The 111648-nt window shown below is 38.8% G+C and overlaps 3 protein-coding genes across 4 annotated transcripts in view; all 3 read left to right on the forward strand.

Annotated features, from left to right (window-relative positions):
- The window catches only part of sptb (spectrin, beta, erythrocytic), a 31126-nt gene extending 811 nt beyond the window's left edge, over positions 1 to 30315 (forward strand). Inside the window, exons 2-37 of the mRNA XM_079833299.1 lie at positions 4331 to 4569; positions 12250 to 12401; positions 12502 to 12675; positions 13341 to 13447; positions 13555 to 13635; positions 13951 to 14066; positions 14157 to 14269; positions 14359 to 14546; positions 14636 to 14753; positions 15274 to 15432; positions 15571 to 15873; positions 16010 to 16160; positions 16275 to 17145; positions 17259 to 17396; positions 17478 to 18237; positions 18445 to 18647; positions 20647 to 20737; positions 20851 to 20997; positions 21313 to 21582; positions 21749 to 21973; positions 22089 to 22178; positions 22328 to 22612; positions 22801 to 22931; positions 24725 to 24929; positions 25082 to 25305; positions 25486 to 25636; positions 25801 to 26045; positions 26133 to 26271; positions 26361 to 26445; positions 26525 to 26721; positions 26901 to 26974; positions 27050 to 27113; positions 27349 to 27605; positions 28033 to 28206; positions 28332 to 28374; positions 28487 to 30315. Of these exons, the coding sequence (XP_079689425.1) occupies positions 4413 to 4569; positions 12250 to 12401; positions 12502 to 12675; positions 13341 to 13447; positions 13555 to 13635; positions 13951 to 14066; positions 14157 to 14269; positions 14359 to 14546; positions 14636 to 14753; positions 15274 to 15432; positions 15571 to 15873; positions 16010 to 16160; positions 16275 to 17145; positions 17259 to 17396; positions 17478 to 18237; positions 18445 to 18647; positions 20647 to 20737; positions 20851 to 20997; positions 21313 to 21582; positions 21749 to 21973; positions 22089 to 22178; positions 22328 to 22612; positions 22801 to 22931; positions 24725 to 24929; positions 25082 to 25305; positions 25486 to 25636; positions 25801 to 26045; positions 26133 to 26271; positions 26361 to 26445; positions 26525 to 26721; positions 26901 to 26974; positions 27050 to 27113; positions 27349 to 27605; positions 28033 to 28206; positions 28332 to 28374; positions 28487 to 28672 (7074 nt within the window). The 5' untranslated portion in view covers positions 4331 to 4412 and the 3' untranslated portion in view covers positions 28673 to 30315. The remainder of the gene's footprint in view (positions 1 to 4330; positions 4570 to 12249; positions 12402 to 12501; positions 12676 to 13340; positions 13448 to 13554; positions 13636 to 13950; positions 14067 to 14156; positions 14270 to 14358; positions 14547 to 14635; positions 14754 to 15273; positions 15433 to 15570; positions 15874 to 16009; positions 16161 to 16274; positions 17146 to 17258; positions 17397 to 17477; positions 18238 to 18444; positions 18648 to 20646; positions 20738 to 20850; positions 20998 to 21312; positions 21583 to 21748; positions 21974 to 22088; positions 22179 to 22327; positions 22613 to 22800; positions 22932 to 24724; positions 24930 to 25081; positions 25306 to 25485; positions 25637 to 25800; positions 26046 to 26132; positions 26272 to 26360; positions 26446 to 26524; positions 26722 to 26900; positions 26975 to 27049; positions 27114 to 27348; positions 27606 to 28032; positions 28207 to 28331; positions 28375 to 28486) is intronic.
- A 3514-nt stretch (positions 30316 to 33829) lies between these two features.
- On the forward strand, positions 33830 to 105469 carry ccdc88c (coiled-coil domain containing 88C). Of its 2 annotated transcripts, XM_079833325.1 has the most exons (30): positions 33830 to 34265; positions 36059 to 36159; positions 39881 to 39989; positions 62161 to 62230; positions 66579 to 66637; positions 67287 to 67370; positions 67457 to 67597; positions 67727 to 67914; positions 68156 to 68237; positions 68683 to 68841; positions 69207 to 69353; positions 70089 to 70233; positions 72621 to 72802; positions 72888 to 73025; positions 73133 to 74203; positions 74907 to 75034; positions 77116 to 77257; positions 77387 to 77572; positions 77663 to 77824; positions 78773 to 79050; positions 81438 to 81581; positions 81905 to 82091; positions 82270 to 82415; positions 82855 to 82944; positions 83077 to 83363; positions 88539 to 88745; positions 91389 to 91463; positions 91559 to 91627; positions 97857 to 98104; positions 103124 to 105469. In XM_079833325.1, the coding sequence occupies exons 1-30, from the start codon at positions 34206 to 34208 to the stop codon at positions 104024 to 104026; spliced, it is 5988 nt and encodes a 1995-aa protein (XP_079689451.1). In that variant the 5' UTR covers positions 33830 to 34205; the 3' UTR covers positions 104027 to 105469. The 2 variants fall into 2 exon arrangements, with proteins under 2 accessions (XP_079689451.1, XP_079689452.1); XM_079833326.1 differs by lacking the exons at positions 88539 to 88745; positions 91389 to 91463; positions 91559 to 91627; positions 97857 to 98104; positions 103124 to 105469 and adding an exon at positions 84326 to 84643.
- Positions 105470 to 106762: 1293 nt separating this feature from the next.
- Positions 106763 to 111648, forward strand: part of gpr68 (G protein-coupled receptor 68) — a 10325-nt gene continuing 5439 nt past the window's right edge. The window contains exon 1 of the mRNA XM_079832736.1: positions 106763 to 106839. The gene's annotated coding sequence lies outside the window, so the exon portion shown is untranslated. The remainder of the gene's footprint in view (positions 106840 to 111648) is intronic.

The following is a 111648-nucleotide window of genomic DNA, read 5'->3' on the forward strand; positions in this document are numbered from 1 at the left end:
CATACCGACTGGTCAACTTTTGAAACAATGACCAGTTTGGGCAGTTAAAACCAATCAGTTTAAGCTGTATTTTCCAACATTCTCCTGCTCTTTGTTTCTCATTGAATAAACATAAGAAAGCAGTTTCACAATATTAGTGAAAACAGCTGTCTTTGAAATAATAAAATTAGGTGAGCTGTTCCAACCTCACCTTATAGGGAGAACTGCCGTGATGTAAACACCATTACATACTGCCCAGAACTTCATAATATGACCATAAAGTTAATTTCAGGAATATATATATTTTTGTATTAGCTATACTGTCTGTTCTGCTTGCCTTAAGATCACTGTTGTGCTTAAAACGTACCTTTAAAGGAATAGTTCATTCATGTCAGTTTATTTCATCATATAGAAAAGAGCAGAGCTAACATTCTTTAAAACCTCTCTGTGTTTTACAACAAAAAAATAATAATAGGGGAATGACATGAGTGTGAATAAATGAATTTTAGTTTTGGGTAAACTTATTTCTTTAGGTAAATTAAGGTAAATTTACTTTCATTAATCTCATTAAAACAAAAAATACTCTTGTGCCATAACTCCATGGGTTCAGCTGTTAAAGTAACATGGTACATAGTGCGTCATGATCGGCCTCTCCCCTCACGCATGCATGAAATACCACGCTGTTTTGGCTTCCTGGACAGTAGATAGCCAACCTTTCAGCTTTGGATGCAGAATTTGAGCAAAAACACTGTGACATTACCGTGTCAGTTATAGCTAGAGATTTCAGTTTCAGTTTTCCCTTTAAGAGCTAATGAAGGGGGTATATTTTAAGTGAACAACAAAACTATCATATGGCTTCAGAAAGCAAATCATACGTTTATGGTGCTTTCTGACATATTTGGAGCTTGACAGTGCCTGGTCACTATATGTTTATAGTTTTCTTTAGAATTCATTTTTTTTGTGTTCAACAGAAGGAAGAAAGTCATACTGGTTTGGAATGCCTGGCATGATTTTCTTTTTTAGGTGAAGTATTCCTATAAAGCTGCCCCTTCTGTCCCTCTATTTCAGTTAAGATTGTGGAAACTTTGTCATAAACTGCATGTGTGCACGTGAGCACATTGCAGAGACACCATACGCAGAGAGAGCAGCAAAGTGTTGTCTCTTGTGATAACAGGTTTCCCGCTGGTGGGTGGAGAATAGTTCTTTGATAACATCCCCCCTGCGCTGGCCTGATACAGAGAGAGAGAGAGAGAGAGAGAGCCACCATCACCCCTCTTTCTAAAACCTGTTAGATTCTCCTCTTTCCTCAGTTTCTTTATCTGTCTGTTGATTATGTCATAGATTTTTGATTATACATGTACAATTGACATCTCCACCCCTAGCACTGTGACAGTACACTAACCCTGATGATGACCTACTAGAAATAGTAACATTACAATAGATGCATTTCATTTGGTACAGTGCTTTTTAATGGCCTAGATATTAGGAGCCAACTAGAGCAGACGTTTTGGATTGTCTGAAGCAGTTCACTGCTAATGTTTAGCTAAGCATTTCCTTGTTACTGCAAGGAAAGAACGCAAGCAAATATCTGATCACGTAGTATATATGACGATGTAGGAAAATTTGTGAAGGGTGCTCTTCACATTCACTTGCTCAGAGGGGTTGCCCAGCCCCCCGTTCAGGGCGATAAGACTACACATGAGCAACATGCCTCACAAAGATAGAACTATCTTAGCAGCTAACCTTCACCCGCCATTCCACAGTAGCACGCGCAAATACACACCCTCATCACAATTGACGGTTAGAGGACATGTGCTGAAAATGGCGGCCTTTGGAATCCTGAGGTGAAACAATCTATAAGATAAACAGGGATACATTTGTTAGCTTTATTATTTATTATTTTGCCGTATTATAGACAGGGACAAGCAGAGAGGCAGGAAATTATATAGGAGGGTTAGGACAAAGAGACAATTTTAAAGTAGTTGCTCGAATAAGTACCACCACACATTTTCTCATCTGTGCAGCATGGGTATCTCTTACATTCATGTACCATATCAGCTAAATTCATAAATGTTCTGATTATTGCAACACATGATGTTTGAGGTCTTGCTGCCCACACACTATAAGTTTCAAATTAAAGACCACTATTTTAGTTTGAATTAATTTTGTATTTTTCCATTACAAATTGTATTAATCAATATAACAATTTGAGTAAAAAGTTACATTTTTAATCAATTTAAATATTACTTTGTATTTGGTTTGTTTCCCTTTTGCTTTAATGACAGCTGCACTCAAGCTGACATAAATAAAAAATAATGATCAATATTCTCCAGCATAATTTGAGAATGTTCCACAAGAGCATCTGGAAGCAAGAACATCTGACCTTTTTGTTCAAAGAAGTTCGCAGGATCAGTATAACGAATTTGCTAAATTGAAGAGTGACCTAAAAATAGCGCACAATCTTTAATATTTCTTTAATAAAGGGAAATTGATTTTGAATGATAATTTAGAAACCTTTTTTGACAGCCCTGCTGTGAGCTACGAGATTGTTAATCGATGGTATTTGCTTCTGTTAAAGCCATGAGCCTGCATTATTCCAACTTATTTGTTAAAATTACAGTGTTAGTGGAATTTGTGTTGAAAAACTACATTACCCATGATGCTCTACAGAAAATTCCACCAATCAGAGTCGAAACAAGCAAACTGCATTAAAAGTGCTCTATAGCTCCGCCTATGCCCATGAAGCACTGTGAATTATGTAATCAAGCCGATCTAGCTACGCTTATATTTTGCAATAAGCTTAAAATATATAGTTTCTATAGATATAATCAACACTTTTAAATGAGTAGTTTTATATTTCTACAGTTAGTTATTTCCCTCACTAAAGCCGTTAAGGACACAATCTTGTACCTTTGTGTTTTTGTCTGATTTTCAAATACTTTTTTGCTTCAAATCAAAGTTTATAATGTTATGATTCACCTCATAGCTGGTTGGCTTGGTTCATGACTTATAATGCTTTAAAGGGTTAGTTCACCCAAAAATAAAAATTCTGTCATTAATTACTTACCCTCATGTCGTTGGACACCCGTAAGACCTCCGTTCATCTTCGGAACAGAAATGAAGATATTTCAGTTGAAATCTGATGGCTCTGAAAGGCCTCCATTGGCACAAATGGCATGGTTCACTCTCAAGACCCTTAAAAGGTACTAAAGACGTCGTTACAAAGTCCATCTCACTACAGTGGTTCTACAATAACTTTATGAATCGGCGATAATAGTTTTTGTGCGCAAAAAACCCTAAATAACGACTTACATAGTGATGACGATTTCAAAACAAAGCATCATGAAGCTTCGAAGCGTTATGAATCAGCGAGTCGATTCAGCGGTTTGAATCGCCAAATTTCAGCAGTTTGGCGGTTTGACACGCGATCCGAATCATGATTCGGCTCGCTGATTCATAACGCTTCGAAGCTTCATGATGCCTTGTTTTGAAATCGTCATCACTATGTAAGTCGTTATTTAGGGTTTTTTTGCGCACAAAAACTATTTTCACCGATTCATAAAGTTATTTTAGAACCACTGTAGTGAGATGGACTTTGTAACGACGTCTTTAGTACCTTTTAAGGGTCTTGAGAGTGAACCATGCCATTTGTGCCAATGGAGGCCTTTCAGAGCCATCAGATTTCAACTGAAATATCTTCATTTCTGTTCCGAAGATGAACGGAGGTCTTACGGGTGTCCAACGACATGAGGGTAAGTAATTAATGACAGAATTTTTATTTTTGGGTGAACTAACCCTTTAAAGCATTATAAGTCATGAACCAAGCCAACCAGCTATGAGGTGAATCATAACATTATAAACTTTGATTTGAAGCAAAAAAGTATTTGAAAATCAGACAAAAACACAAAGGTACAAGAGGTCTTACGGGTGTTCAACGACATGAGGGTAAGTAATTCATGACAGAATTTTCATTTTTGGGTGAACTAACCCTTTAACAAAGTTTTAAATCCCAGTGGGAAAAACACTTCTTGAACCAACACCGCTAAAAAAGTGTTGTACTTTATGCTTTCAATTACAATTACTGTGTGTTCTCTGACTTTGGACTCCGCTGTATATAAATAGGCTAGTGTGCTGAGAGTGTATTTGAGAATTTTTAATTTCACTAATGTCTCGTGTTTATCAATGCAAAAACTTTTTCTGTGTGAATGGCCCCTTTAGGAACGAGTATTGAATGTCTAAATAATATAGCGAGGTGCAAATACATATTTGTCACTTCAGTCCAAAATCTAAAAAGTATTTTTTGAAGTTAAATGTCCAGTTAAACTCCTCCTCCATCTCTTTCTCATTTCAGATCATCCATCTCTGGCATTCCACTGTCTTGTGTTCGTGTGGCCCGCTGAGGTGTTTGGTCCCTCTAATTACTTTGCATCTCGATGGCAACTATGACCTCCACGACAGATTTTGACAATGCTGAAATCACTCAGCAGTACAGCCGCATCAACACCCGCTTCGAACTGTGTGATGAAGAGCTTGACAACGACAACAGCTCGGCCAGACTCTTTGAGCGCTCGCGCATTAAAGCCCTTGCAGGTGAGTCGTCTCAGGTGACATAAAACTGAGCACATGTGGTTTAGATATACAGACGCCCACAAATGTGCAAATACACGTACTGGCAGCTGAACCCTATCCTCTCCTGCCCCCTTGACTAGCCAGGATCATTTGCACATACCCAGCATGCCTCTGTATGACTGAGCTGGACAGCTGCCCTGCCCGTCTGTTCCCATAGCTTAGATCTCTGTAATGGCTGCAGGAGCTTGTCATTTTTGGCACACCTGTGGGGTCTGTTGCTCTCAGAAACAGCAGGTTTTAAATAGTGATTTCACGACAGACTTACGAGCCCCTTTCCAGGGAATAGGTAATCCACACATGACATATGAAAACTGTTTGAGTGACTACACTATCAATTTTTTTAATTTTATTTAGGAAAATGCTAAAAAAGGGGTTGCTATGTGGTTTCGTGGGTGTTGTAAGGGGTTTCTGGGGTATTGTTAACTGGCCCAAGTCAAAAGAGCCTTGCATACAGATCTCTATGGCTGCATGAACACTTTAAACCAGCTCTGATCTTTGGATTTAGTGCAGACCAGATTTTGTTACATGCACCTAAATGGCAAGAACACATGTCCAATGTAATGTTTTGCATCTAATTTAAGACACTTAATATCCATTTGGATTGGATGGATTAAAAAGGCATAAATCAATAACTGAATGTATGTGTGTATATATATATATATATATACACCGTCCAGGCATAACATTATGACCACTGACAGGTGAAGTGAATAATACTGATGATCTCTTCATCACGGCCCCTGCTAGTGGGTGGGATATATTAGAAGAATGGGCAAGCATAAAGATTTGAGTGAGTTTGACAAGGGCCAAATTGCTCAAAAAGTTAATGCTGGTTCTGATAGAATGGTGTCAGAATACACAGTGTATCAAAGTTTGTTGCATATGGGGCTGCATAGCCTCAGACCAGTCAGGGTGCCCATGCTGACCCCTGTCCACCGAAAGCGCCAACCAGAGGGCACGTGAGCATCAGAACTGGACCACGGAGCAATGGAAGAAGGTGGCCTGTTCTACTGAATCTGTGTGCGTCCCATACCTGGGGAACACATGGCACCAGGATGCATTATGGGAAGAAGGCAAGCCGGCTGAGGCAGTGTGATGCTTTGTTCTGCTGGGAAACCTTGGGTCCTGCCATCCATGTGCACGGTACTTGGACACGTACCACCTACCTAAGCATTGTTCCAGACCATGTACACCCTTTCATCAAAACGGTATTCCCTTGTGGCTGTGGCCTGCCACAAAGCAAAAACGATTCAAGAATGGTTTGAGGAGCACGACCACGAGTTTGAGGTGTTGACTTGGCTTGCAAATTCCTTAGATCTCAATCCAATCGAGCATCTCTGTGGGATGTGCTGAACAAACAAGTCCGATCCTTGGAGGCCCCACCTCGCAACTTAAAGGACTTAAAGGATCTGCTGCTAACATCTTGGTGCCAGAGACCACAGCACACCTTCAGGGGTCTAGTGGAGTCCATGCCTCGACGGGTGTGGGCTGTTTTGGCAGCAAAAGGGGGACCAACTCAATATTAAGAAGGTGGCCACTGTTCCTTTCTTGGACCACTTTTGATAGATACTGACCATATATATTTATATGAATACTTGTGAAAATTAAATGTGATTAATTCTATTGTGTGTGTGGGTGTGTGTATATATACGTATATATATATAATATAATATATATATTAGTGAGAGAGTTTTGTGAGAATGAATTATGCACAGTTGTTTATTATTTAAGACTACGGGTCTTTCTGTCTGAAATGCATTAGTGATGGTGAACTTGAATTTAGACCTGCTTCTTTAAGCCAAGTGTATGTTGCTGAGCCAGGGCTGGTGTGATGTGTTCTGTTGGTGCGTCTGTGCTCTGCTCTTTCTGTAATGCAATTAGAGAGAGTTAAAAAGTGGGGGCGAGCACAAGAGAGAGAGAGAGAGAGAGAGAGAGAGAGAGAGAGTGGTTCCCATTCTTCACCCTTGATTTACAGCTTTGAACAGACATGCATCCCTCTGAGTATACTAAGTACACTTTGAGTACACTGTCATTGATACATTTGTAGTTTGTATTTACATCAAGGCCAAAACTGCTTATGCACGCACTTACAGTCTGACATCACATTGTATTTGTAACACAAATCAAAACACTCACACAAAAACACGCAAATGCGCATTTAAAGACAGACATTTTAGATGAGTGTGTTTGAGTGTGTGTTATGGGGCAGTCAGGAATGGGGGCATATTATATGCATGGCTGGGGTGCTGGAGATCTACACATGTGCTACTGGGGAGAGGCACAACAGCATCATTGCTAAGTGAAGAGTGAGTAAGGGAGGGAAAAAGAAAGAGAGGGAGGGAGGGAGGGAGGGAGGGAGGGAGGGAGGGAGGGCAAGAGGATAGGGAAAGATAACAGAACTCTGAGACATAAGGAGGGAAGAAGAGTGTCCTGTTTGTCTCGTTCTTTCCTGGCTGTGCGTGTTGATTTAGCGTGGTGAGGATGAGCAGCCCCTGTTTGTTTCGTGCGGTGCCCGTGAGCCAAACCCGGCTGAGGGAGGTCAAACTCAGCTTGAAGACCAGCAGAGAGACTATCGCAATCCGCCCTACCCCAGTTGCCCGGGAGGTCAGCAGCCGGCAGTATACCACGGTGAAAGAAGTCCCAACCCGGACCAATGCACCAGGCAGCCGGAGCAGGAGCACCCCACCAGTTTATAGGGCCCAGAGCAGGAGAGGGGCCAAAACCAATAGTCCCCATGTTCGTGAACCTGAGCACCTGCCAGAGAGGAATGGAACTTTACTGGGCATCACACCTAAAGTAGCGCCCATGACTTTCACTCCAGTCTCCTCAACCTCATCGTCCTCTTCCTCCTGCACCCCGAGGGGCCATCGGCCCTCACCTCCACGATCCTCACCATCTTGCCCCCTATCCCCGTCCCGGAGTATGCGACGAGCACGCTGGCTGAGCTACAGTGCTTCCAACATTTGCTTCAACAACTCCATCCTGGATGGGCGCTTCAGACAACTGCAAGGTAGTGTCCTGGTGGAGTTTTTCCTCCCACCCTCAAAGAGGGGGCAGTCTTTCCCGACATACCCCTTTACTACGCCACGGGGGAATTGTTAGATTAGGGAGAGATCCGGAGTAGGGTCTGGGAAGGGCTTTAAGGTGGTATGCTAGATTGTTTTCTATTAGCCGCAGTGGGAACTGAAAACCTGGTTTGTCTTTTTATGTGCAGTATTTATTAATCTCATTATTTATGCTGTACAGTATATACACCCCAATTGCTCACAGCATTACCTCTAAATATTTATTTGACAAACTAAAAAGACCATTCAGCGCAAACAATACTACTTGTCCCCCCATCAATCTTTTGAGTTCTTGCTGATGTGTGATTGGTACATTGGCAGACTAACCACCATCTACTTCTTGTCTTCCGCTATTCTTGCCTCTTACAGGAATATGTTTTCTCTGTCTATGTCTTACTGTGATTTGGGGTATTCATCATCAAGGTCTCCTACCTCACTTATTCAGCGCTGTTTATTTTTAGAGAGAAGTTGACTGTCACTGTTAATTTGCGTAAAACTGAGCTTCCTGTTTCTCTCTGATGAGAGAGTTCTTTAATGCTGTGAAACAGAAAGAGCATAGTTCAGTGAGATTGTATTTTGTTCTATCCCTAATATTTAGATGCATAGGGATGGGAAAAAAAACATGCACTATAATTTGCATACTGTTCTCCTTTTTTTGCTCAAATTTGGGGTAACAGTGATTTATGGAAATATAGAATATTTATAAAGTAATTGTGAAAGTTGAACCTAAACTGTGAGATAGGAAGTTGTAATTGTGAAATATAGTCACAATTGGTGGATATAAAATTGCAATTATGAGAAATAAAGTTGCAAGTACCTAGGCTTTTGCCTGATGGACGATAAAATGGGTGAAAAAATCTTATTTAGGTTGAAGGAGGGATTCGTGCCATATCTAATATCCTCCCATCACAAACCTCTCTGCTACTTGTGAATGTCGTGTGCTACTTAATGTGTTATGCGGAGTTCACATTGCACGATTTAAGCCCTGATTTTGGCCCGCCGTTTGGTTTTGCGAAATCTCAGACAAATGCCAGAAATCATAGGCAAATCGGTGCTCGTTCACGCGTGTTACAATCACGCAGTGTGAATTATCAAAGACATGATCCGAGAGAATCGCTGATGAGTCGCCGTCGCCTGCAAGATATTTGGCATGCTAAATACTTGTCAGAAACAAAGCACAAACATTTGCTTGACCAGCCGCAACAGCAGCACATTGCAAAATTATTTATTTACCTCCAACTCTCTTTGCAGAACACAATCCTTGCTCCCCACATCTCCCCATCCATTTCCCCAACTATTTCTCCATATTTTTTTCTCGTTTTTGCTGCAAATCAGTGCACAGACAATTTGGATGTCATTTTTAATAACAATTCCAGTCTTGCGCAAGAACTCCTGTCTGACGCAACGCGTGTGTTTGGTAGTGAAACATAGTTTGCGGACCAGACAGAGTTGTCTGCGATTCTTCCAATTGTAAAGTCGTGCAGTGTGAAACCCTGAGTGCAGTGTACACATAGCAGCAACTGAATGCTACCCCAGATAGTCATGCAGTGTGAAAAGAACTGTGATCTGACGAGTTTGAAAATCGTTCAGTGTGAACTCTGCATTAGTTAAAAGGTCACTGTGATTTAAGACATGTTCCTGTATCAACATTCTTTAGTCCTAACCCTATCCCTAAACCTAACCCTATCCATTACTTAACCCTAAGTCAAAAATAAATTATAGGTGAATGACGCTTATGTAGAGGCACTTAACCCTGGTTGTAAGTAGGAATCCAGATTTTTGGGGTTCGGCCGAATACCGAATCCACTGGTTAAGATTCTGCCAAATCCGAAACCAAATACTGAATCCTACTCCCATCCTCAGTCCATTATCATAGTAAACACATTAATGATGTAAACAACGTCCACAGCAGTGTATTTTTCATTTAATTTTATTTTAACTGTAAAAAAAGAATAGGCCACATTATGCCAGGATGACTGTCCTTCCTTTGCCGTACCTGAAGTTACTGCATTTTGGCTGCTGTCTGTAGCTTCCTTCATGCACAACTTGTATTCTTTCCGATGTTTCATACGCAAATGTTTTAACCGCGGCTATTGTTTAGGGTCCTTGTCACCACGAGACAAATCGGCATTGCAAATTGAACATGTAGCTCGACTTGAATCACCTTCTTTTGACTGAAAGTACTGCCAAACAACACTTTTTCTGCTCACAAGTTCCATTTTCACTTTCTCACAGCCTACTGCATTTGGATAGTCCACCTAGTAAACACCTTCCAGTAATCAACGGCGGCGTCATTACGTCGACCAGTGTAGCGCGCGTAGTGCAAGCCTAGGGTTCGGTTCCGTGGAAAAAATTCTAAGGTTCGGTAGAAACCGAACCCCGTCAAAAAGCCCAATATTCGTCAGAATCCGAAGCCGAAACCTGGATTCAGTGCATCCCTAGTTGTAAGCCTAAACTTGACATAAACTGTAAACTTGTCCCTCAAATCTGATTGGTTGATTGGAATGTTGTTCCACAATCAACAATGTTGATCCAGGAACATGTTGTACTTGGTGAAATCACGTTCTCTGTTAGTAAGGAACTTATCAGGTAGAACCAGAGTCCTCGAAACAATGACTCGGGTATGAGAATTTAGTGAGACTGCAGATCACATCCAGTGAAGACTGACTGTGGCAGGGAAAAACACTAGCCTGTTGTGTACAGGGAAAATCCATCAATATAAATATTTCACAGACCTTTCATGTGAGCTGGAGAGAATATCAGAGATCAGCAGGACCCAAGCAAACTCTATTTAGTCTCACTGCTGTTCTAATGGAGAGAGAGAATCATTTAGTAGAGGTTAGATTGCAGCACTTCTGTACAAAGTGTGAACAGGAAGAGGGATCATTTGGCAGTAGTTTGGTCATGAAATATGTAGTGTTGCCGGGCTTAGCTCTCTTATTATGTTTTAGCACATCTGGAGCTTTCCGAACTCTGACAAGAACATGGGAAATTGCTCTTTAAAAAATGAAACTGTACATCTAGTACCTTAGAGAGCTTTTCCAACAAAACCTGACCCTTAAAAATTACTTTTCTCTGTGTAACCCCATAAGTCAAGGTTTGGCTGGCCTGATAGCCCTGGCTAGTAGATCCTGTACTTACACCATACACACACACACACACACACACACACACACACACACACACACACACACACACACACACACACACACACACACACACACACACACACACACACACACACACAAGAAATTTTTCCATTCAGAGAATATGGAAAGACTTCACAGTAATCTAACATGGTTGTAGTCAAGACCAGTTCATTCTAATCTAAGTCCAGGCCGAGACCTGGGTAGGTTGAGTCTGACTCAAGGCCAAGACCAGAAGAGGTCTGAGTCAACACAGAGACCTCAGGATGGTCTGAATAATTCAGTCGTGTGTAAATATGCTTTCCATTGGGGTGAATGAGGCCTGGTTTTGTGTCAGTGCCACACGAACCTCGGCAGCACACACACAGCGGGCTCTGGTCCAGAGACACAATTGCACAGAGCAGATCATATGCACGGGTCGGCACAGACCACAAAATGTATCCACAGTGTTGTAGTCTTCTCTCAAGTACTACACTGTATTAAACTAACATTGTAATTAAATTACTGTATTGTATCTTTCAATTGATAGTGCAAAACCCAGATATATGTTGGCAGAACAAGGCCATATATGACAGATAGTCCCTGAACTGTTTATCTGTAGTTTCAGCATAAATGGAAAGGTGATGTTTCCAGATAGGCTTAAAATAATGTATCCTTTCCACTCTCCACCCACTTCACATTCTAATGTTTTTCCTTTCGTCTTTTTCTCCCTCTTTCACTCACTCTTTTTTTCTACCTCTCTCTTTTTGCCATTTCCATCCCTCCATCCTTCCAGTTTTCTGCAGCCATAGGATCTGAATCATTTATAAAACGCATCATTAAGAATGCACAATTTTGTTCTTTTTGTGGTAGAATCTTAAATAAACGTGGTACTGCAGAAGACTTGCTCAGGAAAAACACATGGCTATAGGCCTACATACACTATGAAGAATACACATACATAGATTGTACTGTTTTTCAGTAAGTAACTGTATGATTGTGACAATATGAGCTGCCTTTTTAATTTATAAGTAAAGTAACTATACATATTCCTTATACTGTACATCCATTCCTAATCTAAATGGGTGAATCTCATGAAAACTGTCAAGAAAGGTTAAATTTCCCTCCAAAAGCATGATAATAAAGCCTATTTTAGGACCATTAAGATTCTTTGCATTGTGACATTATTTTCAGTACAAATTAGCACACCGGCAATTAAGGGCATTTTTTTTTGCATTTGTAAGTATACATCATGATATTTGTTGTACTTAATTTAAGCTGATGTTAATAAATTAAATACTGTCTGAATATGTTGACTTTTATTGAGTGATAATTTGGGGGAGAACTGCTTAATTGACATAAAATTGTCATAGTAAAAATATAAAGTAACAGTAAAAATAACCAGACCAGATCAGAATAGCTGAATGTTCTTCTCTTGCTGTCAAAACCAGATGAGCGAGAGGCTGTCCAAAAGAAGACTTTTACAAAATGGGTGAATTCCATATTAGCCAGAGTCAGCTGCCGAATCTCAGATCTCTATCTAGACCTGAGGGATGGTAGAATGCTCATCCGACTACTGGAGGTTCTGTCAGGGGAGAGACTGGTGAGTGTGTTTAGAGTGTAATGGTTCCAAAACTTGAATTGACCACACCGCTGATGTCATTACAGTAATGTCTTTGATTCCCCATCTTTCCACCATTCAGCCCAAGCCGACCAAGGGCAGAATGCGCATCCACTGTCTGGAGAATGTGGATAAAGCGCTACAGTTTCTAAAGGAGCAGAAGGTGCACTTAGAGAACATGGGATCACATGATATTGTAGATGGGAATCACCGGCTCATCTTGGGCCTCATCTGGACCATCATTCTTCGCTTCCAGGTCAGCCCATCATTCTGTTCAGCTCTATTCATTCTGTGCATCTAAGTATTATTTAAACAGAATAACAAGGAATAAGGATGGTTTAGATATTTTAACTATCATAAAACATTGCACTGGATATAAAACATACAGAACAATCCAAACTTTCTGATTTGACAGTAGACCTACAGCAGAGTTTTTGTATTGTGCCTTAGGCTGATAGGGAAAGTTTACATTTATTTGGCTGATTGGAAAAGCTTATATTTATTTTTAATCTCTCAGTTTGATAGCAGGATATTTTTAGCCCACCCACTTCAAATAGTTTAGTCTGGTACATAATTCAGATCCTCAAAAATGAAAGGAAACAGACCGGAATGGGAATTGTTGACTGCTCTTTATTCTGCCTGATTTCCAAAAGCAATGTACAAACTATTGAGACATAAAAAGTCACAATCTAAATAAAGTAACAATGCCTCTGCATATCCAAGAATGGATGCCCAAGGGCGAATTACAGTAGCCCTTCTAATTAATTACATGAAATTATATGAGAATTTACTCTTTTTATTATTGCTTTTAAATGCTTCAAAACAGAAGGACTGTCAAGTTGACATGAATAGAGGTATGGATATAGTAAGTAAGTAAGATTTATTTAAGTTTTTGTTCTTTCTTTCCTCATGTGCATACAGATTCAAGACATTATAGTAGAGACAGGACAAGCTGACCAGACAGGCCGGCTAGAGACCCGCTCGGCCAAAGATGCACTGCTCCTCTGGTGCCAGATGAAGACTGCTGGGTAGGACAACAATTGTTGTACTTTAGTAGTAATACATTTGACAGCTCTATTTTTTATGAGTATTTTGTGTTTGCAAAGGGATTTGTCTGATTGTTTTGTATCTGCAGGTACCCTAATATAAACATCACCAATTTCACCACAAGCTGGAAAGACGGCATGGCTTTCAACGCTCTCATTCACAAACACAGGTGATACATATCAAGAGAAAGATACAATTCCAACGTAAAATATTAATATTAAGATATTATAAAAGATGTTGCTTAGTAGTCAGGAGAGATGCAATGACATGCTGAGCTGATGTGCTCATATGAATGTCAATTGTTTCTTTCATTCATCAAGTTTGTCCAAGGCTAGTTTTACAGGTAACAAAAAGTTGACACTGAAACTGATCCTGTTCTCCCCTCTTGCCTTGTCTTCTTGATACTATTCTATCAATACAAAATAGATATAAACCAAATAATCTCTCCTCTCCATACTTTTTTATTCTCATTTCACTCCATAAGGCCAGATCTGCTGGACTATGGCAATCTAAAGAGGTCCAACCCCACTCACAACCTTCAGCAGGCTTTTAACGTAGCTGAACAAAAACTTGGTGTCACCAAGCTCCTGGACCCAGAAGGCAAGTAACACCTTCTGACTATTAAGTCAAAATGTATACTAATTATCCACCCACTATGGAGATAACATTTTTATATTGTATTGTTTGCAGATGTGTTCACTGAGAACCCAGATGAGAAGTCCATAATCACATATGTTGTTGCATTTTACCACTACTTCTCTAAGATGAAAGCTCTGGCAGTTGAGGGCAAGCGAGTTGGGAAGGTGCAAAATTTGAGCCAGTCCATTCCCATGTGAATATTTGTGTTTGATGCAAGAGGACATTTGTATTGATCTACAGTCATATTCTCCAGGTGCTGGACCAGGCCATTGAAACCGAGAAGATGATTGAGAAGTATGAGACACTGTCATCAGACCTGCTAAAATGGATTGAGCAAACCATCATTGTGCTGAACAATCGCAAGCTTGCTAACTCCCTTACAGGTGTCCAACAGCAGCTGCAGGCTTTCAACTCGTACCGTACCGTGGAGAAACCACCCAAGTAATTCAGGCTATTTATGAACAAATGTCTCTTTTTTTGTAGGACTGTTAAGCAACCAACTTGAATTACTTTTTATCTCTTACTTTCAGGTTTCAGGAGAAAGGCAACTTGGAAGTACTGCTGTTCACCATCCAGAGCAGAATGAGGGCCAATAATCAGAGAGTCTACACACCCAAAGAGGGTGCACTGGTGTCAGATATCAACAAGGTGAGACGCTAGGATTAATGCTGCATTTGTTTCGACTCAGAATATATGAACTTCCAATCTCCAATTAAGTGCAATCTAATCCCCCTTAAAGTCAGACTTTGAACTTGGAAACATGCTTAAATCTACGACTGTGATTTCATTGTGATACAGGTGACATCATGCAAATAGGTTAGACAAAGGAAATAACTAAAATGCATCAATGTTCTTATATTACTTTACAATAGAAATATTTTTTTTGGTGATAAATGTACATCTGCAAAACAAACTTTGCCACTTGCCACTAGAATATGGTAGTTATCTGGTGACATCAAGTAGGAATTTCCCAAACCTGAGTTTGAATGGAAGGCACCATAAGCTAACCTGCTAGTCCCAACCACTTTGAAAAAATGTTTTGCAGGCACAGTGACACAGGTTAAACATGATAGTCATCCCGGTGGTCTGAGAGGCTCTGAGCTGTTATGTGTGTGTGTGTGTGTGTGTGTGTGTGTGTGTGTGTGCCTGTTTGTGCCTTTGTTCTCAGGCATGGGAGTGGTTGGAGAAGGCAGAACATGACCGTGAGCGGGTCCTAAGAGATGAACTCATTAGACAGGAGAAGCTGGAGCAGATGGCTCGCCGCTTTGACAGGAAGGCAGCCATGAGAGAGACCTGGCTTCAAGAAAATCAGAGACTAGTTGCACAGGTAACACATTTTCCACAGGTCATCTGTGAAATGAAATGTGCAGAGAGCCTTTGTTTTACCCATGACACCCATTTGTGATACCCATCTTTTCATAGTTGTAACACCTGAATGATCATTATTTTGCTTTCTACTGTGAAGGACAACTTTGGCTATGACTTACCAGCAGTGGAGGCAGCTAAAAAGAAACATGATGCCATAGAGACAGACATTGCTGCATATGAAGAACGCGTTCAGGCACTGGTGGCCCTATCTAAAGAACTGGAAGCAGAGCGATACCATGATGCTAAACGCATTGATGCTAGAAAAGACAATATTTTGAGGCTGTGGGACTACCTGCAGGAGCTCTTGAAATCACGGAGATGTCGTCTAGACAAGAATCTTACCCTTCAGATGATCTTCCAGGAGATGCTCTACATAATCAGCTGGATGGATGAAATGAAGGTAGGAATAGTGAATAGTGTGCTTGATTTATATGATTTGCTTTATAATATGCTAATATTATGGTTGCATTGTAACTCATGTAATTGAAGCAAAAAGCATAATTTAAACTATTTCTTATTGGACATTTGTTCTTCAGAGCCGGCTTTTGTCCCCAGACTTTGGAAAACAGTTACTGGAAGTGGAAGACTTGTTGCAGAAACATTCATTGGTAGAGGCTGATATAGCAGTGCAGGCAGAAAGAGTACGATCAGCCAATGCAGCTGCTCTTAAATTTGCCAATGGTGATAGTAAGTACAGTTGAACCCTTATGCACTTAGCTGTTTACTTGGGTGATGTAGGTGTCTCTGTAATCTTTACACACTATTCACTGTTATTTTACTTTTCTGCTCTTAATTGTCAAGGTTATAAACCATGTGACCCACAAGTGATCCGTGATCGGGTACAACATTTGGACCTGTGCTACCAGGAGTTGTGTGCTCTGGCAGCTCAGAGGAAAGCCCGTCTTGAGCAGTCGCGAAGGCTTTGGAACTTTTTATGGGAAATGGCAGAGTTGGAGAGCTGGATTAGGGAAAAGGAGCACATTTTCTCCTCTCTTGACTATGGTAAGGACCTGACCAGTGTGCTGGTACTGCAGAGCAAACACAGCGTCTTTGAGAATGAGCTTGCTGCCAGGCGGGACAACTTGAAGCAGGTGATGGATGAGGGAGAGAGCATGATCCAGGCCAAGCACTTGGGTTCCCCCAAAGTTCAGCAGTGCATGGATGATGTGCGAAGACAGTGGCAGCAGCTGGAGGAACTGGCCGCCTTCCGTAAACAGAATCTGCAAGACACCCAGCGCTTCTTCCAGTTTCAGGGTGATGCTGATGACCTCAAGTCCTGGATGGTTGAAGCTATGCGGCAGATGAGCAGTGACGACGTTGGGCACGATGAATACACTACCCAGCGACTTCTAAAGAAACATCATAACTTAAGAGATGAAGCCGCTAAAAATGCTGCCACTATTGATGCTCTATCCAAACAGGCCAATGCACTTCCTGAGGAATTAAGGAACACACCAGACATCCAGGGGCGTTTGAATGATATCCGGGATATGTATATTGAGCTTCTGACCCTCTCAGACCTGAGGCAGAAGAAACTGGATGACACCATGGCTCTTTACACTATCTTCAGTGAGACAGACGCTTGTGAGCTCTGGATGGGCCAGAAGGAGACCTGGCTGGTTGGGCTAGAGACACCTGAGAATTTGGATGATCTAGAAGTTGTACAAAACAGGTATGGCTATTGGTTTTATGAACCCAGAGACATTACTGTAAGTGTGTTTCATAAAATGGTAAATGATTCTAATTTATGCCACTGTCATATAATTCTGTTCTGTTTGTTGGTAGGCTAAGCATTCTTGCTCAAGAAATGGGCAATATGCAGGCTCGGGTTGATAATATCAATAAAGTAGCCAAGCAACTCGAAGACAGCAGACATCCACAAACAAAACAAGTGAAAGACTGTCAAATTCGTCTCAATAAGAGGTAGGGTTATATCCCTGGATCCGAATGCCAGTTCCAATTAAAATACTTTACAAATGGTGTGTATGTTCCTTTTTCTCATAGGTGGGAAGCTTTTAAAGCAATGGTGGAGGATAAGAAACGTAAAGTAGATTCAGCCCTCAGCCTACATAACTATGATCTTGAATGTGATGAAACAGAGTCATGGATAAAAGAGAAGACACGTGTAATTGAGTCTACACAGGACCTTGGGAATGACCTGGCTGCAGTCATTACCATTCAGAGGAAGCTCTTTGGCATGGAAAGAGATCTTGCTGCCATCCAAGACAAGTTGGATTTCCTGCATGATGAGGCCCAGAAGCTTGTGAAGGAACACCCAGAAAATGCTTCTGATATACTTGCCAGACAGGAAGAGTTGGACGCAGCATGGAACACCTTGAAACGTACCCTGAGAGACCGTGAAGACTCTCTTGGGGAGGTCAGCAAGCTGCAGACCTTCCTACAAGACATGGATGATTTTCAAGCCTGGCTGTTCAAAACACAGAAAGCTGTTGCATATGAAGATATGCCTGATGGTTTACCAGAGGCTGAGCAGTTTTTGAGTATCCATGATGCTGTGAGGGATGATATGGATGGTCATGAGGAAGACTACCATCGTGTGAGGGACACAGGAACAGCAGTCATTCAGGGCCAAGAAGATGATCCTCAGTATCAGCAGCTGGAGCAGAAGCTGGAGGGTCTTGATAAGGGCTGGAATGAACTGCACAAAATGTGGGACAGTCGCAAGAACTTCCTTGATCAGGGTCTCGGCTTCCAACAATTCATGAGGGACGCCAAGCAAGCTGAGGCCATTTTAAATAACCAGGTATATATATTCATAGTTTTCATATATTATCAAAATAAATGTAATTTTGTTATGCTGTCTTCTTGTCAAAGAGAAGAGTAATTTTGGGGAAACCAAACATTAACTGCTAAATATTCTTTACAAATGACGTCAATTGCCGTTCCATAACATTGTTCCTCCCTTTAAAATTTGCTATGTTTCTTTCTGCATTTCTGTACTTCTTGAAAGGAATACACTCTAGCCCACGTAGACAAGCCTGACACCCTGGATGGAGCAGAAAAAGCCTTGAAAAAACATGAGGACTTTGTTACCACCATGGATGCTAATGAAGAGAAGATACTCAGCACACTGGATAATGGTCAGAGGCTGGTTGACAGTGGAAACCTTTACTCAGGAAGGGTGAAAGACAAGATGGGCTCCATTGAGGATAGGTTTGTTTTTATATTATTTGATCTATTTTAAATCCAAGGTCAGACATAGGACTTTTTTCTGTGACCTATCATATGAGCTATCCACAAAAATAAACTTGTCATTTTATTTTAAATTCCATAATTAAAGAGACTGAAATATCCTGTGGGGTTTTTTACTTTCAAAAGGCTCCAGCATCCCAATGACCCCACATAGGACAAGTGGTTTGAAAAATGGATGGATCAATAGGTGGATTTTTAGTTCACTATGGATTACTGTGACAACAAAACAATTACATAACTCTTACGGGTCTGCACAGTTTTGGGGCCCTTTAGAAGTTTTGACATGCTCTGACATTTGTGCTTTTTTCAGTTGCTTATAAACATATTAATGGCAAACGTGTCATTACACTGTATTCATCAAAAACTGGGCTACCATAAAATGTGAGCAACATGTATGTATACATGCTTGTATTTTTGAGAGAATAACGTCCATGCGTGGTTTTTGAAAAGTCACTGAAATAAGGCAATAACACAATAGATATGTGTCCACAAGACTTTTGACTAATGGGTGTTGTTGCCTATAGTTTTTGCTTCAAACTGATGTGAGAATCATTGTGCCTACATAAAACAATATATTGATTTAAATTTTGTATGCGAAGAGGCGTGAACGATCATGAATAATGATGTGATTTACACCTGAAAAAATAAAAGAACCGCATGATGAGCCGCATAAGGAATTAACCATTGAGTCAGGTATATAAGAGGGAGCTAAGGAACAGGACAAAATAAATATATATTTTCGAAGTTTATTTAGAGCCAAAGGCACATTACAAAGCCCTAATATATTTTAAATTATCAAAAGACATTTGACATTATTAATTTTTTATGTTTTTGAAAGAAATCTCATGCAAAAAAAAAAAGTACAATTGTGATTGGGACACTTTTTTCCCAGTCATTTCAATGGCAAAAATGTTCAGAATCATTTGATTTTAACTATCCGATACACACAATACTCAAATATCATGTCTGTATGGTAAGTAGCCTATGCACTCCAGTTCACGTACAATACAAGTGATTGTGCCAGCGCCTCGTCATTATATTGTCTTCTATAGCCTATTTGCTTCTTATTGAATAAATCCAGGAAATTGGCTGATGAAACATTGATTAAAATTAAGATACCATTTATACAAAATTCACGTTAAAGAATGGAAATTTCTACAAAACAAAACTTAATAAAGTGGTCAAAATCATGTCTGACCCACTCCATGTCTTCTGGCATATTGCGCATTGTATGATGTGTCCTATCTTACTCATGCTGTTCACTTTTCATTATCAACATAGATGAAATTAAAAAACAACATTAGGCTATAATATTTAAACATAAATATGAAACAAAATACGTTTTTAATGGCTACAAGAAGTATTGTACACAAAACGTTTGACTGTTACTGTATAGCATCTAAGCAGAAATTTGCGAACAAAAGCTTTATTGAAAAGAAAATAATTCAAATTGCTCCTCTGGACTAGTATATAAATTGGCATGACAAGAACCTTTACATTGAATACTGACTGTTGTCATTCCTCAATGTCAGTGTAATTCAGAAAAAAACCCTAGGTTTCTTTTCGAAGTTAAATATTAATATTAAGTTATATATTACATATTAATGCACCCATGCATTTGTGCTTTCTCTGTTTACTTGTGCTGAATCAGCAGTGAGTGAGAGAAGCTTTGTTCTGTAAAGGAGTGTCCTGCATTTCCCCTATTTGCCCAGGCAGTCGGTAACTCCTTAAGATGGGCGCCTGCCCTGATGGGTATTGATTTCTTTGTGAAAGTACACCTCATCCATTGGGTTATTGTTGCTCTTTTAAAGTGTTCTCTCTAAAGTGGATATGGAGGAGTAAAGAAAAGCCATGTCAATGTCTGCTAGTGTTCACATTTAACCATATACACTTGTTACACCACTTTGCACTAGAGACATACCAGTAAATAACCCATGTATTTTTGTGTATATGACTTCAGGTACAACAAGAACCAAGACAAAGCCAAGGAAGTCTCAGGGAAACTTAAAGACAACAGGGAACTTCAGCACTTCCTTCAGAATACCCAGGATGTGAGCAATACTTTACTCAATGTTCATTGGCAAGATCTCACAGCTTTGCTTATAATCAAATGTTCTTTGTGATACTTTCTCTAATTCAATAAACATTTACTTCTCTCTTTTAGCTTACACTTTGGATAAATGAGAAAATGCTGACTGCCCAGGATACATCATATGATGAGGCTCGAAACCTCCATAGCAAGTGGCAAAAACACCAAGCCTTCATGGCAGAGCTAGCATCGAACAAGGATTGGCTTCATAACATTGATAAGGTATAGCAATTTTATGTGTACCATATCTTTAATAGAGCACAGCAGTTGGGTGTCAGAAGTAAACATTTTCTCCATAGCAGAAATTATTTAACAATATCTTTCATAGACAGACCTACCTTGAGCTCTGATGAATTGATGATATAAGATTCTGTTAAAGCCTTTGGTTCACATTATTTAATAATTGTGTTGAATAACACTTATAAAGTGGACTGGCCCCTTCTACTCTGCATCATAATCCCAATAATTCCTTAGTATCAATGTGTTCAAATAATTGGAAAAAATAATGTGTACATTGAACCATGCTCATATATTTAGGAGGGACAGGAATTGATGGAATCCAAGCCTGAGACGGAGCCCATTGTTATGGATCGTCTTGCTAAACTTCATGAACTATGGGATAAGCTGGAGAGCACCACACAAGAAAAGGCTCGGCTGCTGTTCGATGCAAACCGTTCTGAGCTGTTTGATCAGAGCCTGGCTGACCTAAAGAAATGGTTGGCTAAATTGCAGCAGCAACTCCAGGGTGATGTGGACGAAGAGGTCAAGGATCTTACCAGTGCAAACATCCTACTGAAGAAGCATCAGGTGTGACATTAAATTAGCTATTTTGTCACCGTGTTGTATGTGCTTCAATTTTACAGTAGATTACCTCACTTAATGTACAGTTATGGTATATTATGGTCTGTGCATTGTTCTTCCATATATGGTAGTTTATAAGACAGTGCATAAATACTACCCTTTTTTTCCCTAGATAACAGAGAATCAAGTTCGGGACCGTGCACGGGAGCTTGAAGAACTTCAGGAAGCTGTACAGCAGCATGCTTCCCTAAGAGAGGACCAACCCGAATTTGAGGTTGAGCAGCAAACTCTTCAGAGGGACTTCCAGAAGCTCCTCACACCTCTCACCCAACGCAGGGGCAAGCTGGAGGCTGCTAAGGCAGTGCACCAGTTCTTCAGAGATCTTGCTGATGAGATAGTATGTTCATACATAGCATACCCAAACTACAGCTTTTCAGAATGCAATCTTTATTTCTTTTACACTTTTTTTCCTAATGAACTCTTACATAGAATTTTTCATTTGTTCTCCACAGCTCTGGGTGAACGAGAGATTACCAATGGCAATGTCAGAGGATCATGGCAACGATCTTCAGACTGTCCAACTTCTGTTCAAGAAGAACCAAGTGAGTTTTCCATTTTTTTTCACTTACCCCAACACAAATCATACCTGATCATCAATGACTTGACAACATAGTCTATTTCTACAACTCATTATTGGAAATCGTTTATATTCATTATCCCCTTTCATATACACCGTTCATATCCTGTACAGTCTCTACAAAAGGAGATTGACGGTCACCAGCCACGCATTGATGAAGTGTTAGAGCGTGGTCGGCGAATGATGGCAGCAGCAGAGGGCAGTCCAGAGGAAGAACACATGTCTGAGGAGATGAAGAAGCTTCAGGAGGTGTGGGCAAAGCTGCAGGATGAGATGAACAAACGTAGGGCACGGCTCTATGGCTCTAATGAGGCCCAGCAGTATTACAATGATGCAGATGAGGCTGAGGCCTGGATAGGAGAACAAGAACTATACATGATTGCTGATGAAAAGGCCAAGGTAAGACTATGATAGAAGGCAAAGAGCCTATGAAGAACAGAATTGTTGCTTTATGTCTCAAATAACCTTCAAAATGCCAACTCTGTGTTATGTCAATTCTGTGCTGGTTCCAAATTCTTTATGCAGAGCTGCCATAAAAACCATACTAAAATAAACCGTCACTGACAATTATTCTCTCTGGATTGTAGGATGAACAGAGTGCTCTGATCATGCTGAAGCGACACCTGCTTTTGAAGCAGGTAGTGGATGACTATGCATACTCCGTTCAGCAGTTGGCAGATCGCGCCCAGAAGATGCTGGCTGAAGAGCACCCAGATGGGTATTTTGGACTGATTGTTTGTCAGAATACATACAATATACACACCGTTCAGGCATAACATTATGACAGGTGAAGTGAATAACAATGATTATCTCTTCATCACAGCACCTGTTAGTGGGTGGGATCTATTAGGCAGCAAGTGAACATTTTGTCCTCAATGTTGATGTGTCAGAAACAGGAACAATGGGCAAGCATAAGGATTTGAGCGAGTTTGACAAGGGCCAAATTGTGATGGCTAGACTACTGGGTCAGAGCATCTCCAAAACTGCAGCTCATGAGGGGTGTTCCCGGCCTGCAGTGGTCATTATCTATCAAAAGTGGTCCAAGGGAGGAACAGTGGTGAACTGGCAACAGGCTCATGGGTTGCCAAGTCTCATTGATGCACATGGGGAGCTAATGCTGGCCTGTGTGGTCTGATCAAATAGACAAGCTACCTTATACTTATTTCATCAAAAATATCTTAATTTGTGTTCCAAAGATGAACAAAGGTCTTACGGGTTTGGAATTACATGAGGGTGAATAATTAATGACAGAATTTTAATTTTTGGGTGAACTATCCCTTTAATGCTGGTTCCAGACTATATACACCCTTTCATGGAGACTTTATTCCCTGGTGGCTGTGGCCTCTTTCAGCAGGATAATGTGCCTTGCCACAAAGCAAGAGCCTCCAAATTCCCCAGATCTCAATCCAACCGAGCATCTTTGGGATGTGCTGAACAAACAAATCTGATCTATGGAGGCCCCACCCCGCAACTTACAGGACTTAAAGGATCTGTTGCTAACATCTTGGTGCCAGATACCACAGCATACATTCAGGGGTCTAGTGGGGTCCATGTCTCGACGGGTCAGGGCTATTTTGGCAGCAAAGGGGGGACCAACACAATATTATTATTATTGTCATAATGTTATGCCTGATTGGTAATTATATAAGCATGTATATATTTAAAGGGGACCTATTATGCAAAATTCACTTTTACAAACTTCGGTATTTGAACATAAATGTGTTGGCAGTGTGTATACAATCACCGTATAATGGTAAAAATCCACCCACTCCTTTTTTTTAATCCCCATAAATCATCAGCAGTGTCTCAGAACAAGCTGTTTGCAGATTCTAGCATTTGTGACATCACATATGCTTAGGCTACGCCCACAGCGGCTGACAGACTCTGCCCATGTTTATCTTCTCCTGGCCAGAGCATTTAACAACAGCATTCAAGTAAGAAATGTATTCTTATTAAAGCTACTAAAGTTAATTTGAAAGAGAACTTAAAACTTAGGGAAAGAGTTCAAAACTTACAGGACGCTCTGGCTGACATCCAGCTTTATATGCACGTGCTATGAGCTCAGAAAACCATATATCAGAAGTTTACACTGATATGCTTTAAAACGCATGCAGATAATAAACTTTCATGATGATGAAGTACGGCAATGTCATGTGAGCGCGATAGAGATGATTGCCAAAAACCAAAACATCTGTTTGGTTTTGATTGGGTATCCAATGCATGAGCTGTAAAGGTTCTGTCCTCTTCTGGAAAGTGGGGTGGGGAGCAGCAGCTCATTTGCATTTAAAGATACATGCTCGAAAAAATATTTTAAAGCTGAAACTTCACAGACACATTCTGAGGACACCTGAGACTTTTATTACATCTTGTAAAAAGGAGCATAATAGGTCCTCTTTAAATAATTTATTGCATGTTGAGATGAGGGTACCAAGCTGAACTGAACCCTGACAGACCAATGCAAGTTAAAACACTCTTTAAATAAGATGAAACTCTATTTGTCTGTATGTGTAGTGAGGCCATCATCCGGAGACAAGGACAAGTTGATAAGCAGTATGCTGGGCTGAAGGAGCAAGCAGAGGATCGAAAAAAGAAGCTGGACCATACATATCATCATTTCTTGCTGAGCCGTGAGGTTGAGGATCTTGAGCAGTGGATTGCTGAGCGTGATGTGGTGGCCTCTTCACAAGAGATGGGCCAAGACCTTGACCATGTGACGGTAAAGCAGAACTTACCCACACACATAAGCACATATAATACCTCTCACACAAAAGAATGTTTTGTCATGTACAATACAAGAATTTGCATATTCAGCACTAGTATTGTAGTTATTGTCTTGTTAAAGTCATACTTACTGTATCAATATTTTAGATCCTGCGAGATAAGTTCAGGGAGTTTGCACGGGAGACAGGGACAGTGGGTCAAGAACGTGTAGACACTGTAAACCAGATCATAGATGATATGATCGAAGCAGGCCACAGTGAGGCAGCAACCATGGCAGAGTGGAAGGATGGAGTCAACGAGAGTTGGGGAGATCTGCTGGAACTCATCGACACTCGTGCCCAGCTCCTCACGTCCTCCTATGACCTGCTTAAGTAAGTATAGCATAACTAAATGGATTAAATGTCACTAAAGAGTGCAGTGCTTTTACTACTGACACACTGTATCTCACGAAACAAGATTACAAATTATTTTACAATACCTTCACCTGTGTAAGGAGCTGTATGGGGTACAGAAATTCACTGGAAAACATTATGGTCTGTGAATTTGGTCAGGTATTTTTATGATGGGAAGGAGTTGGTCGCTCACATTGAGGAAAAGAAGAATGAGCTTCCTGATGATCTGGGAGAAGACTTTAGCAAAGCAGAGTCCTTCCACCGAATGCATGCTGGATTTGAGAGGGATATAAGCTCCCTGGGCAAACAGGCAAGGAAAACGCTTTACACAAACAACTGTTTTCATGTGTTTTATGTTTCCATCTCAAGAAATCCCAGTGCCTTGTACATATTTATAAGTCAGTGGCTTGTATAGAAAATGTCAAATGTTATATATTGAAAAGTAAAGGATGTTCCATATTTCTCTCCTTGCAGGTGAAACAGTTCCAGGGGACTGCAAATAGACTGCGTGCCCAGTATGCAGGAGATCAGGCCACAGCTATTCAAGCAACTGAAAAAGAGGTTGTGGAGGCCTGGAAGGGTCTATTGGATGCTTGCGAGGGTAGGAGGAAGCGACTGGAGGACACAGCAGACAAATTCCGCTTCTTCACCATGGTGAGAGACCTGCTGGCCTGGATGGAAAGCATCATTCAGCAAATAGAGACACAGGAAAAGCCACGGTAAGAAAATGTGTCATTGTGGTCATCACAGTAGAGGTGTCCATGTTCCTTTTTGTGATGATGTTTGTTTCTTTTTGTCCACTGAAGAGATGTCTCTTCAGTGGAGCTCCTAATGAAGTATCACCAAGGAATCCGTGCTGAGATTGAGACCCGTGGACCAAAGTTTAATCAGTGTGTAGAACTAGGCCGGGCCCTCCTGGAGCGCAAGCACAAGGACTCTGCTGAGGTAACCAGACACAAGAGGTAGCAGCATAACAGTCTGCCTTGACAAAGTGTCCGGAAGGCATTCATTCTCATTTATACTTGTACTCACAGATTAAGGAGAAGCTGAATCAACTGGTAGAGAAGAGGAAAGAGATGATGCTCAAATGGGATGATAGATGGGATTGGCTTAGACTTTGTAAGTCCACAAATGTCAGCAAACAAAAAAAAAAACACTAATAGTGCTCACTGCTGCTCATAATTATATCTCCTTCTAGTGTTGGAGGTATGTCAGTTTGCTCGGGATGCATCTGTGGCAGAGGCTTGGCTGATTGCCCAGGAGCCATACGTGGCGAGCAGGGATCTAGGCGAGACAGTGGATGAGGTTGAAAAACTGCTCAAGAGACATGAAGCCTTTGAGAAATCCACTGCTACATGGGAAGAGCGTTTCTCAGCACTGGAACGTCTTACAACAGTACGTGTTGTGTGTGTGTTTTAACTTTGACATGTTTTAAACTCATCCTACACCATTTGTGCTACAGACATTGATAAAACCTCAAACCATGTGAATTGTTTGCATTGGCAGGCATACTCACATTTACTTCAGAAAATGCAATGCAAAAAAAGTTATTGACTATTTATAATCTGTTGTAGTTGGAGCTGTTGGAAATTCGGAAACAACAACTGGACATAGAAGAGTACAGACTAGAGGCAGAGAAAGACAGCAGGTAAACAGAAGATCTGGGGACACTGTACTTACCTTCCACCATATTCCATATTCAAATCTGACATCTGACCCCCAGGAGAGAAGACACAGGTTTTGCAGAGGAGTCCTCACAACTCTACCCCACAGAAGAACAGTCTCTGGTGAATTTAGTGCACATTTTTGTATTAGGATCTTGCCATCTTCTTTCTCTTCATTATACTAACAACATTCTTGATGTCAGATCAAAGTTCACATTTCATATTGTTATCTCTTAATGCAAATACAGCCTATATTATTATTTTACTCTTTTTTGTACTGCACAATGTTTGTTGAAATATTAAATGTAATACTATAATCCTTATAAATACCTGAACTTTGTTCTCATGTGGTCTTCAGTCTGGTTTAGGAGTTATAGAGCCTAGTTCTGGTGGAGTTGATGGCACAGCAGGAGACTCCACTGTGCCTTTGATCTCAGAGATGCAGGAAAGTGGCTCACTAGAGATGGACCCTTCCACATCCATTCAGGTTACCAAAGAGACAGAAAAAGCTGCCACACTTCCCACTGAATCTTCACAAGTTGAACCTGTCTTGATGGAGGGAACTCTAGCCCGCAAACATGAGATGGAAGGACATAATAAGAAGGCATCCAACAGGTTAGCTGTTATTTTTGTTATGTAATTATTGGTGTTTACTGAGGTATCACTATTACTATTGGTGATACTTTGAACAAATTCCTAGCCCTAAGTATTCAACTTTAGCACATAACTCACCCAGCACATGAATAATAAGTGAACAAACTTGTCATTTTCACCTGGCAGACAATTAAACAGATAAAAATACTACAGAGCTATATTGAAGGACCCAAGCAATATCTAGAGACCAGAATATCAAAGCAACTTGGCTCTTTTGACTTGAACCACTGAGAACCACCCAGAACACCCTAGCATTGTTGCAGCGAGTTTTGCACAGACAGCCATTTACATTTTCAGAAGAAACCTATTTGTCTTGATTAAGTATGATGATTCAAAGTAGCCATCAATTTACCAATTAACTTCAAAATTCAAAACAATCTTTTCTCAGGTCCTGGAACAACCTTTACTGTGTGCTCAAGCCTGGACAGCTCTCTGCCTACAAGGATGCCAAGAGCTTTAGTCACAGTGTTACCTACCATGGCGAGGAACCTCTGACCCTCACCAATGCTTTATGCGAGATCTTGACAAACTATAAGAAAAAGAAGCAGGTGTTCAAACTCCGGTAAGGGTCTTGGTTATCAATCTTTATAACAAGGTAAAAATAAATTGTATTTAAGTGTTGTGAGGTATATTACATATAAGCCTCGCTAACCCGTTTTATCCTTGTTCCATTTCCTGGTTTCTTAGACTCGAAGATGGAAGTGAATATCTGTTCCAGTGTAAAGATGAGGTGAGCTGTTGACGGCTTCTTCCAACTAGTCCCTAATTAGTAGCATAATCTTTGAAATAAGCAAGTGAACAATCATTGATGGTTGATGTATGTTTTGTCTGTTTGTCCACAGGAGGAGCTCCAGAACTGGACTCAGGCTATTGAGCAGGCAGCACAAGCTCTGACAGAAGAACCAGTTGCAGGGCCATCAGGAGTGAAGGCCCAAAGCCTACCTCCACCTACTTCCACTACTCTAGAGGTCCCCTCAGCCAAGAAGGACAAGGAGAAGAGGTTTAGTCTGTTCGCTAAGAAGAAATAAACTCCTGGAAAGAATGTGACAGGTTTATAACACCATTTTTTTTTTTTTACATTATATTAATTTGTAAGAATTTAGCTATATGAAATGTAGATTACACTGCTGCCTGTATCTAAGCTAATGAGGCGTTGCTAATGTCCACATGTATTGCTCTTTATGTTTTGTTGTATTTTCCTATACTAGAGTCACATACCACATTCACTCTGTATACAAATAAAAGCACAGGAACCTGATCAAATTTAACCAAAAATATTTGTAGGAAAATATTTTTTCTTTTTGTCTTGATTTTTTTTATGTGTTGAGTTTCTTCCAGGCATGCTTCAGTACATATTTTGACTATAAATAACATGCATAGTTTTGTTAATCTGCCTTATTCCTTTAAAATGGTTGCACATGTAATACTGTGTTCTTTGCATTGGAACTTATAGAATTTTCATAGAGACACGGGAGAGGCATTTCCTGTTGTAAATGGCGCTCTGCTAGCAGGAGGTGTGGTAATGAAGGTGCATGGCGTTACATGCACTATATGCAATAAGCACAGTGTTTAGTATGCTTTTAGACTGTCCTAAGTGTTGTAAAAGCTATTCCAACAAACATATGAATATGAATATTATAATAATATTATATTCAAATGTGAACGTATTAATGCTATTATATATGAATACATTAAGAAGTACAGTCATGGTACTAAAGAAAAGACAAAGAAAGGCAGTTGTTTTTTTGTTCCAAAACCTCAGCTATGTTAAATATGATTTTTGCAAAGCATGAACTGATATATTTATTTAATATGGTGCTATATCTTAAAGATAAGAGTTTTACCCTCTCATAACTCAGGTTCCCCAGGTTTACAGGCCTAAATCACCTTATAAATACCCTTACACTAGGACAGCAAAACCATTATAAGCACTTAAATATATCTCTTACATTATCATAACAATAATTAAAATTTGAAAGAGAGGTGTACAGCTTAAATAATGCAGTATAAATCAAACTTGGTAGCCAATGAATGTTTAAAAACATGGGGAATAGTGTGTCATACAAATATGAATGTAGAAGGGAAATTTTACCTTTAACAAAAAATAAGAATAATTATAATAATCATAACATATCCTACATACATGAACTTAATACCTATATCCATTACACATAACTTATATTTTATTTATCACACAAGTTTCTGAAAGGTTGTATCTTTAATACAATCTTCTGATTAGAATTCAAATGCCCTGTTTTCAAAGTCTTAGTTTCTCTCAGTATTATACCTTGAAGTATAAACTGCAAGCTAAAACAAGTAATGTTTTAAAATAAAATGCAGAAACATCATTTTTAACAGTAGTTCAATTTCATCTCACTGTTGGGTTTTGAATATGAATATGTTTACAGAGTCATGTGTTATGAGGGTCAGTGTGGTGCTTTATTAAGGTGTTTTTTTGTTGTTGGCCACTACACCCCGGACCTCCAGATCTTTCTGTTTTATTGCTTTAAACACACTGCAGTCTACTTTAGAATGAACTCCCTTTCAACTAATATGCCTCCATTCTCTATTCTCCTTTTATATCTGTATGTTCAATGCAAAATCACAAACGTTGAAAACAAGGTATGACTCATTTTGGGAGTATGGAAATCAATAAACTCTGTTTGCAGTATCCTTTGCCCTTTGTTGTCTTTTTAAAGCCTTTAGTTTCTCTGGATTTATTAGATGTATCTGTTTGAAGGAAAATTAACTTTTTTTTAATTTATTCTACAAACTACTGACTATTTCTTCCAAATTGCAATAAAAATATTGTCATATAAAGCATTTATTTGCAGAAAATGACAACTGGTCAAAATAACAAAAAAAGTCATGTTTTCAGACCTCGAATAAGACAAAGAAAAAAGTTTATATACATTTTTAAACAACACAATACTATTATTATTTTTTATTTTTTATTTAGCAAGAGTTCGGAAATCAATATTTGGTGGAATAACCCTGATTTCCAATCACAGCTTTCATGCGTCTTGGCATGCTTCCTATCAGTCGGTCACATTGCTGTTGGGTGACTTTATGCTACTCCTAGCAAAACAAAGACGTATCTGCCCGTGTTGCTTAAAAAGTATTGCTTTTTTAATGCTTTTCGATGAATTATTCAAGGTCTGAAAACATGGCATCTTTTTCATAATTTTGACCAGTTGTCATTTTCTGCAAATAAATGCTCTAAATGACAATATTTTTGTGACATGTTGTCAGTAGTTTGTAGAATAAAATAATAATAATAATAATAATAATTTTACTCAAACAGATACATATAAATAATAAATCCAGAAAAGTTTTGCAGTTGTAAATTTTTCCCCCGGAGCGGTTATGGTTTCATTAATCAGACATTAGTTCTAGTGTTTTAAATCCTCTAATGCGTATTTGTTTTTATTGACTTATTTTTCTATTTGTGGAGTATAAAAACAGTATGATCAGGTGAGGTGAAATTATTTTAACCAAGGTAACAATCTTGTTCAAATATACCACTCTTTTCCTGTAGAAGACACTGCTGAATAAGAAAAAAAAAATATAGAAGTGTTATAAGAAAATGTTTAGATTACACTATTACCACTTAGCAATAAGATGTATAAATTAGTTGTGTTAAGGAGTTTCTTTGAACGTTTAAAGAGCATGAAAAGAAAATAGATTTACACAATGTCAATAATGACAGAACGTTTGACAGAAATCAGGTTACATCATGGACATAACAGACCTGAGCCCAGATGCAGAAATGCACTATGGGGCAGGGCCGGCCCTGACCAATTTGCTGCCCTAGGCAAGATTTTACTTGGTGCCCCTTGTATCAAGGTTTAGCACTACACGTTATCATTCTAAGTTGTGGAAACACTCGTACTGTTTTATTATTGTAATGCATTGATGTTTTATTTTTATTGTTGTTTTATATGATGTCCAGTCCATTCTACCCCATCATTATGTTCATGATATTATTATTGTTTTTTATTTGTTAAAGGCTGATGATAGTAAAACTGTACAAATATTACACCTATGCCACATTACAGCCTAAACACAAATAGCAAGAGTAATTGCATCTAACATTCATGCACAAACTATTAATTGAGAACTAGCAAAAGTGTTTGTTTTCCAGTAGATGGCAGCAATCTTCCACTAAACTATGAGCATTCATGCTTTCACCAGGAATTCAACTGAGAAATTTTGATATTTAATGTGAATTTTACATAAAATGTTGCCATTTTAAATAAACCTGTATATAAATATCATTACTAATTTAGGCAAATACATTTTAAAATTGCTATACACCCCCTTAAAACTGCACAACTGCAGAGTAAAAACATTAGGCTATTAAAAAAGTGATATTACATGCGTTTAATATTTTTATATTATTTATTTTTTACAAAATCACACTGGCTGTGACCTCTGGAGAACCCAGAACAGCTGCTTGCATAAAGTTTAAGGTAAAAATAACTGGAATTAATTAGCAAACATTAGTATTTTACTACTATGCAATTAAATAAACTGTTCATTAACTGTTCAACTAATTTGCCTACATCCCTTTACTTCTGTCTTTACACAGCAAAAAATGCTCTTCTTATTTAGAATCTTTTTATTGTTTCCAGTCCAAATATCTAATAATTCTTAAATCAAGGTGCATTTACTAGATGAGTAAAATGACATACTTCATTTTGATTTGATTTTCAAGTAAACAAGAAAAATGTCTTGAGTTTTTGCTTAAAACAAGCAAAATTATCTGCCAATGGGATGAGAAAAATAATCTTATTTCTGTTTGGGACAGAAAAAAGATTTAAATCAGAAATAAGATTATTTTTCCACTCCATTGGCAGATAATTTTGCTTATTTTAAGCAAAAACTCACTACATTTTGATTTTATTTTCAAGAAAACAAGAAAACTGTCTTCTGTCATTTAACTTATCTAGTAAATGCACCTTCAACCTTGATTTAGGAATTTTAGATATTTAGACTATAAACAAGACACAAATACTACGTAAGAAGAGCAGTGTATCCCTTATCTTCCCTGCATCAGAGGGCTTCTGTCTTTTTTTTAGACCGTCCGTCATAAATAATCAGGCAACTTACACCGTGTCAACACCTGGCGCGAACGGCCAAGCACCCTAAAAAATGAAAGCAACCTTGTCTCCGTTGGATGCGGCGAGAGGCGACGCGACACAACAAATTCCCCTAACTATAAACTGATCGCGCGTTGTATTTCTGACGCACTTCAAGTAGATCGGCGGGGGGAGATTGATGAGGCGGACCGGAAAGATGCGGGGACTTAGTTACGTTTTTTTGCGCTTTATTTGGTAATATTTCAAATTAATATTAATAAAATAGTATCAGTAATACATTTTGGCGCCCCTATGGATGAGTGGCGCCCCTAGCATTTGCCTATTCCGCCTATGCCACGGGCCGGCCCTGCTATGGGGACCACTAAACTCCAAAGACTCACCTGGCCCAATGATGATGATTAATATGCTGGAATATCAAGTGGCAAATTGACACAAACCTTTAAATACTCGAATACTTCGATCTACCGAAATACATTTTCACAGAAGGCTTACATTGTAATAATATTTTTTTAAATGCACAAACTTGTCGGTGGTCTTGTGTCAATAAATTATTATTTTGTCAAATTTTGGTCAGGCGATCAACCAACGCTCTCTGAAACTCAAAGTTCGCTTTTGTACACAAATCATACGTAATGAACGTAAATTAGCCTACATATTTTGTATTCAAAATGTGCATACAATAAGCCTGAAACCAAAGATAAAGTTTATTTTATTTTTTTTAAACCTGAGGGGACAAATTAAGCTAAGTTTGGTTCATGTCCATAAATTAACTTTTGTATCCAGAGTCTAATGAAAGTCCAACCTGGGTAATTTTATAGTTAAATGTTTACCTATAAAGCACGGAAGCGTGGTAAACAAAGGCATGTTTTCGAGACGTAGGAAAATATACGTGTTACCTGCTGAGGGTGCCAACGAGCTGTAAGGTTGAGGTCTGGTTGTCCCGACAACAGTTTGGCCTGTTGGTTACGTCATTTTGAATGAAAACCTGTGCCCACGAGTCCGCTATTGGTCGATTTACCGCCACCCGCCGGTGGAAACTCGCAGCTGATTGGCTTATGAGCATGTCACTCCCCTGTGCTCTTCGTGTGCGGGACTGCGGGTACAGGTTGAATACGCGGCGACAAAGTAACTCGAGCAATAGCTGAGAGTAAATGGCGAGAAGTTCAACTTTAATGCTGCAAGTCCGCGCAGACTGTAGCGCTTCACTTATGTGTTTGTAACCTTTCACTTTGGGATTGCAAATCATTTAAAGGTTTTTTAAACCAAGGGATGTATTTTTATTTTCAGAATGGAGTTAATTCGCGTCCTCTGCATTGTTCTGCGACGGACAGTAATGTGGAGTACTTAAAGCCTTAGAGGAATCCGACGCACTTTGTTTTTAATTTATTTCTTTAGACGCACTTTAAGTTGCAAACTATTTTAACTCTTGGGTGGGTATTTTGTGTGCTGTTCCCCCAAAATGGATATTACAGTGTCTGAACTGATGTCTAACTTCATGGATTCGCCGCTTGTGGTTTGGGTAAGTCACAAAGACATGATGGCACCTGCTGTGTGTGCGAAGTTTGCATTTGCGTTGTGTAGTTTGTTCACTAGCGGTCGGTGACAGTGCCGAACTGAGCAATTCTAACGTGGGCTGGATGTTTTGTTTCTGTTTTTTTTTGTCATCTCTAGAGACTATGCTTTCCATTTAGCAAATTCATTCATATATATATATATATATATATATATATATATATATATATATATATATATATATATATGTATATGTATATATATGTGTATATATATATATATATATGTATATGTATATATATATATGTATATGTATATATATATGTATATGTATATGTATATGTATATGTGTATGTGTGTATGTAAATATAGTAGGCTATGTATATGTGTATGTTAATGTGTGTGTGTGTGTGTGTGTGTGTGTGTGTGTGTGTGTGTGTGTATGTATATATATATATATATTATATATGAATTACGTTTTATTAATAATAGTTATTTGTAATATAGCCTTTAAGTATTGCATTGATATATTTTTTTCCATAAATGTAATGTAGCAAATAAACATTTCCCCCCAAATACGTCCCAATTATGTTAAACATAAGTTAGATGTGTTTTTAAAACTGTACACACAACAGTATAACATTAGTTTTTATGTGCACAGTACATGCATGAAGAGTTTAATGACAGTTGACAGGGTTTGGTGAAACCTGCGGAAATATGACCCCCTTACCCTGACCCCTGTGTCCTGTTTGACTGTGCTTTCTCTGGCCAGTGTGTTTCTAACTCTTACATTATGTCACTATCTTAAAGGGTTAGTTCACCCAACAATGAAAATGAAAAATTACTCCCCTTCAGGTCATTCCAAACCCATAAGGATTTCATTCATCTTCGGAACATAAATTAAGATATTTTTAATGAAATCTGAGAGCTTTCTGTCCCTCCATTGACAGCCTACGCAACTACCAATTTCAAGCCCCAGAAAGGTAAAGACATCATAAAAGTAATTAATGTGACCCAAGTGGTTTAAACTCAATTTTATGAAACGATGCAAGGGCTTTGTTTGCGCAAAAAATATAATTTACCTCTTTATTCAAAAAATATGAATCTCCATCGCGTGTTCACGAGAGCACCATGACACATACATGTTGTGTTGACGTGAGAGCAGATGTTGTTGCTTGCACGTGCATTTGAGATTATAATTTTGTAAATGGTGAATTGTGTTTTTTTTTTGTGCAAATAAAACACTTGCATCGCTTCATAAAAATTGAGGTCACATGATTTACTTTTATGATGTCTTTACTACTTTTCTGTGGCTTGAAAGTGGTAGTTGTGTAAGCTGTCAATGGAGGGACAGAAAGCTTTCATATTTCATCAATTTCATTTGTGTTCCGAAGATGAGCGTGTCTCTTACATGTTTGGGACAACATGAGTAATTCATATTTTAGACAGAATTTTATTTTTGGGTGAACTAAACATTTAATTTAACCCACATTAGACAATCATCAGCACTCCCATGTTGATGATTGTCTGTTCCATGATACTTTATAACATTGAAAGAAACACAAATACAACATATAAAAATGAGAAGACGGTTGTATTTAGGCTTAGAGTTAACTGTCTGAAACTATTGACAAACAATATTTATTCTTTACACAGACTTGTATACACATTTCTCTTTACAAATATGTCTAAAATTGTGTACACTCTGCAGTTCTGTTCTGAAACTGAAAGCATGGTTGATTTTATTGTGCAGCTGTGCATGTATCCTGTCATGATATTACTACTTTTTTTTTTTAACAGGTCAAGACTTTTGGACCCCTTGGGTCCAGTTCAGAAGACAAGCTCTCCATGTTCATGGACTTAGTGGATGGTGTTTTCCTCCATAAGATAATGACACACATGTGAGTGACTGAACTGTATATGTGTGCGTACATTCTGTAATCTAGCAGCTGTTGTGGGCCTATCTTTTTTTCATTAGAAACCACATCCTATCCTTTCCTGCCTGCCATCCAACTGTGCAGACACTCAATCCGAATCTTCACGCTCCATCGGTTTTGTTCCTCTTGTATAATTAGTGTGTTAATAAAGGGTCTATGGCTGATTTGGGGTTGTGCTTTGCCCAGAGTTTTAAGGTCATTTGTTACATTAGTTAGCAAGCTTGTAGTACACATTTTAGCCTCTTTTGACTGAACGTTAGGTCACGGAAGTTTTGGTTAGCTCAAGCTTAACCTCAGCTAAACAGGTGACTAGGAAGCACTCTTGTGTGTGTGTTGCTAATGAACAAGGAAATCCCTTCTTTAAGAACATTTGTATCATGCAAAGCAGCTCATTATACTTTTGACGCCTGAAGTTTGTACATCTAGATTGAGCTTTATTAAACCACTGAGTTCTCAAATCCGCTGCATCAGCTTTGTCCTTTAACCTACTTTTACTCAAGCAGCCTTGCCGCCCTCTCTGCCTTAATCAGGGGCTTAAACACTAGACCTCCTCAAACAAAGGAAATATTTTCTCTATAAAAGTGGGGGCAGGAGGGAGGGGGATCTTTCACGTCTAATGGGAAGACGACACATGTACTGTATGAGCCGTCCTCGGACACTCTTGTCACTGTCCTCGATAAATTATTGTAGCCTGGTGTCATGTTCTCTGCGTATCATGTCACTTAGAGGACTGCCTGCATCAGTTTCATTCCTATAGTTGTCTTAAAGGCAACACAAAACTGCGTTTGCCACCCATTTTGCTTACCTTATGTGACATTTCCTGCTGAATTCAAAAAGTCACCATGAAATCAAAACTGACATTTCTTTTAATGGAATATTACAGTGTTTTTTTTTATTATTGTTATTCAAATGACCTCATAATCCTTAAAATAAACATGAACATCCCCTTGTAATAACATCTTTGATATGTACATTGGTAAAGGACCGGACAATAATCCCTCCCCTCCAGCAACTCCAACAACCTGTTTTTTTAATGCAATAACTCCTTCTATAAGCTCTCCCTATAGAAACAATAGTTAGATAAGAAGAATGGAAATAATATAAAGAAGCATCTGATCAGGGTCAAGTAAACCCCAAACCAGTCTAATTATATATAGTTGATTATAGCTCTGCCCCAGAAATGAACTAAGTCTACATTCAGACTGCAGGTAAATGTGGCTCAGATCTGTTTTTGTCATGTCAGTGTGAACGGCAAAAAACACATGGTATCTGTTCTTTCCAGTTCGGATTTGTGCCACTTCCATATGTTGTAGGAAATCCGATACAGGTCAGATGTCTTGCAATGCAGTCTTATTGGAATTCATATGACTTTTACGTCACTCTAGAGCAACCCGACGTTAGGTATATAATATATCTCTCAATAGAGCAATAAATCAGAATTGAGCACTAAGGCTCGCTGTGCGAACATAGCCTAATATATACAGTATATGTGAGCTTTGGAACAGAATGAGCTCTTGTATATTGTTAGTATGAAGACTCAGGTGTCCATTGTGTTTCCACTGAACCATTACAAATGAGTGGAGATGTGGAATTCTGAAGACAATGTACACACTGCTTCTTTCTCGTCACCCACATCCATTTATAATGTGCCCACACTTGTATGCCTGCGGCAAACGATACCTTTGCCAGTGTTTTCATGCACCAGGTATGCGGTAAACACCATCGCTGTTGGCAAATGAGATCATATGCTAACGCATCCCATCTGGCAGATGTCCTCTCTGTGCACCCTATCAGTCTTCCCTTGACTTTTACCAAACAATCATTGTTTTTCCAACCATGCTGTCAGTTGCTATATCTATGGTCGTAAAAACGGCACAAAAAGTGAAACTCAATGCAGTCTTCTTTGCTTCAGGCAATAGAAAACAGTTGAGCCAGACAGCAGAGAAAAAAAGAAAACTGACCCTGATCTTTTAAGGTTCTTTCACTAGCAAGTGGGAATTTGTGGGCCAAGCTGGCAGAATTTGCATGCCATTCTCACAAAACAAATGTAAATGAGGATCGCACAAACAGAGTCTATGTAGGACCTAAGAACTGTCCGCGCCAAGACGAGGACCCTCCTCTGAGCGTCACTCAACTCACTGGCTTCAGTCGCTGCGTCCACTGATCCAGTCCAGTGATATGAAAGCCTAAATACTTACGTCAGAATAATATGGAAAATGTTGTTTTGACGCAAGGAAAAAAAATCTATATGCAAAGTAACAATGCAATGTTTTTGAGGCAGCTGCACATTAGGTCAGTAAACTTTAAAAATAGCCATGTGCCGAATGTTTTTTCTAATTAAAATTTGCATATGGAATTTTTTTTTCTTGCATTACAAACAAATATTTGTTCTGAATAAGCTAAATCTTTTAAAGGGGTCATGACATGTTTTTTTTTTTAAATTATTTTAATGTTCCTCCAGGGTCACTTATAATGCGATTTTTTTTTTTGTTTTGTTTTTTTGCACGCGCAAAAAACACAATTTTCAACCCTCATTCTAGGGGCGGCTCCTTTAAGGCTTGTCAGTAAACACCCACTGTTATGATTGGGTAAAGTCATTGCAAAGGTAACAATATCAACGCCCACTCGCTATTACACACAAGTTTTTGAAAACAGTATCCATATAAACTGTCATTTAAAAACAATCACAAAATCATTTACTTATGGTTTGTGATGCAGCTGCTGTCAGATCCAATACAGTTGGCTGCTTTATCCTTCAACAAAAGTTTCTTTGCAAACTCTTCATTTTACTGTGCCTCGTTTACAAAACAAAATGCTCTGAACAAACGTACTCCGCTGATGCGATCCGGGACGCCATTAAAATAAACCATCCACTTGTTTCAGATGCTGGGATCATTTGGAAGTCTGTACAGAGACACAAACAGGCTGTTTGCAAACATTCTTTAATTTTTCCATTTGTCCTGTTTTCGGCAGCCTCGAGTGTGTAGAGTATGTCAGAAACTGACTGTATCCAGTGTAGACAGTGTCAATGATTATAATGTGTTCCATTTGCTTTTGTTGTAATGGTACAAAGACAATGTCATAAGCCCAATGATATGTCAATATTATATGTCAAAAGCCCAATTTGATTTCTCACCCCTTTAAACAAACAAAACTTTCATATTGGTTAGGCTTTCATATCACTGGACTTTGATCATTGGATGCAATGATGGAAACCAGTCAGTTGACTGCCTTTTCTCAGTATGACTGTGTTTGCATTTCTAAACTTTAGAAACGCAGCGCTCCCGCAGTAAGGGATATAAATATAGATTAGAAGTGAATAAAATGCAGAAAATAGACCAAAAGAGAGACATAGGATTCGGGAACAGAAATGAAAGATTCCAAGTGTAGTCAAGTGGAATAATTAATGGCTTTTTCTTTTTCTTATCGATTTGCCAACTGCAACATAATGCTTAGTAATATTATAACATTTCTTGCCACACAGTTTTTGTTTCGGATTTAAAAAAAAAACTAACCTATACTTATAGTACTTTATGGAGTAAAGAGAAAATGGATAGGTAGATATAACTAGTTCTCACTAATTGATTAGGTTGTTGGCTGGCTTGTTGAACATTCTGCCCAGCCCTATTTAAATTGTGCTTATGTGAAGATTTTCAAATATTCTCTTGTTGCTTTTGGTCCACAGAGACCCAAGCCCCATGAATCAGCGAGTGAACAAACAAGTCAACAATGATGTCAACCTAAGAATACAGAACCTCAACACTGTCATCCGACATATCAAAAACTACTACCAGGTAAGATTTCTTCCTCCATGTTGTGTTGCAATGGGAAAGTACTTCCTGATGATCACTAGAAAGCAAGAGCTTAAGAGGCTTTTGTGTATGTGTGTGGTTGTATTAGATGCCAGACAGTGGCTGGTCTCTGCAATACACAAGGTGGGGATTCTGGTGTCATGAGGATTAAACCTGTCTGCAGATGTGACTGATTTGTGGGTAGCTGTGCGCCTTATATTTTATTAAAGGTCCTGTTCTTCGTGATCCCATTTTTCAAACTTTAGTTAGTGTGTAATGTTGCTGTTAGAGCATTAATAATACCTGTAAAATTATAAAGCTCAAAGTTTAATGCCAAGCGAGATATTTTATTTAACAGAAGTTCCCTTTCAAAGCCTACAGCGAACGGCTGGTTAGGACTACATCCTGGTATTTCCTGCTTTAATTACGTCAGTAGAGCAGTATGTCGACTAACCTCCGCCCACAAGAACACGCGAAAAAGGGGGCTTGGTCTTGTTGCTCCCGCGTGGAGAATAGGAAGTGTTGCGTTCGGTTGCGTTCGTATAGTTTGTTTGTTGCCATGTCGTCGAGACGCTGTTATTTTCATCCCGGAGTCAAGTCACCTTTGTTTGGCTTTCCCAGGGACGCTGTACTTAGAGATCATTGAGCGCATGCATCCCCGTTATGGTGAGAGGCGTGACCTTTCCGGTAACGTGCGCTCTGCATGCCCTAAGCTGCTGTCGAATCACAACACGGGAACCGCTGGCACAATCAGAACTCGTTACGTATTTCTGAAGGAGGGACTTCATAGAACAGGGAAATCTTTCAAGCCGTTTTGAGGACAGTGAAAATAGCGGTATACAGATAAGTAAATTGTGTGAAAAATACTGTGTTTTTTTACACGCGAAACATGAACACATGTTATATTGCACACTGTAAACACAATCAAAGCTTCACAAAAACACGAAAAACGGGACCTTTAATATAGAAGAGTTTGTTACGTCAAGCCTGTTTAAACTTCTGATCTTAGTTATTGTGTGAAGGCAAGCAATAAAGATGTGCAGAATATTTTTAAAATCATCTAGTTGGTGGGTTGTCTGAATGACTAGTCACTTATGAATGGCATGTATAATTTGATGGTTAAGAGTCATGTCTGCCAGCCACCAATCAGACATGTTTCTAATTAATATTTGAACAAAAATCCTTTGAAAATGAAGAAAAATGTACTATTTGACCTCCCTAACTGATCAATTGATTGTTGAACTAGTCAATCAACCTGAATTATCCATAGTACATACTATGGATGCGCAATATATGGATAATATATTTTTTTCAATAGATTTTGTATTTATGTCAGCTAATATTGGAAATTTACATTTATTTTTATATTTATATTACTTTTGCCATCACCCAAAGCTAAACTTAAATCTTTAAAACTATTTTATAAAATGTAATCTAATAACATTTTTAAACAATATTTTTAGCAAATCTCGTAATGAATATCCATTTTCATACTTTACATTATAATATTGTAATGTCTAAATTCAGTTGTAGCATTAAAGGGGTCATGGCTTTTATTTTTTTTATACTGTTGTCTGAGGTCAACTTGTGATGTTTGCGTGGTTTTTACATTCAAAACCATCATAATGAATAAGTAATAGGCTATTTTCTACCCTGGTTTTGAAAAGTTCGTTTTTTATGGGCGTGCTGCATTGACTTGGAAGTAAAAGCCCACTGCTATGATTGGATAACAGTTTTGCATATTATAGTGAGCTTCGGCTCCCACGTGAGGGATTGTTTTGAAAACTTCCAATATGGAGATACGGCAACTGGAATGATTTGCCCACAGGGCTCGCAAAATGTCTTTATCAAACAAACACAATGATTTATCTCTCATCCACCCGCAATTAATTGGAATGTTATTTTTTATACTTGTTACGCCTGATCAGTGGCTATAACCGCGTGCGCGAACCCACAACAGAATTAGGCGTTCGCCCTGAGGTGGCGTTTCACTGCACTCAGACGTCACAGCTGTCAATAAAAGCTTTTCTTTGACAAACAAGGAAGTTTTCAGCGCTGAAACTTACAGGATATTCTTATATAACGATGGCCTTTTATATATCAAAAGCTCAAGGGAAAGTTGATTTCTCAATTCGTGACCCCTTTAAAACATTTTATTTTAGAATGTTTTAGAATGTATGTACACAAAATACTGAAGTTTTTTTTGTTTTGTTTGGACCATAACATGAAATAATTATCAGCTTATTGGCCAGAATTTTAAATCATATTTTAAAATCCGAGTACATACCATATTACTATGTTTTGTGAACATGCTTTTATATTTACATGCTAGTATTTTATATGGATGTTTATTGGGGTAATATCAGAGTGAGAGTTCTTTTCAAGACCTCATGGAGTTGAAGGTGGTCTATACGTTTTTTTATGAGAGACTGTAGACATAATGATAGTAATTATTGTGAAGAAAACAGGGAGACATGAAAGGACAGTCTTTCTCAACACTATATTAGACCAAATGTATCATTGACTCAGTTTCTGATCTCACAGAAAACTATGTTGTTGGTTTTGGGAGTTGAAATCTTTTGATTGGTTTGGTCGGTTCTGGGCACCGTCCCACCATCTGAGTAAGCATTTGCCACATCTGACCCCCTTTTCTCTTGGCAGAGCGTCTCAGAAGCATTCCTTCTCAGATCTCACTGCTTTCCATCCCAACTTGGTGAAAAAAGACTGATTGTGTGTCAGCTGATTGCGCTGGGAAATCTTTTTTTTTTTTTTATACGTGGTCACTGAAAAACGTGTATATATATTTATTCGCCATTATTTGAAGTATTGGTGGGGGGCATCTTTGATGGTCCTGCTCTTTTGCCCCATCGTATACTTTTGCCATCCGACAATACCCTTCTTTGTTCTGTTTAAATTAACACTCTGCAGTAAGCAGCTGAGATATTAAAATAACCTCTTATGTATTATGCAAGATTTTTAGCAGAGCGTCAGAATGTAGTAATCACACACACAGTGCACACTCCTCCAGTGATGGAAGGCCCCCTTAACCACATATTTGGCTTGGGTGGAGCTCATCTTAGTGTTTTTTTTTTTTAAATAGGTCACCCAATGGGCTCAGTAATAAGTAACTGAGCTGTTTGTGTTCATACAGAAGTGCCCTCATCTTGGCGTAAGTACCAAGCACTGTAAAAGAGGTGCTATTTGTCAGATATTTTGCGTCAACCTGGTAAAACGTAGGTTATTCATTCAAATTCTTTACACTGAGGGGTAAATACACACTCTGGGTTGTCTGTGTAGTTCGATACTGGTCAGCAGTCTCAATTTCCTCATGTGGCTTGTCTAAAACACACACAAAGTGCTCATTCTCAACCCAAGAGAAACTGTCCCATATGATCCTGGAAATGGACTTCAGAAAAGCAACATTTGAGCATCTGATTTGGGTCAATGCTCTGCTTATCAGAACCAGATGTGCTGTTTTATCCCATGTTAATCGCTCCCCCAGAGACCCACCTATGGGGGTCTAGATGAGGGGGAAGGGTCACTGTAATGTGAGAACTGAAAGCCTCAAGACCCTGTGAAATGCTGTCCTAAAGATATTCGACTAATGGCCAAAGGAAATGCTTTTGTAACACATATGCTCTCTCACTGCAAATTAGGCCTGCTTGTTTTCTTCTAGTGATTCAGGCGTTGGGTCATTCACTCCTTGTTCGGTATCCTCTCTAATATCTTTCTAAGCTGTGAATCACTATGGTGGTTCCTCACAGACTCCCTGGAACCTAATTACATAACATACAAGTACATAACACACTTCACACTTCTGTGCTGTTGCTGCATCTTGATAAGAAATGAGGTGGACACTGGATCGAGTGACTCAGTGTTGTGGCTAGCTGCAGTTTACAATTAATTAATCTTTAATTTATTAACTGGATATATTATATGACTACTATAGAATTTTACATAATGTTCAAAAGACAATAAATTAATTAAAATAACTATTTAACTGTGCAGTGCAATGAATTTAGCATCAGTTGAGTTTTTTTTGCTAGCAGTACTATATCCACATGTAATATGCATGTATCTTATTCCTTTTATTAACAAATTTGCATTAAAACACATCAGTGCATTGCTTACCCATCTGCTATGCAAATGTGTTGCCTTATTTGACATATCAGTGGATTGAAGTGCCATATTTGGCTGACAATCAAAAACGACATTTAGTAACACTTGCATACAAAGTGTATATTATACCAAAATGGAGTTGTAAAAATAACAAAATGTTTTCCATTGTTTGCCCAAATGTGATATCTCGCCCAAAATGTAATTGGTTTAGCCACAGGTTTTGTGCTTACCTTGTGTAGTTTGGCTTCTGTTTAAATTGTTTCAAATGTAACCTGCTGTGACTGCATTGTTAAAATCATTTTGAAAAGCCACCAGTGACATAGATACCAACACCAACCACATTACTGAATATCAATAGTCAATGCCAAATATCTATACTGTTACATGATCACAATCAATATTAGTTACAATATACCATTCACAAATGGAACTAATCAATTTGTTGTCTCCCTCATTCTATTCATTTGGATTGATTTGCAGAAATAACTGGAGCGTTCAACTTGAGAGCACCACAACACAGAAATCTGAGATGAACTGTCATTCTTTTCTAAGTGCTTTCTCTCTCAGCCATAAACTACATTGTATCTGAGTGTCAACAGGGGTCTCAGCCACTGTGTACAGAAATGGCCCAGAAGGCCAGTGAGATAAGCAGATGGCTGTAGACTGGTCTTTTATACTCATGTGAGTAAGTCTAACAATGGCATTCATTTCTATAAAAGATCTATAAACTGGAACATGGTTGTTGACATGAAGGGTAAAATAGCACATATTGTTTAAGCATGTTCATGTAGCAGCCTCGCAGGAAATGAGTGTGATAAAGGAAGATGATTTTAGTGATTAATTGGTGGTGTTTGCTAAGGCAAGTCTTGCTATTACTTTTGCTCATACTATTTCAAAACCACAAAGCCTTAAACATTGGTGCATTTTTGTTCCATCTTGTTTGTGCCACAGAAATTAATGATGGCTCATGGCTTGTTAAAGAGATGTGTGCTTACTTTTTTAGCCTTAAGACAACATCTGGCCATTGTGATGCCAAGTTTTGCTCAAGTTGGTGTCACTCAAATTTACTTGGGGGAAAAACTATATTTTAAGCCTGGTTTGTCATGTTTGTGGGAATGACTAAAGATGGTCTTAAATGGTTAGTTCACCCAAAAATGAAAATTCTGTCATTAATTAATCAGCAAACATAAACAGAAACTCAACAAACTTGAATGACGTGCAAGAACACACCTCTTGCTGAAGCTCAAACGTGCTGCGTAACCAATGAGGTTCATTATCGCGTGTTACGTGTAACTGCAGCATGTTTGTTCTCACACGTCATTCAAGTTTGGCTGAGCTTCTGTTTATGTTCGCTGGCCAATTGTTATATGCGAGTAAGCACCTAAACTAAATCTGTTCATCATAAAAAGTGATGGTGTCTCTTTAGAAAAATTTGGACTAAACCCCTCAATTAATATGGATTAGTTTTCCGATTTTTTTGCAACTTTGCCGCTTCAAAAAGTTCATAATCTCATAGGCTGTCTATGGAGGGGTCAGAGAGCTCTCAGATTTCATAAAAAGATCTTCATTTGTGTTCCGAAGATGAACGATTTGGAACAACAACATTTTTGGGTGAAGCTAACCCTTTAAAAGGGTCATGAACTGGCTTAAAAAAAAAAAAAAAATACTGTTGTCTGAGGTCAACTTATGACGTTTGCACGGTTTTTGCATTCAAAAACATAATTAATAAGGCAAAGGCTATTTTCTACCTTGGTTTTGAGCCTCTCTCATGGAACGTTCTGTTTTTTATGGGCGTGCCGCACTGAAGACTTTGAAGTAAATGTCCACTGCTATGATTGGATAAGCTTTGCATATTATAATGAGCTTTCGACTCCCCCGTGAGTACACGTGAGGAATTGTTTTGAAAGCGTGTGGGAAAGCGGCAACCGGAAAGATTCGCCCACACAGCTCGCAAAATGTCTTTATCAAACAAACACAATGATTTATCTCTCATCCACCCGCAATTAATTGGAATGTTATTTTTTTATTACTTGGCCCGCCCGATCGGTGGATATAACCACAAACCATGCATCACTAACACACGCACGCACAAGCCTCACTGCAGAGTCAGACAAATTGGCATTATCAAAACTTCCGCGATTGTATTTTCCTTCAAATATCAAGTCAAGAGAGTGAACAACGCACACCAAGAAAGGAATGTTATTTCACTCTTTAAGATAGCCGGTGATACGTTTTGGTAGCCCGTATGGAAAACACATAGCTCCGTGACGTTGGGCTTTGTGAGCCCTGTGACATTGTGGTAAGTTATGTTCAATTAGACACGTACACATAATCAATAGATATCAAATGATCTGTAACAATGCAATACTATCACATATAAAAAAAACATTTTTTACTCGCATAAGTGTTTTGCTTCATTCATTCATGTAATCTCATCCTGTCTGCAAATCCAGTCTCTTGTTTACAAAATGTCTTGCCCACCTGAGCTGGATATTCATTAAAAATAAAGTTCATCCATACATTCATAATATTGGAACCGAATGAAGTTTATGCATGATGTTTATTGCTTGGAAGTTCGATCCGGTTTAGCTCCACGTAGGCCTATGTTATTTATTTATAACATGCCATGCACAAATCGGTGGGCGGGGTTACAGGCGTTCGTCTTCTGTTGAGGCGGCGTTTCACCACACTCTTGACGTCACAGCTTGGCACATTGAGATTGAGCATTTGCTTGGACTGGTGTCAATAAAAGCTTTTCTTTGACCAACAAGCTTACAGGATATTCTTATATCACACTGAACTTTTATATAACAAAGGCTGAATGAAAAGTTGATTTCTCAATTCATGACCCCTTTAATTGGTTCTCTTGGGGGAAACATATGGACATATTTCTGCCGCATATACTACTGCAGCCTGGGGAGATCAAAAACAACATCCTTTAAAGTTTAGATCCCACAGATAGGCACCGGATGGTAAAAGGACTTGATCTGAACGCTGTAAATATTTGCACATCAAGCAAAGGTCTGTCTATCACGGTAGGTTATGAAAGAGATCCCAGATTACATGTCTTCAATACCTAGTGCCAAAATGATGCATTCTCCCAGCTTAGCCTAGATTTATGTTTAAGCCTAACCTCTCACATTGGGTGATTTAATCTACACCGACCATATTTGCCCCAGTTTCATCAAGGAATTGAGAATGTATAATAATCCATTGGGACTATGGGTTAGGGTCTCGCCACAGCCCATTTCACTGTCCCAGTGTTCTCTCTCGCTGTCTGCCCACTCTTTCTGCTCTCCACTCATTAGCTCTAAAATGACTCTGTGCTTGCTTGCTCACCAAAAAGCATCCCACCGCAGAGATCAGCGCTACAGACAGTGGGAACAATGGACCTTTGGGGGAGGGGATGGGTAGTATGTTGGATCCTCCCTGCCTATTGTGTGAAGAACAAGTCGTTGTGAGCATGAGGTCCTGTGAGCATGAGGTCCTGTAAGCTGACTCCTTTCAGAGCTTGAACATGAGCTATGTGGCCTTGCCGGGTCCCTGATCTGCCCAGGGCCCGTGCATAATGAACTACAGTGGACCGCAACACTTATAATCATGTTCCAGTCGAAGCTGTTTCGTTTTATATTGCACTCAAAATGGTTTATTCGATGATGCGTCACACTGCTCTGGATGAAAGTTTGTCTCAGACAATGACATGCCAAGTTGCCAACTGTTGTAGTTTATGGGTTGTGTTCTAGGGTTGCCCCCTACACCTGCCCTTTTCAGCTAGCCCAACAGTCTGGCCATTTTCTTTCATGTGCAATATTGTAAAAGCAAAAACCCCTCTTCATTGTTGCCACATGTACAAGCTGTTCAGGTTGATTCAGTTCACTAGCTGTCTTAAAGGATGTGGTTAAGACTCATTCGTTGAATTTTTGAAAAACCCTCATATAGGCCCTGTAAACGAGGACAGTCATGTGTTGAATTACCGTTCTTTACACTCTTGGCGGGTTTTTACAGGTTTCGCTTCACTGTAGCTCTAAAAGAAGGGAGGCGTCTCTTTGGGATAGCTTGCTAGCTTTTTGTTCTACTGTTTGCTTGTGTACAGTGGAGATGACATGGCTGTTCCCAGAGGTGTACAGTTTCCCTTTTTGCCATATACCTAAACAGCCTCAGAGGCATGAGCTCTTCTCAAACACTCATCTTGGTCTGACACTTCATTTCATTTCTACATGATCTGCTTCATTTCAGGATGTATATGCAACACTTCTTTTGGATGTGTCTTGTAATGCCTGATTCATTTAATGCTCGAAATGCCACTTAGACATGAACATACACTTGCTAATTTTCACTACCTTTAAATGGCCTGTGTGTTTGTCCCTGAAAACAGGAAACCCCCTCCAGAGACTGGCTGCTGTGGGAAACCCAAAAACAAAGCCCCCTGGACTGTTTTAAAGCTAGAGTTTGTTTTCTCCTCTCTTTTTCTCATCTCTGCCAGCACTTTACGATTACAAGATTCAAAGATTTTCTCTACACAAAAGTGACTGTTACTTGTCCATAGATTTCCAAGCGGATAGACCAGAACGTTTGGTACTACAGACTTTGGCACTGCATGTTTTCATGTGTTTGGTGAGATCATATGTTCACGCAAAAGAATGGAGAACAAGCTCAGGAAAAGCTGTAATGTAAAATCCTAACGAGGTAACGCGGTTATGATTATGCTGCCTTCAAGCCTTCCTGGGAATTTTCTACTTATGACTTTGGAAGTTATTACAAAGCAATATGAGAATCTGGTAACACTTTATTTTACAGTGTCCTTGTTACAAATGTTACATGTAGTTCCTATCGTAATAACTATATATTGTGCATAATTACATGCAACTAACCCTAACCTAACCTAATCCCAACTCTAACCCTATAGTAAGTACATGTTGTTAATTATTGTTACTTAAAATAAAGTGTAACTGAGAATCTCTCTCTTTTTTTACTTGCTAATAGGGGTGGGGGAAAAATCGATACAGCATAGTATCGCAATGTTTTGTGTGGGGATTTTGTATTGATACCAGGAACGGAATTTCATCTCGTATTGTGCAGAATTTTTACCGTAAGCTCTGCGCTTATAACGCGGGACATAATAATAATACTAATTTTAAATATTTTTTCAGACTGTAATATCACAAACAGCGCATCACTCATAGCTGTATGTGCAGGAAGTGCATTCTCGCATATTTCTGACCACGGACCTCTCTGTCCATGTTTATGCGTTAGTTACACGTGTTGATTTGCCTAACGTGGCACAGTCCCCACCATCGTTTTAATTTATAGTTGTAAAAATCATTTAGTTCAGTTAGAGTACAGACACTACAATTAAAAACTGAATGTGCAGCATAAGCCGAACGAGAGCCGCAGCACAGATCATTCATCACGAGAGTGAGGAGCTGAATGACAAGACGACGGTGGACGTTTTGGTTTTAAAGCGAAATGTAAAAGCGCTCATTTAAGTGAGTTTATCATTGTACTGTTTTGTTGTTGGGTTTTTCATTAAGAATAACTACAAACCCACTATTCAAGCAATTGCCCCTGAATTGGGGCTAAATCTAAAGTGAAAGTAAAATTCATATTGGCCGTATTAATGTTATTGCAATACTCAGCATATTGCAATTTAAAAAAAGAATTGCAATAATAGCATATCGTGGCTTAAGTATTGCGATAATATCGTATCGTGGGGCCTCTGGTGATTCCCACTCCTACTTGCTAGTGCAACAAAATTAAGTCCAAAGGATGCACGACACTGTGTCTTGAGCAGGTGCGATGCAACAAAATTTGTCTGGCAAAAAAGACAAGACAAATTTCTGTTTGCAGAAATGGGGTCTGACACAATCACAATTCACAGCCAATCAGAATGGTATGTAGACCCTGCACTTTATCTTAAGCCGCGTTTCCACCGAAATTACCCGGAACTATTTGTACCAGGAACTTTTTTCCCAGGAACTTTTTCTCCCCCAGACCTGCTACAATCTGCGTTTCCACCGCGGTCTAAAGTACCGGGGAGATTAGGCAAATTAGTCCGGTGACGTGGGAATGCGCGCGACTGCTTCTCCCAGTCACCGACGGACAGTAATCACTTTTGCGCGATACTGTCTGCAACAATAACAAGTGTAGGTGATGCAAGCAGCGCTGCTTTTGCTGATTATGTACACACATTACCAACACTGTTTATTTAAACGTGCACTTTCACCTGGTTTGACCATTTTAATGCAAAATGGGATGATGGGCAATCCAAAATCTGAATGTGTTGTAATAGCTCAATTCCAAAACAAAACATTTTCTATAAAAGGATAATGAGGTTTCAGTCATGACAGATGTGTGAAAAGTTAATTGAATGAAAACAATAGACTGAATTAAGCAGTTGAAAGATTAGGTACTAGACTGCAAGTATTTTATTTTTTATCACAATAACATCTCTTAACATTCACAAAAAAAAAATTCACATGACTAGTATTACAATATGCTTCATTAAATGCATAATTTTAGAGACTTCTTCCTCAAATTTGAAATGAAGCAGGACCACACTTATGGCTTCACTTAAGTTGTGGTTATAAGTTATTATACTACATTCACATAGTTATACATTTAAAAATATAATATTTGGGTTTTCTAGATATGTTTATGTGCATATTCAGAAAGACTTGCGAGCAGCAGCCCTTTTATTTGCTTCCTACACTATATGAATACAATTAGAATGTGGTTATATAGTTAGAATGTGGAAATTAAAGACACAGTGACATTTTACACATTTTACTTTATTTTAGACAGATTAGTTCTTACAAAATTAAAATAAAAGTGTGCAAAGACAAATAAATTACTAGAACAATAAAATGAAAATATAAAATGTGAAAACAACAATATAAAAAAAAAAAGTGTATTTTTCAGTAACCTGTCCAAGAGCTGTGCCAACACGTACAATATATAAAGTACAAATGTGGTAGAGCAAATGCTTCATTCAAGCGGCTGGTCATTGTGGCTACTTCTTGAACGACTGGACAAACTGTCCAAGAACAGACAGAAACCCGGTCTGAAAGTCCCTCTGCTTTCTTCCGCTTCTGACTGGTGGAATGCCAGCTCTTGCCTCCTCATCTCTCCTCGGCCTGGCTATCCAGTAACAGCTGCATATATTGGTCAGTTCTTGTCCATGCTGCAGGACGGCCGGTTAGCCTCCTCCATGTCCCTCAGTGCATCAAAAAAGTCACAGTCCTTTTTCCTTTTCCCTAAGTAGAAAACTTGCACAGAAACACATGGAAATTAATACACAAGGCAACCATGAAACAATAGAAACCATCAATTAATTATTTAAAGTGTTTTCACTACAAATAATGAACAATTGTTTGCCCAGCTTGAACAATGCCCAGTGTGCAAATTTTATCATGGGCAATTTAAGTTTACAATTAAAAACAACAAAACCATTAAGGATTACACATCAGTTTTTAAATATATACACATTTTTGTCAGCTTTATAACGTACTGGTGACCGCGGGGGAAACACGCTGGTCTTCGTTGCCTGCGATTCATCAGGGCCACTCGTTATGTCTGGAAAAGCACGTTGAAAAAAGTTACTGCAACGTGTTTAAACACTGCAACGAGTTTAATAGATGATACCAAAATGATATATTTACCTTCAACCCACTCGGATTCCTGGATGGTTTCCAACAACGCACTAGCCGAGTCTTTCGTTACCGCTGCCCTAGAAAAGGACGGTCTGTGTCCCAACAACGCGTCCAGGCGGTCATACCACTTGTTGATACGCCGGTCGGAACCGCTCCGGTTGTTATGATCCTTTAATTTCTTGTAATCTTGTCTTAATCTCTTCAATTTCTCTCTGCACTGTTTTCCAGTGTGACTGGAACCGAGTCGATATCTTCAGGTAACGTTATACCTTTTCATTACGGGTCGCCGTTTCCAGTTCCCGCTGGATGTCCTCCTCCGCATATATGCTCAATAAAGCCTGAACCTCGTCGTCGGTCCATCGGTCGAATTTATTGTTGAACTCCATTGTTGCAAAAAAAATATTTACTGAACGCAAAACCCACAGAACTCACCTCGCAAAAGACTTGTAAATATGGCGGTGGAAAAAAAAAATAGCTGCGAGAGCTCAACCAATCAGCATGTTCAGCGCCCAAGTCCCACCCCCGAAAGTTCGCGAACCTTTCAAAAGTCCCACCTCGCAAGCAGGGCCGTTTGGAGGGGGAAATATTTACCCGGAACTTCATTTAGACCCTGGTTCCTGCGGTCGAAACACACCGAGTTCCCCCCCAAAGTTCCTGGTTCCGGGGTAAAGTTCCTGCGGTGGAAACGCGGCTTTATACTCGCAACGCTTTGCACAGCATAAAACATGTACCTTGAATTTCATTACCTCCATGATGCTTTGCTACGCTGTGCTTTTTATGGCTTTCCTAGTGCAACTGTGTAATTCGTAGCTGGACAAACTCCTAATTAACATGGAAGACATTATGTTAGGTGTGTAATTAATGCTTTATCTATGTATGTTATCTTACGATATCTGCCTCAGAGAATGATGGGAAATGTACTAGTTATGTGACAAACTTGTTGCTTCATGAATAGGCTAAATTAGTATTTTTTTGCAATTCTGGCTATTCATTCAACAGTACACAAAGTTAATCGTTCTGACGAGACAACCCTAAGTTTGGTACCCTATGTTTTTTGTTGCCATTACATATTATGTATCATCCGATTGTTGCTTAAGGACATAGCACTCATTTTATATGATGCTTGTTTAGGCATAAATCGGGTCATGGCTGAGTCTGTATTGTTTTAAGGGAGATCTGTGTGTCTATTGTTGATTAATGTCGCCCCTTGTTTTTGCTCAAGATAACTCCAGACTGAAGGTTTCTCTTTTTATAAACCTGCCATATGGAGGAACTCTAGCCTTCCTCCTGTCTTTTGAAGGACATCTGTTGCTTCTGAATGTGACACATGTAGCAAACATGTCCTCTGTGGGCCACTGGTCAAAGATCAAACTGTCTTTAAAAGGTAATGATTGAAGCCCGCCTAACCCCCCTCCTCTTGGTCAAGCCGAGAAGTCTTATTCTCCTCCACTTTGGTGTAGTTTTTGGTCCTGAGGTGCCGTGATCTGAACATCTATGCAGATTTGGTCCAGATGCTGTGGCGGTCACTTTACCTCTGTGGAATGGGACAGAAGTGGGGGAGGTTCCACTAGGCTGCCTTTATTTAATAAAGAATTGGGGTAAAGAGGGAGGTGGTATGGCTCTCTAGGTCAATTGAAGTTGCCAGGGAGTCTGGAATGCCTCTCTTTCTCTCCCTTCTGTCCCTGCTGTTGCCCTCTGAGTCAATGGGTAGGGAAATCTGGGGTGTCCACGCACATGCAGAGCCTGTAGGATTTAGGTTTCCCTTTCCCTAAGCCATTTGTCTTTTTGTTTTGTTCAGGGATTTGGGGTTGGATCCTTTAATTATGAGTTCTTCATTTTAAAAATTTACCTCAACTACAAAAACCTATGTATTATGCTTTGTTGTTCTTGTGGTCTTATAGTGCATTGTAGAGAGATCACAAAGGCAATAAGATTTCTGCTAACAGGAAGTGATGACATCACATGTGACCGTGTCACATAGCAGCAGTGCTCACCTGGGCTCTTTGTGTACAGTTTGTTCACTTGTTAGCGTTTGATATTTATGCTCTATGTTTGTGAACACTATGTGACGTCTTGGTCTTTATGTGGTTTCCAGCTTTTATGACTCCCAACATTCCCCACATTAAGGATTTTTTACCTAAAGAGCAAAGTTATGACTACATATGCAGTATATTTGGAGTTTTTGAAAACATGCCATTCTGACAATATATAAAGAACCGTTTGGGTTCTAATGTTGCCTTCAGTGTTTGGACAGGAGCTCTGTGGATTGGGCTTATTTTAAATCTATCTACCATGTGGGTGTGTGTTCATGTACAGAGCTGTTGTCAGCATGTGGTTTACTCCACAGGAGAGTGAATATAGAACACTGGGCCACTGAGTACAGATAGAAATGGGGCCACAAATTAGGTAAAATTGACCTTCACTTTCAATAACACAAACGGGCATGACTTTTTCTACATGAGCAATTTAAATTAAGCTATGCCAAAGTCTAAATAATAACCACAGCTCAGGATGAATATGTGGCATGATCGGGTCTGGTGAATTAGATATTGATCATTTGTGGGTTTCTCCATTGCATATTCCGTGAATAACCCTCAGGCAAACCTGCATTATGGGTCACTGTAACAGAGGAGAGGACCACCATGACCATTGATCAGTCCCTTTTGACACCAGCATACGTTTCAATCATGACCATGGGCACATTTGTTTCAATTTTCTCCAGTGTAAAATGAGAAAAAGTAAAAATTAGAAGTCCTAGTTGCTACATACTGAAAACGCATTTCTCAAAACTATTAATAAAAAACCATCACAAATGTGCAAACTTTGAAGACTATTAAATATCTGATTTCAGAGCAACTTCATGCATTTTGTACATTTCAGATGCAAGAACACATTTTAAATATTTCTACAAACAGTTTTGGTTTTGTTTATATTGTTTTGAGAAAATTGCGCCTTGTTTGAAGATATGTATCTTTTGCTGTTTGAGATATTAGCAGCTTTTTGAAAACGTACACACACGTATATTCATGTTTGCAAAATAAGATATTTATGTCTGTCACTGTCAGATTTTCACTACATTTATTGTTGTGGATTTACAGTAATGATATTGTCGCTTTCAATGTAAATAAAAAAAAAACTTTCAGTAAAATCCAACAGATTATTTATAATATTATTGTATTTGTAATTTAAGCATGCTTATTATTAAAGAAATTTAAATATCACTTATTGTCAATACAATATATATTGTGACACCCCTAGTAGGGCTGTAATCAACCAAAGAAAATCTTGGTCGACTGAAGTCCTGAAATTTTCGACTAAAAATCGACTAAAATGACGTTAGGAAAAAAAAAACTTTAAATGAATAAGCTGCACACTGTGTGCAGTACTTGGTAGCCTTGTTGTCTGCCTAAATTAATTATAAATAAACATAAAAAACTAGTAGGCTATTTGCAGTATATTAAATAGTTTTTGAGCTGATTATTTTGCTCTGAAATGAGTCTGACACACGAGTCTGACGGCTCTGACAGCGTTGCATCACGTGCACCTGCGCAATATCATAGCCTATGACTTCCGAAAATATAGTACTTATGTGTTGTCAACTAGATATCATCACAAGAACTTTTGAGGAATATGCAACATAATTTAGACAATTGTTTTTGTCATATGTATTATAATAACTGACAGACACTCATTTCAGCCGCTCTGTGCAGCTCGAACAGGACTATTAACTTAAAGCTTTTACTCTTAAACACAAAAGGCACGTCCACTTTAATAAAAAGGGAATATTTATTAACAAGCCAGATCAAGAGCAGAAAAAACGCTCACAATTAAATAAATAATATACAAGAAAACTAGCCTTCTTCAATCTGTCTCTCTTCTCCAGTGGGTTGGGCTAATCCAAAAGAAGTGGAAACAATGGGGGTGTTCTGAAGACAGACTGTTACCAGTGAAACAGGGGTGCTCTGAAAACACCCCCATTAGCAATTAGTGCTTTCCACCTGATGAAATGAACGCGGCGCGGCAAAACTGATGAAATGAACGCAGCAAAAGTAATGAAATGAACGTGGCTCGGCAAAACTGATTAAATGAACGCGACAAAACTGACAGTACAGATCCACTTAGCGCGGTGTTGTGACGCTTCCCCTCATGTGTATGTTGATGGGCGTTCCTCAAGTTTACCGCTATGGGTGTGCGTTTGAGCCAGCGGGGAATGAAAAACAAAGGACACGCGAGAGACTTCTCTTCTCCAGTGGGTTGGGCTAATCCAAAAGAAGTGGAAACAATGGGGGTGTTCTGAAGGCAGACTGTTACCTGTGAAACAGGGCTGCTCTGAAAACACCCCCATTAGCAATTAGTGCTTTCCACCTGATGAAATGAACGCGGCGCGGCAAAACTGATTAAATGAACGCAGCAAAACTAATGAAATGAACGCGGCAAAAAATCGACCAATCAGAAATTTGGTCGAGCCAGAACGTATCGACTAATAATCGACTAATCGACTGGGAGATTACAGCCCTAACCCCTAGTTTGCGCATAAAGTAACACAATTAAAATGTAAAAAAATTAAATACATAATCTGATTTATACATTTTATAAATAATAAAAAAAGAAAAATCTGAACTCCTTCCAAGGAACCCATCTGGGGATCTGTTCAGATTTACAAAATGAATTCATAAAATAACCAGATTTGCAACCGTAGTTTAGTGAAATAAGCGTTCTGTATGAATTTGTTTATTGTCCAGTAGCAGATTCTCCGGTTTCTCGTATGAAGTATTCTTGCGTTTCCTCATTCCTGTATCTGTGATGGCTGCAGTCTCAAAATGGAACACAATGGCACTGAATACTCCTGTTACTCACCTCTATTCATCTGAGCCTGGCCTATTCTAATTCTGTATGTATTGTGGTTAGCATGAATGGTCATTTTGCTTTGACTTTCTACCCATCAAATCCAAATATTTACTTGAATTTTGAATCCAAAATAACATCCTCACAGGGAGCATACTCAGTGATCCTTTTTTTAACTTTTCTGAGTCCATTTGTTTTCTGGTATTGTCTCACTGGGCTGAGGAGAAGCTGCTGATGTTCTTTGATGTTCAGTTGGAGAAATGTGATTGGCAGTAGTGTGCTGATCCCAGAGCTCCATCACTGCTGTGTTATTGATTTATTACTACTGGAGAGGGCTCCCATGGCCCCCACAGCCTTTTCCTCCATCCATCCTTTCATCTCGGATGAAGAGCACTATTTACCTTTACCTTTATCTTTTTCTCATCATATTTTATTTATTCATTTTTTGTCAATACAATCCCATATTCCTCCTATTATTCCTCCTGGATTAATTATGAGTCCTTTCAAGTACACTAAAATTCAAATATTTTTGAACTACCATTAATTTAATCAAAAATACAGTAAAACAGTAATATTAAGAAATATTACAATTTAAAGTAAATGCTTTATATTTTTTTACATTACGCCAGTCTTCAGTGACATCATTTTAATATGCTGATTTGCTCAGGAAACATTTCTTGTTATTATCAATGTATTGAACCGTTGCGCTGCATAATATTTTTGTGGAAACTGATGCATTTTAGGATGATTTGACACTAAGGGCTGCACAATATATCGGTTTGGCATCGATACTGCGATATGCGCATCCGCGATAATCACATAACAGGATGTGCGATGTCAAGTATAGGGATCGTAGTTGATATGCGATCTGTACAGACTAGGCACCAGGTTCTAAATGAACGTGATTCTAGGATTAATTGCAAGGTTTAACCATCATAAGAGTGAAAGTTTATAATTTGTATGTGTTTAGGACATGTCATTTTGAACCATTCAAGCGCAAGAAGATACGAAAGAGAACACAATATCGGATCTCTCGCACTGTTTTCTGTGCACACACAGAGCAGTACAGGAAGGACGCGAACACCAAATTCCGTTTTTTTCTAGTCTATTTGTGCTTGAGAGGACACATACAGGCCAAATTATGGCAAAATGCCTGACTCTTTTTGTAAACGCAGTCACTTATGGCTTACATGAGCGTAAACAATTGAGAAAGAAAGCGGATGTGTATAATTTATACTGGGTCTGTGCATTATCTGTTTTAAATCACTTTTGTAGCTTTTACATAGATTAATTATATTTAATTTATACAGTGAAGAATATGCAGTGTTATTTTACATTTGTTTATTCAATATCTGTACCTAAATACTTAATATAAAAACATTTTATAATTTAAAAACATGAAACTACATTCGAAGGACATTTGACCCCTGTAATGTGACGCATTTTAAATGGAACTGCAGGAAGTAACTTGGTTTTATCAATCAGGATGTGATTAGATGGAATCATGTTAGGTTATGATGGTGGTAAGCAGAAACATAGCATCAGATGTGAGGAAAATTGCATAGTTAACTAAGAAAATGTTTCCCATAAAATAACATGCACTTATCATATCATATCATATTATCATATCTTATCTTATCTTATCTTATCTTATCATATCATATCATATCATATCATATCATATCATATCATATCATATCATATCATATCATATCATATCATATCATATCATATCATATCATATCATATCATATCATATCATATCATATCATATCATATCATATCATATCAATATATATATATATATATAATATGATATCTATATAAGCAGGAACATTTATGTAAGGAAGTAAATGAGGTTCACTTTGATTTCATGTTGTTTTTGAGATCAGTTTAGACGATTTGTGTCTCAACCATTCTGAATGGCAACGTCCACTCCCAATATATAGATAATCATCATGTGTTGCACTGGCTCGTAATGCTGAAGCCAGCTGGGGGTTGGACAGCCCCAGAGCCAAAGGCCTGTCCTACTTTACCGTTCAGGCATTGTTCCACACGGCAACAGAGGAAATGAGCTCAGGAAAGTTTCTATGAAACTTTCCAACTATCCTGACCAGTTGCACCATGACCTCATGAAGCCAAACCGCCATTTTTAGTGGATGTTCCAGTGGAGTAACAAAGTATGAAGGTGTCAAGGTTATCTTTGTTGTCCTGATTTTACAGTGGAAAATGCCATTTGAATGTTGAGTATTGAAGTTTTGGAGGCCAGCATAACCAACACTCCCATATTTCCTCATTGTGAAATCCAAAACGTTGTCTTTTCGCTCTTCCTTTCACACTTTTTGCTCTGATTTTACTCCATTTTATAGAATTTTTTGTCTTCTGTAATGGTCTTTTTGTTTTCAAAGGGCTTTGGCGTAGAATATAGGTTAGTCTTTCAACCAACACCTTGCTGGCGTTGCGATATGGATACATGTCCATCAATAATTTACTTCAGGCAGGTAATTTTCAGTTATGATGCAATTACAGGTCCAGTGTCATCCTGTTATTATCTGCCATGATGTTGTGGTGACATTACTTTTAGAGTTTGTTTTGTTTGTCCACTCTGTTTTGTTGTATTTGCAGTAGTTTCTGTATCTAATGTATCTAATATGGTGTAGGCACCTTAAGTTCCCTAAGGCTGTCTCTGTCAGGTAGAGAACGTTAACTGATCCTTCATCATTTTTTCCATCCTCAGCTGTTAGTTGAAACCAGATACTGACTCTGGCATGAAAGCCTCCTCGTCTTGCATATGACTCAAATCTAGTAATTAACCTGCTTGAATTTAGCAGCGCTAGAAATGATCAGGTTAACTGGCAATTAAAGAATGAGGTGTTTATGGAGAGAACGCTTAACGTGACACTACTGTACACACCCCATCATGGTGCAGCTGTAGAATAAAACGGCATTGAGCTTTTTTCCCCTCTCAAGTTGAAACGTGCACCTTTATGTAATTATACACACCAGACTGGCTGTCAGTCAAAAACACTTAAGTTTCTTCCCAGAGTGCCTTTCTTGTTCCATTGTGCATAGTTATCTCTGAAGTGGTCTTACATCAGTGGTCCTGAAAATACAGGAACGACAAGATTCCTCAAGTGAATTGTAAGGTTTGTCTTGCGTATAGTGTAAAGAAACCTTCGTTTTGTTGAAATGTAGAAAGTGTCTGATGTGTATTTAAATACTATGTAATGATGCAAATTAGACTTGGACTAAAATCATTTTCTGAAACGAAAGGAGTAGTTCATCACCCTCTTATTGCTCCAAAACGGTATGACTTTGTTTCTTCTCTGGACAGCATAAGGAGAAGTTTAACAGAATGTTGACGCTGCCCTTTTTGATACAATGTAAGCATATGGTGACCATTAGAGGTCTGCACAGGCTTCAACCCCGGCCTCTACCTGAGACCCGACCAGTACTGTTAAATTTGAAGCCCAAACCTGAAATCGCTGAACAGTTTTTATAATATGCTGTATTTTAGGATTGCGTGCAGCAGTCACTATAGTAACATGTAAACAAACACAGTTTCATCAAGGCACAGCGGCCTCTGCTGTAGAATAGCCTACCTGTATTTTTGCTTTCGTAAGCCAAAACATCTTTGCAAGTCCTGCACATAACCGCTGAGCTCTTCGTGAGTCATACTGACAAGTTCATAATTCTTCCACAGTACAACTTTCACTGCATCATTTGCCACCATAATAAGTTCTCCCTCATTGTGCGTCGTGCCATCTGCCATGTTGTGACCGAGTGCGTAAGCGAGAGGACAAGTTGCCTTAAAATGAAACAAACCTGACCTGAACCCGAAGGTATTTATGAATAATTAGGTCAGGTAGCAGACCTCTAGTGACCATGGCTCTAAAACTCTTCAAAAAACTAAACAAATACGAAATTATAATAATCCTTTCAAGTCATTTCAGTTGGAATCCAGGTGATAGGGAGTTTATATACAGTATGTGTATATAATTTGTATTAATTGTTTTATATATTCTCACACATTATTGACAATAGAAAAAGCACCAAAATACAATTACATACACATGCATACAATTTGCTACTGACTATTCCAAATCTTCTAAAGTGTGGAACAGAATTACATTTCTGAAATTAGTCATTATTCTCTGAAAATCCCTCTATCATAGCTCTAAAATACAAATTTTTTTTCTTGCACATTTAAAATTGTACATTTAAAATGCTTTGTACCAGTTAAATGTCAAAAGCTATTGGTTTTCATGTCATATAACAATTTCAAAGAGTTTGTCTGACAGTTAACTGGTTTATCATTAGAAAACATTAAAAAGTGTTGTATTGAAACTCCTTCAGCTGCATAAACTTATTGGCAAAGTAGATGATAACAAGAGTTTTTGGTTCGTTACTTTTGAAGTATTCTCAGTGTTTGTAAGGACAGCAGTAAAGAAAGGAATGCTCGCAGGCCTCTGTTTTGACAAAGGCAGTTTGGTCTGGCCCCAGCCTTAGATGGGGCGGCTCTATTATACTGGATGAGGGTCGTGTCTCTGTTGGTCTCTATGCACAAAGACCTCCCCTGGGAGTCACTCCTCTGAGATGAAGATGGAGTTGTCAGCAGGGGGTCCGGGTTTGATGATGTCAAACGGGAACGGGATAGCGCATTTTCTCATTAGCTGTGTGGCCATGCACTCGGGTGAGAGTGTGTGTCCATCTGCCTACAGCACGACTTCAGTTTGATGAAAGTAGGGATGTACAGAACCACATATTTTGTGTATGTGTGTGTGTGTATATGTATGTGTATATAAAATATTTTATATATAAATTTATATTATGTTATACTTTATTATATTAATTGTATTTTATTAATTATATATTATATATATTATACAAAATCTGTGATTTAAAGGATTGTTCTTTTTTTTTTTTTTTACGATTCTCAAATATAATTTCTTGTCGGTTGCACAGAAACGATAAATCTAGTATGTAATTCTGTCACTTTCAGTGCTCTTTTCTAAGTGTGTTTTGGAATGAAGGGTTTGGTCAATTGGACCTGTTTGGTCTTGTTCTTTGTGTACTTTGTTGATCTTTGTTACCCTGGAGGCCATTGTGCCTGAAGTCCGTTAGTACATGGGCACACGTGCACTCCTGCATGTTTATGCCCTCATTTTTTCCCCCTTTGCCTTTAAAAAAAAGAAAAGGAAAAAATAAAAAAAATTATTGCCTAGCTCATATTTTGCAAGTATGCTGGAATTTGATGTTCTCCACCCAAGACATGTCTTGTCTGGGGCTGTTAATGCTTCCCATTTCCATTTTGATTTCCTGGCTGTCTGTTTGTAAGTAGGAGTTTCCTGTTCCCACGTTACCACTGACCCTGTTTTAGGTACTCGCCCCAAATATTGACACCCGGCCATCTCTTGGTCTGGTTGCCATCTTGATTCATGCCTACATTGCCCCTTCACTGTTGTCCTTTTACATAGATTAAATGTTTAAAGTGCCATCACAATGCACTAAAAGTTTCCATGTCTACCCGTTTACAATAAGCAATTTCTTTTTTCTCTCAGGAGCATCTTCAGCAGCTCATTGTCATGAACCTGCCCAATGTGCTGGCCATCGCCAAGGACCCATTATCAGGTAATGCTCATTCATATAATTGTAAATAAGCCACTAGATCGTGGTACAAAATGGATGCCTTTCTGGTTTAAGTACATTTTTAAATGTTCTATAATATGTTATTAAACTGCGTTGTTCTCAAGCTAAATTAAGTTTTTTTTTTTTTTTTTTCTTTTTTTTTTTTTAAATATGTGTGTTATAAATTTTTACATTTTAAATATTTATATCTTCAGAAAGCTAATAGGATTTATGGTGCCGATGTTAAGATTTTACTATTTAATTTGAGATGATTCGATCATGGTCGTAAAACAATAAGGTGTGGTTACACTTTATTTTAAGGTGACGTAATTACATTGTCCTTACTCAGATAAGTACTAAGAGTAATATTAATGAACTACATCTACTTACTATAGAGTATATGTAGTAAGTACATGTAATGACGTGCAACTATGTCACCTTAAATTAAATTGTTACCTAAGGTGTTTAATGCTGACCTTTTTACAAATATCTACTTTTTGTTTGCCATACAAAATCATGATGGGTTGACATTCCATTTTGAGAAATCTAACAAAACACAAGGACAGATGAATCTCTCTGCTTAACATGTTACTTTGTAAGATATATAATCTGTGGACAGAATTTCAAGAGAAAATGAAAAATTGTATTATCATATATTTATTTTTCAGCAACAAGTTAGGCATTCTTTTTTTAAAATTTGTTATAGAGAATGCCTATATTAACACAGAAAAAGTCGGCATCAGCTATTCATTCATCAGCTAATGTATTTTTTACACATATGACAGGCCAATATAGCAGTTGTTTTGTAGAATCACCATCCTATCAGCATACTTTTATTTTCTTACTTTTATCTGACCATTTGCTGTATCTTCACTATAGTCTATAAATCACCTACTACCACTTTCCATCATGCCGCAAAGCAAAACAAATGCCCTCCTGAACAAACCTCCTCATTTATCACCTCACACTCACACACCAGCCTTCATAAGCACCATTTCAACTTTCTGATATGGGGTGTGCGGACAAGGTTCAGGCTCTCTGGGGAAGGAAACACGTGTTGTAGACCTTGTAATGGCAGGAGGAAAGGAGAAAGGCCAGAGGAAACTACTTGGGACCAAGCCCAGCCCTAAGCGCTGACTGGGGATCTTGCTGTTGACAGTAGAGCAGCTAGAGACATGAAACCAGAACAACTAGGAAATATGGTCTGGGACTATAGTCAATTATAAAGCTTTAATCAGTCATTATACAAAAATATTTGACTCTAGAATGCTGCAATTTTTGCAATCAGAGCTGTACATTTAAGGCACCTATTGTAATCGTTAGATTTCTTCTTCTTATTATTATTCTGCCATGGGAGTCTATGGCAGCCCATAGAACTGCTTGCGGGGAAATTATAAAATTTGGCACACAGATAGAGGACAGTCTCAACTGTCACAATAGCAAATTTGGAGCTGTGTAATGAAATATTTAAAAATAGTATAGAGATAAAATGAAGTGTTAGCAAAATTAAAGTAACTTTGATGATTTTTCAAGCGTTTTTTATTGTCTGCATTGTATATATGTTTATTTCTTAGCTCCAGGGTCCTGTTAGTGGTTGCGATATATTAGGCAGCAAGTGAACATGTTGTCGTCAAAGTTTGTGTCAGAACCAGGAAAAATGGGCAAGCGTAAAGATTTGAGTGAGTTTGACAAGGGCCAAATTGTGATTGCTAGACGACTGGGTCAGAGCATCTCCAAAACTGCAGCTCTTGTGGGTGTTCCCAGTCTGCAGTGGTCAGTATCTATCAAAACGGGTCCAAGGAAGGAACAGTGGCGACAGGGTAATGGGTGGCCATGGCTCATTGATGCACATGGGGAGTAAAGGCTGGCCCGTGTGGTCTCATCAAACAGATGAGCTACTGTAGCTGAAATTGCTCAAGAAGTTAATGCGGGTTCTGATAGAATGGTGTCAGAATACACAGTGTATCGCAGTTTGTTGCGTGTGGGGCTGCATAGACGGAGACCAGTCAGTGTGCCCATGCTGACCCCTGTCCATCGCCGAAAGTGCCAACAGTGGGCATGTGAGCATCAGAACTGGGCCACAGAGCAATGGAAGAAGGTGGCCTGGTCTGATGAATCACATTTTCTTTTACATCACGTGGATGGCCATGTGTATGGCCGTGTGCGTCGCTTACCTGGGGAACACATGGAACTAGGATGCACTTTGGGAAGAAGGCAAGCCGGCGGAGGCAGTGTGATGCTGGGAAACCTTGGGTCCTGCCATCCATGTGGGTGTTACTTTGACACGTGCCACCTACTGTACCTAAGCATTGTTGCAGACATGTACACCCTTTCATGGAAACGGTATTCCCTGGTGGCTGTGGCCTCTTTCAGCAGGATAATGCATCCTGCCACAAAGCAAAAATGGTTCAGTAATGGTTTGAGGAGCACAACAACGAGTTTGAGGTGTTGACTTGGCCTCCAAATTCCCCACATCTCAATCCAGTTGAGCATCTGTGGGATGTGCTGCTGAACAAACAAGTCAGATCCATGGAGACCCCACCTCGGAACTTACAGGATCTGCTGCTAACATATTTGTACCCGATACCACAGCACAACTTCAGGGGTTTACTGGAGTCCATGCCTCGACGGGTTAGGGCTGTTTTGGCAGCAAAGGGGGGACCAACACAATATTAGGAAGGTGGTCATAATGTAATGCCTGTATACATTTTATACTAAACTTGTCTTGTATAATAACTTAACTGGAAATACTGTAAGGTTTGCATTTAAATTGGTATCATATTATGTGACCCTGACACCTGATCACTTCTGCAGGTCTGTTATACTCCAAAATACATATGGTCCAGTAGACTGTTGACAACAGACACATATATAACAGGCCTTTTGTTATAATGAGGTGTGTATCCGATCTGCAGGTTGACCTTTATGAGTATGTGCGTAGACTAGATTTCCTTCTCTGCTCATGCTTGCTACCTACAGGATGCTGTATAATGGTTTTGCATATACAAAATTAACCTTTATCTAGGTTATGGTGTCATTTTTTTGCTTGTCATAGATTATCAAAACAGTCTGAGATAATTTTTTGGGGTCTCCTGGTTGCTGTAGATCTTATTTCTGTAATTTTTGTTCAATGGTCTACTGACCACATTCTAGTCATGAAAAGCTGTAACTAGGAAGTAATGTTTTCCCAGGAAAATGACTATTATGAATATATTTCACAGAAGGCCTTATGTTTAGGGTTTTTTATGTGCTGGTTGATGTGTTTCTTATCTTGTTACCTGTGCAACGTTTAGCTCTCTGATGTTTGTGTTTTTAGTAAGCTTCACTTGTAGTGGACAATAGAGTCATTTCCCCACGGTTGGTAAAGAGCTCCTCCTCTGCTGTCTGTGTAAAGGGGGGTACGATGCGGGGTGGGGTGGGGTGGTGTTGAGCAACAAATGGTCACCATGGCAACAGCACCCCCACACCCACTCCATTCTCTCCAGAGTATTTATTAGTCTTAGACTGCCAGACACAAACAAACTCACCAACACGCACAGACACAAGCTTCAAAAATGTATTTGAAAAAGACTTCATCTCAAAGGGTTTGTGTGATTTGTAAAAGAGTTGGTGTGTTAAAGGGTTAGTTCACCCAAAAATGAAAATTAGCCCATGATTTACTCACCCTCTCAAGTCAGCCTAGGTGTATATGACATTCTTCTTTCAGACGAATAAAATATTATTAAGAGTTATATTAAAAAAGGTCTGGCTAATCCAAGCATTATAATGGCAGTCAATTGTTGCATAGTTTTTGAAGTCCATAAAAGAGTGCATCTATCCATCATATAACTGCTCCACACGGCTCCAGGGGGTTAATAAAGGCCTTCTGAAGCGAATCAATGCATTTGTGTAAGAAAAATGTCCATATTTAAAATGTTATAAAGTAAACTATCTAGCTTCCGGCCGATCGCCTTCCATATTCAACTTACGCAAAAAGTGTAGTGTCTCTCGCAGTTCAAAATGCTTACCCTACGCCTGAAGAGCGTAACTGGTGTGCAATGTCATCAGACGTAGCGTAAGCATTTTGAACTGCCGTGTGGAGCAGTTATATGACGGACAGATGGACTTTTATGGACTTCAAAAACGACCCATCAAGTCAATGCCATTATAAAGCTTGGATTAGCCAGGACTTCTTTAATATAACTCTGATTTTATTCGTCTGAAAGAATAATGTCATATACACCTCGGATGGCTTGAGGGTGAGTAAATCATGGGCTAATTTTCATTTTTGGGTGAACTAACCTTTTAAATTCTTTAATTTCTGTTTTTATTTATAGTACCTTTTATTCTCAATTCTTGTTTGATCCCTCAGGTAAAAGCATGGAGGAGATGAAGAGACTGCTGTTGCTGATACTGGGCTGTGCTGTTCAGGTAAATTGTTTGAACTAGCAGAAATCTCCAACCCACATTTTGAGACCATTTCAGAAAATCATATCCATATCACCATGCCTGGGCATGCCTGTGCTTTTCCAGAGTAAAACTAACACACGCTTATTATGCTGCAAAATCAAGCATCTATTCAGATATGTCCCAGAGAAGATGGCAAAGATAATTGGGTTAGATTTGTTAAAGCTTTTGTGTCTCCTTTTCCTGAGGATTGTTCCTCACATGTCTGTTTTGTGCAAGCCTGTTTGTCCCCACACATTTAGCCCCCTATCCAGCTGGTTTTTCCTGTTCTATGAATGGATAATAAACAGGTCACATTGATTTAGAGCCTTAAACTTCACAGCATAACATTTGCCTGTTGATTTGCTTTCTGTTCTGAGTCTCTTTGAGCTTGTCTAATCCTCCAACATAACTTCCTCTCACTGTATTCCAGTCACGAGGTGCACAGCTCAGTCTTTGTCCCATTTGAAAGTATCTCCTACATTCTTTTATTCAAAGACAGGCTCAATCTCTGATGTGATTCCTGCTTTTTCCCTCTGCCAGCAGTTTATTTGACTAACCTTCTTACTTTACCTTTTCCTTTTATTTTTCCATCCATTCCCTCTTTCATAATTCTCTTCCTCTCTTCCAACAGTGTGATCGTAAAGAAGAAATTATTGAGAAGATCAAGCTGCTTGACATTGAGACACAAGCTACCATTGTGACTCATATTCAAGAAGTGAGCTTCCCTGATGTCAGATTATATTTTTTATATATCATACATGGAGCATTTATTTGAGGCCTAACATTCCTTTTTGATTACAGGTAACTCACAACCAGGAGAATGTTCTGGACCTGCAGTGGATGGAGGTTGAGGAGATGCCTGCTGAGCAGTTGGATCCTTTGTCTAGGACCATGGCCTTTCACCTACGTAAACTCATAGACGAGCGAGATGAGTCTGCTGAGGTATGCCGATCTTAGCAGCACCAACTACAGTCAACTATTTATTTTTATTTTTTTAGGAAGTTGCATTAAACTTCTGAAGAGATTGATCATCACTGGCTAGATGCTGATAGGTCTGTTTTGTGTCTTTAGCTGATCATAGAGCTGACACAGGAGAGGGACTATCTTCAGTCCCAGCAGCCTTCCGGTCTCTTGGGCTTTTCTAGCCCTGAGCACACATCCCTATCCCCCGTCACCCTACTGTCTAAAGAAGATCGTCAGCATTTAGCTGTTGAGCTGGCTGACACAAAGGCCAAACTGCGGCGCTCTCGCCAAGAGTTGTAAGTGTGTTTTGTACAGTTACAACTTTTTGTTTTAACTTGTTTTACTACGTTCTCTGACAGCCTTAGCACTGTCAAAATAAAAGTCCTGCTTCTGATACAGAAAGTAGAAAAACAAATCAGCCGATGTATATTAAAAAGTGCCAAATATAATCAAAATATTGGCCTTGGAAATATATTGGTCATCCACTAGTTTAACCTGTCAGTATTGTAAACACTTTTGTGTATGTGCTCTCTACAGAGAGGAGAAGACAGAGCATTTGATTGATACCAAGAACGAGATTGAGCGCCTGGATGCAGAGATTCAGAAACTCAAACAGGAGGTATCACATCAAGGGCCAGATTTACTAATCAGGGCAAATTAGCGTGAGAGCACAATTCCAAACAAGGGAGTGGAAAGTTCTGCCTGATCTACTGACGACGCGCAAATCACAGAACACCGATGCAGACAGATCATTTTCATAATGACCAACACAATCTACCAAAAGCAGCGCAAATTAGCGTCTGATCTTTTTTTGGCCAGTAAATAATAGCGCAAATGCCAGTAAATGAACTTGCTCAAACCTTAATTTTTCACTGCGTGGCTTTAGTAAAATCTGAGAGTAGTTTTTAATGGCAAAAGAGGGTTTGCACTGGCGCAAGCTGTTAGTAAATCTGGCCTCAATACTTTTAAATTCACACTTTACATGGCTGAATCAAACACTTTACTGAAGCTTCGTCGATCAGTTATCTGGTTATACATCATCTGTTGTGTTCGTGTATGAGTAGAACATGCAGTTGGTGACAGAGGCACGTTCAGTGCGGGTGTACCGTGATGAGGTGGATTCTCTAAGGGAGCGAGCTGGAAAAGTGGATCGTCTGGAAACTGAACTGGGCCGCTGTAAAGAGAAGCTAAACGATGTCCATTTCTACAAGACACGCATAGAGGTAACACACACTAACCTATATTTCCATTTTAAAAACTTGCTGTCATCATTGTATTAAAAAAACAGACTTGGACATCTTTGTCATTACCTGGAAAAAGCATAAATCATAAACTAGCCACACTACGCTTTAATCAGAAAGGGAGAGATGGATTTCTTTGTGAGGTGATTGATGTACAGCTGCCTGCTGAGAGCCCCTGCTGCTTTTATTTCTCAGATATAATGCCTCAGGTGTCCGCTGAGGCCCTGAGCTGTCACTGACAGCCCTCTGACTCTCTCAGACTGCTGTCGTCATGCTCTCTATCACTTTTGATCTTTTCTTTTTGTCCATCTCTTTATTTTTCTCTCTTGTCTCTCTTTTGTGCACAGGAACTAAGAGAGGACAATATGACCCTGTTGGAAACCAAGTCAATGCTGGAGGAGCAGCTTTCTGGGGCTAGGGGGCGCTGTGACAAACTACACGAGCTGGAGAAAGAGAACCTTCAGTTGCGCTCCAAGTTGCACGATATGGAAATTGTGAGTGTTATTGGGAAATCATTTTTGTTGGTGTTTATACATGTTAATCTTTACACACCTTTCAATTCACACCTTACGAAACAATTCTTGTTTCATCTTTTTGTTTTGTAACCTAGGGTCAATAAAACCATACTGTAGACCTAGCTGATTCATTTAGACCTTTCCAAAGTATATGAAAGCTTTGATACTTGATACTTGAAGGTTCTCTGGAATTGACCACAAGAATGCCATTGTTCCTTCAGCTCTGGGCGGAAACATGCATTATGTAACATATTTAGTTTACTACTATTTTAGTTTAAGGCCTGTTCACACAGAAAGCAACTCAAAGCAATATGATTTGCTGAAAAAAAATATTTTTTTGCTTATTTCCTTGTCATTGCAACAATGCAACAACTTGGCAATGCCATAGGAACCTCAGAATACCCTAGCAGTATTGTCACCAAAGCAACTGGCAAGTAATGCCCTAGCATGCACTCAGACACTCTAGTCACACAACCTAGCATACCTTGGCAACCACATAAAAACTACCAAGCAACACACTAGGAACACCATAGCAACTGTCCTCTCTACCAACCTTGGCTAGCTTTGCATGAAAATGTATAAAGTTTAAAATTCAGATCATTTTTTTTTTTTTTTTTTGAAGATGAATGTGAGAAAACGTCGCAATGGATTTGTGAATCCCACCCCCACCCCAGCCCTAAGTATATGATTTTTCCTCTTTTGAATGCGGTTTAGGACAGGGACAGTGATAAGAAACGTCTGGAGGAATTGCTGGAGGAGAATATGTTGCTGGAGATCTCTCAGAAACAAAGCATGAATGAGTCAGCTCACCTTGGTTGGGAACTGGAGCAACTGTCCAAGAACAATGAGGTCAATGATGGTGAGTCCACTACAGTGCTCTTACAGAAAAGTTCAGTTTGAAACCCACTGAGACGATGGGTCTCATTCACTAAGCATGCGTACGCACACATTTGTGCATGAAATTATGTAGTACGAATGATTTTAAGAACAAAGAACAATTCACCAAAGATTTCGTAAAATGTCATAATCAAAGTTTTTTTTTTTTAAAGTAGAAGAATGTACACAGGTGACGATATTTATTTTAGTACACTTCACCAAAAACCACACTACAAAAGAATCGTGTAAAACTCAGTAAACCTTGATATTATTAGTTGTGAAATGAGAACAAAATGTATATGCACACATGTATACAACTAAATTAATGATCTCTTAAATATTTCCTAATTTCACTAAACATTTTCATTTAGTTTCGTGAAAATTTTCTTGCATGGATCTTTATTTTCAATAAAAGGGCTTATCTATGCTTTTGTAGGCTCATTTTGTAAATATAAACAACTATTTTGTACGTGCAAACTGGGTGCTGGTGTGATGAGACGTCATGCTCAGCTAGATTCGCCTAGAACTCGTGCATCTTTGGCTGCGGAGCCGCGTGAAAAGTAAAAAAAAAAAGCGCTGCACACTGCCACGCGAAATGGGGTTTTTTGCACTCAACGCGCACTACCGACCACTCCGCGATGACATCATTTTTGCCGCGCGCACCCTCACTCGTGCGGACGCGTCGAGTATAAACAAGGCTTAACATAACTATAATTAAATTTAAGTATATTGCATTAATGGTATTATATAATCCATATATAAAAGTATTAAATAATACCATTTAATTTAATCTTAAGTACATGCAATCATATAGCCTACAAGAAAAGCTACGTTATAGCTTCAGCTGTGATGTTTCTCTGAATAAAGCAGATATATGCGTGTGTACAGATGGCTAATGCAAGCTCCGTAATCTGGGTCTGTATAAAAGGTGTTTATTGTGAGAACTGGTGAGAATGGCACACTTGGCATTGCTTGAGGATCCGGGCGAGAGCGTGTCTTCAAATAGCGGCAAGTTTGACGAGAGTGAGGAAAGGCTGTAAAGAAAGCATATGCAGAAAGCCCTAATATGGAGATTCATGTGCGTACGAACGTTTTGTGAATCCGGCGTGAGATTTTTTTGTGAGAAGTTCTCCTGTGCGTACAAATATGAAAGAATCCACACAATTATTAGTGAATGAGACCCATTGTCTTAAGCCCTGTCTACACCTGGTATTAAAATGCGTTTTGGTTGATTGGACGACGCTAATTACAGGTGTAAACGGGGTCTTAAAACATTTTGAGCTTGTCCATTTTCGACCACTTCTAGAGGTAGCCAAAAACGCATTTGACCAGATTGCTTACATAGTGTAAACGCTCATGTGGTCAAATGGTTTCGAACAGCCACCAAAGACCACCTACTCTCTGTCTACTGACCTTTTATGTAAACGTTATGGGAAGCGTGAAAAAGCCCATACATTTACCTGCCCATGTTCCTTCCCCTCGAAGAAATCAGGACAGAAGTTGTTGAAAGTGGACAAAAGAGACCAATTAAAATACCAGGTGTACAAGGTAATATGTCTTATTTGTCTATCGACCACAGTAGACACTACTCTTGAACTTGAATATTAGATTATCTGTTTGTAATACTAACCCAACATAGAACCCTTTAGAAAATACAGCACAAAGAGTCAGATTTTGGTCATGTGCTGATGACCTATTTTCTGTTTGTCAATTGTTTGTTTTAAGAACCCATCCCAATGCAAATATTCTGCCTCCAGAGAATCTTGCCGTTTTGTTCATGCAAAATGAACAAACACTCATTTGCTACTAATAGAGCTTTTGAAGCAAAAGTTTCTGAAAACAATTAAATTCTCATTTGTGCATGCTTAGTGGCGTTAATTCGCTCTTAAGTCAATGTTATCTTGAGAGAACTGGTATCTGAAATATCTCTACCCTCTGGCTGTTTGTAAGCCGTTAGGTGTGTACACATTGTTTCAAAGGTAATGCACGGGTGACTCAGCATCTGCCTACTTAATGTTTGTCACTCAGGCTGCAAGCTCAAATAAGTATAAATACAATCTATATGCATACAAGAAACAATATATATAAAATATATAAGAAACAACATAAATACAAACAAATTGTAGTTGATCAACATCTTTTAAATAACATTTTTGATATCTAAAGAATAGGTACATCTTTGTGGGATTTAACATCTAATTCATTAAAGCATTATTTATTGATAATCAGTTATAATAAACAATCAGTAGGTCTTGGAACTGATGTGCTTCTATTAAGAAGGCATAATTTTTGGCTGATGCTCATAATTTCAATTAGATATGTTGGTGGTGATCTCAATTTGCTGCATTGTTTTGTCTTCCCCTACTTCAGCCCGTAAGTCATTCGTGTTTGAGCTGAATGAGTCCACATCCAGCCAACTGTTGAAGCTGGAGAAGGAGAACCAATGCCTTCAAAGCACAATCCAGGAGTTAAGAGAAGCCTCCATTAACTTGGAAGAAGGTCAGCTTCATGCATTGGAGCTGGAAAAAGAGAACCAGAGCCTCAGCAAGAAGGTACATCTCTTTTCCACATTTACTTTTTTACTGACAGCCAGAAAATTGAATACTGATGCGAAAACGTATGTGTTGTGTGTTTTAGTTAGAGCGTCTGCAGTCCCATTTGGACCAGGAGAAACAGACAACTCAGGACATGGAGAACCTTGGAGAGGAGCTACTAAGGGAGAAACAGAGACTTGAGAAAACTCTAGAGACAATTCAGGCAGATAAAGACAGACAGGTGAACATCTAAAGAAAGAAAACTCTCCTTATGTATCATGATGATCATAACTGTATATGCATTATTCATTCATAAACTTAATTTGATTGTGTGTGGGGTGTTATTAGATCTCAGAGTTGGAGCAGGAGAAAGAGCACCTGACCCAAGCAGTGAGCTCCCTCCGGAAGCGTGCTCAGGTGAACAGCGAGGCTCGTGTGAGAGAGGTGGAGACAGAAAACCGCGTTCTCCACCAGACCATCTCTGAAACGGGTGGTAAACTGGCTCGTCTGGAGTCTGAGAAAAGGCAGGCAACTAAAGAGCTAGACTCTCTCCGTGAACGAGGAGAGCGCTGTGAAGAGATGGAAAAGGAGGTAGCACGCCTAGAGCGAGTCCGAGAGCAACTACAGCGGGAAGCCGCTTCCTTAAAGATTGGCAGTGAGCGGGTTGAGGCCCTGGAGTGTGAGAATGCTACTCTTGAACAAGACAATCGCCGCCTGAAGAAGCTTGCTGACACAGCGCAGAATGCCAGCCTACGCTTGGCTGTTCTGGAGAAGGATCACCACCAACTTGAGGAGGAGAACCTGGAGCAGCGGCGTGCGTTGGAGACCCTGCGGCCGGCAGCTGCTCGCCTGGCACAACTACAGCAGGGACATGCCGAACTAGAACGGGAACACGAGGAGATGTGCCGCACTCTGGAGGAGCTCCGCTCCCAGGCCAAGAGGAGCGAAAGATTGGAGATGAGCTGCAGCAGTCTGAGCCAAGAAAACCAACGGCTCCAACAGACTCTCGAGAACAGCGCCACCAAGATTCAGAGTCTAGAGGGCGAGCTGAGGCAGAATGAGGCGGAGAAGAAGGATCTGCGCCGAGAGTTAGAGGGCTTGAGGCAGACTCAGACATGGGCAGAAGCAGTTGAGAAGGAGAAAAGAGGAATGGAGCAGGAATTGGGCCTGGCTGAGAAGGAGAAGAAGCAGCTGGAGAAGGAGGCGCGTAGGTTGAGGCAGCAGTTGGAGGCCAAGGAGGCAGCGCTGGAGGAGAACTGCCTCAGGCTGGCCAGCATGGAGAAAGAAGGCACGGCTCTCAATAAAGAGTTATGCCGCCTTAAAGAGGCTGCAGGGAGGCTCAAAGAGCTGGAGAGAGAATACAAAGACCTGCAGAAACAGGCCACCATAGATAAGAAGACTGTGGCCACACTAAGAGAGGTAAGTGACACGTCAATGACATACAATAGTGTCCACAATAAAGAAAATATCTCCTTAAAAATGTTCTAATCTTTGTATTCATGTTGGTTATATGAGGTTTTGAAAAACATGTATAATATTTTCATGAAAAATTCAAATTAAATTACTCAGATAATTCAGATAAACAGATAATTTCTTCTATATTTTGATTTAGAGCTGAGCTAAACGGATCTGAATGCGAGCTTGAGAAAAGCACACTATTAATTGCAAGTGATCAAATAAGATTTGTGTGTCCAGTATACCTACGTGTGTTACAAGGCTTTCAAAACCTGCAGGAAAAATGGAGGTGCATTATCTCGCTCTCCAAATAAAGTGCCCCGTCAAGTCGCGGTGCAGAACTCCCTGTTGAGCTAAACAATTTCCACAATGGAGGAGACTTGTATGCTATATTGTGATGCTCCGTGCTGTAGTCATGGCCAAAATCTTTGGACATACTGTTTGAATACCATATGTCACCAGTCTGTTAAGATCCTGAAAATTAAGATCTCAATTGTCTGAATTGTTCTGAAAAAGATCATTAAGATGCATTTACATAGAGTGAATTTCCATTTCATTTCCGATTTTAAGACTTATTTACCTTGACACACAGTCTTGAGGGTCTGTGGTGATGCTCTGTATGATATCACTGGAGTTCAGTGTTGGCTTTGCATGTTCTTTCGAGCAGGAGCTGGTGAACGAGAAGCTGAGAGTGCAGCAACAATGTAATGAACTGGAGAAGCTGAGTCACGAGCTGGAGAAGATCGGCTTGAACCGAGAGAAACTCCTACAGGAAGAGCACAGCTGTGAAGACAAGTGAGTAAGATTTGTTAATAAGAAAATGATCTGTCATATAATTTCTTGGGTTTAGAGTTCATTGGTAGTTTGTGATTTACAAGGTGTTGTAAGATCCTGTAAAGTGTCTTGTTTGTTTTATGTGGACGCTGCGTTCTGAAAGTTGTAGCAGGTGAGGTGCTGCTAAAGTTGTAGACTTTACTTTCCAATGCGACATTCTCATGATTCTCTCTTGTACATGCCATCACCACTTGTGATCACCACTTGTCTTTCTTTCCTCTCACGGCCTTGAGGTTAAGGTGTTATAAGTAATGTGCCTTGCACATTTAGATTTATTTTTAGTAAGTAACACATTACTTTTAGAATTTACACTGTAGAAAATGTAATGCAACATTAACTAACATGCTATTTGAATGCTACATGCTACTAAATTACTTTTCTATTTTTAAAAGTAGTTTCCCAACAACGTTCATTGCCTTGCATATAATCTGAGTCAAAGTGCATGCTAACTTTACTGTCTTTACTATAGTGTGGTGCAGTGACCTGTTATAAGCTCTTTACATGGTTGTTTTCTGCTGGAGCTTTGCTGTGTAGTGGTGTGTTTATAATAGTTTCTTTCATATTGAAGCCCCAGTATGAAGAAATACAGACCTGACTCTTGGTATATACTCCAGTTTGATTAGTTTTCATTGGAATGTTCCCTGTAGAGGGATCAGTAGTGAAGGATTCATCTTTCTCTATAAGGAAATAGACTCATTCTCGCCCCACCCCCCACATTTAACCACTCATATGGTGAGTGTGGCATCTGACATGTATTTGTAAGTTAGATCAAAAGAAATGAACGTGGCTAAATGGAAACTACAGCATTTCTCACCAGCTAATAGTGTCATAAAACGCTAGCTGTCACTAATCGCTTTGTGTTTGAAGAAATTTACTACTAACAGTCACATTCCACTGTGCTTTGTAATCCCTCCAAGAGGGTGTTTGGTGTGTGTGTGTGTGTGTGTCTGTGTTTGTGTCTACCTATTACCTACTAAACCATATTTTGGGGACAAATTTGTACTCCGAAGTGAGCTAAACCAGATACCCAAAACCTCATTTTGGACATGTTTTTATTTGTAAAAGAGTAACTGCAGTTTTTGTTTTTTTTTTATTGTAAAAATGCAGAAAGTTTTCTGGTAGGGTTAGGGTGAGGGTTAGGTTATAGTATTTATATCTAGCTGCATATAAAAACTATAGAAATCTATGCAGTGTCCCCTTTTAGATAGCTAAGTAAACGTGTGTGTTGTATTATTAATGATACTGGATTTTGTAAATGTTTCTTTAACTATTGCAGTTTTGTTGTTTTTGTTTTGCTGTTGTTTTTGTTAATTTAAGTAATGCTGAAATAAAGATATTAGATAAAAAGCGTTGAACATTTTTATGAAAATTAGAAATGTTCTAATATTGCCTAATATAACTAACTAAAATAAGTTGGAGTGCTAAAAGTACTAAAACTGACTGAAACAAAAGCTAAATAGAAATATAAAAAGGCAAACAAATAATTAAAATGACACAGCTCATAAATTTACTAAAACTTAAAAATTAAACTCTACAAGTAAAAGCTAGTAAAAATGTCATAGTTAAATGTAATTTTTAATAATTACTATTAAGTATATACATAATACTAAAATAACAGTGAACCTTCAGCCCTGTTTAAATTTTTTTTATATAAATTAAACTTTCTTAAAAGCTTTTTAACACTCGCTAGTTATTATTTCTACTAGCAATATCAAACAGTGAAATTCCACTTTGTTCTTTTTTTCAAGCAAATGTCATTTCAACCACATCTCACCGCATTCATTCTGAAATGACATTCCAATTTATTTATTTTTTTAAATGACCAACCTTTGGTCTTATTAAAGCTAGTTTCATTGCTAGAATTTCAATGTATCCTAAATAAAAACAATTAAATATTTTCATATTTAGATGAGAAACTATTGCTAAGGCAGATGATGACTTCCTGTCAGAGATCTAAGCCTCTCTATTTGACTGATCAGATTCTGATGCTCACACAGATTTAACATTCTAATATACTGACCTTCCATTTTTCCATCCTTCAGTAAATATAAGATCCTGGAGACAAAGATTGAGTCGGCACTGAAGAAAACTCTAGAACTGAGAGAAGAGAAGATCCAGAGCCTGGAGTCTCGCCTGGAGGAGAGCAGCAGCTTAAACCAGCAACTTCGCACCGAACTCACCGCCGTACGTTTAGGCTTTCTCAAACAACAAATACGTACAAGTCAAAACAAAGAAAGTTGGGAAAATGGTGAAAGGAAGTCTCTGATATGTTTATATCAGGCCTGATTTTCTCTTCTGTTCTTTCCTTTCCAGGTGAAAAAGAACCTGGAGGCCCTCAAGCAAAGGCAAGAGGAAGAAGCGGCTCACTCTGAGCTCTCCCAGCAGACTTCGGGACAGGCTAGATCAGTTCCAGATAAAGAGAAGTGGGAGACTGAGCAGAGGGAGGCCACAGCTGAACTGCTCAAGCTGAAAGACCGACTAATTGATGTTGAGAAAAACGTAAGACAACATGTTTATATCTACCCAGCTGCTCATCTTATTGTACAGTAACACCTTCAGTAATGTAACCTGCTTTTGTGAACTCTCCAGAATGCTGCCCTGCAGACGGAGAAACATCTTCTGAAGGAGCAGCTGAAGCAGTTAGATTCCCAGAATGCACATCTCAATGCACAAACACTAGCTCTGCAGAAACAGGCAGCATCCTTACAAGAGCACAACACATCTCTTCATAAAGAAACTGCCAAACTGCAGGTACATTTTAGTACATTTACATTTCAGGTACAGCAACATTTTATGTCTAAAACTTTAATCATTACTGTCAGGCTTCTGTTCTTAAATTCTAAATGCAGTAGGCCTTAATTGTGTTCACTACTGAACTGAAAATTATATTTTAATAAAAAAAAATGCAGATTTCTTTTTTTGCATTCGATTTCCGTTGTACTCCACACAATGCTCACATCCGGTGTAGGCAAATGTCAGCCTTTAAGTTACTGAACGCAAGTGGGCGGGGCCTATGGTGCGACGATGTAAACCTATTCGTCGATGTCTTGCTCTGGAGGCACTCATGTGCAAATATATTTGCCAGTGTGATGTCACGGGTCCCGCAATATCCAAACGAGCCGTTTTTGGGTCTTGATTAAATAAATGCTTTCGTTATAATGAAGATAACGTTTTATACTATGAAACTTGCAGGATGTTTTAATGGTACAAAGACCTCTTATATGTCAAAAGATCAAGGCAAATCCATGAAGTCATGAATCATGGAAAGTCATTACCCCTTTAAGAATTGTACAGCTAATCAGTACTTCCTTTTTTTATCTCCAAAAATATCTGACATTGTCAGACAGACATATAGACAGACCATTTGGTTGACTTTGCCAATGCTTACCAGGGCAAGCAAATTCCGTAAGAAAGAACAGGTGAGGATACCGCCTTGTATTTTTTGGTTGTGTAAGGGTCATTAGTGACATGAGAAAGCAATTTTGTGACCAAAGAGATGGCAGGTGTGATACAACTGACTGTAGGATTGACATTTCCAGAATGAGAACAGAATGTTCACCTGTTCTTCTTTGACCATACGGCACGAAAGGCAGTTGCTTTGACTATCTGTCTGTCTGTCTGTCTGTCTGTGCTTAAAATATATAAAACAGAATCTTTAATTGTCCAATTTTCACGATTGTTTATTTCCCTTTTGTTCAGGTGGAAAATTCGACCCTAAGCTCCCAGAGCTCCTCTCTCATGGCTCAGTATGGAGCTTTACAGGCCCAGCTGCAAACTTTGGAGTCGGAAGCTGAGTCTCTTCAGAAACAGCGCGAGGAGGCATTTGCAGCCCGCGGCCAAGCCACACAGGACCACGAGCGCCTGCTCGGTGTGCACGACAGGCAGGCGACCGAGTACGAGCAGCTTATCGCCCAACACGCGGTGCTAAAAGGCAACCTGAGAGCTCTGGATCAAAAACACAGCACGCTGGAGAGCAAGTCAGTCCCTTTCCAAATCAAATAGTCCTTCATAAAATCCATTCATCTATCATCCAGCTCCACGTTAAACACGGTGGAATTAAGTCTATATGCGAAACGGTAAACTAGTGTGTGTGAAATACTGTATATCGCCTAATACTTTTAAAAAGAATTCATCAATTGGAATTTACAAAAATAATTAATAATAATGAACATATACTTCACCCTTAGCTTTATTTTTTGCAGCAGCTGCCAGAACAAAGTAGGTGACCTTTGTTGAGTTATTGACCCCTTCCATTGGTGGCAGCTTATGCATTTTTCTGTCTGCTTGAGGAGGCTGTGTAACAATAGAGTAATGAGCTGTGTCTGGTCTGAGCTGAGACGCCACAATGACCCCATACCATTAGGACTGCTGACAGAGACATTGAGAGATGGAGGGCCCTTAAAGGGACAGCCCACCCCAAAATCTAAATTCGGTCATCATGTATTCACACTCATGTCGTTCCAAAACTGTGCGATTTCTCTTTCTTCTGCGGAACAAAGTTCTGAAGAAATAATATCATGCAATAATACATCATATTTTGAAGAATTTTGGTAACCAAATGGTTTAGGCGTACATCATGGAAATCAATGGGAACTGAAACTTGGTTTAGTTACCAACATTCTTCAAAATATTTTGTAGAAGAAATTCACACACGTTTGGTATGACATGAGAGTGATTTAAATGATGACAGAAATGTTTGGGTCACTCAGGTTTTAGTGCAGTAGTCCTTTAGCTACTTTAATAAGGCGCTTCGCGTTCTACCAACTATACGCAAATGTGTTTGATAACATTTTTAGGCTTTAAGGTCTGACTTGTCCTGCAATATAGTCTATGGTGTTGCTAATGAAACTGCCTCAATGGGAATCTGAATTGTTTTTTAGAGGTTGGTCACAGTGGAAAATGTCCCTTATTTTTATCCGCACACATTAGACATTAATGAGCACAAACACAACCTGCTCTAATACACGCTAACAAAAGAGACAACTTTCCACATTGAACCATGGAAAAATGAGTGCGACGTGAGGGGATTAGAGACAGGAAAAACATGGTTCTGTTTGCCTTAATGTAGTTTCTACCCTTGTCTCTTTTATCACCCTGTCTCATGAATAATGCAGTAGTGTTCCTCTGGGGGCCTCAGCTGAGGGGTTCACCAGATGGCTGTCAGGGGCCCAATCAGCTGTAGTGTCCACTGGCTTCAGCGTCCATGTCCAACATGCCACATGTCACACACACTCAATTTCCTAATTACTATTAATTATTTAAATTAGCAACATCAATTTAGAACACTATGGTTTTTGGGGACTGTTGGCATATGAAACTGGTTCCCAAGATTCAGTGTCGAGGAAAGCCAAGGAAAGGCGTTAATAGCCAAGCTTTTTTGTCAGCTGAACCCCTGTGACTTTAATTATTTATTTGAAATACATCCTAAGATTTTAAGTCATGCTAACATTTCAATAAGTAATGTGAACTCTCCACAAATAATTAAAACAATCATAAAGAATTACATTTTGGAGAAATAATTAAATGAGTAGGATAAAGTCCAAGGTACTTTTTTTGGGTTAAAAATGGCTTATTACAAATTCAGAAAAATATAATAATAATAATAATAATAACAATAATAATAATAGTTATTATTGTTGTAGTATTAGTAGTAATAGTATTATAATAATAATAATATATATATATAAACATTTTTTTTTTTTGTGGAAGCAATCTTCTTGAGTGTGCACAGTTAAAACAAATGTATTTTTTTATTTTATCAAAGTGTTGGGTTGTATGTTTACATACATTTAAAGATAATTATTTTATTTACTTATTTTTGTTTAAATGTATCAAAGTATATGAATGTATGTTTTAAAATTACATTTTTAATTTGGCATGGTCAGTTCCATCACAAACCCCTAGGGGTTTATGGGCCCCCAATGCACTTTTGTCAGATTAGACCCTGTCTTCAATTTGACAAATGAAAATGAGTCTGTGATATATAGATGTATAGTCTGTTCAGTAGGTCATGCTGTCCTAAGGTCCTCCCAGGCTACGTCTATTTTTTAAAAGGATTAACAATCAGACGTGTTGTTATTCTACTTGAAAGGATTTGGAAAGACATTTTCTTTGTTTGGTTGGCTAAATTAATTCCACAAGGAACACAAACACTACAAACACATTGAAAAGACTGCTGGTCAAAATTATTATTATTTTTTTTTTACATCAAGTAATAAATATAGCCTCTTACTTAACTAAGACCCATGGGGAAAACCTTATTTTTTTTATCAGAATTTGCTTCCTTATACTCCTGCATCATAACTTAAATGTGTATTAGAGAAATGGTTTAGTTAAAATCACTGTTTGTATGTTTGTGTTGTAGGTACATGGTTCTCCTAAAGCAAAAGGACGCTATGGAGGCGCTGGAGGCGTCTCTACACAGGGACAGGGAGAGTCTGGGAGAAGAAATTCACAAGAACACTCTTATCCTGGGAGAGAACCGCAGCTTAAGGGAAGAAGTAGACAGGTTAGAGATTCTTTTTAACAACAAAACAGTCAGTAGTTTTCAATTTAAAAACATAGAACAGGCTGAGTTAATTCATTGTAAATATTTACTGCCCTCTGCTGGTTGAAATAGACTTCAGCAATTCGGTAGTAGTAGTAACAACTTGTATGCGTGCACAATATTCCAGTGAACATATTGTCATTAATCTTTTATTTATTATTAATATAGTGTAATGTGTTTTCAATATAGTGTGTGTATAATATAAATATAAAAAATACATTATAAAAATATTATATAAAGCATATAAAATAATACTATCTAAGCCTCTGATTATGTCCCTGCAGACTGTCACAGACGCACACACAGCTGAGGCAGGAGTATGACAGCCTGCAACTGCAGACCAAAGAATTAAAGACATCCCTGAATGAGTCTCAGCTGGAATTGAATCGCTGGCAGGCGCGTTATGACCAACTTAAGGAACAGCATCAGGGCCTGGACATCTCAATGACCAAACTGGACAACCACTGTGAGGTGAGCATTTGAGATCTTACTGGGTGAAAGAACTGAAGCTTCTTTATGCAAGCAGCTTCTGTAGAGAGCGCAAGACTGTACTATACCATCACAAGCAGTGCCAGATATCGATTTCAAGGCTTGAAATTGATTACTTTTAGTGTCCAGCGCTAATGTATCTTTCTTTCTCTCAATTTAGCTGCTAACCCGTTTGAAGGGAAACTTGGAGGAGGAAAACCATCATCTTCTCAGTCAGATCCAGATGCTTAGCCAACAAAACCAGACCCTACTGGAGAGAACCATGGAAAGCAAAGAACTTTACCACGAAGAACAGAAGCAGTACATGTGAGCAATGCACCATACATACATACATTTTGAATCAATGATTCCCAATCTGGGTAAAAGGAATGTTAGTTGATTAAAATAGCTCATTGCGCTTATTTTTTATGTCATACTTGTTCAAAATTCATGTTCAAGTACTCTCTTGTGACTCTCCAATCATTTAGTGTGCTTAAACTCCACTTTTTTCTTATGATAAGCTGCTAGGTCGCATTCATGTCTGCCTCCATCCATTCATCAACCAATGCATAGAACAAAGTCCCTGCATTCATTTATTTTTCCCTTTTTGATAATCCGGAATGTTGTTATTTCCTTTTCATTGTGACTTCAAACAAATAATTTATGATTTTGCGTACTTCAAATAATGTGAAACATTGATTTTAAGAAGCTAGTGGTGAAATTGGCTTAATGGCATTCTCTTAATAGTCATTGTTTCCTCCTGCAGTGATAAGCTGAATTCGTTACGACGACAGAAGGAGAAATTAGAGGAGAAGATTATGGACCAGTATAAGTTCTATGACCCAACTCCTAAAAAGTGAGTCTATCTTGGGAATCTAAACTGATTAAGACTGAATAGACTTTTTACAGGCACTTTTTAACAGTCCATTTATCAATTTAATCTTCTTTTATACAAGAGAATGTTTTGAATTTTTTTTTCTCAACACAGGAGCCGTCACTGGGTTGGAGCTAAAGCGATAGCTAAATTCATGAAACCTAAGAAAGAAAGTTCACGAGAAAAGGCTGACGGCCCACGTGAGAGGATCCGAAGCGCTCCAGACATCCCTCTCCCGGAGATCCCCACATGCATAGACTCTCCTGAGAGCACACCACCCCTTCCCCCTCCACCACTGCCCCCCAGACAGTCACGCCTCAATCTGGACTCCATGAACGGTCACTCCGCAGAGGAGAATCATATACAATCGCCCACCCTCTCACCTGCCCCCAACGGCCGAGGTGAGTTCTGCTATCACAGGGCTGAACTGAGTTCCTCAATATTTAAATCAGAATTTGTTTCCACACCCTTTCCCGCTATTATTTAAAGGAGTAGTTCACCCCACAATTTAAATTCTGTCATTTACTCACCCTCATTTTGTTCCAAACCTGTATTTTTGAGAAATGTCCATACAATGGAAGACAATGGTGACCAAAACATGTTGTTTGGTAAACAACATTCTTCAAAATATCTTTTTATGTTCCACAGAAGAAAGTAAGTTAAACCAGATTGGAAAGACATGACATGCAATGTAAATGACAGAATTGCATAACAGCATTTTTTTTTTTACTTGGATTTAAATTATACTAGACTAGAGACAAGTGGCATCATCATTAGTAAAAGCGATGGCAAATTAGAAAATTGCTTCCATATTACTCATGAATAACACTAGAGTCCATATGAATCATACTGCAGATGCTTCTTTCAAGCGACTTGGGGGTCTTGATGCCCATACGGGTTTAGAAACAGCTTTCACACCAACCAACCAAACAAACGAAACACACTCAGGTCTGCACTAAAAGCTCATACTTTCATTCAAACACATTTTAGTTGAAATTAGTAAACTAGCATTTAGTGTGCTATCTGTGTTTTCCTCTAGGGGGCGTCATGCAACTTTTTTTCAGGTTTACTGTAATTACAACCTTGTTTTCCTCTTGAGGTCCACTCAATGAACTAATCCTGTAGTAAATTTCCATTTTCAGTCTATCGTTTCTCATTTTTCCAAATAATAATACGTTCCCAAGTTTCATGCTATATTTCATGGCCAAAATAATCTTCAAAGGAAACCTCGGGGCTTCATTCTTCATGAATCATAAATGTAACCATTTTTTAATCTCTGAATCATCATTTCTTCTCTTCCACTGACCCCTCTCTCTCTCCCTGTCTATGTATCTGTCTGTACATTAACCCTCACACACTCCAGCCCCTCCAGCAGCGAAGCACTTCCTCTTTCTCAGGAGCAAAAGCCAGGAGAAAATGCGCGTTCCTGGGACTCCGCCGTCTCGACGATCCATTACCAGGCGCCTACGCTTCTGGTCCTCATCTGACAACATCGTCCCCTGCCCCCCCTGCGAGCCTTTTTCGCATATCGGCCATTTCTAACATTTCATCCTTTCCATCATCATCATCACCGTCAGCATAACAACTGCTGACCCTGTCATTACTCATCCCATGTACCATTATGCACAATATTTTTTTTTAAAACATCAAGCTACACTTATTAGGCTCTAAAACCAGCCAATTAACACTCCAAGCTAAACGCTAAAGAACAGCATGTTCCTGTCGCCCTCACAATCACAGGCTCACAGTACTCAAGATGATGAAACACACATGAATACGCACAACACACATCTTAACTACAACTCATATAAATGCTCTGGTGGCTCTGGGACCGGGCTGCTGGATGGCACCCTGCAGTAAGTAATGTGTATTAAATGAAGCGAAATGCAGCCCGCTTTGCGCTTGCCGTGGGAAATGTGTGTGTGTGTGTGTGATATTGGTGGTAATGGATAAGGTGGGTAAGGAGTCCACAGTTGCAGCCCACAGCTGCCTTTAATGCCGCAAATCAATAGTAATCAAATTAAGTGCATGCATACAGAGAGAGGTTGGAGGAAGGCAGACGGAGGCGACAACTTCATCAGATACTCCTAGAAGAATTTATGCGCTTTGCACTTTGATGTGTGGATTGTGAACTTGCATTGCTTAACGTTTGCTCAAGAATATCCTGCAATATTTATATGATATCCAGCAACCAGTGTCCAAGTGTGTCCCCTTTTTTTTGTGCATCTTTAACATCTTTCTTTGTACGTCCAGTGTGCGTCATTTACACATGTATGCGACTGTCCCAATTATCACATGCAAATCTGATAGACCTGACTGAGATTCATTGATTTATTCCTTAGCCTTTTAGTGCAGGGCACATCATTAAAGGGTTAGTTCACCCAAAAATGGAAATTAGACCATGATTTACTCACCCTCAAGTGAAATGAAATATTCCAGTAAGAAATATAACAACATAAAATTAAATAAGTAGTGCAAAAGGAGAGGTAAATATTATCAATATTACCAAAATATTAAATATTTAAATATTGTGAAATAGAAGAAAGTCAGAGGGCTGGGGACTTAGACTGCGAAATCAGTGAATATGTGAATTCAAAGTGATTTATGGCTTTTGGAAAAAAAAACTGTTCTTAAATCTGTTCTTCAAAGCTTTATAATGGCAGTGAATGGCTGACGTTTTTGTACATCTACGCTAAAAGAGTAACCCCCAACACGATGTATAGGAGCATCGCACACTTTGACGCCACTCGCGGATAGGGCTTTGCAGCAAACTCAAACTCTTCTCTTATATAGAAATCCTCCGCCATTTCTCTTTAAAAATTCTTGTTTTAGACTTTAGACTTTAGATGTGTCGGTATGTCCCATAATCATCATTCTTATACAAGAGGTATCTTAATTGTGCAACTGCTTCAGCAAGACTAAAATAAGTAGATTTACATGTTGCATGATTTGTGTATTGAGCAAATAAGTGCTCTGTGGAGAGAAGTGTGACAAGATCTGTGCATTGCACAGCAGGAAACCTCAAACTCCATCCTGTGACAATTTTCAGATGTACAACAGAGGTTTTCTGTTTTCCTGTTTCTGTGCTGTCTATTTTTGCATCTCCCCACGCAATTACATTTGTCATATGCTGTGAAAGAAATTAATAAATTATGCTGATTTACTCAGAATCATAGTCTTGCCAGTTAGCACTTGCACTCTGACACATTTAGCCATGGTGCTCATATAGACAATGCATGTTTGAGTCTGGCTTGCAACCTTTACGATCTCATTTTTATCATAAAAAATGTGTAGAATTACTTTGAGCTGTAGCTTAGTAGTTAGCCCATGTACTCTGGTCCATTAAGGAATGGAGCTCATAAAGACATTTACGATCTCATTTTTGTAATTAAAAGTGGCAATAAAGAAAAAAAATATATTTAGAATTATTATTATTCACAGCTGTAGTTTATCGGTTGGCACATGCACTCACATGCGTTACACATTGAGCCATGACACTCATACACACAATGCGTGTTTGAGTCTGGCTTACAACCTTTCAAATCAAATTTTTGACATTAAAAGTGGTAAAAATTCCAAAAATGCATCTAGAATTACTTGGTTCTGTAGCTTAGTGCTTAGTACTTTGACATATTGAGCCATGGTGCTCCTATAGACATTGCATGTTTGAGTCCAGCTTGCAATATTTCCCATCTAATTTATCATTTAAAGTGGTAAAATGGCCAAACACATTATGCAGAATTATCTAGAACTTTAGATTATCGTTTAGCATGTAAGACCGCTAAATTTCGTTCCAATGGCGGTAACGATCTGCGGTTGAAGGTCGTTTCACGTTCTGTGTTTCAGCTGGGCAAAATGGATTTAATTATAATATTCTTTATCTGACTCCATTTGATCATAATCTCGAATTTAGGATAGAATGCCAATTGGTTGTTTGGTCATTTATATTTAATAGTTAGTCACACATTTAATCATTCCGTTTAACCCTTCGTTGCCTTAATCTACTAGATAATTATAGAGTAAGTCAGAATAGATCGAAAATGTAACTATTTATTAACAGTATAATGCCAATTACATAATAGACAGAAATCTCTTTTAAATGAAAACACAAAATCTGGTTATGGTTACACTTAAAATAGTTTCAAATGGATGTATGTGATGATAAACTTAAACCCTTAATTGTACTCAGCATGTATAGAATGTTACCTTAGAGATAGAGAGAGAAAGAGAGAGAGAGAGAGAGCGAGGACAGAGCCAAAGGGCAGGCCCTAAACAGAGAAAGGCAGAGAATAAAAAGAGACAGAGCTAACGTTGCGATCTTCTTTTATCCTTTTCCCTGATGTCACCCAACTCAAATATGACCTATTCAAAACTAATCAATCAGAGCAAAACGTGAGACGTTTAAAACTAACTAATCATACCAAGCTTCTCCCACTGTACTAAAAGTGTGACATACATTTGGTCTGAGGTTAAGGTGGGGGTTGCCAACAGTAAAGCAAATGTATTATTTTCAACCTTACAAGCACATGCACTCTGAAAAATAAAGCCATGGTCTGCTCTCCCTGTTCTTATCCATGCGAGGCTGCATGGATGCGCAGGGAGTTCTTGCCCAGAAAAGAACCATACCGCCAATCCAAACTGTATGCTAATTGTCAATCATCTTTGACGATAGTGGTCCTGACAGAACTACTGTTATGATGCTCCAGGCAGTTAGGGAAACTACGTTCTCCTTGTTTTAAAAATCATATAAGGGATTGTTTGCAGAATGACTCTAATAAGGAGAATCTCATGGAGCACCAGAGTTTTCCAGCTGGTGTTTTAGTTTAGTCACAGCAGTAAAGCTTAAAGGAATTTTCGGGTTCATTACAAGTTGAGCTCTATCGACAGCATCTGTGGCATGCTGTCAATGTATCTACATGAGAAAAAAAAGATGTTTACACAGTAATCCACTTAGCTTGGAAGTCTGTGGGTCAAAATATTGCACTAGACTGCAAGTTGAAATGTGCACTTCTGGCTATACTGTGTTGCCAAACGATTTGGTAGGATCACTCACCATTCTTGCCTTTCAACTTATAATACACATTTTCAACTATTACATGGTCATGGAAAGCCAATAAATCCAGTATTTTTTTAAGATTTGGGATATAATTGCCCATAAAAACTTTACAGCTTAAATAATTAATCACTTAAGACAGACACATTTATTTATAACAATGAATACTTGCCCCCTAGGTGTCCATTGTAAGAGTATAGCTATACATGTGACTAGTTTGTTTTTACAAACTTAGGAACCAATGAAAATTATTTTCTACTGATGCTACTGATAGAGCTTGACTAGTATTGAACTTGAAACATTCCTTTTAACTGTATCTAAAGTGTATGGAAAGCCCACCGCTGTTCTGCTTGAGGGTTTTTTTTTTTTACTAACACATGCTTGTGCTTTTGCCCCGACACCTCCTACACAGCTGCCCGCTGCGTCACTGGAGCCCAGCAGCAGCGCTTGCACTGCACATGCTCTATATTTGCTCACAGATACTAACCTTTTCTCTTGTTTTTTCTTGTTTTGTTTTTTTAAGTGTTGAACAGCAGTGGAGGGTCCAGAGGCAGAGAGGGCTATCACTCAGTAGGGGGCAGTAGTGAGGGCATGAACGGGTACGAGGAACTGGTCCGGTGGAGGGGCAGAGAGCCAGGAGCCACCTGTTCAACTCCACTGAGCCGCAACTCCCACAATGCACCAGGCTTCACATCCTCTTCAAGCTTGCGGCCGGGACGCAGGCCAAAGGGTAACACTAAATTTTGCCAATTAGTACATGTCAGCGGCCTTGAGCCTCAAATGACAGACCATGTTCATTCTGTCATGTAAGGTTGTAAATTTACTCAAGAAGACACTTTGATTTATCAGTTTGTATTGTATTTATATTACAGCAGAATTTTAAATTTCACTGTTAAAGGAATATTTTGGGTTAAACACAAATAATTTTATATTCTATTATAATTGACTTGTGTCTTTTCAAATCTATATGACTTTGTTTTTGCTTATATGATGAAAGTCAATGTGTTCCAAAATAACTCCATTTACTTTTATTGTATGGACAAAAACACAGAGACATTTTTCAAAATATCATCTTTTGTGTTCAGAAGAATAAAGAAAGTCAAGTCATACTGGTTTAGAATGATGTGAGGGGGAATGAACAATGACAGAATATCAATTTTCATTTTTGGTTGAACCGTTCCTTTAAGCTCAGCAGTATCTGTTGTTTGTAATAAGAAAATATTACTCATTTCAAAAGGATGATTTAGAAAATATGCACTACATTTACAAATTGCAATACAATTACACCAATACACTTAGGACATATATCACACAACACAGCATATGCAAGAGCCAGGTATATGAGGTTTATTCACCAAGACTGAATTTATTTGATAAAAAATGCAGTACATTTGTGAAATATTATTGCAATTTAAAATAACTGTTTTGTAATTTAATATATTTCAAAATGCAATGTACTCCTGCGATGTTAAAGCTGAATTTTCATCATCATTTCTCAAGTCTTCAGTGTCACATGATCCTTCAGAAATCATTCTAAAATGCTGATTTGCTGTTCAAGAAACTTTCCTTATTATTAGCAATGTTCAAAACCACTGTGCTGCTTAATATTTTTGGTGGAAACCACAATCCTTTTTTTCAGGATTCTTTAATGAATAGAAAGTTTAAAAAAAGCATTTATTTGAAGAAAAAATATTTTGTAACATTATTAATGTCTTTACTGTCACTTAATTTCTGAAGTTTTTTAGTTTTTTATATGACTATGTTAGCCTTGAGGTAATAAATAAGCTGGTGTGTTCCAAAACAATGACAAAATTTGCATTTAGGAGATATAAGCATTTAAAACTTACAGTCACTCACTTCCGTTAAAATGAATCTCAGATTTTGATGACATCACAGACTTCATCTTCAAATCACATCTTCTGTCCTATCAAATGGTCTCTAGAATCTGAAGCACCTGCCCCCTACACTAGAAATAGACGCTAAAGCTGTGGCTGAAATCGGTCAGTTGTTCACACATTTTCTATTTTCTACATGGTGAATGGCGCACAGCGCACTATAAATGCGATAGGAAATGATTCAGACAGTGTAAATATGCTTTCAGTTGAAGTTTGGTTTCACGTTAGTTTCCCGCACACCGCCGCAGCGCACACACATAGTCTAGACCAGAGCCGTTGACTAGAGAAACGAGAGCACAGCGCGGATCATATGTGCGAGTCGGCGCAGACAACAAAACATATCGGACCCATTTAAATTCTGCACAGAGTGCTGTATTTCATAGCGATATGGTGGAGATTGTGATGATAAACGGTTAGAGATTAGGAGGAAATGACAAGACGCTATTGGCTGTTTTAAAAAAGGGGAGGAGCTGCTAACAGTTGGAGCCGTTTCGGGGGAAATTACACAATTAACACATTGAATAATGCTGCGTGTTTCAAGGCACTTCAGTGGGCCTTTTAAACATTCTTCATTCTTTTTTCAATGGGGGATGAGTGGAAATCATTTTCTGTGGTAATCGAAAGCACAACATAGGCTTCACGCTACCCACGTTTTTAAACCGATTTCCCGGCTAAATTACTGGTGGAAGCCTAATCAGTCAGCTTCTCAATTGTCTTCCGTATTTAAAGTTCAGTCGTTGAAGTTTCCGTTAAGTGATTTTGTTGTTTTTCATACGGCATTTGTTTATTTAGCCATTAGCAAGTTTACTTTGTGTAATGTGCCGCGATGTACACATGGGAGCTTCAGCTTTAAAACATCACTGACCCTCTCAGTGACTCTCACCTCCTGCCAAAAAGTCTTAAGCTCATTTCATCAAGTCACTGTCAGTGTAATAACGAATCGTTCACTCTAATCCAATGTTTATTTTCAAGCGCTTGAAGCTTTCTCAGATATCCACTGCACTGCGTAAACAAGCAGTCATGTTCGTACAAACGCACACAGGAAGACAGCAGTAGCCAGAGGCCTATCATGTCCCACAATGACACTGTTATTACGACGAGAACTTCTTTAACAGGGGAATTAAATTGTGCAACAAAAAAAAAAACAAGGTCACACTTTAGATTAGAGTAACTAACTATTAACTACGACTTTTGCCTCATTAACTGCTTATTAATAGTTAGTAAGGTAGTTGTTAAGTTTAGGTATTGGGTAGGATTAGGAATGTAGAATAAGGTCATGCTGAATAAATTTATATGTGCTATATAGGTACTAATATACAGCCAATATCCTAGTAATGCATGCTAATAAGCAACTCGTTAATAGTGTGAATTGGACGATAAAGTGTTACTGAAATAATTACTATTGCTAGTTCAAATGTATGGTACGTACACTGATATATTCACTGCCCCACTGTTGGGCTACACTCTCTTACTTTTAGGGTTGGTCTCTGAGGAAGACTTGCGCCATCATTCCCCAGATGCTGGCTTTGGCAGCGGTGTCCATGGAAACACAGGTAAGAGAATTAGCTTAATCAATACATCTTGCCTTTACAGCCTCTGTTTACTTCCTGTGCTTATTCAGTATGTGATGTGTGCCTTCCTTCTACAGGCCACCGGCCCAGTTCTGCCGAATTCAGCCGCAACACCTCTAGCAGCAATTCCCCCATCAGTTCCAAAGGTGTGTGTGTGTTTGTGTGTGTGTGTGTGGACCATCTGTTACATATGCATGCATAGTCACTTCATTAGCTGCTATGGGAAATGCCACCCACACACACTCTCTTTCAAGAACTATTGAGACACAGGAACATTTGTATTGCTCCCAGACATAAATTAATTTGCAGAGGCAGCTCTGAAGTCGAGTAAGCATTATTTAATTATAAATAAACAATTAACTTTTTTAATTAATCATGGTTCTGATTAACAATGGTTTTAATTAAATGTATTAATTATATTGGTATAATGCACTAGCGTTCAAAAGTTTGGGGTCGGGACGATTTCGTTTTTTTTTTTATTAATATTTTTATTCAGGTAGGATACAAAATATTGATCAAAAGTAGGGGTAATTTCAGGGTTAGTACCTAGTTATTACCCAATTATTAGGGATGAAACTATACATTGTATCGAGATGATATATGATATAAAAATGCAACGATATGTATCGTTGATGTAAACGATATGATTCACGAAATAGTTAGTTTTATCCAAGGTTCAGCTTACTGTATTTATAAGCTATAGTTCATTCAACAATGTAAATTCTGTCATCATGTACTCACCCTCATGTTGTTTTAAACCTATAAGATTTTCGTTTAACTTCAAAACACAAATGAAGATTTTTTTTCCTGTACCTCCATTTAAAGTCCATCCCTCTCAAACTTAAAAGATCCAAAAAATGTCAGAAAGGCATCGAAAAAATAATCAATCGAGTGGTCTAATCCAAATCCAAGTCTTCTGAAGAGAGACGATTTTGACAACAAGAGAGTGAGTAAATGCAGAACTAACCATTTACAGTTTGGGAATAGTCATTTTGGCACGCTTTCAGTTTTCTCAGCTTTTCAGTTTTTTTTTTTTTGGGCAGATTTCAGTGATCATCACACATGCTGCCAGAATGACACTTCTCATAGTGAAAGTGCAAACATAATTTAAATCACCATATCGCATTTAGTTTAGTATGATTATTCAAAGCGTTTTAGATGGTTTATTCTTATATGTATAGTGCATTAATAGCAGGATAGGTGGAACATAGCAAGCACAGCATGAGAAAATGTTTGTACTGCAGCGTTTCAATGACATTACTACAAGGCCGTAACCATGTCTTGAACATTGGGAGGGGGGGACAATTTTTTTATTTTTATAAAGAATAAAGAAACGGAACGCTAAACGAAATTCTATGTCTAATTCTAGTTGGGAAATAATCATTTTGGGACTATTTGCAAATAATATATGCATTAATTTGTGTCAAATATATTGTTAGTCTCGAGATTCTTCCCATTAGTGAATAATTACATAGACCCGCTGTTAATATTTGAATTCTTTGGTGGTCTGGTGGTAGAATTTTTGTAAATCGTGTCAAAGGTTCCAGGTTCTAATCCGCACTTATATATTTTTTTCTTCATTAAAATCAAAGATTAGACAATGAATGTATATTAAGAGCAGGGTTGGGAAGGTTACTTTTCAAATGTATTTGACTACTGATTACAAAACACATGCTTTAATAAGTAATTTGTAATGTATTTTGTTAGATTTGTTAGAAACACAACTTTTGTAACTTAATTTAAATACTTCAGAATACTTTGGAATACTAATAAGGCATGTAACACAAAGGGATCACCAAACATATGACTTTGGTTTTCCTCTGCATATTATTTTAAACAACATCAGTTTTCCACAATATTTATTGAAGCAAAAAAAAGGAATCTTAGAATAAAGACAAATAATATTGATGCTCAAAAAGGCACGATGCATTAAGGTCTGGATTAACAAATTGTACTAATTTTGTCTTCTGGGAAACATTTTTTAATCTTTAAACAAAATAAGAAATATGTACTACACATCCTGTTCAAAAGTTTTTACCCCCTGCTCTTAATGCATTTTCACTTTTTATCTCACAATTCTGACCTTTTTTTTTCTTCTCATAATTGCCAGTTTGCATTCTACAATTCAGACTTTTTCTCTCAGAATTGCAAGATTTAAACATAGCTGCGAGTAATAAAGTCAGAATTGTGAGATGAAAATGTCGCAATTACCTCATATCTCACAATTCTCAGAAAAGAAGTTGAGATATAATCTTGCAGTTGTGAGAAAAAAATTACCTAGACAAATGACTTAACATGAAACATAGAAACAGTTGTGGATCATCCAGGTGACAGACAGTTAAGATTCAAGATTATGTACATTTTTGAATGTGGCAATTCAGTCATTTTGTCTTGTGGAGTAACATATATAATGTGAAATAGCTTATTCAGGACAGTACTAAATAAAAGTAGCATGCAATTTTTATGATCCCTCTAATTTTGTAAAAATTATTACAATTGAGCCTTTTCTGCAAGGGATATGAAACTTATGAGCAGAAATGTATCGGAGGATGCTTTTGCAGACCGCCAGAGTCTGAGAATCACCAATTGCTGTTTACATTAATTGCCAGTCACAGTTTACATTAATGTTTAAATGAAATAAATGACATTAAAATTCGAAGTAATCACTTTGGTAGTCTAAAATACTTTTTTGATGTAACTGTATTTTGATTACCACCCATTTAAAATGTAACTGTAATGAAATACAGTTACTCAAATTTTGTATTTTTTAAATACGTAACTAAGTTACATGTATTTTGTTACTCCCCAACCCTGATGAAGAGCAGGGACACGTTTGTGTGCATTTAGTTTTGTGAAAAAATAGTCCCCGCAATGGCATTAAGCGATAGATTGATACGCTTGTCTGTGTGAAGACCAAAGAGAACGTAAACCCCGCCTACTTTGATTTGATTGGCCATCTCAATAATTTTGACATTGACGAGCGCCGTTAGACTGCTGAGGCCGACCAGACTAAAAACCACTCAAACGTCATAAGTTGACCTCAGACAACAGTATAAAAACATTTAAAAAGCCAGTTCATGACACCTTTAAAGGTCTGCGTAACCAAGTTGTTAAAGAACTCAGAATTTATAAATCAAATTATTACATTCAAAATCTAACTGAGGCCAAAGGGAATGGCCAAATAATTTGGAAGCATCTAAATAACCTACTAACTCCAAAGGGTACCACCACCCAAAACAAATATGAACTTGGAGTAGGTGAAAACATCATTAGTGATAACGCTCAAGTTGCAGATGAATTTAATACGTTTTTTTATACAATCTGTTAATAACCTTGCATCAAGTTTTCCAAGCAAGAACGATATACGCCTAACAACAATAGACCTGTTTAAAGATCAGGATAACTCATTTCTGCTCAGGGAGGTTGATCAGAGAGATGTTCTGAAAGCCATACAGAACCTAAACACCAACTTCTCAAAAGATATTTACAATCTAGATACAGCTTTTCTTAAAAAAACATAGTAGTGTTCTGGTCCAGCCTCTCACCAATCTTATTAATATTTCCATTAAATCTGGGCAATTCCCAGATGGATGGAAAAATGCTTTGGTAACACCTCGTTTTAAATCTGGAGACATTAAAATATCCTGTAATTATAGACCTATTAGCCTCTTTCCATTCTTCTCTAAAGTCTTGGAGATAACATCTCAGAACAATTGATGCACTATCTTGAGACAAACCATTATCTGAGTCCTCTGCAATTTGGATTCAGGCACAACCATTCTGCAGAATCTGCTATTTGTTTATTAACCGAAAATATAAAACAATCACTTGACAAGGGAAATGTAGTTGGTGCCGTATTTCTAGATCTAAAAAAAAGCATTTGATACAATAAATCATAAGATCTTAATTTCCAAATTAGCCAAGTTAAATTTATCCAAACAGTTGCTGTCCTGGTTTGAATCATATTTAAAAGGCTGTGAACAATGCGTTTTAATTAATAATGTGATATCCACCTTTCTTAAAATTGAAACCGGGATCCCTCAGGGCACTGTCTTGGTACCTATACTTTTCAGTCTCTACATTAATGATCTAACAGATGTATTTTCAGATATAGGTTTACATATGCATTCAGATGATACAGTGTTGTATGCATCTGGTAATACCTGTACTTCTGTGGCTGATAAACGAAATGCCAACTTAGAGAAAATATAATCTTGGCTGACCTCATCTTGTTTAATTTTAAACACCAAAAAATCAAACTCCGTCTGCTTTTCCATTAAAAAAACGACCTCTAACACAAGTACTGAATGTACAAATTCATGGGGAGCTTATAGAACAAGTATACAAGTATTACAATTTGGCCATTTAAAATGTTTTGGGGGGGACTTGTCCCACACAATGTCTATGGTGGTTACGGCCCTGCATTACTACATTAAATTACTATATATAATGTTGAATACAATGTATAGTAATGCAATGGGGGAATATTTATGTGTCCTGATAAAAATATTTATTTCACTAATAATAAAAAAGTAATGATAAAAAAAATATTTTCTTGATTTTGGCTTAAAATATCGCAATAAATATCGTATCGTGAGATTAGTATCGCGATAGCATCAAATCGGGACACGAGTGTAACGTTACAGCCCTACCAGTTATTGTAATTACTTTAATAAGGAAATCGTATGTGCATGGGGAAGAGCACTGTAAAATAAGGTACTAAGTGTACTTATTTGGAGACTCAATTTTCTCTTTCTCGCAATCCCTGTGGTGTGGGAAAGTAGTTTGTGGTGCTTTGTAAGGGAAGATAAAGCATATAAAGCATCTTGCATTTTTTGCCATTATTGATGAGTGAAGACTTCCTAATGTTCAGTGCTATTAGCGCCAAGGGTTTTTTTTTTTATGAGCTAGTTGGTCGGGGAAGTGTTTTAATGCTTTGCAAGCGTTTATGATCAACTAAAATACTTTGTTATTTATACTGAAACTTGTATGTCTGGTATTTAAATAGATTTTACTTTTATATTAGTATTTTAACCCCTGGTTTCACAGACCACACTAAAATGCATGTTTGAGATGTTTTAACTGAAACCAACGTGCTCAGACATATCTTAAAATATCAGTGCCTTTGTTTTGTCTCAAGATGCACACCAGTAATGTTTGTTGCTAAGGCACGTTTATAAGCGATTTATTTGTCCTAATTAAACTAAGGCCTAATCCTGGCTTAATCTAAGCCCTGTCTGTGAAACCAGGCCTACATGTGCTTTAGTCAACACATCAAAGTGTACTTCTTTAAAGCATGACAAAAGATGATCCAACGCTCTCCATTGACTTTGCATTGCGTGAGGATGCATCCTTGTCATTTCGGACTTATAACAAAAAACAGAACAATGTCTAAAAGCTGATATGTGACAAAGTGTACAGCAAACAAGTTAGACAACACAGAAATAAGTTTTTATAAGCTGTCGACCCAAAAAAACAAGAGTTTAAGGAGACAAAAGTGGATAAAGGCAGTAAAACGTGACGCTTCAGCAGGAAGAATGGGTACATTTTGGGATCCTGACACTCAGTATGCCTATGTGTGCAGTAAACATTTTGTCACTGTTAAGTCAAATATCCAAATGTCAGGTTTATACATTTTATTTCCTGTCGCTGATTACGTTCCCCTCCAGTGGGTGTACTTCTCAGTGTAATATAACGTGCCGCGCTCTGTCTCAATGGCCTGTATCCACTTTTTTTGTCCTTAAACGCTCGTTTTTTGGGTCAACAGCTTATAAAAACTTCTGGGTTTTTGGTTGTGGGTTTTGTTTAGCTTGTTTGTTGTACACTTTGTCACATATCCGCTTTTAGACATTGTTCTGTTTTTTGTTATAAGTCCGAAATGACAAGGAGTCTGCTTCAAGCAATGCAAGTCAATGGAGAGCGTTCGATTGTTTTCCCCCCGGTGGGCGTGGTCTTCAGATTATGACGCGTGTCACTCTGTCTCTATTGTTCACAGTGTGCTTACAAATGCTTTAGAAGCAGAAGCTCACGATTTATAGTATGCGTTTATCAGTTTATCAGCATTTATCAGTGCGTTTCAGACAGACTGGGAATAGAGGAGCTGGAATAATATAAAGCATTTGGGAAAAAAAATAAAAGATTTAATCTTCTGGGTTCTGTCGTCATCCATGCACCACTCTATTACCTCACACTGATGTTTGTCTCCTGGGTTGTGCCAGAAAAACAATGAGATTTCTGATTCAGATTCGTGCAATAAAAGCTCAGACTTTCTCCTCAGAATAGTATTATTGACACACTCACTGACCCACATTAGCTACCTTATAATCACACTCTTAAATTGTACAATTCATCTTTTAATTTCCTGTCTTTCTCCAGGTTCTCTGGACTGTCTGCAGGGCCGATCTGCCAGTCTGTCAAGCGATGATGTCGTTGGACTGGGTCATGAAGGTTCACGTCTCAGTCAGTTGTCTCTGATTCCTCGTAGCTCCACCCTTCCCTGTGATGCCACATCTGCTTCACGTTCTTCCCAGCGGCCCACTTCTCGGCGGCCGTCCTCTCCTGGCAGTGAAATGGTTACCCTGGAGGAGTTTTTGCAGGAGAGTAATGCCCTGTCCCCACCCACTGTAAGTTGTTTTAACACAACACTTCTTGGCAGATATATTTGTTCGGTGGTTTGACCTTTTAATCCAGGTATAAGATGATCCTTTGGGGGAAATAATGACACTTCATCAAGATAATTAGCAATTTGCTGGGGATTTAAAAATGTGCGGTGAGTCATATATCGCAGGATGTGTAATTTCTCACACATCCGATTTTCTTTTTTTAACATGTGAAAGTATTGGGTGTATATTTGTATAAATATGCGGTGAGAATGTCAAAGGGTTATTAATGTGGCGTGAAAGATCGCTATAGATTCAAGATTCAAGATTCAAGATTCAAGAGTTTTATTTGTCACATACACAGTTATATACACAATATACAACTGGCAGTGAAATGTAAACAGGTCCGCTCCATGGACAGTGCAAATAACAGTTACAAGAAATTAAAATAGAAATAGAATAAAATTAGAATAAAAAGTATTAACATAAGTAGAATTATAAATAAATCAAGTAAAAGATAAAAATAGGAAATAAGATTAAAAAAAAATATAAAAATTAAAATATAAAAATATAAAAAAATAAAAAAAATAAAATAAAAAAAAATAAGTGGATATGATAAGTGAGATAAACTGTAGACTTAGAAATAAGTGGTTAACATAAATATATATATATGTATATATAAAGAAGTATAATGTGCAAGGTTTATTACAGGTTGTTACACAGTAACAATAGGAAAGTAAAGTGCAGTGCAATGGCAGTATGTGGATGTTAATGTTTAAACTGGATGTTTATGTGTGTGCGGGGGTGAAGTGAAGTCACGTGACTGAGTTCAGGAGTCTGATGGCCTGGGGGAAGAAACTCCTCCTGAGTCTTTCAGTCTTTGCCATCAGGCTACGGAAGCGCTTACCAGATGGCAGCAGGGTGAAGTGAGAGTTTGTAGGGTGATTAATGTCTCTGATGATTTTAGTAGCTCTACCTCTGCAGCGTTTGGTGTAGATGTCCTGCAGAGACGGGAGAGCTGAGCCTGAGATGCGCTCGGATAAGCGCACCACTCTTTGCAGGGCTTTGGAATCGTGACTGGTGCTGTTCCCGTACCACGCTGTGATGCACTGAGTCAGGACACTTTCTATCGCCCCTCGATAGAAAGTTTTCAGGATGGCTGGTGAAACCCTGAATTTCCTCAGCTGGCGCAGGTGGTACAGTCTTTGCCTGGCTTTTTTCACCTGTGTCTGGATGTGTGTAGTCCAGGTCAGATCCTCGGAGATGTTCACACCCAGGTATTTGAAGCTGCTCACTCTCTCTACCGGTGTCCCGCTGATCATGAGAGGGGAGTATGACCGATGCTGTCTCTTCCTGAAGTCCACAATCAGTTCTTTGGTCTTGTTAACATTCAGAGAGAGACAGTTGTCCTGGCACCATGATGTCAGTTGCTCCACTTTGTCCAAGTATGCCGTCTCATTGTTGTTGGAGATGAGACCCAGGACAACAGTATCATCAGCAAACTTGATGATCGAGGTGGAGCTGTGTGTGGACAAACAGTCATGGGTGTAGAGAGAGTAGAGCAGGGGACTCAGCACACAGCCCTGTGGAGCTCCAACACTCAGGGTGATGGAGGTGGAGGTGAACTGGCCTACTCTCACCGCCTGGGGTCTGCCAGTGAGGAAATCTTCAATCCAGAGGCAGAGAGAAGAATTCAGGCCTAGATCCAGGAGTTTGTGTGTTAGCTTAATGGGAACTATGGTGTTAAAGGCTGAGCTATAGTCAATAAATAGCAGCCTGACATAGTTCCCACTTTTGCTGTCGATGTGAGTGAGGCAGGAGTGAAGGACGTGAGAAATGGCATCTTCAGTCGATCTATTGGGACGATAGGCAAACTGAAGAGGGTCCAAAGTGTCAGGAATGGAGGAGCAAATGTTGTTTTTAATGAGTCTCTCAAAGACCTTCATGACTAAAGATGTGAGAGCCACTGGACGATAGTCATTTAGGCAAGAGGGTTTACTGATCTTAGGTACAGGGATGATGGAGGATCGTTTGAAGGAGGTGGGGACAACAGATGTAGCAAGGGACTCGTTAAATATGGATGTAAAGAGCCCTGCGAGCTGATCAGCACAGGACCGCAGAACACGACCTGAAATACCATCCGGCCCAGCAGCTTTCCTGACATCCACACGTTTGAGTGCCCTCCGAACCTCGTCCTCCGAGACAGAGATCACGTGACCGTTGCTGCTCTGAGGGACTCTCTCTGACGCGTCACTCGCCGGAGTCGCGCTGCCGCGATTACCATCAAAGCGAGCGTAGAAAGAGTTTAACTCGTTCACCAGCAACGGATCAGCTCTCACCTCTGCAGAGGATTTAGTTCCAAAAGCACAGATGGTCCTCAGTCCCTGCCACATCCGCCGGGAGTCGTTGAGTTGGAAATGAGATTCCACTCGGTCTTTATAGCGGAGTTTTGCGGCTTTAACGGCGCGCCGGAGGGCGTAACATGAAGCTTTGTACTCCCTCATATCCCCCGTTTGGAGACCGGCATTGTACGCGATAGTGCGCGTGTTAACTGCAGTGCGGATTGAACTGTCCACCCACGGTTTCTGATTAGGGAAGGACGTTATAGTTATTGTTTGTGTGGCTTGCTCTGTCAGTGTGTTGATAAAGCAGAGCGCCACTTCTGTGAACTCGCTGACGTCTTCAGAACTCGCGCGGAACATGTCCCAGTCGACGTCATCAAGCGGTTCAAGATGCATTCTTGAACCGCTTGAAGATATAGCATCTCAGTTCAAGATGCATCAACTTACTGAAATGTATCATGTCTAGTGTAATTGCTCAATGTTTCAACCTTAGAAATAACGTTACATTTACATCATTAGTTACTCAATAGTTAGAAAAATTAACTCTAGAGAGGAGCATTTTGCACAAAAAAAGCGCTGTTACATATTGATTATATTTGTTACTCTTATTAAAAATGTATTATTATAAAACCTGCATTATTTGCTGTTGTAAACGATTTAGCTGTTAACCTTTAGTAGCCTATTAGTGTACCAGCTGACAGAGTCCCCTTTACAGTTTACAGCTTCAGTTAATAATAATAATAATAATAATAATAATAAGTTTAATTTATATAGCGCCTTTCCCAAGCTCAAGGACGCTTCACAATAACAGTAAATAACAAGCAGTTTACTCATAGACGGACAGTGGACATTTGCCCAGTCCAAGTAATGAGCGATTGCAGTTGCAAATCGCACTACATTTGCAATACAACATGAAAAACAAAGGCAACAAACATTAATTACAGACAGCATGGTGGGCAGTTAGAGTAAAGATGCAACAGATTATTGGTAGTCAGTTAACATTGTGATTGTGTTATGTCAAGTTAACATTGTCATGATTGATAATACTGATTAAACAAATGTGTTTTGAATTTACTTTTAAATTCATTTAACAGTTGAGAGAGATTTTTTTTTCTCTACCTGATATATATCCAAATGAATTGATTTTGAACCTAGATCGGAATTGAATCGCATGGTTATGAATTGAAATCAAATTTTGAAATTTGTGTCAACCCTAAAAACACGGTACTAGTCATTGTATCAGGTAAACATTGTAACATGTCAATAAACCTAATGAATTTCTGCTCAGTTACCAAATGTTTTCACAGACACAATACACCCCTTCAGGAATGATTCTCACTCCAAGCTGAACATTGAAGTTGGCAGCCCTGGGATTAAGTGTTATTTAAAGGGGATAGTTTACCCAAAAATGAAAATTCTGTCATTATTTACACTGTAAAAAAAAAAATCAGGTCTCCAATTGAAAATTTTGTAGTGAGCGATCACATCTAAAATTTTCAGTTGGCCAAATTGAATTTCTGTGAATTGATGCAATTTAATTCAATAAAAATTCAATTTGGCCAACTGAAAATTTTAGAGACAAAATTTTCAATTGGAGACCTGATTTTTTTTTACAGTGTACTCACCTTTTAAGTTGCTCCAAACCTGTTCAAGTTTATTTGTTCTGTTGAGCACAAAAGAAGATATTTTGAAGAATGTTGACTATGATATGCAAGTATTTATTTTCCTGGATTATGGAAGTCAATGGCTACTGTCAACTGTCTGGTTACCAACATTCTTTAAAATATCATCTTTTATGTTCAACAGACAGGTGTGGAACAATATGAGGGTGAGTAAATTATGACAACTTCCATTTTTGGGTGAACTATCCATTTAAATTTGTTAAATATGTTTTAACAAAACACCTTTTATTTTGTGCACAAAATTATCATTATTTTGTATGAAATAATGGCATTTAATTGCAGTTATTGTATTAAATAAGCAAATCATTTATTCAGTTAGTCCTTGGTTTTAATAGTGAGAATAAAAAAGATTTTTTGTGTTTATATAGGTATACATCTAACATTGGTCACACTTTAGATTAGGGTCCAATTCTCACAATTAACTAACTATTAAATAAGCCTTTTGCCTCAATAAACTCCTAATTACTGCTTATTAATAGTTAGTTAGGTAGTTGTTAAGTTTAGGCATTGGTTAGGATTAGGAATGGTCATGCAGAATAAGGCATTAATATGTGATTTATAAATAATAATAAACAGCCAATATCCTAGTAATATGCATGCTCATAACCAACTAGTTAATGATGAGAATTGGACATATAGACTATAGAGAATAGCATATCACTACAATTTAAATTAAGTTAACTTTTTTGTAATATTTTAATAACATTATTTTAATCAAACAAATATTTGGTACCGTTTCCTAACATTTTACTAATTTGCTTTAGTATAACGACAAAGGAAAGCATAAATATTGCAGTTAATATTGTTCTTACACAAATAAAAGTATACATGGAAATGGCTGCCTTTCTATTGTTGAAACTTTCTATTACAAGAGGGAGTCCTAGACATCAAAACTGTGGAAACCCTGCATGTAATTTCCATTGTAATCTTGAAATTTGGGGCACAGTGGGATACAAAGTTGTTGTTGTTGTTTTGTTGCAAAAATCTTTATGATGATTTAAAATATGTCTTCCTTTTAGGTGCAGACAGGAAGTCGAGAGGATCTGATGACTGATTATTTCACCAGATCTACTCGACCTGTCCCTCTGCGAGATGGCGCTAAAACTCCCACCAATTATGTGACACCAACCATCAAGACTACTCCACCAGAGCTAGATGGTCGGGCCACTAAACCTGGACAGAGTGTCAAACCAAGCATTCGGCTCGCGGAGACCTCCACACCTCCTTCTCAGTCGCAAACCCTTCCCAACAGAGGAGCAGGACTTCGGCCCTCACCTCTGCAGCAGTCCAGTCCTCGTGGAGGTGTCGGCGGCAGCACCAGCCTGAGTCGTACATTCAGCCTAGCCTCAGCGGACCTGCTCCGCTCCAACGGACCAGACAGCTACCGCGCCGAGGCGAGTTCTCCAAGCCAAAATGATGTGGTGATGAGGAGGTCTGGTGTAGTTGCCAGAGAAAGACCAATGTCCGCTAGGCTGGCTGGATCCTCGCCGCTACCTGGAGACCCAGGGCACCTGTCCGTGGACCCGCGTCGCCTATCTCTTGCTCCACCGAGAGATGAGTTGTCCCTGGCTTGTCCGCCCCCAATGCACTCTTCGTCTACATCGCTGCAGGCTGAACGGGAATACGTTGGGAGTGCTAGTAGCCGGGCAGGAGCGGTCCGTTCTGGACCTGCTCAAACCCGAGCAGCCCCCCACCGCGGTGAGGTGGCCATGGTGACTCCGGTGCGAGCTGTATCAGCATTGAGGCTGAAGGATTTGGAAGAGGAACCCCAGGAACAAAGGGAGGCAGAGTCACCTCTACTGAAGAAAACAGACACTGCGAACTTAAGCTATGCCACCCAGGAGCAGCCCACCAGCAAACCCGCTTCTCCTGACCCCAACAATGACCCTCAGACTGTGTGGTATGAGTATGGCTGTGTGTAGAACCTCGAACTCGGTGAAGAAACATGCTTGATGTATGAAACTGCACTCTAAACAAATGAAAGCCCCAGGCAGCTCCAGTAAAATCTGGGAGGCTAGTCACGTCCTTCCTTTCTCTATTTCTCCAGGTGCTTCAAAGGCACCAGGTGCATTTGAGGGTCTTGCACACGTTCACTCTGACCTGGAAAACGAATGTATGGGGCACTTGAATGTATTTTTCCTCTTTGTATCAAATCGAACACCATTGATTTCTGCAGCTCTCCGCAGCTTCATGGCAGGCCGGTTCATGTTCTATTCTGAATGTGGAAAACAAACGTTGGGCTGTGTGCTAGGAGCCACTCCCAGCTTAATTACTGAGTAGCGACTGCATCCATCTTTAGGCGGCGCAGGACAGTTGCAGGTCCATCACCAGCCTTGCAGGGACCCATTATGGGAAGCGGCCTCTCACTTGCTCCCTGCTGACATACCAAACAATCTGCTCTTTTCTGCTTCTTGTGGGTGACCATGTATTTGCTGTAGGACCTGGGTTTGGCTCAGACTCTGTTCAGAGGCAAGAGGACAACACCGAGACAGACAGAAAGAGAGAGACAGACAGGAGAATACAATTGGACATGAGGATAAGAAAGCACCTACCTTGGAATGATGTTTCGGGAATGGGTTTTAAAGTGGAGTCTAGTGTATTGGACACATTGCCCTGTTGTACTAAAGAGAAACTGAAGTTCAGTTTGGTGTTTTGTTTATTGTTTTTCCGACACACTCGTTTTACAACACTGCACATCTCTTCTAATGACCAGAAGTTCTTTTATTGGTTTATTTATTAATGTCTTTGAGACAATTAAATGACACTTGTTTGTGTGGCTGTTGCAATGTGCGTGGATGCATGTGTATGCCTAATTTTCCTAAATGTTTGTTTTGCGTGGTTGATGGTGAAGTCTGATGATGTTGTATACTGGAAGAATGGAGTAGTCAGAGTGTAAAATTTTTTTTCAAGCATGTAAGTGAAAGAGCCCATTGATTCTTGAGGTCCATCAATCATGTCACCAATCTAGTGTTGTTTGTTCCGTGTCAGTAGTGCTTTTCTGCCATCTCATTTCACCATCTCCCACTTCTCATGGTCTGTTGTAGCAAGAGCTGGTCACCAAAGGAGATGGTGAATCTCCATAGAAATATATTTGGAGCAAGCATTCACACTGGGTGTGTAAATATAAGGAGAGTCTCCTGTTTGAATGTGCACGACTACTGGTTATATGATTTTAGATATGCAACTGTTTTTATACACTACTGCACATGAACATAGACCCTTATGTAAGATATGGTGTGAGTAGATACCCTAACAGCCTTTTACACTTAATAATGTAAAGTTTGTGAATGATAGAAGCCTGTTTAGAGAAAGCTGTTGTCCAAAACCTAAACTCATTGTAATAAAGCTTTTTTTAACAATCTCTGAAGTTTGAGGTTTCAGTAAATTGTTTTATTAATAAAGTTTGGGAGGAGCACATTCAATGATCAGTCTAATCATCACGTCATTCAACCAGCAGTCAGGGAGATTATACTATGAACTGTTTCTAGGACGTTTTATTAAAAACTGCGCCAGAATGGGCAACAGATTTAGCATAACTTGAGATGTCACTTGATCTGTCTAATTCAGGAACAAATGTTGGGTTTATAGTTATTGATAAACTTGTATTTTACATAAATTAGAGAAAATATTTGGTTGATCTTTTTTCCCCCAATAACTTAGATGCGTAGGTTGACGAATACAGTTACATTTTGAGAAAACTGAATGATTGAGTTGTCCTGCCATATAAAGTGTCCAAACTTCGTTGTCAATTTTAAGAGATGGTACATTTTTTGTAACCAAGGAAATCATGGAGAAACAGGATTGCACGGCATTTGTTTATTATTATTATTAAAACGTTTTTACTGCAATGTAGATTATAATATGTTGACGTTTTAATTGCTATGTTTTTAAAATATTTCATGCTAGTTAAATATTTTTTAACAAAAACAATTTACGTTTTCAATGGTAGTTTAATTTTGTTAAATCATCTTTAGTCTAGGGAGTGAATTTCAGATATGGAGTTCCAGTTCGTAAGGATTTCCATTATTTATGTAATAGCCTCCGAAACATTATACCTACATGCATATAGGACATTTCTGCATCTATGGTTTATATGCAATATGTCTAGAGTCCTCCCAGTGAATCTCAGCCTTTTCTGACATATAGGACACCACACCACAGTGTGCATATTACCATAGCTGTACCAAACGCATTTTTCTTGTCCTTTGTCGTTGTGAACAATACCATTGAATGAACCTTATGTCCCGTATGCATATATTAGGCTACATAAATACATAATTTACCGTTATTCGCAACAGGTAGAGGTTATCCAAATTAAGGAGCTGCCTACACACAGCACTTTGAGCATTATAGCTGCGTTCCACAGACAGACTCTGTTCTGCTGACTCGGAACGCATCTGTAATGACCAAACATGCTCTTAGTGCAGGCAGGTTAGTAGGCTATAGGATATGAGACGCGCGCTGTTTCTGGGGAAGACACTTGAGTGTCGACTTTGAGTAAGTGTGCGCATCACCACGTAAAACTGTTGACGCAATTTGAGTTTTTCCCCCCCTCCTTTTCCGACGCGATAACCACGGAACACGCGTGTGATCTTATCTCTGCAAAAAAATTCACTTCTGGGAGCGAATAAAAATAGCTCCTCTCTGGCGTAGAGTCTGAGCTGTTGAACGTGTGGATGATGCTCATCACACTTCAGAAATGGATCGAATGAGTCGCGTGATCAACAATCTGAAGGTAACACACTTTGATTATCTGATATAGGCTACTAACTCACCCTTAGAAAAAATACTGCATAGGCGACTACAGTAATTGTTGCTAGTTGGCAAAAACTGAGCACAGTGTTATGCACCAATGAAGTAATAAAAAACAGGAAATGTGAAAAATGAAAATGTCTCACTTTTTCATAAGACCCCACATAGCCTAAAATGTATTATATAAAATATAAAGTTATAACAATGGCATTAATCACTGGTATTTTTGCTTGAGATATATCATGCGATGTATCGTGTTGTAATCTAGTGAAATAAATGCTGCTGTTGTTTTTTTTTTTTTTTTTTTTACAGCTTTCCGCAAGCTGATTGTAGCTTAACTATTTTTTTATACAATGAATGAACATAATTATTATATAATATTATAGCCTATCAGCCTGATCGTTTCTCAAGTAGGCTATGATACAGATGGCAGGTCTGTCCAAACACATTTAAAGCTGTGCTACGAATGATTAAATTAACATGGTTTCAAAGTCAGAACATTTCTTTATTCCTCACAAATGTCAAATGTAGCCTACTTGTGAGAATGGTAGGATATTATTATTATTTTCATTTGTTGAAGCAGTACCGTTACTTTGAAATGTACAATTTTATCATATGAATCAGTCAGATATACTCCAAATGGTAACGGCGCAAAACAAAGCAATTAGCCTAAATAATACGATTTATACATGTAACCTACCACATATTGCTGTTGTTTTTTATGAATTGTATGGCTTTAGGTTAAACATTTAATGTCCAAAGCAAGCGTGTCATATAGAGAGATGTTCAAGAACTTTCCCCGAGTCTGAACAGGAATAGGGTGACTGAGTTTGTTAGACCGTCTGTCCCTAATATTCAACGTTAATTAGGCTAAACGTTCTCAGTTGTGTTTAGGTTTCATAATTAAATGACATAAAATATACCACTCTATTAATATTCCTCCATTAATATTCCAGATTTGAATATTATGTTTCTAGCATGTTATATGTTTAACAGTTCTTCTGACCATAATTGATGGAGTGTGTAGATTTTCATTTCTTAAACAACCATGTAGTAAGACACATGGCCATATTCCAGGTTGACAATGTCAAGATTCATCAGGCTCAAATTGTGAACGAATGCTTGGAGCATGAAGAATCATGATTAAAAATTGATGCACCTCTTAATGGAAATAAATGCTGTGATGTTATTTCCATCAAGAGGTGCATAAATTTTTTGCTCATTATCTTGTATTGAAAATGCAAGAGTGCAGCACTCTGTAAAGTCTCCTCCAGCACATCCCAAAGACTTTCAATGAATTTAAGGTCTGGACTCAGAGGTGCCAATATATGTGTAAAAATGATTCTTTATGCGCCTTTTTAGTTACTCCAAGTTTTACCCCAGTGAATATTTCTAAAGGTGGGTTTATATAAACATACATAAGCACATTTAATGCTAGTAGATACATTAAAATTGTGCTATTGGATTTTTGATTCAAGAACTTCCTCATGTGACAGCTAGTCCTGGAGTCCCCTGTACGGATTTATTAATTAAATATGGTTACACTTTATTTGTAATGGATTGTCCTACTGTGGGGATAACAAGTATTTGATACACTGCCGATTTCTGTAAGTCTGTAATTTTTTATCATAGGTACACTTCAACTGTGAGAGATGGAATCTAAAATCACATTGTATGCATTTTATTGCATGGCATAAGTATTTGATACATCAGAAAAGCAGAATTTAATATTTGGTACAGAAAGTTTTGTTTGCAATTACAGAGATCATACGTTTCCTGTAGTTCTTGACCAGGTTTGCACACACTGCAGTAGGGATTTTGGCCCACTCCTCCATACAGACCTTCTCCAGATCCTTCAGGTTTCGGGGCTGTCGCTGGGCAATACAGACTTTCAGCTCCCTCCAAAGATTTTCTATTGGGTTCAGGTCTGGAGACTGGCTAGGCCACTCCAGGACCTTGAGATGCTTCTTACGGAGCCACTGCTTAGTTGCCCTGGCTGTGTGTTTGGGGTCGTTGTCATGCTTGAAGACCCAGCCACGACCCATCTTCAATGCTCTTACTGAGGGAAGGAGGTTGTTGGCCAAGATCTCGCGATACATGGCCCCATCCATCCTCCCCTCAATACGGTGCGGTCGTCCTGTCCCCTTTGCAGAAAAAGCATCCCCAAAGAATGATGTTTCCACCTCCATGCTTCACGGTTGGGATGAGGTTCTTGGGGTTGTACTCATCCTTCTTCCTCCAAACACTGCGAGTGGAGTTTAGACCAGAAAGCTCTATTTTTGTCAGACCACATGACCTTCTCCCATTTCTCCTCTGGATCATCCAGATGGTCATTTGCAAACTTCAGACGGGCCTGGACATGCGCTGGCTTGAGCAGTGGGACCTTGCGTGCACTGCAGGATTTTAATCCATGACGGCGTAGTGTTACTAATGGTTTTCTTTGAGACTGTGGTCCCAGCTCTCTTCAGGTCATTGACCAGGTCCTGTCATGTAGTTCTGGGCTGATCCCTCACCTTCCTCATGATCATTGATGCCCCACGAGGTGAGATCTTGCATGGTGCCCCAGACCGAGGGAGATTGACCGTCATCTTGAACTTCTTCCATTTTCTAATAATTGTACCAATAGTTGTTGCCTTCTCACCAAGCTGCTTGCCTATTGTCCTATAGCCCATCCCAGCCTTGTGCAAGTCTACAATTTTATTCCTGATGTCCTTACACAGCTCTCTGGTCTTGGCCATTGTGGAGAGGTTGGAGTCTGTTTGATTGAATGTGTGGACAGGTGTCTTTTATACAGGTAACAAGTTCAAACTGGTGCAGTTGAGTTAATACAGGTAATGAGTGGAGAACAGGAGGGCTTATTAAAGAAAAACTAACAGGTCTGTGAGAGCCGGAATTCTTACTGGTTGGTAGGGGATCAAATACCCTCTAAAAAAAATGCTGGGCCAAAACGACCCATTCACTGGGTTAAAACAACCCAAAAGCATTTTTTAGAGTGTACTTATGTCATGCAATAAAATGCAAATTCATTATTTAAAAATCATACAATGTGATTTTTGTTTTAGATTCCGTCTCTCACAGTTGAAGTGTACCTATGATTAAAAATGACAGACCTCTACATGCTTTGTAAGAAGGAAAACCTGCAAAATCGGCAGTGTATCAAATACTTGTTCTCCCCACTGTACGTACATGTCAACTAACTCCCATTAGAGTATTAGAAGACTGTTAGGGTTAGTAAGTTGACATTTAGTTGCAAAGGCAGGCGATCTACTCATACTCTAACTAGAGTTAGTTGACATGTAGGTTGACCAAATTGGGTCTAATTGGATGTCACATTTGAAAACCACTTGAGATTCTGTTTCTATGTTGCACAGCAACCACTAGTATACTACAGCTTGACCAAAAAATGTCTGGTCTAGTTAGAAATTATAATGCATGTATTGGACTACTGACCCGAGGTGTTGTGCCTAAGAACACTTACCCATGGTAAAACCATTGTGACACATTGCCTCTCTTGTTTCTATTATTATCATCATATATATGACTTCATCAAAATTTAATAGAGGAATTTAATGGTGCATTCACTGGGCCAGACCTGCTTGCCAAATGTCAAATTTCTAAGCCCCTAAGGATAATGTTGAGACACTGTTCTGGGTAATATTGTTGTACTTCCACAGATGTCGTGCATCACTGTCTGAGCAGTATTACTGAAGGTGTCGTGTGTGACTCAGATGCAGGGAAACATTCTTAAGTATTTAATGGATTGGTGATGAAACATGTTGTTCACTCTGATTCATTCGTCTGTTATATGTCGTGTTCCACAGTAATCACTGGCAAAGAGACCTTGGCTGCAATGTATCTGACATCCTTTCATCAGCTCGACATTCTGTGAAACAGGTCACTGTCAGTTTAAAAAGAACATATATTAGGCTACTCAAATTCATAATGTTGGGATTTAATACATGGGATGTTCAAGAAAGTATAAATTGCATTTCACGCTGATCAATGAAGAAAATACTTTATGCTGACGTTGAAGCCAAGTGCAGACGTACATTTGAATTCTTTCTGAATTCAATAGTTGAGTTTCAAGAGCACTTCTTTCACACTTCTTTCAACTTAATGTCTCTTTTTGTATGTTTAGAATAGTTTAGAATCTGAAGGACGCAGCCCACACACAAAACCACACACAAACCATTTGTCACTCCGCAGCCATCTTGATAATATCCTCAGGCAGCTATTTTCTTCTGTCTGCTTAAATTGAGAGAAACCCAAATCACTTTGACAAGTATGTCAAGTACTGTAAGCAATCAAATCTTACTACAATGGTAATAAAATTAGCTTCTTTAGCTCAAATTGACCAAAAAAGAGAATTAATGTGTGCAGTACTTTTATGGCATCTTTCCTAGAGCGCTGCAGGAATAACATCATTTTCTAGACCAACCCGGAAGTTAGCATCACCCTGGTTCCCACAATGACTTTATTTAAAATCTACAAGTTTGAATTAGAATAGTTTGCAAGAGCATGATTATAAACGCAACAAGGCGAGTAGATGAGTTTTTATATTTGGCATGAAAACCTCTGTAGCCACTTGTTTGCCACTGCCTTTTCAAGGATCTCTTGTATAGAAAATTATTTATGTTCTCACCACAGGTGACGTTTTCGAGCCTAAAAGCTCTTAATGAGACATATTAAAACATAGATTCACATAGATTAAAAAGTGAAAATATTTTGAGCTTGTATTAACTACAGACCTTATTTCAGGCATTTAACCAAAAACACATTTTGTGACAATGGA

The sequence above is a fragment of the Gobio gobio genome, assembly GCF_949357685.1.
Source record: "Gobio gobio genome assembly, chromosome: 13".
NCBI classification, from domain to species: Eukaryota; Metazoa; Chordata; class Actinopteri; order Cypriniformes; family Gobionidae; genus Gobio; species Gobio gobio.

What these genes read in the sequence shown, in the direction of transcription:
- ccdc88c (XM_079833325.1), top strand. Translation starts at nt 34,206, where the DNA reads ATGGATATTACAGTGTCTGAACTGATGTCTAACTTCATGGATTCGCCG. An exon ending in TACTGGGCTGTGCTGTTCAG is followed by an intron (nt 66,638 to 67,286) that starts GTAAATTGTTTG and finishes CTCTTCCAACAG; the next exon opens with TGTGATCGTAAAGAAGAAAT. An exon ending in TTGTGACTCATATTCAAGAA is followed by an intron (nt 67,371 to 67,456) that starts GTGAGCTTCCCT and finishes TTTTGATTACAG; the next exon opens with GTAACTCACAACCAGGAGAA.